The 121,083-nt window shown below is 36.1% G+C and overlaps 3 protein-coding genes and 1 pseudogene across 4 annotated transcripts; 2 read left to right on the top strand and 2 right to left on the bottom strand.

Annotated features, from left to right (window-relative positions):
- Window positions 1-12,699: 12,699 nt before the first annotated feature.
- On the bottom strand, window positions 12,700-12,855 carry LOC116628018 (60S ribosomal protein L39-like). The gene has a single exon (XM_032398058.1). The coding sequence runs from the start codon at window positions 12,853-12,855 to the stop codon at window positions 12,700-12,702; it is 156 nt and encodes a 51-aa protein (XP_032253949.1).
- Window positions 12,856-16,707: 3,852 nt separating this feature from the next.
- LOC116629135 (transmembrane protease serine 11C-like) lies at window positions 16,708-77,872 on the top strand. The gene is made up of 10 exons (XM_032399435.1): window positions 16,708-16,781; window positions 24,608-24,726; window positions 30,203-30,321; window positions 42,236-42,303; window positions 45,946-46,109; window positions 67,569-67,607; window positions 70,882-71,053; window positions 72,257-72,516; window positions 73,386-73,528; window positions 77,711-77,872. The coding sequence occupies exons 1-10, from the start codon at window positions 16,708-16,710 to the stop codon at window positions 77,870-77,872; spliced, it is 1,320 nt and encodes a 439-aa protein (XP_032255326.1).
- Window positions 77,873-93,152: 15,280 nt separating this feature from the next.
- On the top strand, window positions 93,153-107,113 carry GNRHR (gonadotropin releasing hormone receptor). 2 transcript variants are annotated; one of them, XM_032398037.1, is made up of 3 exons: window positions 93,153-93,777; window positions 104,163-104,379; window positions 106,869-107,113. In XM_032398037.1, the coding sequence occupies exons 1-3, from the start codon at window positions 93,259-93,261 to the stop codon at window positions 107,111-107,113; spliced, it is 981 nt and encodes a 326-aa protein (XP_032253928.1). In that variant the 5' UTR covers window positions 93,153-93,258. The 2 variants fall into 2 exon arrangements, with proteins under 2 accessions (XP_032253928.1, XP_032253937.1); XM_032398046.1 differs by having other exon boundaries at window positions 104,288-104,379; window positions 106,869-106,896.
- Window positions 107,114-117,952: 10,839 nt separating this feature from the next.
- Window positions 117,953-118,040, bottom strand: LOC116630375 (annotated as a pseudogene).
- Between the last annotated feature and the right edge of the window lie 3,043 nt (window positions 118,041-121,083).

Below are 121,083 nucleotides of genomic sequence, written 5' to 3'. Positions count from 1 at the left end.
CGCATAGGAACTAATGAATTTCAGGCATTTAAGATCAAAGCTGTCACTCCTCAACTGAGACCCAATGAATTATAATTTTATGATGACTTTTATTAAAAATATCCTTCATCTATATGAGAGAATTTATTTCCTCTATAAACTGATGAAATACACCAACACAACCTTCTCAGCTATCTTACAACTGCACAGTGCTTTTGAACAACTATATAGGAGTAATCTTAAGAACTAAAGATCACCCAGTGGCAGTTATTTTTGAGAATTTAAGGATCCTCAATAGCTAAATCCAAGTAATGAATTTCATCATATGTGAAGAGTTGTTTTGCAAAGAGAAAGGTTAAATAGTTTAATTTTAATAGAATTACCTTAGAAAAGAAACTTTTCCCTCTCTTCCTCTTTCTTTCTCCCTTTCTCTTCCCTACATGCACATTACCAAAGAACATAAATAAAATCCATTAAAATTCAATGGCACAGCAATTTATGTCGTCTGAATCATGAATGTAACTGAATTTTTATGGGATCCTAGCATTAACTGAAGCTTGGTTATGCATGACCATCTGTGTGTCAGGGCTTCTCTCTTCTAAAAGCTAACACAACACCTGGGTATCAGAACAACAACATGCGTTGTGATGCAAACTTCTTGTATTTCCTCATGTAAATTGTGAAGAGACCTACAGTGAAGTCATTTACTTTTAAGGAAAAGAAGTTGAAAATTTAACCAACTTGATGAAATGTACAAATTGTTGGCACACTTTATTTCAAACAAACTTTATTAAAACTATTTCCCTACCTAAGTATTTAGGGAAGTTATGATTATGAAGGATGATCCAATTTATTTAATTGGTTCTCCAACAAGAGAATTGCTAAGTAGACGCTAAAGGCTTGGTACTTTCTGCTGCCTTATAATCAAGATCTGTAACTGAGGCAAGCATCCAGCTTGACACTCCCTGGCTTTACCTTGTGAGGACAACATTAAACTGGTAATTTAGAGTAAGCCTCAAGGGGGGTGTGTTTAGTGTATAGGGCTGTGTGTGTGTGTACATGCCCTCACATAATCATATTTTTGTTTATTCCTATATGTTGAAAGCTATATAAAGTATTTATTTAGCAGAAAATAGAACAAATTCAATTTATTGAAAATAAAATATTAGTTAACAAATATGTTTATTTTTATGAAGAGATATTTGAATACCAGAACACCTATTTAAGAGCTTCTTTTTTATTTTCTTATTTTTAATGTACTGATGGGTTCCATTTCCCGAGAGCTAAATAACTCAGTGAAAACAATTTTGTACATTTGTGGGAAGAACGGTGATTCATAAATTCTTTCAGTTCTTAAAAAAAAATCATTCTGGAAACTCTGACAAAAACTTTCTAGCACCCTAATTCAGTGCCAGAAAAAATTATTAATACCAGGGGAAACCTTGTTCAGCATATAAAAAACACAGACTAACCAGTAAAAAAAAAACAAGGCAAACAAAGTGAATATTTGATGTTCAAACTGAATCCTCCTGGGTTTAAAATAGTGAGCAGAACAACTGAAAAGAGAATTATCCAAGAAAGTTTAAAGCAAACAAGTGGCTGTTTATTGCACTACTTGGAAGCCTTAATTGCAGAGTGTAGATTATTCATTTAACAAATTTATTGAGCCTTGTTATTCTAGGCTCTCTACTAGACACTAATAAAATTAAGATATATAAGACATAGTACCTACACTTAAGACACCCAGAGAATGATGGTGTTGATAAGCATACAATATAACTTGATGGATGCAATGATAAAGAGTAGGATATTTATTACAGGATAACAAAAGAAGGGTGAAGGTCCTAGAATATTCAGGGGAAATATTTTTTAATATCAAAAGTGAGTCTTCCAGGGGCCCCTGGGTGGCTCAGTTGTTAAACGTCTGCCTTCGGCTCAGGTCCTGATCCGGAGCCCCGTGTCAGGCTCCCTGCTCAGCGGGAAGCCTGCTTCTCCCTCCCCCACTCCCCTGCTTGTGTTCCCTCTCTCGATGTGTCTCTCTCTCTGTCAAATAAATAAATAAAATCTTACCAAAAAAAGTGAGTCTAGGGGCACCTGGGTGGCTCAGTCGTTAGGCGTCTGCCTTAGGCTCGGGTCATGATCCCAGGGTCCTGGGATTGAGTCCCACTGGGATCAGGCTCCCTACTCAGCGGGAAGCCTGCTTCTCCCTCTCCCACTCCCCCTGCTTGTGTTCCCTCTCTCACTGTCTCTCTCTGTCAAATAAATAAAATCTTAAAAAAAAAAAAAAAAGTGAGTCTTCCAGAGCATTGATTTGCCATGAATAATAATTACTCTCCGGTTATATGAGAATGGAACAAAGAACTTCTATTTATCTAAATCTGTCACAGGCTCTAATTTACACAATTCAATTCCTATTTTCCAGTTTGCTAAACATTAAATAGGTCAAACAGATCCAAAATAGGTTTTTTTCTTTATATTTTTCATAAGTCTATATAATCCAAATCCCAAAACACAGTCCTTCTCATTTCTAATCAATCACTTTGATTAATATCCTATGGGGAAAACAGGTCATTTCCCCACTTATTTCTAGTGATTAATTTCTATAAGAGTCAGTTGTCCTTTGAAGGAACAGGTCCCTTATCAAGAGAAATACTTAAGCAGAAGCTGGATGATCACTTGCAGAAATGTTTTGGAGGATTTCTGCCACAGGTCAGGCTTAAAAACAACAGATCATTTCCATGGTCCCTTCCAGGCTAAGAGTCTACCCACAATAAGGAAATAATTTTGAGGGAGCATAAGATCTTTGAGAGAAAGAGGAATTGCCGAGCATTGGGACATTGTTTGTTTAATCAACATGAAACATGAAATAAATCCTCTAGAATAGGACAAAAGTAGAAGAAGGGAGACAAGTCAGAAGACTTTTGCAATAATCCAGGGAAATGATGGGATTTACTTGGATTGAGGAGCTAATAGTGAAGATGGTGAAAAATACTTGAAATTCAGGAAATATTTGTAGAAAGAAACAGAGAAATTACCTTTAGACTAGACTTAGGGGCTGAGGAAAAGGGAGTGATCAAGAATGACTCAAATTTTGAGCCTGAACAATTGAAAGGAAAATTTGGGAGGAGAACCCAGTTTGAGGATGGGGAATTAAAAGTTTCTTTCTGGGGCACCCTGGGTAGCTCAGTTGGTTAAGCATCTGACTCTTGATTTTGGCTTAAGTCATGATCTCAGGGTTGTAAAATGGATCCCCAGGTCAAGCCCCAGGTGGAGCCCCACTGTTGGGCTCTGCACTGCGTGTGGAATCTGTTTATCCCTCTCTGTTCCTCCCCCTCTGTCCCCCCCCCTTCGCCTACACACACATGCTCACACACACACTCTCTCTCTCAAATAAATAAATAAATAAAATCTTTTAAAAAATTAGTTTCTTTCTGAATCTGTTACATTTGAGTTGTACAAACATTCAGGTCAGACAAACAACTATAAATACATATCTGTAGCTCGGAGAAGGGATTGAAACTAGAAATATCAATTTGATGGCATTTACACTTTCAGGGAAGTAGGGGACAAAAGCCATTTTCGATGACTGGGAGAGAGAATGGGAAATGTAGTTTTTAGAAAATAAGGAAATATCTTGATGACCTCAAGAAATATCCTGATGTCTTAAGATGAAAAAAATTATTTTAGTATCATAACAAAAACAGACTTAAAGAAAATGTGTTAAGTTTGATTTTATTAAATTAAGAACATTTTGTTATTCAAAAGACACTACTAAAGAATAAAAAGAAAAAAATGACAGAGGGAAGATATTTGCAATACATATAATGAAAAAATAGCTCATATCTAAAATGCATAAGGAATGACTACAAATCAATAAGTAAAACAAAAAGCCTGATAAAAGAAAATGGACCGAAGATTGGAATTAATTACATCAGAAAAAATCGGAATGGCCAATAAATGCAATAAAAGAGGCTCAATCTTATTAGAAATAAGGAAAATAAAAAATAAAGCCATTATTATATACCACAACAAGACACCAGTGGATAAAAATTGAAAGCCTAGGGGTGCCTGGGTGGCTCAGTCGTTAAACGTCTGCCTTCGGCTCAGGTCACGACCCCAGGGTCCTGGGATCAAGCCCTGAATCGGACTCCGTGCTCCACGGGAAGCCTGCTTCTCCCTCTGCCTCTGCCTGCTTGTGTTCCCTCTCTCGCTGTGTCTCTCTCTGTCAAATAAATAAATAAAATCTTAAAAAAAAAAAAAAAATTGAAAGTCTAACAAATTGAAACCTGACAAGGATGGCATAATATAAACTGCTTTAAATAACAGGGAAATATTGGCATTACCCAATAAATATGCATATATGCATATCATATGCATATCTTATGATCTAGCAATTCTACTCCAAAGTGAATATGTTAGAAATGGGTGTACATAAGCAGGAATATTCAAAACAGTATTATTCATAATAGCCAAAATAGTGGCAACAACCAAATGGCCATCAGCAGTAGAATGAATAAGTAAATTCTGTTATATTCTTACAATGGATTTTCCTATAGCCATAAAAATGAATAAACTATTGCAACGATGTGGATGGAACTGGAGGGTATTATGCTGAGTGAAATAAGTCAATCAGAGAAAGACATGTATCATATGATCTCACTGATATGAGGAATTCCTAATCTCAGGAAACAAACTGAGCGTTGCTGGAGTGATGGGGAGTGGGAGGGATGGGGTGGCTGGATGATAGACATTGGGGATGGTATGTGCTATGGTGAGCGCTGTGAATTGTGTAAGGCTGTTGAATCACAGACCTGTATCCCCAAAACAAGTAATACATTATATGTTAAAAAAAAAAAAAAGAAGAAGATAGGAGGAAGGGAAAAATGAAGGGGGGGAAATGATGGGGGAGATGAACCATGAGAGACTATGGACTCTGAGAAACAAACAGGGTTCTAGAGGGGAGGGGGGTGGGGGAATGGGTTAGCCTGGTGATGGGTATTAAAGAGAGCACGTATTGAATGGAGCACTGGGTGTTGGGTGCAAACAATGAATCATGGAACACTACATCAAGGACTAATGATGTAATGTATGGTGATTAACATAACATAATAAAATAAAGTTTAAAAAAAAGAAGAAGAAATCAGAGTCACACTTAACAAGGATGAGCCTTAAAAACACAAAGTTAAACAAAAGAAGACAGTCATTAAAAAAATACATACTATTCTATTTTCAACTGTATTGTTTAAGAATTCATTTTTACTCATGAAAATCTATTTTCAAAAAAAGCAAGGAGTCTATTACCAAAAAATAAAAAAATATGTTCACCTTTAGGGGAGCATAGTAGAACTGTACCCAAGAAGGGAAAGGCAGAGAGCTACTGGTTTGTTAGCAAACTTCTATGGATATTTGCTTTATAGTAAGTCATTAAGTTGTACATTTATATGTACTTTTGTGTATGTGTATTATTTTTCACATCTCTGATACAGAACAATTGTCAGTATCCTCAAGCATGGTGAGGGAAAGCAATCAATAATTCTCAGGCCATTCAGAAAAGAGCCCTTGAAGAAAATATATGAAACTTTTTAAAAAGTATGTACCATTGTAGATAGCAGAAAAAGCAATTTTTTCCTGTTCATGATCCACATTAATATTTTCATTGAATTTTTATAGATTTAACAGGATGGTCTATCAATGTTAACAGTGTTAAGAAACAATTCTAGTGTGCATAGTACTATTAAATTATCTAGTACTATTTCTTCTCCAATTAGTTATTTTCCTAAATTATAAGTTTGAAGGTAAAATAAAAAGATATATATAATCCCATGTTGTAGCAAGAGACAAGCTCAAATGATTCAGAGATTGTAAATAATTATGCACATAATAATAAAAAAGTTAAAAAATTTTAAGTAAAAAAAGACAGTATGTTTTTTCTTTGTGTTTGTAAATAGAATACTTGTGATAGTCCTTGGAAAAGTACTTAGGGATTCAGTGACCCCAACTTTTCTTTGCTGGTAATTTTCTGCCTTACCATTTTCAGTCCCTCTTTAAAAGGGTTACAAAATCAGGACTAGCATTTTACAGCCTTTATCATTTGCAGTGCTTTCATACAAAAAGTCTTGAAATAAGCATCCTTTAATATACTAAACATTTCCATTTCTATGACTATAGTAATTTATTTTCCTGTTCTGGTTTTACTAGTCACGGGGAAAACAGGGTTTCCTATCAGCTGTTTCTTTACTTGATTCACAACGGAGAAAGGAAACTATCAAATATAGAAGCCAACTCTATGACTTTAAGACACTAACATATACTCAGAAGAGATAAATTCAGTAAATTCCTTGGATATTACTAGATATTTAGATGTTTGGACTCATAGCAGGGAAAATGTTAGAATGTAGCTTTCTAAACTATCATAAACTTAAAATTTATTTTTTAAGATTTATTTATTTGACAGAGAGAGACACAGCGAGAGAGGGAACACAAGCAGGGGGAGTGGGAGAGGGAGAAGCAGGCTTCCTGCGGAACAGGGAGCCTGATGCGGGGCTCGATCGCAGGACCCTGGGATCACGACCTGAGCCGAAGGCAGACGCTTAATGACTGAGCCACCCAGGCACCCCAGACTTACAATTTTTGAAAGTAGGTTTTATTGCAGGCATCCACACTGAGGAGAAGTTTTAACATAATGTCAGAGCCTTATAGATACATTTTTAGATGACAACAATATAAAGAAAAATTTGATAAACAACAATGATACTACTAGTCTAACTGCTATGGTCCAGCATTGGATAGGATTTTCACATTATCAGACATTTTTATATATTGTTATTTTTAGAAAAGGAAAGGATAAGGAAATAAATTTGACTCATAGTATGATCTAATGGTCATATTTAGCTGAAGAAGCAAGCATGTTCCTTAAAAGGCTTTTTGAACTCCAGGTAAAATGTCAGATGTTAATTGAAGTGACCAAGCCAACACAGTAGGAAATGACAGCAGACTCAATTGCTGGTTCTCTGACTCAGACCAAAGCTCTCCATCTTTGTGCACACCTCTCAGCAGCCATTTATATGTACTATTCCTGCACTCACCATGGTCTGTTGGAAGAACCATGGTGGGCCATAGGCACTGTTTCCATTTCCTTATCTGTGAGGCTTCAAAAATAATTTTCCCTACTTCACAGGGTTTTACTTCGAATAAACTAAACATTATAATAAATTACATGAAATAAACTGTATAAAACCTACTAAGAAAAGAATTTAAAAATAGAGTAACTCTGAGCCAAAAAAAAATTTTTAAGTGGGAATTTTTGCCTTGAAGTCATACAACCAAGTAATTTATTTCACAATCAGCTATACATTTTAAAAACCTATTTTATAAAAAAAAACCTATTTTATATTAATCCTTGATTTTAATTTTAAGTAGGATGTCTTTTTCTAAAGATCTAATCACACTCAAAAGGGATATGCCCCTCTTTAGCAGAAAGTGCAAAGTCTTCCTACCTTTGCAATTTCCAGTCCTATTAGGTGAAAGACTTCAGTTCCCACCAGTCTGGCTGGGTAATTAAATAAATGCCATCTCTTTTTAAAAAAACAGATTGTATTGAGCTCCTTTTCAGAATGCCAGACAAAACCTGATCAGGAAAAATTAAAGTGTGAAAGTTTCAAAGTTCACACGCTCTTGTTACCAATCATCGACATGTTCTCATTAAGTGAAATGAACATTAAACCTCTCTTTTTATACACACAGATCAGGCAAAGTGCTTTTCTTAAGTTAGTAGGGGAAAAAAAATAAGTTCTCATAAAAATACCTTCAGGATCACATTCTTTTATGAAAATAAAGCATACCTACAATATTATGAAGTTAGCTTTTGTTACATGATTATAAAATTCATTTGGGTAGAACCCATGAAGTAGAGACAATTTCTCCGAATTCTAACATAAATGTATTTAAACTGTGGTCGTTAACATTTTAGGCCTATCCTGCTACTAAAGTCTATGGATTATCCAAAAAGTCCTATATTCTTTAAAACTTGCTTCAGATAACAGTTTTTGCTGACAGTAGTTTTGTTAAGATACTCCCACATGAGCAGATTTGCTGGGTTACCCCAGTTAAACAAATGTATTTAGTCTCTTCACTTGACGAATTTTGAAGTTATGTTTCAGCTAAGAAAATTTATTTTAATCTAGAATTCACAAATATTTTCTCACTAACTATTCTACTTCATTGGGGGTATTTGTGTGTGATAAGTAGAAACCATAGAAGCAAAAATTCATTTTTCCCCCAGGAATGTTTTGGAAAATAATGTATGACAGTGGACCAAGCAAAGGTGACTGATACTCCACTCATTGAAAGTATGAGCTGAGATAATAAGAGTAACGGTAATGACGATAGTTATAATAGTTAATATTTATGAAGCATTTGCTAACCACCAGGCCTTCCAGGTAATAAACCCAGGAGAGATATTATTATTAAAACCATGTTTAAGAGGAAAAACTTAAGGTTCAGAGAAGTTCAGTAAAATGTCTGCATTCACAGAGCTGGTAAATTGCAGAGTTAGGATCTCAAGGCAGTTTTTTAGATTCTAAAGCCTGTATATTTATCCTTTAGAAACTCATCTTTAGCACGATTTAAATTTGGCATATTATTTTATTTTCCAAACTCTGAGTTTTCAAGCTAAGAAGCATACAATAATACAATAATACATATAATAATATATATATAATAAATATAATAATGCAATAATAATAAATACAATTTCCTCTACATTAAAATGAGAGTCAGATTCTCACTAGTGCCTTCTGCATTATGAGAGTCACCATGTTTTGATTCTAGATTTTCAAAAGTTATTATGTATTCACATCTCTTACTATCAACAAATACAACACTGGCTCAAATTCAAATCAGCACCTCCAAAATCATGACACTCAGATGGTTTGGCAAATTTCTTTATGTTCTTCCTCATGTCTCTCTAGACACAGTCATACTCTCAGTGTGACAATGTAACATATAATATATGCCTCCTTTCTGAACCAGGCTGCTTCCATCTGAAAGCACCACATAGAAGCCGGTCTGTTTTCCTTTCTTTCCCAGGCTCAAATATGCCCACAGGACCCACAAAGCTACTCATAAGCCTCACCACAATGACACCTATCTTCACATCCAGGCCACAAATGCTACCATCTCTGGAGATTTCCTCAACTTCCAACCCTCGGGAATGATGGAGAGGTCTGTGCAGGGGTAGAGAGAGTGGCTTTTCAGTCTTCCCTGAAACTTGTGTCACACTTTTTCCTAACAGACGATTCTGATGGGGTCCAGAGTCTCAAGAAATAGCTCTCCAACATTTTATTCAGTTTTTTTTAATCATCCCTTCTTCAACATTTCACCAAACTCCTCATTATAATAAAATGTTCTGTTTGGGGCCCTGACTCCTCTAACTCTGGTTGATGGCAGTTCCAGGGACCTGATGCTTCCCCCGAACTCCCTCTGGGCACTGCCTCCAATAAACTCCCCCCCTCTAAGAGAAAGAAAACTAAAGCGTGCACACATATCAGTGTGATGCAAACAGATGCTGAGAGGGAACACAGGATGAAGGTATGAGGGGTATTGGTAAAAGCTTCTGGGCTTCAGGTAAGTCAGCTAGAAATAGTGTTCTACTATAGTTTCAAATGACTGTATCTTTCTCTGCACATGTGGTTAACTGAATCACATACTATCTGTAATTCCTAAACTTCTTTTCTAGTTCTAATGCTGTCCTAACTCAATACCACTCATACTCGTATTTATTATGGGCCACCTGAAAAATCCTGCTTTTGCTCCTCTTATGATTTATGCCTTTTTCATGGGGTGATTTCACTGCCATTTTGTTTGTACTGAACAGGCTTAGGATGCAACCCTCTTTCTTTTCAACCTTAAATATATGACTTTCTACTTTTGAGAGTCAGAACAATTTAATAAAATATAAATTTTAATAAACTGTTAAATCATAGGCAATAAAGATTTTAAAAAAATTAACACTAGCTCCAAAAATATGCTTTTACCACCTACTTGAATCAATTGAAAAAAAAAAAAGCTTTAAAATTATTCTCCAGATGTTAAAGTCTATCTAATTATATTACTCTGGTAAAAAAAAGAAATCTTGTTTGCTTTGTAGCACTTATCAGAACAAGGAAACTTTCCTTTTCTAAAACTCTGAAGATTTTATAATCCCTTCTCTAAAACTTTTTTATATAGACTTGTCAAACTTGTTTTATATAAATTGCCTGTAACTTCATTTTTTTTTTCCCTAAACCTGGCTCAGGAAACATCGGTCACAGCATGAAATGCTCTTAATTTTATGGTAACACTTACCCATGGCAGAGATTGGGATGAAGACTTCCTTTACTTCTCCACCACTTCTAGAGAACCAGAGAGAAATGTGACTTTTTGTTTCTTCATAGTTTCATATAATCTGGGGGATAAATGCCAGCATAGAAACATAGTTGTAGGACCCTCCTCATTGGCAACATTGTTAGAAAATAAGAATAACTCTCTCATGAAAAAGAGCTCTCTAATTAGAGGGATTCTTTTATCCTGCCTCCAAAAAAAGAGAGATTTTTATTATGCTCCCTAAAATACGTTCTTAAATTTTAGAAGTAAAATTGAAAATTTCTAAATAATTTAAAAGTGGACCAAATAAAAAGACTGTGTAAGTGAGGCAAAGAAATGGAAGGAATAAGAACTAGAGGGCCTACAATCCTGAGAAAATTCGTCAGGATAATGTTTGTGTTAAGCAAACGTGAAATTATCCATCAACTAAAAGAAAATATTTACCAATATGTGAGTATATATTTTCAATTACTTACGTACATATGGAAAAGTTCAATAGGATCTTACATTTTGACATACTGGATTTTAATTGCTCAGGTAAGTTTTAAACATCTAAAAAAGCAAGATTTGTGTGTATGCATTTACACATTAGGTTTCTTATGGAATTCAATAATATTGAATGATATAATCATTGAGACTGAGAAGACAAAAATATATAGCAATTGACTTCATGACCAGTTTAGGTCACAGATTTCTCATGAAATTTACACAATCATGCAACACACATACACAAACTTTCCACAAAATCTTTGTGGGATTTAAATTTTCAATAAATTAAAATGCAGTTGATTTTTATCTCAGAATTCCCATCAGGATGCACAACAGATAAGAGACATTCAATGAATGCTTGCCAAAGGAATGAATGAATGAAAGTTAAAATTCAATGACATTAAAGAAAATTACATTTCTTCTCATAGTAGATGGAGATTGTAGTCACAGGAAATTTTTTCTTATATGCAGCTATTTTTATTATGGCTTCTAAAATCAGAATGCCTTTGGGAAAAAAAATCTAGAGTGCATTTGTTCTAAACTTTAGTAAAACTCTTTCAAAAAATTGTCCTAGTATACAGGCTGAGTTAGAAAAAGTTATAGTGCTAATGGATCAGCTAGGTATTTACAGAGACATGGACACAGACATAAACAATATTATGCAGCCATCAAAAGGAATGAGATCTTGCCATTTGCAACGACGTGGATGGAACTGGAGGGTATTATGCTGAGCGAAATAAGTCAAACAGAGAAAGACATGTATCATATGACCTCACTGATATGAGGAATTCTTAATCTCAGGAAACAAACTGAGAGTTGCTGGAGTGGGGGGTGGGGTGGGAGGGATGGGGTGACTTGGTGATGGACATTGGGGAGGGTATGTGCTCTGGTAAGCGCTGTGAATTGTGCAAGACTGTTGAATCTCAGATCTGTACCTCTGAAACAAATAATGCAATATATGTTAAGAAAGAAAAAAAGAAGAAGAAGAATGTAGCAGGAGGGGAAGAATGAAGGGGGGGAAATCGGAGGGGGAGAAGAACCATGAGAGACGATGGACTCTGAAAAACAAACTGAGGGTTCTAGAGGGGAGGGGGGTGGGAGGATGGGTTAGCCTGGTGATGGGTATTGAGGAGGGCACGTTCTGCATGGAGCACTGGGTGTTATGCACAAACAATGAATCATGGAACACTATATCTAAAACTAATGATGTAATGTATGGGGATTAACATAACAATAAAAAAATTAAAAAAAAAACACTTTCAAATATATACACTTAGGAACTTAAAAGAATTATATATATCCATGGAAACACAATCATATGCACATTAGCAAAAAAAAATTTTTTTAAGTATTCTCAGGTAAAAATAGAGAACTTGACTAATATTTGTTTTTACTAGACAATTTTTATAAAAATAGTTTAAAATATGAATTATCAACAATGAATATACACATATATATTAATAAAATCTATAAATACTACTTTTCAAACTATGAATTGCATGTATTCCAGGATTACCTCTTAAACTAGTTTTCTTGGTATTGTAAATAAAAATTTTTACACAGAAGAGTGTCTTCTAAAATGGCTTATTATGTTTAAAAACCAAAATATTTCCTCTTTCCTAAGTGCCATTTATTTATTTATTTATTTATTTATTTATTTATTTATTTAGAGCCAAAAGTTCTCACATTTATTACTGAACAAACCTACTGGTGCAGAGGCATAGTCACAGAGCAAAATCACTTCCATGATAAGACAAGTCTATGGCTGGGTAGGAAGGATGTTTACAGAATGATAGAACACATGATCTTCACGCAGAGTAATTAAATATGTGTGCCAATTAAGTGTGTCACCTCATGATGTGTGACGCCTTATAGACCCAGCTTGGTTCTTCTCCAGTGCTTCCTCTTGGAGTTGTACCTGATTTTATTACCAGTTTTCATCCAAGTCCACTGGGGAATGGGACGATTCTGCTTTTGTTTCTTGGCCCGGAATCGCTTGACTCTGAAAGTCTTGTGAGAAGACATGGCGAGCAGTCAGCCACGCAGAGCAGGATGGTGGCGAAAAAGAGAAAGCTTCCTAAGTGCCTTTTAAACATTGAGGTATTTTTCTATTTTATCCTTTGTGGCTTTCCCAACCTTCCTTTTGTTAAATGTTTTCTATTTGAAAACTGGATAGAAAAGTGCATAATATGTACTTTATACTTACTTTTAAAGGAGATTCACTTTAAAATTTTCACCTGAAGTGTTAAAAGTGGCTATAAATGAATAGGCCAAAAAAAATTTTAAACATTCCTTCATTTTCAAAGAATGTTACCTTGTAAGTAATGTTATAGTAATGGGAAAGAGGGGTACCTGGGTGGCTCTTTATTTTGGCTCAGGTCATAGTCTTGGGTGATGGGATTGCCCAAGCCAGGAGTCCACTTGAGGATTTCTCTCCCTCTCCCTCTGCCCCTCCACCCCCCACGCTCACTTGCGTGCATGCATGCATGTGCTCTCTCTCTCTCTCTGCTCTCTAAAATAAATAAATATTTGAAAAAATAAAATAATGGGAAGGAATTAAAAGCTTAAAAAAAGTGACACTGACAATTATATCAATTTTCACTTTTTCATATTCTCTTCCAGTTTTCTTCTAAACATATATATAATTTTACTTGGTTTGTAATCATAATTGTTGATTCGCAAACTGACCCCTATACACAGAGGACACAGTACGACAGAAGGAAGAGGCAAACCACTCCATATGGGTAGGTGACAGTTTTAAGAAGCTAGGGAACTTACACATGAGGCTTGTCTTAGGCACCTGGTCCAGAGTAGATCTCTACATCAGGGGCCAGAATCTTAACAGATTATGTAGAGGCATCAACTGGATTCAGCCACATATTCTGTCCAGAAGGTCTCAACACATTTTTCTCTCAAGTCTGCGACCTTGAATATGGCTCCCACTGTGGGAACCATGGGCAGAGGGTAGGGTCCAAGGATGGGGGGGGGGGTAAGGAGCCCCTGATTGCTCACTTTGCTCCAGGGTCAACCCGCAGTTACTTCCTCTCCATGACCTCCTTTAACAATAATACAAAACTACTTTGTATTCTGCCTTATTCACTTTATATTTTATCTTTAACATCATTTTATGCTGCTTCATGGTAATTACCAAAAGATTTTAAGTTTTCTTAGTTTATATGTCATTGTATCAGTTAATACTGTTTTTTTTTTAATTTTTTATTGTTATGTTAATCCCCATACACTACATCATTAGTTTTAGATATAGTGTTCCATGATTCATTGTTTGTGCATAAAACCCAGTGCTCCATGCAGAACGTGCCCTCCTCAATACCCATCACCAGGCCAACCCATCCTCCCACCCCCCTCCCAGTTAATACTGTTTTAAAACTAGTTTTTAAACCTTTCTCATTTCAATCCTATAGTTGGTTATTTTTAACAATAGCTTTTAAAGTGGACACTTAGAGTTGTAACAAGAAAAAAACTACTTTTAGATTTTCTGTGGCATCTTTGTTCTATATAATTTCTTAGAGCTACTGTCCTATGTCTTTCCTTAGTAGTTCTAAACATCTTATTGCTTAAAAACTAAAACTTTTCTGAAAATCTCTTTTCTGTATAACTTAAAAGCTGCCTCAGTTTTAAAGTTCACACTCAAACTTGCTACTCTAGCTGATATATTTCCTTGCAATAAACTGAAGTATGCCCCCCACCAAAAGTAGTTTTCTTAATTATGTCTCTTTCAAACCCCCATTCCGCCTAATAGTGTTAACTATACACTCTATTCTTGGTAGATTTAATCAATCCAGGGTTTTCCCAGATAGTTTGGGGTTTTCTCAGGCAAGTTACCATATTCTGTCCCATTACCTAAGTTCCAGGTATTCTAAGTTACATAGTGTCAAAGGACTGGGGCTATGGGGCTGATCTCCAGTCATCATTGTCCAGACTATCCTCTCTGGAGGGGCCCATTGCCCCAGCTGGTCTGCAGACATTATCAGCCCTCCACACCTGTCCTCTCAGATGTCCAGTTTCCCATTTTTATCTTGGATTCAGACTCCACAAATTATGCTACTAACTGCTGGCACAGTTTCCAACAGGTCAACCAGCTTTCTCACATTTTCTGCACACTTCTTAGAGGCATAGAATAAATGGACCCCACTACTCTCAGTCACCTCCAAACTAAGCAAAATTACTTCAGCGTCTCTCCACCTCAATACATTGTGAAGTCTCTCTACTTAAGGGCTTAAATACCATGATGGCACAAGTAACTCAGCAAGGTGCAAGATTCCAGGAGTTTGTGAGCATCAGATGATAAAGCAGTATATTTTGAGAAGTCCACATGGAAAAAGTAAGGATTGAGCTAACCATAAAGAATGATTAGGATTGGGGGGCCTGAGTGGCTTAGTTGGCTAAGTGTCCAACTCTTTGTTTTGGCTCCGTTTTGGCTCTGATCATGATCTCAGGATCCTGATCTCAGGGTCATGAGATCGAGCCCCATGTCGGTCTCCATACTCCATAGGGAGTCTGCTGGAGATTCTCTCCCTCTGCCCCTCCTCCCCAGTCTCTCTCTCTCTCTCTAAAATAATAAATAAATCTTAAAAAAATGAATAGGTTTACAAAGACAAATGAGAGTGAGAACATACTGGATATTTTGAGGACATGGGCAAAAGCATAGAGTCTTGGAATGCTCAAATATAATTAAAACGGAAATTTTTTAAGAATGCAAATATATCTATCTGATCAAGGTCCTATTAATAACTGATAGAAGAACTACTATGATGTTTCTTTTTCATTCTAATGCAAATATGACTTTTCTGATTATCTTTCCCTTTACATGTTTGAGAAAAAAGGAGGTAGCATAGGTAGAACAATGATTCTACTTGATCATATAATCAGGTTCCCCAAGGAAGCCTTCTCTCCCAGAATAACTAGATTCTTCCTTATTGCTGGTCCCTGGCCTCTGGCAAGTTCTTTCTCTTCCAGGTGGCTAAACATTAGGATGTGTCCTTTCTAGTCTCCACACCAATATCTAAATTGGCTGCTAAGAACAGGAATGCTATCCAAAACTTGAAAGATTATTGGTTAAACCCATATATATTTTTAATAAAAAGCAACACCCTTTGGATTTCAGGACACACAAAAAAATTAATGGGTGCTAGTATTAGGATAGCAGTAAAAATTTCTTTTTTTTTTTTTTTTAAGATTTTTTTATTTATTTGTGAGAGAGACAATGAGAGAGAGAGAGCATGAGAGGGAGGAGGGTCAGAGGGAGAAGCAGACTCCCTGCCGAGCAGGGAGCCCGATGCGGGACTCGATCCTGGGACTCCAGGATCATGACCTGAGCCGAAGGCAGTCGCTTAACCAACTGAGCCACCCAGGCGCCCAGCAGTAAAAATTTCATAGAGGAATTCATGAAAGGATGATCTATGGGTTGAAGGAGGTTGAAGACAATTATAAATTGGAGATCATTCAGATCCTAATGTAGGGTTAGAACTTGGAGAGCCATTGGTCTTCCACCAAAAAGCAATAAAGAAATTGCCACAATCTTTGGAAGTGGATTCTAAAGAGTGAGAAGAGCAGCCACTTGTCTCCAAATTCACAAAATGCAAAACTGAGAAAAGACTCACTATCCGTCTCAAACCAGGTGACTCAATTGCTTCCTCAGTCACAACAGATGAGAGTTTTAAATTTTGCCTCCATTTGGCTCATAGGATTATTTATTATTTATGGAGTGCGTTTTACTAATATAAAATTAATTAGTAAATGTTCAAAAAGCACTTTGAAGAGGAGGAGTTATATGAGTGCTAAGTATTATCATTATCATAAAACACATAAAAGTCACAGAATGATGTAAGCTACGTAGGTGGAGAAGGACTGTGCCACATGGCACTCAAGGAGAATACAGCAAAGGGAGAGGCTCCTCAGGGACAGCGTGCATGGGCACCCCTGAAGAACAGGTAGGCTGACGGCGGGTGGGGGGCAGGAGGGCTTACCCTTGCTCCTCAGGGAAAGTCTCTGAAGGGATCAAACTAGTTCATTTCATTTGTATTTTAAAATTCTTAAAGTAACGATTTTTATAAAAATAAGAGCAATATAGGGAGCCTGGGTGGTTCAGTTAGTTGAGCGACTGCCTTATGGCTCAGGTCATGATCCTGGAGTCCCGGGGATCGAGCCCTGCGTAGGGCTCCCTGCTCACTGGGGAGTCTGCTTCTCCCTCTGACCCACTTGTGCTCTCTCTCCCTCACACTCTCCCTCAAATAAATAAATAAAAATATTTTAAAAAAATAGGAGCAATATATATCCCAAATAAAAGAAAAATAAGAATGAATAAGATTGATAAATTTTAATCATTAGAATCTGTTTTGCTTGTTAATTTTTGTGAGAAATCTTTCCAGCAAAATTAAAGCATTCATGAAAAGTATGTTGAAACTGCTGAAGTAAAATTGGGGAATTTTACTTTTAAAAAGAATTTTTTTAATTAAAAGAATACAAGATAGTTTATATGTATCTATTTCTAATGATGTATGCTGACAATAGAGACATTAATATTTATGTTCACAATATGCTATTTTACCTTTAGGTTGTGGTAGATGAAAGTTTAAGTCTTAATTTTTAATAATTGAAACATCAAAATGCTTCACTGCTAGACATTTTTAGTGGTGTGATTTAAAATTTTAGTTGGAAAAAAATATTTGTGAAAAGGAAAAATAATTAAATAAAAAATAATAAAGTTTTAGTTGGAAACAAGAATAGGGGATTTCATTTCTTCCCATTAGCTGTGCCATATGCTCAGATAGCAGTTGGCCTGAAAGTCAAACAAACATGCTGACTTGTTCCATGGTACACACAGATGAACAAATACTTTTTATGTTTTGATTCGTAAGCTAATCAAATTAAGACAAAGATAAATGTTCACATACACATGACAGTGTTTCCTAGCACTCCAAAAAATCAATACCTTGATAAACCCACTGAGCCTGGCTCGTATTTTTAATAAAATCCTCAGATAACTTTTCTGGTTGCCGTATCTTGACAACATCTAGATTCTAGGGGAACAGTTTAATATATTGTGCAGAATGTAACTTCACAATAAACAGCTTTAATAATCAGTCACTTTACATATTCACATTAACATTTAGCTTAATTAGCTATAAGAGAATCCCAGAAATGTTTTCCAAATTGCTACTGTTAATCCTAATGAATTAACAAAAGTCTAGTAAAAATGTTTTATCTTGGCTCTAATGTGTTTTATGTCCATGTTAATTCAATCAACTCCTTGTGCTCCATAAACAGTATGTGAGAAATAATATGTAGATAGACTCTGGTTTCATCCATTCAAAGAATTAATAAAAAGTACAACTCACCAGAAAGCCACTTTTTCTGAAATTGCTAAATAATCCTCAATATCATTACCATTTCATTATTGCACCTGAATAGCTTCAGGATATACTTGGTGAATAAATAAAACAATTAGAAAAAATTAAGGCATGTTACTGAAATCAAAACAAGTTCTTCTATTGCTCGTTAACTACACCCAAGACCCAATTTCTGTCAAATAAGTAGTCTATTTTCAACCAATATTCTACATAATAATACTTTGGGAAAATGGAATTTGTATGTCTGGCATTGTTTTTAGAGGAGTACTTAAAAGAACTGGATATTGACAAAGTTTAATTTTCCTTTTGAATTCAGGAATACACACACATACACATACATGTGCACGCACACATGCACGCACATGCACACACACACAGGGGAAACTACCTTCCAAATCAATAAAACCCTTTGCAAATAGGAAGAACATCTGCATCTTAGAAAACTCAGGTAAGAATGACAGAAACACTTAGTTCATTTGCCTTTAAAATTAATTTTTATTCATTAACCAAAATTTTACATTTGTGAATCAAGATAGTAAAGTCACGGTAGTGATCTCAGATTTTGGCTGTAAGATAAGTGAGAGTTGCATGTTAGAGTGGCCTATACAATTTAATTTTCCTTCTAGAGATCAGAAAAGAATCCTAATCCTAACTCTAACCCTAACTATGCTGATAATAACCAAAGGACAAATCTCTACCTAGAATGCTTACCTTCCCTAGGTTTGAAAGTGCTAAAGAGAAAATATTGTCCTACATGTCCTCTTAAAATTAGGAAACCAGAATGGGTGATTTGCAAAGTCCCTTCCAGTTCCAAGAGGCTATGTGTCTCTCATTTTAGGAACTTTACACTGAAGGGAAGATTGAAGTCAATCTCCCTATTAAACAAATTCTTGTTTACAAGAATCACTTTTATATCAGCTTATGACAAGAGGAAACAATAAATAAAATGTACCTGTGTTCCTATAGGGTGATTTATTATAAAATTACCAATATTCAAGTTTTTAAACCTACAAAACCAGCATTTTTTAGATAGATCTATTAGAAGGACACAGTTGAGATGAATAAAAAATATACTCCAAGATTTTGCCACCAATTTCATACTACAATCATCACATTTTCATTGAGGCTTATTCCATGGCAAGCTGTATTGAGTAAAATATACAGGCATACATATGTGGGAGTGGAAGAAGCTGCTTTAGGATAACAGGATTGTAAGTTACCAGGGTTTTACTATATAAATTAGTCATTTATTTTTTCCCCAAAATTTTAAACACTCTTCTAGACTCATTGAGTTGGTCAGATTGTAGATATTTAGAGGAAAACACTTGTCATAGTGAAGTGCCTTTTAGGGATTTTTATTTTATTATGAACGAAAAATGTTCATTGGCATCATACTTTCATAGAAATATTAAGATATTAATTTTTATGTGCAAGGTTAAAACATAATTTGGAATATATTTAAATGGTCAAAGTGGTTTTTAAGTAAAATGAAATTTCTAAAAACATAAGACTTGAAAATTTCACCTGCATTGAATATCTAATTAATGTTAGCTCTTTAGGGAGTATCATCTCTTCAGGGAATGACTATTAAGTAATGAAAAGTAAATTTTTTATAGGTACTTGATTCTGTTTTCAAACAAAAATCAAATAAATGTAGGTATTTCAAACTAATCAATATTTAGTATGGTCATTTCAACATATATTGATATGGATATATCAAGCATACATACACACAAGCATACAAGCATATATGGAGTGTTGTACATATGGGTATATTATATATAAAATGTAAAATATATAATATCAAGTATATAATATAATCCAAAAATATGTTACTGACTGAATTGTGTCCCCTCAAAATTCATATGTCAAAATCCTAACCCCTAGTAACCTCAGAATCTGACTGTATTTGGAGATAGGGTCTCTAGAGAGGTAATTAAATTATGGGAAGTCATTAAAGTGGGCCCAAAGCAGTGTGGCTGATGTCCTTATAAAAAGAGGAAATTTGGACACAGACGTACACAAAGGGAAGACCATGTGAAAACTATGGCCATATACAAACCAAGGAGGGAAACCTCAGGAGAAACCAACCCTGCCAACACCTTGATCTCAGCCTTCTGGTCTCAAGAACTGTGAGAAAATAAATTTTTGTGTTGTCTAAGCCAGAAAAAAAGAAAGAAAGAAAATTAGGACACAGATATGTACAGAGGGAAGATGATGTGAAGACATAAGGAGGAAAAACAGTCATCTATAAGCCAAGGAGAGAGGCCTCAGAAGAAACCAAACCTGCCAACACCTTTATCTCAGACTTCTAGCCTCCAGAACTGTGAGAAAATAAATTTCTGTTGTTGAAGCCACCCAGTCTGTGGTACTTTGTTATGGCAGCCCAAACTAGTACTACCAGTATACTTGCAAATAAGTATAATAATATAGTATATAAGTATATAAAACAAAACTAATATTTTACAGTTCTTGTAGTTTACATTTATTAGTGATCTTGTTCATCATTGTATACCCCTTGCCTAGCACAATGTCTTACACATAGAAAATGCTTAATAAACATGAATACAATAAATTACTTAACTTGTAAAGAGGCATTTCTTCCACCCACATTTTGTGTGCTCCAAAGAAAAACATTAAACTATATTGAAACATAAATACATTGGATTAAAGTTGCTCCCAATTCATAAATAATATGATAGTTTATTCTAAAAGCTTTTATTATTGTTATTCTCTTACCCTATCCAACTACTGTTTCCAAACTGTGTATGTCATCCCATGCCTTTAACAATCCCATGAGTCTATGAATAATGATGAATCATCTCCCAGAGTTTCTTAAAGATGTTTTGATTAAGATATTTGAAAGGCAGAGTTGAGCCCTAAAATACTCATAATTACACTAAATGTAAATTGTCTAAATACACCTGTAAAAGACAGATATTAACAAAATGGATTTAAAAATATAACCCAACTATATGTTGTCTACAAGAAACTCACTTCAAATAACAATATAGTCCATTTACAACTGCACCAAGAATAATAAGATACCTAGGAATAAACTTCACCAAGGAGGTGAAAGACCCATACTCTGATAACTATAAAACATCCATCAATGAAAGAAATCAAAGATGACACAAAGAAATGGAAAGATACTAAGTGCTCATGGATCTGGAGAACAAATAATGTTAAAATGTCCATACCACTCAAAGCAATCTACAGATTTAATGCAATCCCTATCAAAACACCAACAGCATTTTTCACAAAACCAGAACAAATAATCCTAAAATTTGTAAGGAAACAAAAAGAACCTGAATAACCAAAGCAATCTTGAGAAAGAAGAACAAAACTGGAAGTATCATAATCCCAGATTTCAAAAGTATTACAAAGCTGTAGTAATCAAAATATTATGGGACTGGCACAAAAATAGACACATAGATCAATAGAACAGAATAGAGAGCCCAGAAATAAAGCCACAATTATATTGTCAATTAATCTTTGACAAAGGAAGCAAGAATATCCAATGGGAAAAAGAGAGTCTCTTCAGCAAATGGTGTTGGGAAAACTGGACAGCTACATCCAAGAGAATAAAACTGGACCACTTTCTTATACCATACACAAAATAAAATCAAAATGGATTAGGGACCTAAATGTGAGACCTGAAACCATAAAAATCCTTGAAGAGAGCATAAGCAGTAATGTCTCTGACATCGGCCATAGCAACTTTTTTCTAGATAAGTCCCCTGAGGCAAGGGAAACAAAAGCAAAAATAAACTATTGGGACTACATCGAAATAAAAAGCTTCTGTACAGCAAAGGAAACAATCAACAAAACTAAAAGACAGCCTATGGAATGAGAGAAGATATTTGCAAATGACATATCTAAGAAAGAGTTAGTACATTTAACAGCAATTTTTGAAAAAAAAATTTTTAAACAGCTATTGATATATGCAACAACCTGAATGAATCACCAGAGAATTTTGCTGAGTGATAAAAAGCAAAATCTAAAAAGTTGCATATTGTAGGATTCCAATTATATAACATTCTTGAAATGACAAAATTATAGAAAAGAAGAGACTAGTGGTTGCCAGGGAGTTAAGGAGGGTAAGGGGACTGAAGGCAAGTAGATGCGGCTATAAACAACAACAACAACAACATGAGGGACCCTTGTGATGGACATGTTAGGTATCTTGGCCATATCATTATAGATATCCCAATTATGATACTGTGTTATAGTTTTGCAATTTGTTACCATTGGCGGAAACTGAGTAAAATATACCAGAGATCCCTCTGTATTATTTCTTGCAACATATGAGTCTAATTGTCACAAAATAAAAAACATTTAATTAAAAAATTTTGAAACACAAATACACAAACTTCTTCTCTTCCTCTGAGGTGGAGTATCCTGTAAGATAACTGAACCAGAGCCTTTAATAAATCAATGTCATGAAAAATTTTAAAATGAGGGCAGAGTATTGAAGCTGTTCTAGATTTGAAAAGGTAAGAAGTATAGTAACCAAATGCAATGTGAAGATTTTGATTTGACTTTTGTTCAACAACAACAAAAAAATTGTAGAAGACAATTGAGGACAACTAGAGATATTTGAATATGAACTTGGTGATAGAGGCTGTTCAGGAATTATTGGTAATTTCGTTAGGTATTACAATGGTCATATTTTTTTAATATTCTTATTTTTTAGAGGGGAAATAAAATATTTAAGGGTGAATGTCATGATGCAATTATTTTTCTGCAACTACTTGAAAATGTTCCAGAAAAATAGATGAAATATTATAAGGTGTTCACAGTTCTTAAATTTGTGTGATGGATATATGGAGGTTTATTAAACTATTATCTTATAAAATTTCTCTTGATCCCATTCCTTCACCATGTATAGTTCCATTTCTTTATTACCTTTTTTCAGCAAAATCTTTGAAAGAATGGTCAGTGGTCACTGTCTCTGGTCCCTCTACATCCATTCTCTTTGAAACCATCTCTAACCATTCTCTTCCCCTGCCACTCCTAAAACTTCTTGCATCAAGATCATTAGTTACCTCTATAATGCTAATCCAATGGTCAATTTTCAATGCTCATTTGCTTATCTTGAGCTACCAGCAACATTTGACACAGTTGTTTCCCTTCCTTATCCCTGATACACTGCTATTGGTTTCCAGGACACTACTTTCTCTTGCTTTTCCTCCAACCTTTGCTAGTTGCTCCCTCTCAGTCTTCTTTGCTTGGTCTTCCTCTTCTTCCTCATCTCTTAATATGGAGTGCTCCAGTGACCATATCCTGGTCTTCTCTATCTATACTTACTCCCCTGAGAATCTCTTCTAGTCTCAGATCCTAATCTATATGTTGAAGAATGCCAAATTTATATTACTATCCCAGACTCTATCCTACCAATTCTATACTTAAAACATATCCAAATTCAAACACTTTTCATTTCCTCCACCTCTACCACTCTACAACATCATCTTGTGCTTGAATTGTTATAATCATTTCCTATCTTGTGGTTCTGCTTCCACCCTTGCCCTCTATAATTTACTTTCCACAAAGCAGTCAGGGAGATCCCATTAAGAAATGAGATCAGATCATCATAGTGTTCTGCCCAAAGCCCCCTAAAAATCACATTTCACTCAGAGAAAAAGCCAAAATTATTACAATGACCCACAGAGCCCTGTATGACCAAGGCCTTGGTACCTCTCATAATTACTCCCTCATTACTGTTTTCCTCATTCACTGCTTCAGTCACACTGCCTTCCTAACATGCCCTTCTAGGCATACCTCTCCCTCATGGCCTCTGTGGAGTTGTTCCATCTGCCTATAACATTCCAGATACCTGTATGGCCAACAACATCTTCTGTTTCAAGTCTCTCAGATTTTACCTTCCCAGGAGGCCTAACCTGACTGCTCTATTTAATATCATATCCTGCCACCATCATCTCACACACACTCCCACATTTCTGATCTTTACCTAGCTCTACTTTTCCTATAGCACCTAAGATCTTTTTACCAGTTATATATCTTATTTATTAATTATATATATCAATATATATTATTATTTATTCATTATACCTTGTTGGCTATTTCCCCTCAGTAAAATGTAATATCCATAAGGAAAGAGATCTTTGTTCCTACTACTGTACCTAGTCCATAGTAGAACATCTACAAGTATTTGCTAAATGAATGAATTTTGATTTTAGTATTACCATTATTATTCATATGTGCTGAAAAATAAGCAGACCAAATATTATATTTACTAGTTCTACATGTTTTCCAAGCTCATCAGTCCAATGAATCCATAATGTAAAATAATCCATTTTATACTTCACATCAAGTCTATATTTATTTCTGAGAGTGTCCTATATCCTGCTCATATTAACACTTGATTTCCTATTCTTTCTGCTCAGAGGGACAGAGTCAAACACAAAAATGAAACTCACAACATGTGGAAAGATTACCCTGGGTATCTTAATGCTGGTTATTGCTGCAGTAATCATTGGACTCATTGTTTATTTTGTCATTTATGGTAAGTACTCATTGTGTCTGACTTTCTAATCACATAGAATTATTGATTCTATTATTGGGAAAATTAAGAATTTTGAGAATGGGGGAAGGAAAGAAGTCAGACAACATTATTTAGCAGAGAGAATTTCTTAAGGTTAATAATATTGATTGCAAACTTCTTTAGTAACCTTTGGCTTAGGGTATTCTAAACCCAGGGATTTGGTGTACTCTTTTTTTAATTCCTGCTAAAGATTTGGGTTCTGGGAATATGTTGATGAATAAACCATAGTTCCTACCTTTGCTGAACTTGTAACTTTTTGAAGAGATAATCAATAAGTTAACAAACAAATATAAAAGCCCAGAATATGGGATTCTAAGCTAAGATTTTTTGTTTCAAAGCCTATAATTTTTTCTTCATGTAATGTTTTCTTCTAATAAAATTCTTCCTAAAAACTAGAATATTTCCTATTGAAGGATGAAATCTAAAAGGTCAGTACAAATACAAATTTTGTTTATATTTTACATAAAATACAAAAAAATTATGGGTTCCTCAAGATCAATCTTTCTTATAAACAGCACTTTGTGCCAAATTTGCTGTGTGCTGTTCTTGTCACTTTCTTTAACCCACTATTTTCTAACTTTTCAAGAACGAGGGCCTTTTTATAGGAAAAAAATATTTCTACATTCCCACAAGAGAATAATTATTTTGTTGAATAAGAAAATAAAATTCTAATGTATTTAAGAACTCACTCTTAGAATTACTCATAATAATACCTATTTCCCAGAAATTATAAACTTTAGCAACTTAAAAACTTCTTAAAAAGAAAAAATCCCAAATTAAATACTTGTGCATAAGAATAAGTAAGTTTTGTTAATAATGTAAGTTTTCTGAAGTCATAGTAAACCTGTGGGAACAAGACTAGACCCTCCTGAGACTGTGTAAAGTGTTTGATAGGGCTTATCTTTATAAAAGTCATTGGTTTTTCACCTTAAGGCTACATACCTGATGTCACAATATCTTGTATGAACTAAAACATTAAATCAGAAAGACACTTTTAAGAAGTCTACATATTTGTCACTAAATAAACCAAATCTCAATCTGATAAACCAAATATTATGCTTTTTATCCAGATGCTTTGGCATCATATAGAGGCAGCCTTATGATGCTCCTCCTTTGAATGAAGCTTTCACTACCATTTGAAGATATTCTAGTTCACTATGCCAGACTCCAAACCTGAGAGCAGTGAGCCATCTCCTCATGATAATTACCCTGTCACATATTTATTATTTAAATAAAGAGGCCAGAAAAACCGAAGCACTGTACAAATATTCATTCCCGGATACCTACCTTTTTCTGCTTCACATGACTCTATATAATGTTCTGTTTTCTATTTGGTTAACTTTTTAAGAGACAGATAAATAGGTAGAAAATAGATCAATAGGAAGGAAGGAAGGTAGAGGAGGGAGAGAGAGAGAGAAAGAAAAAGAAAAAGAAGAAAAAGAAAAAAGAAAGAAAGAAAGAAAGAAAGAAAGAAAGAAAGAAAGAAAGAAAGAAAGAAAAGAAAAGAAAAGAAAGAATAAAGAAAAGGGGTATCTGAAACTACCCAGATTCAATTCAACAAGCATTCACTGGGTTACTACTATGTATTTAATGGCAGGTAGTAGGCCAGGTGCCATAATGGAGGAATAGCAGTAATGGAGGAAAGTTTTTAGAGCATCACACTAGCCTTTTGCTAAAAGTGCTCAGAATCTACAGCACAGTCATCACACTTTTCCCGTAAATGGCCAAAAAGTATTTTCCACTTTGGTGGGCCATTATAGTCTCTATTACAACTACTTGAGTCTATTGTTATGAAAAAACTACCAAAAAATCCTTGAAACAAATTTGTTAGGCAGGAACCCCAGAGGTGTTCAGAAAGTCCAGAAGTAAATGTCTGCTCATTCTAAAACCATGGCTTTGCAAGAAGAATAGACACTCCCTGACCCAGGAAACATTTACCTGAGAACCTTCCATTTCTGCCCTTTCTGCTTCCTTCTCTGGGTTTCTTCCTTAGGTGAAATTATGTAGAGAAATCACATCTGCATCTTGAGAATGTTCCTCTAATGGCTTCAGTACAGACCCCCAACCTGCTACCACCACAGCCACAGACAGAAGGGCCTTGAAATGGTAGAAAGTCCACCTTTCTGGGTCTTTTGTCTCAGGAGAGATTCGGAAGCAATAAGCTCCTACATGGAGGCCAAACTTTGAGTCTCTCCTTCCTTGCCTTCAGGGACATTCCCTTCCCACAGATGCCCCAAAATTCTGCTGTAGCATGGATAACATAGGCTGCACTGACCCTCCCCCCACCAAACCCATGTAAAACAGACCCTGTTGCCTCCCCTTGAACTAAAGGCTGAACTCAACTCTCTGAAATATACTCCGGACACTTCATACTTAACCCTGGCCTCACGTTAGGATCACCAGGAGTACTTAAATAAAACATTGATGTTCCCACCCAGAACAGACAGACTCTGTGGGAAAGGGCACATGTGATGAGAAGTCTTAAAACTCCACATGTGATCCTAATTGGAAACCCATGCTGAGAGCCACTTATTGAAGCCTTGTTTCTCAAGCTTTTAATGTGCATAAAAATCATTTGGATGGATGTTAACTAGACTTACTGTGATGATCATTTCATAATACATACATACATCAAATCGTTGTGTTGTACATCTGAAATTAATATATGTCAATTATGTCTCAATTTTTTAAAAAAATCACTTGAAATTTTTTTTTAATTTAATAAAAAATATAAAGAGGAGAATCAGTCAGGACATAGTTCTCCTTGGAGCTCTTAATCTTAGCTGAGTGTATCCTGGATTATTTGAAAAGTATGACTCTTCTAGGAAGGAAAAAAACAATGAAAATAACACTTAGAAGAAATCCTAGATCATAAATGTCTTTTGTTGCTCAAGGTCTAGGTTACATTTGAAGTAAAGGAGCTAATTTTTTATTATGATAGTCTGTGAGTTCCACTGAATGCCAACAAAACTCAATTTACCACTATACCTTCTTTTTTTTTAAGTTTTTATTTAAATTCCAGTTAGTTAATATACAGTGTTGTTAACTTTTATGCTCATCACAAATGCATTCCTTAATCCCCATCATCTATTTAACCCATCCCCCCACCCACCTCCCCTCTGGTAACCATCAGTTCTCTATAGTTAAGAGTCTGTTTCTTGGTTTGCCTCTCTCTCTTTTTTCCTTTGTTCATTTATTTTCTTTCCTAAATTCCACATATGAGTGAAATCACGCAGCATTTGTTTATATCTGACTGCTTTATTTCACTCAGCAAAATACTCTCTAGCTCCATCCATGTCATTGCAAATGGCAAGATTTCACTCTTTTTTATGGCTGAGTAATATTCCATTGTATGTATATACCATATCTTCTTTACCCATTCATCAGTCAATTGACCATTATACATTCTAATTAAGGGTTGGTGCTCTTACAGAGTTACAGAGTTAGACAATGGCTTTCCTCTTTAGTGTTTGAAATTTATTTAGTATTCCAAGAAGTTAATATAACCTAACACTGCCTCGATGTCTGGATTCTCAACCCTAAATATTCTAATAGAAAAATAAGAAGCCATGGAGTATTTATGAATAAAAATATATAACAACAAAAATACTATGTTTCTTTGGAATTTTCTTTTTCCTGCTTTACTGAGACATAATTGACACATAACATTGTGTAAGCTGAAGATGTACAATGAATTGATTTGATACACTTATATTACAAAATTGTTACCACCATACACATATATTATTTCACATGTTTCATTGTTGGTGTATAGAACAACTGTTTTTTGTGTATTGATTTTGTATCCTCAATTTTACTGAACTTGGTTAGTTCTAACAATTTTTTGCTGGAATCTATAGGATTTTCTCTATATAAGATCACATCATCTGCAAATAATGACAATTTTATTTCTTCCTTTCCAATTTGGATGCCTTTTATTTCTTTCTCTTGACTTATTGCTCTGGCTGTGACTTCTAATACTATGTTGAATAGGAGTGATGAGAGTGGGCATCCTTGTCTTATTCCTGACCTTAGAAGAAAAGCTTTTAATCTTTCACCATTAGGTATGATGTTGGCTATGATTTGTCACATATGGCTTTTATTATATTGAGATATGTCTCTTCTAGAACCTATGTGTTGAATGCTTTTAAGACATGAAAGAATTTTGTATTTTGTCAAATGCTTTTTCTGCATATATCAGAGTATATGGTTTTTATTTTTTTTTCTATTTATGCCGTGTATTTATTTATTTGTGTATACTGAACTATCCTAGCATCCCAAGACAAATCCCACATGGTCTTGGTGTATGATCTTTTCAATGTGTTGTTAAATTCAGTTTGCTAGGGGGCGCCTGGGTGGCTCAGTCGTTAAGCGTCTGCCTTTGGCTCAGGTCATAACCCCAGGGTCCTGGGATGGAGCCCTGCATTGGGATCCCTGCTCCACGGGAAGCCTGCTTCTTCCTCTCCCACTGCCCCTGCTTGTGTTCCCTCTCTCACTGTGTCTCTCTCTGTCAAATAAATAAAATCTTTTAAAAAAAATTCAGTTTAGTAGTATTTTGTTGAGGATTTTTGCACTTATATTAATCAGGGATATTGGCCTGTAGTCTTCTTTTCATGTAGTGTCCTTACCTGGCTTTGGTATCAGAGTAACACTAGCTTCACAAAATGAATTTGAAAGTATTCCTCTTCTTCAAATTTTTGGAAGAGTTTGAGCTCTCGATCTCTTCCTCCCTCTTTCTCTTTCTCTCTCTCCCTCCCTCCCTCTAAACAAATTTGTTAGGCACTCCCTCTCATTGTGCCCTCCTAGTCTCTGGAATGGAGAGATACAACAGGATCTGAGAAAAGTTGCAAGAAAAAATTTAATTTCTGCTGTATTTGATGTATTAAAATAGTACAGTCCAGCTTAACACTCAACTTTTTCCTTTGCTTTACTTTTATACATTTTTTAGTTTAATTTTTTAATTTTACTTACTTAATTTGCAGTACTTACAAGTCATGACTCATTTTACTTTCTCTTTTATTCATTTTCACTTTCTAAGTGCTTTATAAATGATAAAACCTAGGACTCCACTGATTCTCCTAAATGTAATCTGTGATGATCACAAAAACTAAGATAATTACCTATGCTTTAATATAATTTCTCATAGTAACATATCTGTCTTCAGATGGCCAAAATTTGAAAGATGGCACATTAAAATTTTACATTAAAAATTCTGAATACACCTTTGGGTAGTGTTATAATTTAATAAACATTGCTCTGTTGAAGTTATTTTAACAATCACTAGGAATCAAGATGATTGAAATGTTGCATTTTTATCAGAATTTATATTTCACTGCAATTTTATCAGAATATTATATTTCACATGATCTTCTTAAGAATGAAAATAATTACAAAATGAAGGAAGTGAGAACTATTTTGTCTTTTCTCTCCTTTCCAGAGAAGACACCTTTCTACCATCACATCAGCTTTAAAGTCAATAACATTGACTATGACAGCAAGTTTGAAAAATCATATTCACAAGAATATATGGACCTAAATAAAAAAATAGTGTCTTTGGTAAGTTGAAATTTTTGTGCATTGTCCTTTTAAATGTTATGTTCCTAGATGTGCCAGAAATCTAACAATCACCTTTCAAGTTGGAAATGATTGATAATTGCACACTATTTTTTACACTATCTTAGTTCTAGATTAAGATAGCCCTTTCAGAAAGTCAGTTAGAAAACATGTATGGCGGGGGGAGGAAGGAAAGATGGCGGAGGAGTAGGGGACCCTATTTCAACTGGTCCCCGGAATTGAGCTGGATATCTACCAGACACTCTGATCACCCACGAAACCAGCCTGAGATGTAAGAAGATCTGGATCTCTACAAACAGAATATCACAGGCGGTTGGTTTTGAGGTATGAAGCGGGGAGCCATGATTCCACGGGCAGATATCGGAGGATAAACGGCAGCGGGAGGGTGCCTGGCCATGGGGATCCTACACGACTGGTGAGTGGCAGCCTCGCATGCTGGGGACGGGGCACAGACTCGCAGACCGGTAGCGGCGGGGAAAGGACTTTAGGGCAGCCCCCAGGGCAGAAACCCCGAGCGGAGGGGTCGCACCTGCGAACTGCAGGCCCCGGGGTGGAAACCCGGAGCAGCGGGGTCCGCGGGTGAACTCGGTGCAGCTGGAGGTTTTAGAAGCACAAAGGGCAGAGACATGCCCCGACCTGGAGGCAGGACTGGGAGCACTGCGGAGGGGTGCACAACCCAGGACGCTGCAGTTTATAGCAGCACGGACAGAAATGGAGACGGTGTGGCCTGGAGAGCTCACTGAAGAATAGACTGCAATCTCTCTGCTCTGAGGCAGAGGGTTGGAAACAGTCTCTTCTGCTCTGACTCATGGAAAGCCACCAGGGAAAGCCACCAGGGAAAGCCACCAGAGAACAAAAGTCCCCAAAACTGATTCCCCCTGAGCCCATCTCCCACCACAGAGGGGCAGGGCAACTCCGCCCAAACAGGGTTGCCTGAGTAACAGCATGGCAGGCCCCTCCCCCAGAAGACAGGCTGGGAAAACAAGAGGCCAGCAGCCCTAAGGTCCCAAGAAAACAGGTGCATCTTGCTTGGGTTCTGGTCAATAATTTGGACTCTATACATTCCCTCAAACACCCATCAACAGAATGACTAGGAGGAGGAACCCCCAAAATAGAAAAGACTCAGAGATTATGACTTATGCTGCAGATTTACAAATGGATGCAGATATAACCAAGATGTCGGAGATGGAATTCAGGTTAGCAATTGTGAAGACAATGGCTAGAATGGAGAAATCAATTAATGGCAACATAGAGTCTCTAAGGGCAGAAATGAAAGCTGAATTGGCAGAACTTAAAAATGCTATCAATGAGATCCAATCCAATCTAGATAATCTAACAGCTAGGGTAAGTGAGGCAGAAGAACAAATAAGCGACCTGGAAGACAATATAATAGATAAAAAGGGAAAAGAGGAGCCCAGGGAAAAACAACTCAGAATCCATGAAAATAGAATCAGAGAAATAAGTGACACCATGAAGCGTTCCAATGTCAGAATAATTGGAATCCTGGAGGGAGTGGAGAGAGAGAGAGGACTAGAAGATGTATTTGAGCAAATCGTAGCTGAGAACTTCCCTAATCTGGGGAATGAAACAAACATTCGCATCCTAGAGGCAGAGAGGACCCCTCCCAAGATCAAGGAAAACAGGCCAACACCCCGGCATGTAATAGTAAAACTTGCAAATCTTAGAACCAAGGAAACCATCTTAAGGGCAGTTAGGGGGAAGAGATTCCTTACGTACAGAGGGAGGAACATCAGAATAACGTCAGACCTATCCAAAGAGACCTGGCAAGCCAGAAAGGCCTGGCAAGACATATTCAGGGTACTAAACGAGAAGAACATGCAGCCAAGAATACTTTATCCAGCAAGGCTTTCATTTAGAATGGATGGAGAGATGCAGAGCTTCCACGACCGGCAGAAACTGAAAGAATATGTGACCACTAAGCCGGCCCTGCAAGAAATATTAAGGGGGGTTCTATAAAAGGAGAAAGACCCCAAGAGTGATATACAACAGAAATTTACAGGGACAATCTATAAAAACAACGTCTTCACAAGCAACATGATGACAATTAATTCATATCTTTCAATAATCACTCTCAACGTGAATGGCCTAAATGCTCCCATAAAACGGCACAGGGTTGCAGATTGGATAAAAAGACAGGACCCATCCATATGCTGCCTACAAGAGACTCATTTTGAACCTAAAGATACATCCAGACTGAAAGTGAAGGGATGGAGATTCATCTTCCGTGCCAGCGGACCTCAAAAGAAAGCTGGGGTAGCAACTCTTATATCAGACAAATTAGATTTTAAACTAAAGTCTGTAATAAGAGACACAGAAGGACACTATATCATTCTTAAAGGGTCTATCCAACAAGAAGATCTAACAATTGTAAATATCTAAGCCCCCAACATGGGAGCAGCCATCTACATAAGCCAACTGTTAACCAAAATAAAGAGTCATATTGATAACAATACGTTAATTGTAGGAGACCTCAATACTCCACTCTCAGCAATGGACAGATCATCTAAGCAGAAAATCAACAAGGAAACAAGAGCTTTGAATGATACACTGGACCAGATGGACCTCATAGATATTTACAGAACATTCCACCCTAAAACAACAGAATACTCATTCTTCTCAAGCGCACATGGAACTTTCTCCAGAATAGACCACATACTGGGTCACAAATCAGGTCTCAACCGATACCAAAAGACTGAGATTATTCCCTGCATATTCTCAAACCACAATGCTTTAAAACTGGAACTCAATCACAAGACAAAATTTGGCAGAAATTCAAACACTTGGAAGCTAAAGACCACTCTGCTCAAGAATGTTTGGGTCAACCAGGAAATCAAAGAAGAACTTAAACAATTCATGGAAATCAATGAGAACGAAAACACATCGGTCCAAAACCTATGGGATACTGCAAAGGCAGTCCTAAGGGGGAAATACATAGCCATCCAAGCCTCACTCAAAAAAATAGAAAAATCCTGAATTCACCAACTAACTCTACACCTTAAAGAACTAGAGAAAAAGCAACAAACGATGCCTAAGCCACGTATTAGAAGAGAAATAATTAAAATTAGATCAGAAATCAATGAATTAGGAACCAGAAACACAGTAGTTCAGATCAACGAAACTAGAAGTTGTTTCTTTGAAAGAATTAATAAGACCGATAAACGACTGGCCAGACTTAACCAAAAGAAAAGAGAAAGGACCCAAATTAATAAAATTATGAATGAAAGGGGAGAGATCACGACTAACACCAAGGAAATAGAAACAATTATTAGAAATTATTATCAACAATTATATGCCAATAAACTGAGCAATCTGGATGAAATGGAGGCCTTCCTGGAAACCTATAAGCTGCCAAGACTGAAACAGGAAGAAATTGACAACCTGAATAGGCCAATAACCAGTAACGAGATTGAAGCAGTGATCAAAAACCTCCCAAAAACCAAGAGTCCGGGGGCCTGATGGATTCCCTGGGGAATTCTACCAAACATTCAAAGAAGAAATAATACCTATTCTCCTGAAGCTGTTTCAAAAAATAGAAACAGAAGGAAAGCTTCCAGACTCATTCTATGAGGCCAGCATTACCTTAATCCCCAAACCAGGCAAAGACCCCATCAAAAAGGAGAATTTCAGACCGATATCCCTGATGAATATGGATTCCAAAATCCTCAACAAAATCCTAGCTAATAGGATCCAACAATACACTAAAAGGATCATCCCCCATGACCAAGTGGGATTTATCCCCGGGATGCAAGGGTGGTTCAACATTCGCAAATCAATCAATGTGATAGAATACATTAATAAGAGGAGGGAGAAGAACCATATGGTCCTCTCAATTGATGCAGAAAAAGCATTTGACAAAATACAACATCCTTTCCTGATTAAAACTCTTCAGAGTATAGGGATAGAGGGAACATTCCTCAAGTTCATAAAATCCATCTATGAAAAACCCAAAGCGAATATCATCCTCAATGGGGAAAAGCTGAGAGCCTTTCCCTTAAGATCAAGAACACGTCAAGGATGCCCACTCTCACCACTATTGTTCAACATAGTACTAGAAGTCCTAGCAACAGCAATCAGACAACAAAAAGAAATAAAACGTATTCAAATTGGCAAAGAAGAAGTCAAACTCTCTCTTTTCACAGACGACATGATACTTTATGTGGAAAACCCAAAAGACTCCACCCCCAAATTACTAGAACTCATACAGCAATTCAGTAATGTGGCAGGATATAAAATCAATGCACAGAAATCAGTTGCTTTCTTATACACTAACAACACAACTGTAGAAAGGGAAATTAGAGAAATGATTCCATTTACAATAGCGCCAAAAACCATAAGATACCTCGGAATAAACCTAACCAAAGAGGTAAAGGATCTATACTCTAGGAACTACAGAACACTCATGAAAGAAATTGAAGAAGACACAAAAAGATGGAAAAATATTCCATGCTCATGGATCGGAAGAATAAACATTGTTAAAATGTCTATGCTACCCAGAGCAATCTATACCTTCAATGCCATCCCGATCAAAATTCCAATGACATTTTTCAAAGTGCTGGAACAAACAATCCTAAAATTTGTATGGAATCAGAAAAGACCCCAAATCACCAAGGAAATGTTGAAAAAGAAAAACAAAGCTGGGGGCATCACGTTGCCCGATTTCAAGCTTGTAATATATTCAAGTAATATATTACAAAGCAGTGATTACCAAGACAACATGGTACTGGCACAAAAACAGACATAAAGATCAATGCAACAGAATAGAGATATGGACCCTCAACTCTATGGTCAAATAATCTTTGACAAAGCAGGAAAAAACATGCAATGGAAAAAAGACAGTTTCTTTAATAAACGGTGCTGGGAAAATTGGACAGCCACATGCAGAAGAATGAAACTCGACCATTCTCTAACACCATTCACAAAGATAAACTCAAAGTGGATGAAAGACCTCAATGTGAGACAGGAATCCATCAAAATCCTAGAGGAGAACATAGGCAGTAACCTCTTTCACATCGGCCACAGCAACTTCTTTCAAGATACATCTCCAAAAGCTAGTGAAACAAAAGCAAAAATGAACTTTTGGGACTTCATCAAGATAAAAAGCTTCTGCACAGCAAAGGAAACAGTCAACAAAACAAAGAGGCAACCCACAGAATGGGAGAAGATATTTGCAAATGACACTACAGATAAAGGGCTGGTATCCAACATCTATAAAGAACTTCTCAAACTCAACACCCAAAAAACAAATAATCAAGTCAAAAAGTGGGCAGAAGATATGAAAAGACACTTCTCTGAAGAAGACATACAAATGGGGTGGGTTAGCCCAGTGATGGGTATTAAGGAGGGCACATATTGCATGGAGCACTGGGTGTTATACGAAAACAGTGAATCGTGGATCACTACATCAAAAACTAATGATGTATTGTATGGTGACTAACATAACATAATAAAATAAAATTTAAAAAAAAAAAGAGTGTGCTTTAAGTTAACCTTTAGCAGACTAAAAACCTAATGAAAAGTCTTGACTAGCCCCTTGGACATAAGCTTCCTTTATCATAGATACACTCTAATTAACTCAAGTAATTCAGAGAAAGACAATTATCGTATGATCTCACTGAGATGTGGAATTTAAGAAACAAAACAGAGGATCATAGGGAAAGAGAGGAAAAAAATAAAACAAGATGAAACCAGAGGAGACAAACCATAAAAGACTCTTATTCATAGGAAACAAACAGGGTTTTTGGGGAGGAGAGGGGTGGGGAGATAAGGTAACTGGGTGATAGACATTAAGGAGGGCATGTGATGTAATGGGCCCTGGGTATTATAGAAGGCTGTTGAATCACAGGCCTGTACCTCTGAAACCAATAATACATTATAAGTTGATGATTGACTCTAAAAAGAAGAAAGAAACTGGATAAGGAGAGATGTGACTTTCCTATAAATGGCAGTTTTTTAACTACAGAGGCTAGGCCTTCGTAGGGAATATTTTTATGTTTTAGATATGTGGTTTTCTTGTGGGTAACTGAAAAAGAAATCTCTGTGTCATTTCTTATTTTTTGTAGCTCTACAGCAGATATGATGCTCAATTACAGTGAACAGAAATTCTAAAAATTCGAGTGAGGTGGTAGCTTAACAATAATAAATAGCTTTATTAATGGTCAGTACTGTCCTTATGTACTACTTTCTTTAATCTTCACAACATTCCCATTTTCCATAGGAGGAAACTGAGGCACTAAAAGGTTAACTTACTCAGGGTCACACTGAAAGTATGCTTCCACCTTCTTTATGATTTTTGTCCTATAATTAAAAAGCATGCAAATATAAAATCTTGAGCATGTTTCAGATTACATCAATTTCACATGGCCAGTCAAATATTCAAAAATGTTTAAACAAACTCTGTGGTTTTCACATATAATTCACTGATTCATAAATGACCAAAATGATGTCTAATATGTGTAGGGTACCAAAATTACCCATACAAAACAGGCCAGTCAAGCCCATACATCAAACTATTTACCACAGTGTCCAAGAGCAAGAGACATCTTTGGTCACTACATAAACAGGGCATCTGTCAAATAAATTTTCCACTGAGTTAATCTGAACCTGGTAGAGGCATATGCACCTTTATGCATATTCTCTATTTGGGTCAGTCTTTCAAATGACAGGTTATCTATAGAATTCATCAGGATTAGAAATATGTAATTTTTAAAAGGTAATAAAATGAAGGATAACATTCAGGACTCCTGTTCCATCTAATATAGGTTAACAATATTTTAGCTCGAGTAAAAACTGTGTTAGTGTTCATTCAATCTTAGGACCCTCAAAACATATTCAGAAAACTAAAGCACTAGCAGTGGTCCCAAATTCCATATTATTATACTCTCTAATCGAGGCTATTTTTTAAAATATTTTTTAACATCTTATTTATTTAAGAGAGAGAGAGAGCACAAGTAGGCAGAGTGGTAGGCAGAGGGAGAGGGAGAAGCAGGCTCCCCGCTGAGCAGAGAGCCCAATGTGGTGCTTGATCCAGAACTCCAGGATCATGACCTGAGCCAAAGGCAGACACTTAACCAACTGAGCCACCCAGGCATCCCTAATCTAGGTTATTTTTAAAACAAAACAATATCTGATGTATTAAATGGAAATCATTGTACATTAAATTTTCAGCCATGAAGAAATTAAGAAGATGCAAGGTTTATCAAAAAAATGTAATCAACATTACAGAGTTGTTATTCATATTTCAAATGATATAAAGATAACTAACAAAATTACTGATGTGCTAGTTTTCTTTTCTACAGTTGGAAAACAAGAATAGAAGAAATAAATACTAGATATTTTGGATTGTCTGTAGTCATGAGGGGAGGGTGGTTACTGTAAAACGAAAGAAAGAACCATAGACCCAGATGCTCCACATCTGAGAGCATCTAACTAGCAAATATGCTATCTCTTTTGCATCCACTTTTGAGGTATCTGTCATGTGAAGGTAGTATTTTCCTATCTCTATAACAACACATCATCTTACAATCCTTTGTCACACATTTAACAGTATAATTTAACAATATAACAACATCATCAATAAAATGTTTTCCTATATATTTGTGAACTGATTCGAAAGAGAGAATTTTAAATATGTGGATGGTTTGTATAATTAATTATAAATGAATATGTTAAACAATACTGAACTGTTACTATGCTAAAATTTGATAAATCAGAAACCAGAAATTCCTCAGAAAAGTGGCTCCAATTACTTTCTGGAAATTTTTCCTTCTCCTTGTGATATAGTTATTTTTGTTGATCTTCAGAAAATCTAATCTAGTCTGAAATTTTTCATAGACAATTCCTTGTATATAGCCATACACTTAGGCTTTGATCAAGTTCCTCTATTTATTAAAAATATGTATTGATTTATACTTTTGAGCCTCCTGTATTTGATAAGTATTGTGATGACCAATTTCTCACCCATAAAGGTGATTTAAACATCATAAATGATCATGATTTTGTGCTTAATAAGCTCATCCTTGGGTTCATCATTCTCAAGATCTTCCCATCAACACAGTCCAGAACCTCTTTCCACCTGCTTGTCTAACTGGTGACTTGGCAAGAATTTTGTACATTTTTGTTCAAAGAGAAAGAAGGGAGAGGGAGTGTCAAGTGAAGAATCTGAGAAAAGTAAAAAAAATTAAGCTTACTGGTATGAAAGAGAAAGATTTGAAGTTTGTAGTATGTGTGTCTTTTGATTTCCATTTGAATTTCCAATCTTGTCTTTCCTTATTTCTGGGAAAATAATTAGTTCTGAATCTTATGTGGGTTTCTGAAATTTCCCACTTGATTTTGGGTCAAATATCTGACAACTTTTTTCCTATAGAGGCTGAGCTTCTTGAAAATAGGAATTGGATAAGTGTTACTGGAACAATTTCCATAACTTCACCTTACAGCTCCTTGGAACACCCTCAGCCTAAAGTTACTATTCATTGTAAGGATGGCAGGTTTTGGGATTATTTAAGTTGTGTGTGATCTTTTGAGCTGTTGTGAGGTCTGGGAAGATGAAGATAATAAAAAGAGGGATGAAGAATTAAGAACGTTTGAACAAACTACAAATAGCTAGTCTTTGGAAAGAAGCACAAAAACTAAAAGCATTGCAAGTTGTTATATTTTGATTTGGAGACAGTGCCATATCTGGTGTCTGAGTTCACACTGAAGCCTATTTTAAAAAGAATTTAGCAGTCATTTGTGGTCCTCAGTCTAGTCTCCCCAGTTTCCATTCATTATATTACCATTCTCCCACTCACCTAGTCATTATGTCTTTTTTTTTTATTATGTTATGTTAATCACCATACATTACATCATTAGTTTTTGATGTAGTGTTCCATGATTCATTGTTTGCATATAACACCCAGTGCTCCATTTAGTATGTGCCCTCTTTAATACCCGTCACCAGGCTAACCCATCCCCCCACCCCCTCCCCTCTAGAACCCTCAGTTTGTTTCTCAGAGTCCATAGGCTCTCATGGTTTTTCTCCCCCTCCGATTTCCCCCCCTTCATTTTTCCCTTCCTGCTATCTTCTTCTTCTTTTTTTTTTTTTAACATATAATGTATTATTTGTTTCAGAGGTACAGGTCTGTGATTCAACAGTAATCATTGTATCTTAAAGTCAATTTCCACAATTTCCATTATCTAATCATTCAGTACATTTTAATAATTATCCTTTTAAAATGATCCAGCCTGACTTCCAAGGCAAGATTGCTGATCCCTCATTCTCTCCTCAAATCTCACTGAAATGATGGAAGGAAAATGAAAACAACCCAATGTGTCATACAATGACAGAAATGTTGCCATCAATACACTAAGAAGTATATTTGGTTTCCTAGGAATTTTTTGTCCCCCACGTTTAAGTCTTTATCCATATGGAAGTAAGTTTAGTTTAAGGTAGGAACCCAGACTCATTTTCTTTCTGGTATAGATAATCTGTCAGTTGAGCTGATACTACTTATTAAATAATCCAGCCTATTCCAATGATTAAAATGCCATCCTTGTTATATCCTAAAGGTCCATATATTCTAGGATATATTTTTGGATTCCATTATTGGGTTCCACATTAATCGGATAGTATTTCCTTCTCATGGCTTCATCTCCAACAGTCTTTCATCCCTTTATTTACAAGTATGGATGTTTTAAATAATAGATAATGAGGTTTTGATTTTGAAAGCAACCTGATAGATTAATGACAAAGTTTTCCCTATTCCCATCAATTGTAACAAGTAGTATACTTGAGTTTATTTCTCCAGTTTCCTTTAAGTAAATTATCTATTTTACTTTTTTGCTTTCTTTTCCTTGTGACTGGTTTTAAATTGTTTTTCATTGTATTTTTTTCTTCTTGGAAATTTCAATATACTTAGTTAATAGTTAAATTATTTTTCCTGGACTCAAATTTGGATGCATATATTTTTCCACTAGTATTACAGAAATTATTAGCCCCATCAAATGTTATTTCTCTTACCTAAGCCCAACCTTAGAAGAGGCTTTTAACTATTTTCACTTTTGTCCTCTCCTCACTTCCTATTCTTTACTCTTGAAAAAGTTTTTAACACTTCTATTTCCCCTCCCATTTCTGGTGATTAGGTTTTGCTGAGATAGTATCTGATGCTCTAAACTATTATTAGAATGTTTCTTAAAGTACATTGCTTCCACTGCAAGCATTGAAATTATACACTCATTGCACTGAACACACACCCTCCTCAGGTTTCATTGTTCACCACTATTCCCTCTCTTCATCTTTCCTTCTATTGAGATCTCATTTCTGATATTTTAAAATTTTTTATTATTATGCTAATCACCATACATTACATCATTAGTTTTTGTTTTTTTTTTAATTTTTATTGTTATGTTAATCCCCATACATTACATCATTAGTTTTAGATGTAGTGTTCCATGATTCATTGTTTGTGCATAACACCCAGTGCTCCATGCAGAACGTGCCCTCCTCAATACCCATCACCAGGCTAACCCATCCTCCCACCCCCCTCCCCTCTAGAACCCTCAGTTTGTTTTTCAGAGTCCATCGTCTCTCATGGTTCATCTACCCCTCTGATTTCCCCCCCTTCATTCTTCCCCTCCTGCTATCTTCTTCTTTTTTTTTTTTCCTTAACATATATTGCATTATTTGTTTCAGAGGTACAGATCTGAGATTCAACAGTCTTGCACAATTCACAGCACTTACCAGAGCACATACCCTCTCCAGTGTCTATCACCCAGTCACCCCATCCCTCCCACCCCACCCCCCACTCCAGCAACCCTCAGTTTGTTTCCTGAGATTAAGAATTCCTCATATCAGTGAGGTCATATGATACATGTCTTTCTCTGATTGACTTATTTCGCTCAGCATGACACCCTCCAGTTCCGTCCACATCATTGCAAATGGCAAGATCTCATTCCTTTTGATGGCTGCATAATATTCCATTGTACATATATACCATGTCTTCTTTATCCATTCATCTGTCGATGGACATCTTGGCTCTTTCCATAGTTTGGTTATTGTGGACATTGCTGCTATAAACATTGGGGTGCACGTACCCCTTTGGATCACTACATTTGTATCTTTGGGGTAAACACCCAGTAGTGCAATTGCTGGGTTGTATGGTAGCTCTACTTTCAACTTTTTGAGGAACGTCCATACTGTTTTCCAGAGTGGCTGCACCAGCTTGCATTCCACCAACAGTGTAGGAGGGTTCCCCTTTCTCCGCATTCCCGCCAACATCTGTCGTTTCCTGACTTGTTAATTTTAGCCATTCTGACTGGTGTGAGGTGGTATCTCATTGAGGTTTTGATTTGGATTTCCCTGATGCCAAGCGATGTTGAGCACTTTTTCATGTGTCTGTTGGCCATTTGGATGTCTTCTTTGGAAAAATGTCTGTTCATGTCTTCTGCCCATTTCTTGATTGGATCCTTTGTTCTTTGGGTGTTGAGTTTGATAAGTTCTTTATAGATTTGGATACTAGCCCTTTATCTGATATGTCATTTGCAAATATCTTCTCCCATTCTTTGTCATGTTTTTTCTTAGTTGGGATATGTGAATGATGATCTTTAATTCAGAACCATTTTCTCTCACTGTTTATTATTTTTTCCCTCTATCTCTTTCTTTTTCTCTTCTCAAACCTCTATGTACTCAATGATATTAAGGATTTATTTAATTCCTGGGATGCAGGTAGTAGTAAAATAAAACCAGTTTAGCTATTTAATGATAACTGGTGAAGCTGAATGATGGGTACATGGGGTTGATTATACACTTTCATTTGTTATTGTGTATGTTTGGAGTTCTCCATAATGAAAAATTAAGTTTTTTAAAAATAAAGCAGTCATTATTCATTTTACTTTTTAACAGATAAATGAAACATTTCATGGATCCAAACTGAGAAGACAGTATGTCAAATCACACGTTGTCCAAGTAAGGTATGTAAAATAGCCCAAGAGGCACAGAGCAGAAAATTCTGTCCTTCACCCTCATGCCTCATCTTCAGTTGGTATAAATTGAAAGATTGAAATAAATCTTAGCTTGAGGCTTCAAAAACACTAGCATTTTCAAATGTGAAAAAAGGTATTCAAGATCTTTTTGGGAAATTATTTAACTGGAACCAAGAATTCTGACTGATTATGAGTTTCAGGTAAAGGTTGCATGGGTTTGTTTTTTATTTGAAGGCACAAAGTCAAAAAACAAATCTAAAGCCAGGAGATGATTTCAGTATAAGAAAAGAATGGATAAGATAAGAGGACAGAATATCTGACCCAGTATGGGCAAACTAATTTGGCTATCTAGCCAAATCTAGCTTAGAGTTGTGAATTAAATGTAAAAGCTGGGGGGGCGCCTCGGTGGTTCAGTCGGCTAAGCGTCTGCCTTTGGCTCAGGTCATGATCTCAGGGTCCTGGGATTGAGCCCCACATGGGGGGGGGGTCCCTGCTCAGCGGGGAGCCTGCTTCTCCATCTCCCTCTGCCCGCGGTCCCCCTGCTCGTGCTCTCTCTCTTTCTCTGCTCTCTTTCTCAAATAAATAAAATCTAAAAAAAAATAAAAAATAAAAGTTGGGAAATGTCATATAAAACACATAATTCTCAGAATGTGTTGAAAAATAAAAAGATCTGACAATACAGGGCCCACATCCCCACGTGGCAACAGTGCACTGAAACCGAGGCCACACAGTGGCAGTTCCTAACGCTCACATGATGCGTGCATATATATTTGCACCCAACCAGTTGCACTCTTCTCCTTTGCCTTCCTGACTCCTCTAGGAATCCCATTCTACATCTATTGTCTAGCCGCAAAGATATTTATCCAAACACTGGTGAGGCACAGATAACCTGAAACAGATACGAAAAAAACAGTAACCACAAGCACAAATAGAGAAGTTAATATGTTTTGGAATCTATTTCTCCCTAAAACTAGAACTTTTGCTGTTTGATTTTCCTGGTTTAAATAATCCATGCTCTTAACCAGTAGCCCCCTAAAACTTTATTTATCTTAACTCATTTAACCTGATAACCACCCTGTATGGTATGTATATGTTAGTTTCTTATTTTACAGATGAGGATACTGAAGCAAAGTGACTTGCCAAGGTCACACATTTAATGAATTATAAAGCTGTAGTTTAAACCCAAGCAGTTATATCTAGATGACTGCATCAACTTCAGCCTTCACTCTTGCTCCACGACTATTCTGCACACAGCAATCGAAGTGAATTGGAAGAGCACAGCCTCCCCCTACTTAATATCCTCTGACAGTCTCTCACAAATACCAAACTCCTTAGAGAGTCCATATGACCCTACCTGATCTGGGTACCCTGCCTCTCTCTGACCATAGGGTTTTTTATTTTTTAAAGATTTTATTTATTTATTAGAGAGGGAGCATGAGCAGGGGCGAGCAGTAGAGGGAGGAGCAAAGGGAGAGGGACAAGCAGACCCTGTGCTGAGCGCAGAGCCCCATACGAGGCTTGATCCCAGGACCCTAAGATCATGACCTGAGCCAAAATCAAGACTCAGTCACTTAACCGACTGAGACATCCAGGCTCTATCTCCTTTGAGGGTTACATTTCAAAGAGATGGATTTCAGGTCCTCAACAAAGACATTTCTGCGGTTCTTAAACTGCAAGAGGCTTTTAAAAGATTTGCATACAGTTCAAAGAGGCAGAAAAAGAATTCACAACTTTTCTAAAGTAAATGCTCTATAAGGAAAGGGATATGGGATCTAGAGTCAGGAAAAAAACATTTAATAAAATTGAGGGGAGTATTAAGTCTGTCTTGGCCAGGGCCTTTGTACTTGATGTTCCTTCTTTCTGGGACATTGCTCCCCCCAGTTCTTATGACTCACTCCTTCTTGTCATTAGGACCTCACTTCAAAGAGGCTGTCCCTGCAGCTGTCTATAATGTTCCCACCTCTAACCTTCAAGTCATTTTTGTCTTCTTCATAGAACACACCTTGAAGATTATTTTATTTCTTCATTTTCTTGTTTCTCCTACTAGCATGAATGCAGGCACCTTGTGGTCTTATATGCTGATAGCTAATGAAGCTCTGACTGAGAACTCTGTCTGATATATTGCCTGGACTAATACACATCTGTTAAGTGAATGAATGAATGAATTAACGAACTGAAACTTCAGGAATGAAAGGAAAACTGCGTATGGCAAAGAATTACAGGCATTTGTCATATAAAACTAAAGATTATTTTATGAGTCAAGAGAAGGTAACATTAAAATAACCTGTAGTTCATGTTTCCAGTAGAAAAGAGGATCATGACTTTGATGATGTCACATTAAGAATCCATATGTCTGTATTTAGTTTAGTTTTAGATCGTTATTCAACACAGGAGAAAAGTTCAGAGTGACATGCATGGTTTGACAAAATCTTTAAAATAAACAGAGCAATATAACATGTCCTCGTCTATTCATTCCATGAGAAGTAAAGGGTTTGTCTCTACAAATCACACAAGAAAAAATTAGCATTGCACCTGCACAAAAGCAGAAGAGGTGAGAATACTTAATAAGTTGACATGTAACTACTAAATTCTTACTACTGTACAGAGGAAATAAAAAGAATACATGTATAGTGTTCAAAGGAAGAGCATCTGGTGTATGTATATCCTAAAACAAAGTAATAAGGGGTAATATGGAACTTAGCTAATCCATTATTTAGAATTATCCTGGAAAAATATTATTGAAATAATAAAGCTTTACAATTAGTCAGAAAATCTTGGATCTCAGCCATGGTTTCTGTGTTTGTTCATGGGTATTGCGAAGGTTTGCAAGTGGATGTTTTCAAGATCTCTCTTGAGTCACATACTCTGAGGTGTGGATTTTCAAATGCATAAATGCAGAGAAATGCCTGGGAAGAGGGGAGGAGGCACAGAAACCTAGTATAGAGACATCCCATCGAGTCAGTAGAAGTTACTCCCTTTAAAAATTTCTGGTTTATACACTTGCATCTTCAAGTGAGAATTACAAACAAAATAAATCCAGTCTAAGGTGTTTGCTCCGTCACGATTTCCAACAGATTAGAGAGAACTTGCCCACTCTTGCAAATGGTGCCTCCACCAAAACAAAAAACAAAAACCCAAGATAATAAATGATGCTCTCATCTCACCTGTTATGTTTCATTTTACTATTTGCTATTAGCCCTACATTCTGAAAGTCCATCGTGGGTTTATTATACATAGATATATTTATATTAATAAATATTTTTTGCACAGCACTGAGATTTACAAAATACCTCCACAGACGTTAATTTAGATGGTGTGTACAATAACCCGGTAAATAATATTATCCCCATTACAGAGATGCAGAAATTTGCTTAAGTACAGAGCATGCTAACGGCTTGCTGTGGTCAAGGGGTTGGCAGATGGTGAATCTAGAATACAAACACAGTTCCCCTGAGTCTAAATCACGCTCTCTTTGCTGTTCACCATGTCCATAAAGTACCATTTCCACTCTCTGGAGAGTGGGATAGCTGCAGGGAGCTGTGCTTAATAAAATTATACAATGACTCCACTAAGAATGATCAAGGTTCCAGTAATAAAAACATGATTTATTTGCCTGTTTCTGTTCTGCAGCCGAGCCCAAGGGAAAGTGATAATACATGCTGTGCTGAAGTTTAAATCCTGTTTCAAAAATACTGCAGCAAAATTTCGGGATAGGATTGAAACCACTTTATATCAGAAGCTAAAGGGCAAAACTGGGTCTTTATGTATAGATTCTTCTTCGTTTAAATTTTCAGGTAAGCCTTTTTATGTATGGTATAGAGTGATTTTCACCCTTTAATTTTAATGTCGTGTTTTTTATAAAAATGAAAACACTTCTCTCCTTAATTTCCTATACAATGGTTATTGCTTTTTAACCACTGTTAAAATAATCAGGGTCCATGTTAATCAATTTCTTGATATAATATCATTCTTGTATTCCTGGAATTAAACCTTACTTGATGATAGAGTTTTAAAAAAAGTAGTCAGAGCCCCAAATAATATTTCTTTGCAAAACAAGGCAGCCATAAACTCTTTTTTTTTTAAGATTTTATTTATTTATTTGAGAGACAGAATGAGCAAGAGAGAGAGTGTGTGCAAGCAGGGGGTGGGGTGGGTTGGAAAGGCAGAGGGAGAAGCAGACTCCCCACTGAGCAGGGAGCCCGACCCGAGGACCCCGGGATCATGACCCAAGCCAAAGGCAGACGCTTAACCAACTGAGCCACCCAGGTGCTCCGTAAGGCAGCCATAAACTCTTAATGGCTTGTTCTGTGGGTTGTGTTTTCTCCCTCAGTTCTTTTGGATATCTCAAGAATCTAGACTCCTACGTCCCAGAAATGAGTTTGAATCTCTTTAGCATCAAGTCAACTTCCTGATAGGCCTTTAATGGACTTCGTCTCTCTCACTCTTCTGTACAATATAATTCTTTTTAATTTTTTTTAATTCAGTGTAGTTAGCATACAGTGTTATATTAATTTCAGGTGTACAATTATACAATCTAATTCTTATTCTTGGTCACCTAACAATATTGTGAAAGACAGCTTCTAAAAGGTAGGGACAAATGTCCCTTCATTCCCAGGATAATGAGTGTCTCTCTGGTCTTGATAAAAGTACAGTGAATGCTTGGCACAGCTAAGCTCAGCTATCAATTCTCTGCTACCACAAATCTGATCAAGGGCAGAAAAGTATCCCTGCCCCTGCAGGAAGGACTAAAAGGATGAAATGTGTGTGGAAAAAAATAAATCAAGGCCAAGGGTTCATTTGCATAGAACATCAAAAAGATCAAAAAGCAAAACCTGAACATGCTTCTCCTGGGTAAGAAACCATCATATTGTTGAAATGTGACTCTCCCCAGGTTATTAGTGCTTTCTTTTTTTAAAAATATTTTATTTATTTATTTGACACAGAGAGACAGTGAGAGAGGGAACACAAGTAGGGGGAGTGGGGGAGGGAGAAGCAGGCTTCCCGCAGAGCAGGGAGCCCGATGTGGGGCTCGATCCCAGGACCCTGGGATCATGACCTGAGCTGAAGGCAGACGCTTAACAACTGAGCCACCCAGGGGCCCCTAGATGCTTTCTCTTAGAACCTTCCTTCTCATACAGCTTATCCTATGTGTGGTGACCTCAAAAGAACACAGAGAAATAAAGCAGATCTGCAATTTATAGAGAATTTGCCACCAAAGATATATTTTTGAAAATTCATCTGCTAAAAATGTGAACTTAAATGTAAAGAAACAGCATTACATTTCCAGCATTCCTCCAACCTTTAAGAACATTATGTAGGATCCCAGGAAAACTGACTTTCTGAGGGTCTTTTCCAGATATACTATTTTTTTTGTCAGTAATTCTATTTAATACAATGCCACCCTACAATTTTATGAAGAACAGTGACTGTTAAGCGTAGTATACTTAAGAACAGATGGTGCTTTGGTATTGTCTTAGCCTCTACTTGTTGCTTAGAAACCCCCTCTCCCTCCTACTTCATCCCTCTTCAGAAGTTAGATGCCTTGTGAAACTGGGGGTTTATAGGTGCAGAACCAAACCCAGCAACCAACTGGACCAGTTCTGCAAAACCACAATGAAATGAGTTAACACAAAACTCACATTCAAGACAGCTCTTACTTAAAGCGATTATGAATCTTCATTGGTCACCACATAAATGGGTCTCTGGTTTAGGGATTTATGAAAAGCTTATTTAGATAATCAAGGTTGCTGTCACAAGGTTGCTGCTATCTTATTGATAGCCTGGCCTTATGCTTTCTGGTTAGTTCAGTTGCTTAGAGCGTGCTCCTAAGTATGTCAGCATTGTTCAATTTCATTTTTATACAAGCTGCTTAACAAAGAGGAAAAAGTCACTACTTCTTACAGCTGCGGCTTAGACATCACTGGCCAGTGCAACTAGTTACAACAACCAGCTGAATACAGAACTAGTGTTTCTATATTATTATGCCTAGAAAGAGAAGATATAGAATCGTGGTTAAAATCATGGGACCTGCTGAGATTTGAATCCCAGGTCCTCTATACCTCTGCTGTGTGACCTTGGAAACATTGCCTAACATTTCTGCACCTCAGTCTAAACATCTCATTATGGGGATGATGATAATAAAAAATATTGCATATGGTTGTTGTATTTCAAAGACCTCATGCACTTTAAAAAACAGGACTGGTGTAAAGTAAGTATCATTAATTGGTTTTTATCATGAGAAAAAAAACACTCAAAAGGTATGTCCTATGGATTATATATTTGCAAGTCAACTTTATATATGTGTATATGCTATTCTTTTTATTAATAAGCCTGCCTATACCTTCCCCCCCCAAACTCAGGCTTCACTATGGATGAGGGGTCAGAAACTGGAGGTGTTCCTAAGGGAGAATGACCATCTCCCTCAAAGCACCAGTACAGTAGGGGCAACTCGATGTCCCCACCCCTAAACCCCCACCAAAGACAAATCACTTTATCTGACAGAGCCTTAGCTTCTTCATCTTTATAAAGATCATGGTTCATATACTTCATAGTCGTTTTTTTTTCTGAAAAAAAAAAATGAACACACACATCTAAAGCTCTTAGTGCAATGCTTGACATAGAGCGAGTACTCAAAAAATAGTAACCAAGATAGATTTTTTTCTATATATACACTTTGCAAGAATATTTTCCAGGAGATCATGGTTATTCTTCTGATAACTGTATTCTTGGATATTCACTGCACACCAATTGAATCTTAGGGAACATACCTATGTGCCTTTGATATATAGATTCATAGCAGGGCCGCCCCATGTAAAGAGATTTTACCAGCCCCAAGAATGAAGTAAATCAGTGCCCATTGAACCAAGGGATAAAATTATTGCTTTTGTAGAAATAAAAAGTTAACCAACTCAAGTGTCTATTAATATTTCAGCACTTAATAATTATACCTACCCCAGGAAAACAGCTTTATTTAATTCTTAGTTATAATACTAAATTACTATTGGCTTAATTTATTCACTTACCAAATAGATACTGACTAAATACTGACTATGGCAAGGAAATTTGAATAAAATTCGACCTTACCATTTTTTGTTTATGCTAATATTAAATTCATTTTCTTTTCCTATGCACATACCAAATGATATAGGAATGAGTATCTAAAAAGGGTATTGGCTGATGTTTTTTTAATAATTCGCCATGTATCATCATGACTAAAAGGCAAAATCTCACAGGATTTCCATTTAGAATTTGTATTCTCTATAACTGTCATGCATATTAAGTTATTTATTCCAGATCAGTGGCAAAATCAGGAATAGTGAAAATGGGTTACTGATTTCTGGTCCAAATTAAATTCATGAGAGTTCATTATTTATTGTACAGTAGACATTTGGAAGACCTTAAAGTTGAAAAAGACCTTAGAGATATTCAGTCTGGTTGCCTGATTTATAGGTAAAGAAGAGTCAATGAAATAAAATTCACTCTAAGTCATAAAATAAATAATGGGCAAACCTGAGACTTTAACACATATCTTCTGATTCTAAGTGCACTGTGCATTCTCTACGCTATTTCATGAATCAATTTAGGACTGAGAGCTGCACTAAAAATCTACTTAAGATGTAGGTTTAAAGATTCCATTGAGAAAAAAAAATCTGGCTTCTTTTTCTAAATCTGAAGTCTATCATTACAAATCAAAATCTTTTAAACTCTGTTCTCAGTTTTAACATCAATGAAGAAAGTATGTAAACCCATATCTAACTTAAAGAATTGCTGAGAGGAGTTGAAATCAAATATTATGAAATATTAACTTTAATAAACAATTTTGAAGTACTTGTACAAACACTTTGCCAGTCACTATGGGGAAGTCAAAGAGAAAAAGAATATTGTCCCTCTCGACAAAAAGCCTATAAAATAAATAAATACATATACAAGTGTATACATTTAAGCTTACACTGATTTAGTGCATATGAAAGGCACAATCAGTATCACTATTACACAATATTTTAAGCTTATCTAGTATAAACAGTGTGATGTGGATTGGACCTAAAATCCAGCTGGTAAAATCAAACAGTGATTGCAAGTTACTGAGAACAGCGGAAAACTGATTTTGTCAACAACGTGCCCCAAACCCCAGGCTTCTCAGTCCACTGGCCTCTAAACTCTTGTCATCACTTTTGGCCAACAATCCCAGGAGAGGTCAGATTCCTTTGACAAAGCTCTCAGAGAAGCCAGTTCCTTTCCTTCACATCACTTTCCAGGTTTTAATTATGTACTCACTACAGTAATTATTTGATTACTGACCATCTCTTCCATCAAATTAAATGTCAAAATCTCCATGAGAGCAGGGGCCATGTCCTTGTTTGTTCACCATTAAGTCTTCAAGCCTAGCACAGGGCCTGGCATATAGCAGTAAATGATTGTTGTTTGCATTAGTGAATTCCATAATACCAAAGCTGCAACTGAAAACCAAGTAAGAGAGAATATATACAGCCTTTCTCAACTGAGGTTCCCCAAAAGAATTAAGCCCTAACAAAAATAATGTGAGTGACTGTTTTCAGTTCTTTTAAGGATGATACATAATACAATTCCAGATTCATAAAAGAGAACTTCAGATAAATAAAGGGGATTAAGAGTACACTTCTCTTGATGGACACTGAGTAATGTATAGAATTGTTGAGTCATATTCTAAACTAAAGCTCATACAACAATGCATGTTAATTATATTTCAGTAATAAAAGGGGGGGAGTTCATTAATTTTGTAAAAATGAAAGCTCCCTTGGACATTAGAGCTTAATTCTCTTCTAGAATCCCAATAAGGAAGGCTGATAGCAAGTGTGGTGTAAATATGCTACTAGTAGATATTACCACTCCTAGATTTAGGATGGAAAGAATGCTTCAATTATTAAGGCCTATGAACACAATGTTTAATTTAATTTTCCAGTCACTCCTGAATTCCATGAAAAATGACATTCTACTACCTTCAAGGTACTAACAATCAGTATTTATGGAGTGCATTCTTTAGTTAGAGAGCCATGTTTTTTCCATCAATTCTAAACTCTCCCATGAGGCAAATTCCTTAACCTAATACCATTGACTTCAATGGGAAAAATTTTTATGCATTTCCAAATCCCTGAATTTATGTTCTCTATGCTAAACAATATCACATTCCTTTAAAATAGAGATGAGAGGGGCGCCTGAGTGGCTCAGTCATTAAGCATCTGCCTTCAGCTCAGGTCATCATTTCTGAGTCCTGGGATGGAGCCCCGCGTTGGGCTCCCCACTCAGCAGGAGTCTGCTTCTCCCTCTGCCTCTCCCCCACTGCCTCCCCACTCCCTGCTCATGCTCTCTTTCTCTCTCTCTCTCTCAAATAAATAAATAAAATCTAAAAAATAAATAGAAATGATAACCTCAATAGTTAAAATTGGTTAACACAATTTTCCTTTATTACTTATTTTATAATATGATTACTTACACGACCTGGTTATTTTATAGTTTAACAACCAAAACAGAACATATATATAATATTTAATGTTTATGTAATTTAAATTTTAATGCACAAAAAAAGAACAAGTAAAACAATACAAATGATATCTCACCAGACATGTTGACCTCACAGAGTGATGCCCTTGACACTCACTGCCATAAACTATCACACCAAGAGCTAAGAAAAAAATGTCACACTACACTAGATGTACCAACTACATGACTACAAGGATGACCACATGGTGGCTCTCCTAAAAGTTCTGAAAGGAAAAATTCAAGTCATTCCTTGTAAAAGTGAAGAAATGCCTCATAAGCTAAGTAAGGGTTTTAAATGAAACGCCTTATAAAGTTGAATGCTCATAACTTTAATGAGCATATTTAAAAATAATAATCATTTCCTACACAAAGATGCCTTGTACATACTGGTACACTTAACTATCTATTGAATAGGTGTGAGAAATATTTTAAATACTTATGCTAAATTATATGTGGTTAAAGTAAAAACTCAAATTATGTGGAAGTAGCAGAAAGAATAATAACATAGAACTTTATATACAAGGACGACAGTCCTGACCCATTATTAAGGGTTTTACAAGAGGAAGAATAAAGCTCTGGCCTACCACTCATTTGGGAGCAACTGGCCAAGGCAGACACGGATGATGATGTTAGTAGAACACATTTCTTTCATGTGGCTTGATTCTGAGATAATGCATGGCTTCATTTCTACCATGCTTTAAGGAACTGAACTAACCAATCATTTGTTAATGATTCTTTAATCCTAGAGGACATTTTTTTAAAAGCATTGTATTGCCCAGAGAGTCCTTTCTTAACTAAGAACCAATCTTAAGCTCTCTAAACCTGTTTTATCAGCAAAAGTTTTCGTAAAATATTCTTAGTGTAAGACCTTGACCATTCAAAATTCCTTGGAAGTAAGTCTTCTAAATAGGCAAATTTTTCAAAGAGTTTATATATTTTTTAAATAAAATATAGAAAGTATCTTTAAAATTATTTTTTTCAAAAATCTATCTCAAACTTAACACCTACTTTTCTGACATTATTATGGACACTCATTAATATATAGTGAGTATTGTGTTCCCTCGGGGCATTTAGGGAAATGTAAGGTTATTGATGCCTTCAATAAATGATCCCAATATTTAAGGTTTTCAGCTCTCATATTTGTTCTTTATATTTTATTTCTTTCTCGTACTTTGATGTCAAGCAGAGTTCTTGCTGTCACTTCTGTTTTCTCTGTGTTCTTTCTTCTAACTTCTCCAAATTTATTTCAAATATTTCATAGTAATTTATACATAAAAATTAGAAAAGTAAATAGCCTTTGAATGAGGGTATTTGGGGCCTTCTTATTTAAGTGAGGCTTGGATGGCTATGTATTTCCCCCTTAGGACCGCCTTTGCAGTATCCCATAGGTTTTGGACCGATGTGTTTTCGTTCTCATTGATTTCCATGAATTGTTTAAGTTCTTCTTTGATTTCTTGGTTGACCCAAACATTCTTGAGCAGAGTGGTCTTTAGCTTCCAAGTGTTTGAATTTCTGCCAAATTTTGTCTTGTGATTGAGTTCTAATTTTAGAGCATTGTGGTCTGAGAATATGCAGGGAATAATCTCAATCTTTTGGTATCGGTTGAGACCTGATTTGTGACCCAGTATATGGTGTATTCTGGAGAAAGTTCCATGTGCGCTTGAGAAGAATGAGTATTCTGTTGTTTTAGGGTGGAATGTTCTGTAAATATCTATGAGATCCATCTGGTCCAATGTATCATTCAAAGCTCTTGTTTCCTTGTTGATTTTCTGCTTAGATGATCTGTCCATTGCTGAGAGTGGAGTATTGAGGTCTCCTACAATTAACGTATTATTATCAATATGACTCTTTATTTTGGTTAACAGTTGTGGGACCTTCTTATTTAAATAATCTCTAGTGAGTAAATTTTTTTATATAACTTTTGGCTCCTCAGACACCTTCATTTCCTGATTCTTGACTTAATTCCAGAGAAAGTGTTGCTAAGTCTCCTGAAAGATGTGGAGCATTATTCCTGTTGGCATTTCAAAATGTCTTCCAATAAAGCTAGATATTTACTTAAAATAATATTTAAGGATTTTTAAAATGCAACCTTGAGCTTAGAGTTTGAAATACACATTATTGAATAATACAACAATGTATTAGACACATCTGCCACACAGTAGGACAGTCTGTGTCCTGACTGATAGCCAACGTCACACATCTGAGGTTGGGATAGATCTGTGTGATGATTAATTTTATGTGGCAATTTGACTGAGCCACAGGATGCAAAGATATCTGGTTAAACATTATTTGTGGGTATATCTGTGAGGATGTTTCCAGAAGATATTAGCATTTGAAGCTGACTGCCTTCCCCAGTGTGGGTGGCATAATCCAACCCATTAATGGCCTGAATAGGATAAAAAGATACAGAAAGGGTAAATTCTCTCTCTCTGCCTGATTTTGAGCTAGAACTTTGGTTTTCTCCTGCCCTTGTACTGGAATTTTTACCACTGGCAGTCTATTTCTCAGGCCTTTGGATTTGAACTGGAATTACACCACTGGCTTTTCTAGGTCTCCAGCTTGCAGATGACAGATCGTGGGACTTCTCAGCCTCCATGATTGCCTGTGAGCCAATTCCTCATAATACATAAATGAATGAATGACTGAATGAATGAACAAATACTTCTGTTTCTCTGGAAAACTCTGACTAATATAACCTGCCAGAGCACACTGCCAATCACCATCAAACCCAAATAATCTTAAATTTTCTATGGGCTTTCAGACAGCCTACTTGCCCCACATACTCCTAAGAGGAGTGTACATATAGCTAGACTAATGCCCTTGTCTCCCTTCAAGTTTGTCCTAGCCTTCTATCATTTCCCAAGAACCTAAGATTTTGAGGCCATTGCACTTCTTATGCCCAGGTTGAGTGAGTTATAACATAATCAAAATTAAGAGTGATGAGTTTTAAGTTAAAGAGTTTGCACTTTGGTAAGGTCCATTAAGATCCATTAAATTATGAAAACACAAGGTCAAAGCTTTTCTTTCTAAAATTTTATTTGATAATATTGTATAAAATGAGCTAGAGGGGAGAGTCTTAAGCAGACAGATTGGTTAGAAAAGAATTAAAATGGTACAAGTGTGAAGAATTGAAAACCTGAACTATTACAGTGAAAATAATATTAGAAATAGTGGACATATATCAGAGAGGTTATATTTACAGAATTGATAGAATGGGGCGCCTGGGTGGCTCAGTAGGTTAAACATCTGCCCTCAGCTCAGGTCATGATCCCAGGGTCCTGGGATCGAGTCAAGCCCTGCATCGGGCTCCCTGCTAAGCGGGGAGCCTGCTTCTCCTTCTCCCTCTGCCCTTCCTCCCTGCTCATACACTCTCTCTTGTTCTGCTCTCTCTCTCAAATAAATAAATAAAATCTTAAAAAAAATTGATAGACTTTAACTGATGTGAGGCACAACAGTGAGAGGAATTGAATACAACATCCAAGTTTTAAGTCTGAGTAATTAGTGGGAGGATAACTTCATATAGAAATAGACAATAGAGAGTAGTAGAATATAGATGATTAGCTTACATTTTGAGTATTAGGTAGAATATACATCTCCAGATAAAGTTATTTATCAAACATTTGGAAATAAAAGATTGGTCCTCTGGAGAAAGTTTGGGTCTAAAGCCATAAATATGATGGTCATTCCCATAACATGATAACGAAGTCCTAAAAAAAGAATAAGATTGCAAATATAGGAAGGTGAGAAGAGGGAGAGTCAAAGATAGAGTTTTGGGGAATATTTTCATTTATTAAGAAGAAAAAAAGAGGAGTCAAGATTTGAGATGATAAAACAAAAAAAAAATACATGAAAAGATATGAGAAAAAAGTTTTATAATTATGCAGTAAAGAATTCATGACTTTACCTTCCAGGAAGATGGAGTAGATGTACTTTTCCCTATCCCTCCCAATAAATACAGCTAAAATTCCTATATATTATATAGAAAACAAACATAACAAGAGCCCAGACTGGGTAGTGACTTTCAGGGCCCAACAACATGGTGGTGAGTTCCCACCAGTTTGCTTCATATATTCTCAAATGGGACCTGAAGAAGCCATCGACCCAAAAACTCCCAAGAATACAGGGAAAAAAGGGGGACAAAAAGCTTGCTTTCTTCAGTCAGAAGACTAGGAAAGCATCAGTATAACCAGATAGAATGCTTTCAGACAATAACTGCCCTACTACAGCCAAAACGCCAAAGAAAGAACAATGGCCTTACCCCAAATCATGCCAGCAAAGCCTGAGTAGGGATCCTCTACTTCCACCCTTCCTGAGCCCTAGTTAAATACGTACAGGACTTATATGCTGAAAACTATACAGCACTGATGAAAGAAATCAAAGAAGATGTAAATAAATGAATAGAAAAGTCATCTTTATGGATTAAAAGACTCTCAATTGTCCCCAAACTGATATACAGGATTATCTTTTTTTTTTAAGATTTTATTTATTTATTTGACAAAGAGAGAAAGTGCACAAGCAGGGGGAGCCGCAGGCAGAGGGAGAGGGAGAAGCAGGCTCCCCACTGAGCAGAGAGCCCCATGTGGGGCTTGATCCCAGGACTCTGGGATCATGACCTGAGCCGAAGGCAGATTTTTAATGGACCCAGGATTATCTTTTTTAATCCCAGGCACCCAGGATTATCTTTTTTAGGAAAAAAAAATGTAGGAGAAAATCTTTTGCGAGGGCTAGGTAGAACTCTTTGATTTGACAACAAAACCATGACTCGTAAGAGGAAAATTGACAATTTAAAATTCATCAAAATTAAAATTTTTGCTCTGCAAAATACCTGGTAAAGAGGATGGAAAGACTACAGACTGGAAAAAAATACCACTTATCAAAGGGCTGGTATCTAGAATATATGGAGAATTCTCAAAACTCAGTGAAAAAACAATCAGTTTAGAAAACAGGCAAAACACGGGAAGAGACATTTAACCAAAAAGAATATACAGACGGCAAATAAGCATATATATAGACTTCAATATCATTAGCAATTAGATAAATGCAACTTAAAACTACAATGAGATATTGCTACACATTTATGAGAATGGCAGAAAATTTTTTAAATAATGACAGAACCAAATGCTGGCAAAGACATGGAGAAACTGCATCATCCATACTATGCTTATGGGAATGTAAAATGGTACATCCATTCTGGAAAACAGTTTGGTGTTTTTTTAATTAAACATGCAACAGCCACACAACCCATTAATTACATTCCTAGGTATTATCCCAGACAAATGATGATTGTGTTCACGCAAAAATTTATACATGATGTTTATAGCAGCTTATTCCTAATAGCCAAAAACTTAAAACAATCCAGATATCCTTCAAGAAGCTAAGGGTTAAACATATTTGGGTACATCATACCATGGAATACTACTCAGTGATAAACAACTTGGATGAATCTCTAGAAAATTACACTGAGTGAAAGAAGCCAATCCAGAAAATTATATATTGTATTATTCTACTTATATGAATATATAACATTCTTGAAATGACAAAATTATAGAAAGGGAGAACAGATTAATGGTTACCAGGGATTAAGGACAGAGTAGGATGGAAGTAAGTAGATGTGACTATAAAAGAGCAACACAACAAATTCTTGTGGCGATGGAAATGTTTTGTATTTTGACAGCATCAATGTCAATAACCTGGTTATGATATGGTACTGTAGTTTTGAAGATGTTGTCTTTACAACATCTTTGCAAGATATTACCTTTGGGGGAAATTGAGAAAAGGGTACATAAATGTTATTTATTACAACTGCATCTGAATCTGCTATTATATCATAATAAACCTTTGGATTTCTTAAAATTACATTTAAAAAGCATACACATTTCGTGGGATTAGATCTTAGACATCTGATGACTTTGGCTCTTTATCTCTTATGTTCCTAGATCTCTGAGTTACTGTTGTAACAAATATTATTTAAATGAGTCATAGCATGAGTTTTCTTAAATGTCTTTGAAAAGTTTGGCAATCTTTTTAAGACTGAAAAACTAGCATTATGGAGGTACTCTGACTAAAATATATTAATGATATTTTATCCTCCATTCCAGCAGCCTAAAAACTTTTTTTATTGAGGTATAATTGACATGTAACATTACATTTATTTCAGTTGTACAACATAACAATTCAATATTTGTATGTATTGCCAAATGAACACCACAATAAGTCTAGTTAACATCTGTCACCATACATATTTATAAAAAAATTTTTCTTGTGATGAGAACTTTTAAGTTCTATTCTCTTAGCAAGTTTCAAAAATGTAATATGGTATTATTAACTATAGTCACCATGCTGTACATTACATTCCATGCCTTATTTATTTTATAAGTGGAAAATAACCCCCTTTTGACTCCCTTCACCCATTTTGCCCACCTCTCCCGACCCCACATTGATTGATTTGCAGATGTTGAACCATCCTTGCATCCCTGGAATAAATTCCACTTGATCATGGTGTATGATTCTTTTAATGTATTGTTGAATTCAGTTTGCTAATACTTTATTAAGGATTTTTGCATCTTTGTTCATCAGGCATATTGACGTATAATTGTTTTTTCTTATGACCTCCTTATATGGTTTTGGTATCAGGGTAACACTGGCTTCGTGAGTTTAGAAGTGTTCCCTCCACTTCTATTTTTTGGAAAAGTCTGAAAAGAATTGGTGTTAATTCTTCTGTGAATGTTTGATAGAATTCACCACTGAAGCCATCTGGTCCTGGACTTTTGTTTGTTGGGAGCTTTTTGATTACTGATTGAATCTCCTTAGCAGTAATAAGTCTGTTCACATTTTGTATTTCTTCATGATTCAGTCTTGGTAGGTTGTATGTTTCTAGGAATTTACCTTTTTTTCTAAGTTGTCAAATTTGTTGGGATTATAATTGTTCACAGTAGCTTCTCATGATTCCCTGTATTTCTGTGACATAGTTATAACATCTCCTCTTTCATTTCTGATTTTATTTATTTGAATTCTCTCTCTTTTTTTCTTGGTGAGTCTAACTAAAGGTTTGTCAATTTTGTTTATCTTTCAAAGAACCAGCTCTTAGTTTCATTTATCTTTTCTATCATTTTAGTCTCTATTTCACTTATATCTTCTCTGATATTTGTTATTTCTTTCCTCATGGTAACTTTATACTTCTTCTAGTGCCTTGAGATGCAAAGTTAGGTTATTTGAGATTTTTTCTTGATATTGAAATCTTTTGACATTCATAAACAAGGTAAGATTGTACTATCTTAGAAAGGTACTAAAAAGGTACTTAGAAAGGTACTTAGAAAGAAAGGTACTAAAACCATCAGCAAAACCACTTTGATTCTTCTTTTACGTAACTGATGAATTATGTATGACTCGCCTGCTTCTCTTAATGCAGTACACATTAAATAGCTAAAAGTACCATATACTAGATGCCAGCTTTATTTATTTTTATTTTTTTATTATTAACATCTAATATATTATTTGTTTCAGGACTACCAGTCTATGATTCATCAGTCTTACACATTTCATAGCACTCACCATAGCACATACCCTCCCCAGTGTCCATCACCCAGCCACCCTAGCCCTCCCACCCCCCTCCACTCCAGCAACCCTCAGTTTGTTTCTTGAGATTAAGAGTTTCTTATGGTTTGTCTCCCTCTGGTTTCATCTTGTTTCATTTTTCCCTCCCTTCCCCTATGATCCTGTCTTGTTTCTCAAATTCCCCATATCAATGAGATCATATGATACATGTCTTTCTCTGATTGACTTATTTTGCTTAACATAATACCCTATAGTTCCATCCATGTCATTGCAAATGGCAAGATTTCATTTTTTTGATGGCTGCATAATATTCCATTGTATATATATACCATGTCTTCTTTATCCATTCATCTGTCAATGGACATCTTGGCTCTTTCCATGGTTTGGCTATTGTGGACATTGCTGCTATAAACATTGGGGTGCACATACCCCTTCGGATCACTACATTTGTATCTTTGGGGTAAATACCCAGTAGTGCAATTGCTGGGTCATACGGTAGCTCTATTTTCAACTTTTTGAGGAACCTCCATACTGTTTTCCAGAGTGGCTATATCAGCTTGCATTCCCACCAACAGTGTAGGAGGGTTCCCCTTTCTCCGCATTCCCGCCAACATCTGTCGTTTCCTGACTTGTTAATTTTAGCCATTCTGACTGGTGTGAGGTGGTATCTCATTGAGGTTTTGATTTGGATTTCCCTGATGCCGAGCAATGTTGAGCACTTTTTCAGGTGTCTGTTGGCCATTTGGATGTCTTCTTTGGAAAAATGTCTGTTCATGTCTTCTGCCCATTTCTTGATTGGATCATTTGTTCTTTGGGTGCTGAGTTTAATAAGTTCTTTATAGATTTTGGATACTAGCCCTCTATCTGATATGTCATTTGCAAATATTTTCTCACATTCTGTCAGTTGTCTTTTGGTTTTGTTGACTGTTTCTTTTGCTGTGCAAAAGCTTTTTATCTTGATGAAGTCCCAGTAGTTCATTTTTGCCCTTGCTTCCCTTGCCTTTGGTGATGTTTCTAGGAAGAAGTTGCTACGGCTGAGGTCGAAGAAGTTGCTGCCTGTGTTCTCCTCAAGGATTTTGATGGACTCCTGTCTCACATTTAGGTCTTTCAACCATTTATTTTTTTTTTAAAGATTTTATTTATTTATTTGAGAGAGAGAGAATGAGACAGAGAGCATGAGAGGGAGGAGGGTCAGAGGGAGAAGCAGACTCCCTGCCGAGCAGGGAGCCCGATGTGGGACTCGATCCCGGGACTCCAGGATCATGACCTGAGCCAAAGGCAGTCGCTTAACCAACTGAGCCACCCAGGCGCCCCAGGTCTTTCAACCATTTAGAGTCTATTTTTGTGTGTGGTGTAAGGAAATGGTCCAGTTTCATTCTTCTGCATGTGGCTGTCCAATTTTCCCAACACCATTTGTTGAAGAGACTGTCTTTTTTCCATTGGACATTCTTTCCTGCTTTGTCGAAGATTAGTTGACCATAGAGTTGAGGGTCCATTTCTGGGCTCTCTATTCTGTTCCATTGATCTATGTGTCTGTTTTTGTACCAGTACTATACTGTCTTGATGATTACAGCTTTGTAATAGAGCTTGAAGTCCAGAATTGTGATGCCACAAGCTTTGCTTTGTTTGTTCAACATTTCTCTGGCTATTCAGGGTCTTTTCTGGTTCCATACAAATTTTAGGATTATTTGTTCCATTTCTTTAAAAAAAAAGTGGGTGGTATTTTGATAGGGATTGCTTTAAATGTGTAGATTGCTCTAGGTAGCATAGACATTTTCACAATATTTGTTCTTCTAATCCATGAGCATGGAACATTTTTCCATTTCTTTGTGTCTTCCTCAACTTCTTTCATGAGTATTCTATAGTCTTCTGAGTACAGATTCTTGCCTCTTTGGTTAGGTTTATTCCTAGGTATCTTGTGGTTTTGGGTGCAATTGTAAATGGGATCGACTCCTTAATTTCTCTTTCTTCTGTCTTGTTGTTGGCGTAAGACCTGTACCTCTGAAACAAATAATACATTATATGCTAAAAGAAGAAGAAGAAGAAGAAGAAGAAGAAGAAGAAGAAGAAGAAGAAGATAGCAGGAAGGGAAAAATGAAGGGGGGGAAATTGGAGGGGGAGATGAACCATGAGAGACTATGGACTCTGAGAAACAAACTGAGGGTTCTAGAGGGGAGGGGAGTGGGGGGATGAGTTAGCCTGATGATGGGTATTAAAGAGGGCGTGTTCTGCATGGAGCACTGGGTGTTATACGCAAACAATGAATCATGGAACACTACACCAAAAACTAATGATGTAATGTATGGTGATTAACATAACATAATAAAAAAAAAAAGCTTCCAGGACAAACAAAAACTACAAGAATTTGCGACACCAAACCAGCCCTACAAGAAATATTGAAAGGGGTCCTCTAAGCAAAGAGAGAGCCTAAAAGTAACATAGACCAGAAAGGAACACAGACAATATACAGTAACAGTCACCTTATAGGCAATACAATGGCACTAAATTCGTATCTTTCAATAGTTACCCTGAATGTAAATGGGCTAAATGCCCCAATCAAAAGACACAGGCTATCAGATTGGATAAAAAAACAAGACCCATCAATATGCTGCCTGCAAGAGACTCATTTAGACCCAAAGGCACCTCCAGATTTAAAATGAGGGGGTGGAAAACAATTTACCATGCTAATGGACATCAAAAGAAAGCTGGGGTGGCAATCCTTATATCAGACAAATTAGATTTTAAACCGAAGACTATAATAAGAGATGAGGAAGGACACTATATCATACTTAAAGGGTCTATCCAACAAGATCTAACAATTGTAAATATCTATGCCCCTAACATGGAAGCAGCCAATTATATAAGCCAATTAATAACAAAATCAAAGAAACACATTGACAATAATACAATAATAGTAGGGGACTTTATCACCCCTCTCACTGAAATGGACAGATCATCTAAGCACGAGATCAACTAGATGCCAGTTTTAATGTTTTTTTTCCTTTAAAGTGATTTCTGTTACTGATGAGTTGTGTGTCTAAGAGCTTTTATTAAAGCTCATAATGTGGAAAAAATCAATAAGGGACAAGAAAAGGCATTCAAAATATGAATAGACCTTTTTTTAAAAAAAGAAAGAAATGTCTTTACTCTGTCAGGAAGAAATTTATAGATTTTGGAAATTTTTTCCTAACCAGTTTTTCCATTCTTTGTACCTTCTACATTCTTTGTCTCTTGTGTAGGATGTCTGAAGAAACACACAAGAGTCCTACATGTTCGGAGTAAGAATAGTTGTGGTTTGTGTTCAATGACAGGTTACTTGTGCAACTTCCAAAACCATGTAATTTTCATGGATTTACTCATAAGTATTGCATAAAATAAGTTATAATTATAATTATTTATTTATTATCTATAAATTATTTTATGGTTGTCACTGGGTCTATTAACCTATGCCTGAATATTTTTATTTTTGTTTTTGTTTTCAAATATGTATAGTTCCCAGAAGAATTTTTTTTAGTGTAGAAAAATACATTTAAAACAAACAACTTAAATAAATTCCAGAGAAAAAATTTTAATTCGTTCAGAATAAACAAAATATTACAAGGTGATGGTTATTTTGCATCAAAAACTACTATGTGCAAACCAGCAAGAGAACATGAAGCTAAGAAATTATCTGAGAAGATAGAGTTAAGAAGGAAAGCTTCTTGGAGAAGCTACCTCTTAAGATAGTTCTTAAAGAAAGCAATGGACATGAACTGAAAGAAATTCATCCATAAAGTATTCTCAGCTGGGTGTTATAACAGAGCTATGCCATCAAAATGCAGACCTTCACAAGGTGAAGGTCTCCTTCCCTGGTCTAGGTACCAGGGAGAACCAAGCTAGAAACTTTTCAGATGAAAGTGCTAATCCTAAATATTAACTTTCTGTCCAATATGTGTCCTCAAAAGGGCCCCTTAGAAACACAAGTATGTCATTTCAAAAGCTTAAGACAGATGTTATCACTTACATTGTCCACCGCTTACTGTTTTAATATAACTGTCTAAATATACCCCTTGGGGTATATGGGGCACCTGGGTGGCTCAGTCGGTTAACTGTCTGCCTTCAGCTCAGGTCATGATCCCAGGGTCCTGGGATCGCATCGGGTTCCCTGCTCAGCAGGGAGCCTGCTTCTCCCTCTCCCTCTGCCTGCCACTCCCCCTGCTTCTGCTCTCTCTCTCTCTCTGTCAAATAAGTAAATAAAAATCTTAAAAATAAATAAATAAACTAACTTCTCAGGACATGTTTTGTCCTCTCTTCATTATAATAGTCTTCTGTACAGCTTCTAAGGCTTAAAATCAATGATGGCTAAGTAGAGAATAATATCCAAATAAATTTGGATTTTTCATATTTCTTGAAATCTGCATAAAGATAAAAAAATTGGAGCACTGTTCTACCTTAAAAACTACTACCTGCATACACAATTGGTTATTAGGTTTAATTAATTTTAAAGATTTAATCAATTTTAAAATTTATTAATTTTATTAAAACATTTCATTAAAAGATGTATTTATTATAATTAATTAACTTCTAATAAATTTTTTTAATTTCATCTTCAGAGTCAAAATAGCAAACATATTGAAGATATGTGCTGTAAAGAACTAATCTACATCACTCTGAGGAAGGACAAATATGTAATGTCTAAACACAGAAATAATTTTCAGTCTAATTAGAAGCATAAAGAAAAGCATTTACTGAGGGTAAATACGCATCCAGGTGATTAATCAAAACTTGCAGTGTGTGAAGAATCAGCTTTTGTTCAACCACAATCCAAGTGCATACTCCATTCCTTTGCCTTTTAATTCAGACCATTCATATTAACGCTCCTTTTTGGGAAGAAGGTGGGCGGTGAAAATATTATGAATGAATTTCCAAGGTGGAAGATGATAATTCCTGTGTTATAAAACAATTTTATAGTAGTTACCTTACTCAGTAAGTCCATGTACATTTATTTATAGTTTTAAAATTTTCACAAACCTAACATGAAAAATTTTAAACATCACATAAAATACTCCAAAACAAAATCAGTAATTTCCTCTATCTGTTTAATGCTAGAAGACTAGGGAAACTATTTGAAAAGTAGGATTAATCAATTTATTTACTATTTGGACTCATGTAAAGTAATAAATTCACCTAAGTAAAGTTAAAGCCCATGATCTATGTAAAATTTATATTATAAATGTATCTACTGCTACTGTAAAAGTCTTCCTTATGCTTCAGAATCCTACAGCTTAGTTTTCATGATTATTATGTTTCAGATATTTTTTCCATTTCTCTCATTTATTTTTTTAATTTTAATTGTATATTTCATTTTATTTTTTGTTTAAATCCAATTAGCCAACATACAGTACATCATTAGTTTTTGATATAATGTTCAGTGATTCATTAGTTGCGTATAACACCCAGTGCTCATCACATCATGGGGAAAGGGAGGGAAAACTGAATGGGAAGAAATCAGAGAGGGAGAAAAACCATGAGAGACTCTTGACCCTGAGAAACAAACTAAGGGTTGGGGAAAGGGAGGTGGGGGGGGGGATGGGGTAACTAGGTGATGGGCATTAAGGAGGGCATGTGATGTGTTTCAGATATTTTTTAAGGAAGAAAATAGTCACTGGATATCAAACTTTTACCAGTACATCCAAATTTGCATTTCTTACTTTCTAACCCCAGAAAGACACCAAATATTAAATCCATTTAGACACCAAAAGTCCATTTAGAAAGCATCTAAGCATCTTTTCTAATCTAATGTTCAACAATGAGTGAATCATGCCTATTTTGCCCCAAGTAAATTTCATTGGCTTCTTTCCAAAAGAATGTTTGTCATCAGCTATTCCTATTTCCCCTGCTGCCCCTCTATGCTCAGTGACTTTTCTTGGTGCAACCAATTTTCTAAGCACAAATCTACCATAGCACTAATCATATAAGATTACATTATCTACTAAGTTGTACATCTCTTCCACTACAAGTTCACTGAAGACAGGGTCTACGTCAATTGTCTTTGAGTCCTGGCCCATAGGAGAAGATCAATGCACAGTTCCTGAGCTGTTTTTAAAACTGCTCTGTCTAATCATCCTTTGATGGAATCTCATTCTTGGCAGGGACAGTGCCATTGCTACATTGTAGACAGACTATCTTAGGTTACAGAGTTGACTCCTGACTCAAACATAAATTCATAGGAGTTCTAGGCTTTGAGTGTGAGCCAAGGAACTTGAAGGAAACACAAATAGCCACACAGCAGTGACTCAATCAAAGGAGTGACAGCTTAAATCACTTCCCCATGTATTGTACCTGTCCTTCTTCCTACCCAAGTGATAGTTACTCTATTAAGCTCCGGGATGATACAACTATTAAAAGCAAATTATAAGTCAAAAGCCTTTCTTCCCTTTAGCGAGTCATACATCAATAAAGAAACCTCAAAGAAAGAAGAAAGTTCTGTGAACATAGTAGGGTTTTCTAAATAATTAGTTCTTGTAAGGTGTAGGATTTGACATTTTTTCAGTTGATTTACAGGAGTTAAATTATATCCCAAACTCTTAATATAGTTTGATACATTTTACTAACCACACAAAGCTCAAAATCAAACTCTAAAGATATCCTGTCCAATAAAAATTAGCTTCTGGAAGGCAGCTATAAAGGATTAGGTGGAAATGGGCCACCTTTCTGTTAAAGTGGGTGTGGCTCATATCTACTCAGTCTCTCTGACGGTTGAATTGCTCCTGCCTTTTTGTTCAAACAAGCTGACTTTCTGGTAAAGGATACTTTTGTCTTCCTGATTTGTTGTGCAACCTAATGTAAGAGTGTGTAACTATAATTGTCATATATAAATGGATACTCCCTGGATTTACAGAAATGCAAGAGGATAATAAAAATGAACTCACATTGGCATTTATAGTATTTAACCTATCAAGCAAATGGTGACTCATTTTTTAAGAGAAACTCTTAAGTAGAAATGGTTAGTATATTTACATTTCTCTACATCTGAAATTTGGGACATAATTGTGATTCACTTGTTCACCCTCTCCTCATACACTTTCATCATGGGTTGCAGGTTCTGCAGGGATTTGGGGGCGACAGCAAAATTGTCTATTGTAAATCTCATCCCAAAATACTCCCTAGATGTCTAGGAATGAGCAGACAATATTAAAGTCTGCCTTATTACTAAAGTAAATTTTTTTTTTATCCAAAGCAAATGGGAAATGAAATGGCATGCTTAATTGAGTATTCTGAATAATTGAAACTACACAAAGGATATTAATTTTAAAAGGATCAAAATATAGCAAAATGCACTCAACACCAAAAAATGCACTAAATATAATAATTTACATAGTCTCTCCTACTTATTAGCGTTATTTGTTATGGTATATGGTTATTTCAATATCTTAGCCTGGTTTCTCAAAAAGTGGAGCCTGAGACAGGGACTTGCATATGGTAGTTGATCTGAGAAAGAGTAAAGAGTAAAAAGAATGAAATGAGGAGGGAGAGTGTTCACCATCAGAAGCAACTCTAGCTCTATCCCAGGGGATCTTCTGAGTTATATATCAGAACTGTGCTCCCCTATGACTCAAGGGGGAAGCATTTGTCCATTGACTCCCATCTTACACCAGCTCCAACAGAGTTAACTCCCACATTTCCTATTGCCCATCTGGGAATGTCCAGTGGGTTCCTTCTGGCAGAAAGTGAGAAACCTAAAGTGCTAACTTGAGAAGGGCATGTGTCAAATTACTCCTGAGTAAAGGGGATCCAAATCTGTGTGGAATTCGTCACCACATTGTGGCTGGAATAAGATATGGGCTAAAAGTATTTAAAGTGGTGCATAAATGAGGTCAAATACATCCAGTCATCTGGTGATTTGGATTGAAGATACAGTGAAAGATGACTATTTTTCATACATTTTAGTACTTTCCAGGACCCGGACCTCTTTTTCAACTTATAATGGGGAACCTGAGTCTTTTTAGAAACAGAAGAATGAATACTAAGATTTTATTTCTCTCTATGCTAATCCATGATCATAGAAGTTATAGAGTCAAGATTGAATAATTGGATTATATTTACAGAATAATGTGTTCCTCAAAACAAAATTATTAGTATTAATGTTAAAGAATATGTCCATAAATGTAAATATTTCCTTTTCCTTTTTCTTTGACTTTTAGATATTGCAATGCCGACAGCAGAAAATCTTCTCCATGTTTGTAAGTTCATTAACAAAGAGTTATTTTCTAGTGAAATTTAATTCCCTGAATGGCAAAAAAAAGACCTCCACTTGACAATCAATACGGTGTCCATAAAGATGTAATGGGAAGCCTGCTTTTAGAAACTTGGGAAAAGATGACTGTGGTTGGTCTTAAATTGACTGATATCATTGATTGACTGCTATAAATTGATTTTAAATGAGAAACACATTATTACATGCCATAATGGCAGAGGGGATCTAGGGACAAGCAGTGGTAATTATGAACTTAGGATCTAAAACCAGCTACACATCAGTTTTGAGACCCAGGTCCAACATGTACTAACTGGATGGTTAGTTAGTTTCTCAAACCTTCAGTTCCAAGCTGTTGCAATGACAAAAAAAGCACAACTAAGGTACTTACAAAAGTACACAGCTCATAATAAGCACTCAGTAGATGTCAGTTGTATATTTTATTCTACCTATAAAAACTGTAGGCCTGGGAACTCACTGTGGAATTCTGATCATGCAAGCCAAGTTTCATGTGCTGAGACTTGCATGCAAGCAGCTTGCTTGCTGGCGAAGGCATTCTGCTTCCACTCTCCCACCAGCCGCCCTGAGAAATATGATCCCCAGGGTTGCTGGAACCTGTCGCAGGCTATCAGAGGACCACTGCTCCTACCTGGGCACTGAGACTAATTAGGGCAGCTGGAAATTGCCCTCCAGGGCCCGGTGACACCAACCCTGATGACTCTTACTACCTTTCAGTCATAGCAGAGTTGAGCAACCTGGGCAAAACTTAACCACAAAGCTGTATTAGATTATTTTTCTCTCTGATATATTTTGACTGAACAGTCCTCAAGCTACTTAATAGGACACCTTAAAGTCAGTCATTCCAATTAAAAATTTTAGTACTGATACAATCAAAATCCACAATTAAAAATGTGTCAGGTTGGCAGAAGAGATGTAATCAAAACAGGAATAAAAAGAGCAGTAAGAAAGAGATCAGCCAATTTGTACATCCCCTAGCTAGAACACTAAGGAACCATCCAGACCAGTATTCTGAACTTGACTTGGCCTATCTGAGGTTTTAATTTTACTTTAAATAAATAGCAAGAGGGGAAAGGTAGGCAAGAAAAATCAAACAGGATTAAAGAAAGAATAGAGTTTGGTACATGACAAAGTATATTATAGTAATAAATGATGGAATGGAAGTTAGAAGAGTATGGAGGCTGTAAGAGCTTGGTAGATTCTTTGATGTTTCTGGAAGTATTAGCCATCAAGTCTTCATTATATTCCTTAAGTTCTTGAAATTTGCCATATGACCTCTTCTGATATAACAAAAGCTACAAGGTGCCATGTAAGATTTCAGCAGAGGTAAATAACAAGGTAATATTGCAGAGGTGGCAGCTAGAAGCTTAACAGACACAGCAACGATGAGCAAATGAGAACTCAGAATGGAAATTGATGCATGAATATAAATTAGATTACAATTCTGAACAAAAGCACAAACAGGAAAGTAGAGTCACCCCAGGGAGGCTCTCCTAGCCCACAGAGAAGCATCTTTGTTTTTCTATTTCCCTGAAGGAAGTTGAGTAAAAGCCAACTTCCTTTAGGAGTTGTCCAAACAGAAGGGAGGATAGGGAGGAACCATTATACCTTTGGGTTCTGAGTTATTTGTTTTATCCCCTGCAGATTCCATAATAAGGGAGTGGAAAGAAAGAGAAAAAGAAAAGGGAGTTACATTCAGTGAGTCAAAAGTGAGACTTTCTCATTCAAAAATAACAACCACCTAGGCTCTGCTTCAGTAAGTGGTTTTTATGAAAAGGATGCCTTAACAATCCGAAGTTTAGATTGCATCAGAGAGAACAATCTAGAATCAGAAGCAACATACAAATTTAAGGACTTCAGAGGGCTAGTAAAGACCATTTTAAAAGTCCACATGTCCCTCCCTGTGCTTCTGATGCCTTTCCACCTTCAGGAACGACTATCTCCAGATGTTACCTTGTCACATCCCTGTGAAGCAATTGACCATCTACCTTTCCAATTAATTTAAAGTTCTCATTCTTGATACAAATACCTTTCTCTAACTCAGAGTTTCCTAACCTTAACACTATTAACATTTTAGGCCAGACAATTCTTTGTTTCAGGAACAGTCCTATGCATTATAGCATTTTTAGCAGCATCCCTGGCCTCTACCTACCAGTAGTGCACACCCCTCCCACAAATTATGGCAACCAAAAATATTTCCAGATATTGCCAAATTTCTTCTGGGGTTAGGGGTGGAATGTAAAATTGTCCCTGATTGAGAACCACTGCTTTCATCGATGTCCACTGCATTGATTATGGCAAGTTTTTCTCATTCTCTAAATGTTAGGAACATACCCATTCCAGAAGTCAAATATTTTTATTTCAAGATGTCTTGTGGGTCATATGACATAGACTTCATTTCTATAAACATTTATCGAGCTCCTTATAAGTGATAGGTTCTCCATGATAGTTTCTAAAAATATATTTTTTAAAAAGATATAGTTCCTGCCCTCTAAAAAATTTAATTAATGAGGCTGACAATCTCTAGTAAAAGATACCATAAATTGTCAAGGAACAAGCTCAGTGCTTTAGTTAGAGTAAGATGACATAGTCAAGAGAATCAGAGAGAGACAGAATTATAGTGAAGCTGTACTATTACTGCAGATTTGCTTTAAAGACTTAAAAGAGTCTAGCAGGTTCTTTGGATCTAAGTTGACATGAGAGCACAGTCCTGATGCAGAGAAGCATATCACTTTGGGAAAGGGCTGGCTCTCTTCATGTGTCATTCTTTTTAGCCAGATATTGTGGATTGTAACTTGAATGTGAACACATTTCTGTCTACTCTGTCTCTTGTCAATATCCCATTGACATTCACAGCCATTCACTCTTTCTTATGAATGTTTCAGAGCAATCACAACTGCTCACAAAATTAAAAGGCACACATTTCCATAATAACTTAGTAACTCGTTACTGATTATTATCTTCCAAATTCAAACATTTCATTTCACTTGCTTCTTATAACAGATCAGAGCAATGCCATGCAGGTACACGGAGAGTAGATGTGACTGATGAGGATGGGGGAGGAAGATGTCAATCTCTATTTTGAATGAATTCTCAGGAAATCTCATGTCCACAGTTTGTCCTAACTTCTCCAAGACTATGGGCTTTTCCTCAGTTAATCTTATTATGAGAGTTTGTTTACTATAGCAATGCGTGCATAAGCAATATCAATATCATTGTATGCTAATGAACTCTATTTTGAGCAGGTTGTGGACAACGAACAATAACTCCTTCTGGCAACAAGATAGTAGGGGGCATGGATGCCCAGGAAGGGGAATGGCCTTGGCAAGCTAGCCTGCAACAGAACAGTGTCCACCGATGTGGAGCCACTCTGATTAGTAACAGCTGGCTTGTCACTGCTGCTCACTGCTTCATAAAGTAAGCTCTGGACCACAAAAAGCCTCGAAGCCACTCATGCACCAAAAGTCTGATACATACCTTTCAAGAATATGGCCATACAACTATGCCTCCAAATGTTTGATATTGTGAAGTATACTCTCAAAATTACTCAATGAATCAGTTTTTTTAAAAAAAGATATATTCAGGCTAGAACAGGATCTGTCAACAGTGGTACTATTATATTTGGTCCAAATAATTCTTAATTATGGGAGTGGCTGTCCCGTGCATTATAGGATATTTAGCAGCATCCCTGGCCCCTACCCACCAAATGCCAGTAGCATGCCCCCCAGGACTGACAACCAAAAATGTCTCCAGTTAACACCAAATGTCTCCTGGAGGACAAAATAGCCCTCAGTTGAGACTCGCTAAGCTAGACTGAATTCAATTTTATAAAGAAACTATAAATCCCAAACTGAGCACTGGTCTTCTATTTCTTTCTCATCATTATTTCATCTGATTTTATTTATTTAGTCATAAATATTTGAATTCATCCTGTATCCTCCCATATATATTATAGTCCGATGTGAAATTATTATTTCTTTAAAGGATATATTATTGCACCAAGTGTTTGCTTTGTTTTTACCCTTTTGTTTGAGGTTTCATTTTACTAATTTCTATTGGCTTTATGTAGCACTTACTGGTTTTATTTTTAAATAAAAATCCCTCTTAAACTTGAGACTTTGAAATGTTCTAACAGCACTATTTTTCACTGCTTAGTATACAAACCCTTGATTAACAAATAAGAGCAAAAGTCAGAAATATCTTCCTATTTATAGTTTTTAATGATTATAAAAGAAGATTTAGGCTATTTCCTTAATTTCCATAAGTTTACTCTGTCCCATAATCTTGCCCACTTTTTATTTAATCTTACTATCTTGTCTTATCATATTTATCTTTCTAAATACTCTTGAGACTTTCTGGACAGATAAAATGAGTTCCCATGGCTTATCTTTTAAAATATATCTTATGAAGAAAAGATAAAAAATAAAATATAGCTTATTGAATATTCAAAGTTTATTCATGTTATTGTTTTTATTTTTTCTCTTACATATATCTTTACTTTTGTATGTTAAATGCACTACAGGTATTCAATACTTATCTAATTGTTTTAAAATATATAAGATATTAATTCCTACAACTCTGAAATACAGGATTTTTAATAAATAAATCTATTTTCTTTAGGGCCAGGGATCCCAAAGAATGGAATGTTAGTTTTGGGATTCTTTTAAGTGACCCACAAGTACAGCGAAGTATCAAGGATATTATAATTCATGAAAACTACCATTACCCCGCACATGATAATGACATTGCTGTTGTGCATCTGTCCTCACCAGTATTATATACAAGCAGCATCCGAAGAGCATGTCTTCCAGAAGCTACTTACACATTCCCACCCAATTCAGATGTGGTGGTCACTGGATGGGGAACATTAAAGTCTGATGGTGAGTTCCTAACCTTCCTCCACTACATGGTTTGAATTTGAGTTTTAGGAGTTAAAAAAAAACACTCCAAATCATAACTAAACCTGAGAAATACTTTCTCTAGATCATTTTAAAGAGGATAATGTGCAATGGATTGAAAATTATCCTCAACCACATTCATACAGAAACTACAATTTCATAGAGCTTTTACCATAATTTCCCTTAAATTTTTTGTAGTTTTTGTAGAAATGCATTATTTGAAGAAGTAATTCATTTTCCTCCATTTTATTCATTCATTCATTCTATAAATATTTACCTTGATTACCACCTTTATTCCAAATACAGGTCTGAGTGGTTTGGATATATTAATGAATAAAATAGGTAAATATTCCTGCCCTCATAAAGCTTACATTTTTAGCAAGAAAAGACAATAACCACGAAATATAATAAATATTTGTTTTATGCAGGTAAGTACTAGACTAAACAAACAAGACTGCAGAGTATTGGACATTTTTGATGAGGAGAAATGAGTAACTCTAAGTGACAAGGCAATGCATCCCCATGACCTTAATAATGTAAAGATTTAGTAGCTATTTCTGTTCATAAATGCATCTGAAAGTACAAAAAAATAAATCTAAAATTAATTCTAAGATTCAGAATTACTGTAACAGCAGAAAATCTTAAAATGATTATAAAATGTATGTTTCTGGAATATGAATTTTTCATTTTGTTTTCTAAGGTTACTAAGAAACTAAGAAAGGAGACAAAAGTCTAATTAAAATGTATGTTTTACATTGACTTGGAAATTATGCATAGTATTAGGTACTAATAAACCTAGTCAGAGATATTAATATTAACTTAGCAAAAGTTGTATAATTTTCTTCCTTTAGGAACAAGTCCTAATATACTCCAAAAAGGACTAGTGAAGATTATAGATAATAAAACCTGCAACAGTGAAGAGGTATATGGTGGTGTGATCACACCTGGAATGCTGTGTGCCGGGTTCCTGAAGGGAAGTGTGGATGCCTGCCAGGTAAATCTGCCTATTCCATTTTCTTCCTTTTTTTTTTTTTTTTTAAGACTTTATTTATTTATTTGACAGAGAGAGACAGCGAGTGAGGGAACACAAGTGGGGGCAGGAGTGGGAGAGGGAGAGACAGGCTTCCCACTTAGCAGCGAGCCCGACGAGCCCCTCAGATCCCAGGACCCTGGGATCATGACATGAGCCGAAGGCAGACGCTTAACAATTGAGCCACCCAGGCACTCCATTTTCAAGATTTTTTTTCTTGTGGTTTTTAATTCCAATTTACTTGTTCAATTTTCTCAAAAGAAAACATTTTTAGTATTTAATAAGATATTTATTAAGTGGGGCGCCTGGGTGGCTCAGATGGTTAAGCGTCTGCCTTCGGCTCAGGTCATGATCCCAGAGTCCTGGGATCGAGCCCCGCATCGGGCTCCTGGCTCAGCGGGGAGCCTGCTTCTCCCTCTCCCTCTGCCTCTCTCCCTGCTCATGCTCTCTCTCTGTGTATCTCTGTGTCTCAAATGAATAAATAAAATCTTTAAAAAAAAAAAAAAAGATACTTATTAAGTTAAAATACTAAAGTGCTAAACCACTCCTACTTATATAAGAAGCTGTCAGTAGGAGTGGGGAAGAGACTAAATTTGGAATAAGCAATAAAGAGATGAATGGAATATTGGCAACTTTAGTTAGATTGGCCCTCTTTCAGTGAGAAGCACCCAACTGAATCCAACACCCAACCTAATGATCATGGAGCTTTCTTAATTGAGGGTGGTTCCAATACCCTAAATATTTAGTTTATTTAACAATGCTCCATGTAGCAGGCACTGTTTTAAGCTCTTTACAAATATTAATTTATTCTAGTTATGATAATTCTGTAGTGTACATTTGTACTATTATAAGCCCTATTTCTCAGCTGAAGAGACTGAGATAAGGAGACCAAGTAAATTGTTTAAACTCACACAGGTATTAAGTGGTAGAACTCGGACTTAAACAGAGGACATTGGGCTACACAGCCTATACTCTGAATGCTACACTAAGCTGCCTTTCCTTATGCTTAATATGCTTCAAACACCTCTGATGCTATTTATAAGCAATAGTCTCAGAGTTAACAAAAGTACTACTGCAGTTATCTAGGCAGGCAGAATCAGTGGTAAATCCAGAAAGACCCTATATTTTATTCATTAGTTTTTATGGATTATGAGGGGCCAGACCCTGTGCTAGGTGCAGAGGAGTTAAAAGTGAATAAAGCATTATTCCTGCACTCTAGGAACGAGAAAACATACAAATAAGTACTTGAAATACATAATTATCATCAATAATTACAGATTCCCATCTTTCCAACTGTCCCACTAACCCTATTCTTCAAAGTTATGACAACTTTAAATCCCAGTTTCTCTCGATTTTCTCTCAGTCCATCACCCCTCAGCACCATGACTCTCTTCTAACCTTATGCAGCCTAGAGGTTTTATTATTTCAACCACTCCATTGACAGCACCCTCAGTGACTTCACCATCTTCTACTTCCCCACACCCATGCTAATATTCTCCAACCACAGAGCAACACGACTATTTTATTGGCTCCTATACATAAGCTCCTGAGCACAACTAGAAGAAATCTTGCAGCCTTGTAAACTGGTGTCATATAATCACAGCTGGGTCCTTAACACACTACAGAATTCTTTAATGCATCCTTTATAGTCTATGTCAGCCTTTCATTGCATTATTGAAATGTGTCCCTATATGCCTTTATATTCCTTAACATATGACATTTCCTCATACTAACTAGAAAAAAGAATGAACGAAATCATGAGATCAACTTTAATTTCTTTTCTACATGACAAATTTATATTTGTACTTATCCTCACCTTCCAGGCTCAGGACAAATTTCTTCTACTTTTCAAATCTAACCTTTTGTCTGTATTCTTCATCCCCTCTCTCTCCACACAAATTAGTTACATTAATTTGAACTTTCTTCCATATTTTCCAAACTGCCCCACCCCAATGGGCTCTTCCACATATTCTGCAAATATTATTAGGTCTCTCCCTTAATATATCCTACATCACAGGGTTTTAGGTGAGGCAGCCACAGAAGATTTATGGGGCACTAATTAGGGTAAAGAGAGAAAACAAAGAAAGAAAGATTTTGTTGTTGCTTTGTATAAATATGTAGATATATACATACAAACTCCAATATTTGAGTGTCTTAGGCACCACCAATATGGTATTCTTTTTGTTGACTCCAGTCATGTAAATACAAGTAATGAATCATGTAGTTGAATCATGCTCTTCTAGTCCATCTGCATGGCTATGTTAGGAGAAAGATGCAAACTTGGTTTTCCTTTGCTGCCACTAGCATGTCCCCTGAGGATAACTTTTCAGTATATAAAATGCAGATAGATATATGTGTACTGCAACATCAGACAGTATCGAAAGGGACAGGGTTCCCATCAGCTTATATATTTATGTCTTTTTTTCAACTCCAAATAAAATTTAGTGAGGTGTATATTGGAGTAACAATTTTACAAATGATAGGGTAAAAATTGCACCATATTTCAAATATGGTACCTAACCCAGTGATTTATCTGAGTTGAGACATGATTGCAACCATATAAAATTTCATATAGAATATAAAATATATATATATATATATATATATATATATATATATATATATCCTACTCTTTCTTTTTCCCTTTTTGGTCAAATCTCTACAGAATAGTTTACTATCATTGTTCCATATTCTCAACTTAATCACTCTCTAACCCAGTGCTTGCAGACTTTCGCCCCACCAGACCAGTGAAAGTATTCAAGCCAAGATTACTAATGATGATCTAATTGCCAGGCATTTATGTCCAGTGTGCCATTAGAAATAAAAACCTTGGGCTCAGGAAAGAGTTCTGGCTGTACATACATATCTGAAAGTTATTGTCATCTGGGTGGTAAATGCATGAGTTATCAATACAATTGCTCAGATAAACTATATAAAATAAGAAGCACCTAAGTAATAGAACTCTGGTATAGTTTTTTAAGGGGCTAACAGTAAGAGATAATAAAGATCAGAAAAACAAAAAACAATAAGAAATTGGTGTCATGGGATTCCAGGGATCAGAGAAAAAGGGAATAGTCAATAGTGACACATGCCAAAGAGTGAGATAGATGCTGGAAAGAGTGTCAACTTCAATTGTTTATTGGTAAAGTTTAGAAGGTTCATTGGTGGAAAGAAAAACCATTTAGGAGAAAGTTGAAAATAAGATAAGAAAACAGAAATTTCAATATAAACTACTACTTCAACCCATTTAGCTATGAAAGGAAGATAATTAGGGCAATAGAGGAGGTCTTAAGATCCAGAAAGGCTGTCATTTTTTCAGATGGGCAAAACTGAAAAAAAAAAATGTATATGCCTGGCAGGGAAAGACAGTGCAGGAAATGAAGACATATTAGGAAAAGCAAACAAGAGAAGATTATTGATAGAACAGTGCCCTTGATCCAGAGAACAGGTGGAGGGATTAGCCTTGGAAAGAACTAAATATCCCCATTTATCTGACAATGAGTGTAAATACAGATGTGGGCTGATACAGGTAAGCTAGGAAGTCAAAAGAGACAAGGACAAGAAATGGAGAGATGCTATCTATTGTTCTCCACTTTATGAATTTGAAACTAAGAGATTAAATTTTTAAAAATTATAAAATAAGCTTTGTGTACTGTTAGTACAGCCTCTATGGAAAACAGCATGGAGGTTCTTCAAAAAATTAAAAATAGATTACGATATGATCCAGCAATTCCATTTCTGGGCATATACACAAAAGAATTGAAAGCAGGGACACAAATAGATATTTGTACATTTAATCCATAGGAGCATTATTCACAATAGCCAAAAGATGAAGCAACCCAAGAGTACATTGATGGATAAGTGGATAAATAAAATGTTGTACATACATAAAATTGACTATCATTCATCCTTAAGAAGAAGGAAATGCTGACACATGCTTCAACATGGACGAAACTTAAAGGACACTGTGTTAAGTGAAATAAGCCAGCCACAAAAGAACAAATACTTGTATCACTCCATTCAATATTGAAATATCTAGGGTTTTTTCCCCTTTCTCTGCATCTCCCTGTCTTTATTACAGAAGAGAAAAATAAGCAGTATTCATCTTTAAAGTATAGTAATTGTATGTTTCCTTTTTCTATTTAGGGTGACTCCGGCGGACCTCTGGTTGGTGCAGATTATAAAGGCACTTGGTTCCTTGCTGGCATTGTAAGCTGGGGAGATGAATGTGCTCTCCCAAACAAGCCTGGTGTCTACACTCGAGTAACATACTATCGAGACTGGATCTTGTCCAAAACTGGTCTTTAGTGCAGAAGTTCTTTATAGATTAAAGGTTGAAAATTATACCCTTTTAAAATGTGTAATTCCCAAACCACATTTAATTTAGAATACCTTTCTTTATGCACATTTAATGTTGCAAATATAAAGATATACAATTTTAGAACTATGAAATTTTTGTATATTAGATTTTGAAAAAGGAATAGTGACAGCAATGAACCAGGATATATAATTTCCCCTATACTCCTCTCTAGACTGAAGGTAATTATATGAACAAATATGGATTACAGTTCACTAAGGTCTCTACTGATTTGTAGATCCAGGTCCCTTAGGAAATCATAGAATAGGTGTTAGCAATAAACTCCCTTCTGAGTGTATAAATAATCCCCTGGTGAATCACATGGCTGCCACAAGCTCCATATGTTGGTAGGTTGTAGCCTAGTGAATTGCTGTATAGTGCCTATAAAAATTTCCAAAGAAACGCTGTCTACCTGTCTTCTTTCCATGCCATGCCAATGCTAAGCTCTTCTCTATTTATGGCTTCCTCACTTTGATGACCCAAAACAGCATGTTAATCCCATGGGGTACATTGAATAGATCCCAATGCTTGTTGATCTGTTCCTAGTTCTCTTTCATATATAAGTGAGGCCAGAAGATGTTTCTCACATACACACATACAGTAGTAAAATTGTCCTCAGACACATGGGCTACATTTCACTACATAGGCTTGAACATGCTATGCAGATAACACTGTATTACGTATCTCCAATCTCTTAAAATTCCTCAACAATATCAATTATCAGCCAGAAATAAATAATATGGAAATTTTGCTTTCCCTTCACTTTCCTTTCGCCCATACAGAAACATTCTAGCTGAGGGCACAGAGGTCTATAAATGCACTGTTTAGGGCTCATGCCAACTCACCACCTAAACAGATCAGTTGGCTTTTATCATGAATATTACCACATGGTCGTACTTTCCCAGACTGCAGTCCAGTCCTTCTCTTTTTCATCACTGACATTCCTACAGCTACCACTAATAGCTTTCATTATGATATAAATTTTGTCCATGGACCCCAAAAAATAATGACGTTAATAAGAGTAGCTAACATTTATAGACCACTTACTATGTTCCAGGCACACTTGACATGCATTATTACACTGAGCCTTCACAATGACCTTGTGAGGATGGTTCCCTTGCAGACTTAATTTTTTTTTTTTGTTGGTCAGTCTATTTATTTATTTATTTATTTATTTTATTATGCTATGTTAATCACCATATATTACATCATTAGTTTTTGATGTAGTGTTCCATGATTCATTGTTTGCATATAACACCCAGTGCTCCATTCAATACGTGCCCTCTTTAATACCCATCACCAGGCTAACCCATCCCCCCACTCCCCTCCCCTCCAGAACCGTCAGTTTGTTTCTCAGAGTCCATAGTCTCTATGGTTCGTCCCCCCCTCTGATATCCCCCCCCTTCATTTTTCCCTTCCTGCTATCTTCTTCTTTTTTTTAACATATAATGTATTATTTGTTTCAGAGGTACAGGTCTGTGATTCAACAGTCTTACACAATTCACAGCACTCACCATAGCACATACCCTCCCCAATGTCTATGACCCAAACCACCCAGCAAACCCTCAGTTTGTTTCCTGAGATTAAGAATTCCTCATATCAGTGAGATCATATGGTACATGTCCTTCTCTGATTGACTTATTTCGCTCAGCATAATACCCTCCAGTTCCATCCACATCATTGCAAATGGCAAGATTTCATTCCTTTTGATGGCTGCATAATATTCTGTTGTGTATATATACCATGTCTTCTTTATCCATTCATCTGTCGATGGACATCTTGGCTCTTTCCATAGTTTGGCTATTGTGGACATTGCTGCTATAAACATTGGGGTGCATGTACCCCTTCGGATCACTACATTTGTATCTTTGGGGTAAATACCCAGTAGTGCAATTGCTGGGTCGTATGGTAGCTCTATTTTCAACTTTTTGAGGAACCTCCATACTGTTTTCCAGAGTGGCTATATCAGCTTGCATTCCCACCAACAGTGTAGGAGGGTTCCCCTTTCTCCACATCCCTGCCAACATCTGTCATTTCCTGACTTGTTAATTTTAGCCATTCTGACTGAGGCAAACTTAATTTTATAGATAAGGAAACTGAGATAGAGAGAAGTGAAGCCCAGAGTTTATAATTGGCTGAGCTGCAACTCAAAATCAAAGGACTGGATTCCAGAACCCACACTTTAAACAACTATGCTCTGTTATGTGATATGGTTATAACTAAGGATCTACCTAGCATAGTATTCTAAAATGTAATATTTGTCAAGACTGTATAGATGAATTAATACAATAACTTTATTATCTGATGGATTTTTAAAATATTTTGACATATATCAAGCTATACATTTATAAGAATTAGTATTCCTACTTTTTAATTTTTTAGAAATTAAATATTTACAAAAAACTACATGGATATTGGTCAGGATTCGTTGTTGGTCACAAGTGAGAGAAACCCAATTAACACTAGCTTAAGTGAAAAGAAAACATTTTCAATTCATTTACTAAAAATCTAGGGATCTACAGTGGCAGAGCTGAAGCTAGTTCTAGGGGCTCAAATAGTGTCTTGACCTCTAGCCCCATCTTAACTTTTCCCTCCTCTGTCTTCATTCATGGCCAGTGCTACCTACTGAGGTGGTAAAGATCTGCTCCCTGGCTCTACCATTAGGTTTTCTTTAGTGCAAAACTAACAGTTCCACAGATATACAGCCCTCCTGCCCTCTGGTTCCAGCAAAATAAATAAATAAATAAATAAATAAATAAATAAATAAATAAAAATTCTGAGGATGCCTATGATGGACCCAGCTTGGATCAGTGTATCCCTCTTGGTGGAGGAGGGTGGGGGGTGGGAAGATTTGATCAATAGCCCTCAGAGCAGGGAGGGGCATTTCAAGAAAAAAAAAATGCTAGCAGACAAAAAATAATGGTCATCTATTACCCAGTGCAAAATGTGCTATCCTTTAAATCAATACAGTATTATTCTAAATTACATTACCTCACAACAGATTCTATATTTTCATGTGTTTATTATCTTAACTACAGATTTTGCATAAAGCACTATCATGCTATGCATATTCTGGTATCTTAGAAAAAAAGCAAGATGATTTAAGTCACCAGTACTCTTTTTTACCTACCTTCTTTGTGTATAGAAAGTGCATAATATTCCTGTGGGGGGGAAAAGTACAAATACTTTTTATTTTGGAAAATAATTTGACATGAAAACAGGTATGTTAAGTAAACACATTTAAGAAATCCGCCACTTCCAAATAGGGTCGGTTTAAGTGAATTGACCTGCATAATGGTACACTCTATGATGACAGACTTCCTTTCCCTCCTCTCTACAAGAGAGACTGAACAATAGGGAAACCAGTTAGAATGGTGCCTGCCCACTGGGGCAACAATGTTGTTAACGCCTGGGTCTCTCCAGAGTCAGGCATTCCTGCTCTAAAACAGTATCTGGCAAGAGTTAATGATGAGACGTTGAGATAATAGTGAAAACTCATTACACTGAATATAAATAAATAAGTTATTACCGTTTATTAAATAGGTAAGTTAAGTATTATACAATAACACTACAAGTAAGTACTGTATGTTGAAGGCCACTTTTTCTGTCAATTCCTCCTTGCTGCTAAGTAGTAATATTTTAATTAATTTATAAGGTTCACTTCCCAGTTGGTTTCTTCTTTTGCCTGTTTAAACGCCATGCCTTTGTGCCTGCTACTATCTGTTTATGCCACTGGAAGATGCATGTAGCATTGTTCACACTCTTCCTGACATAATTTAACTTCCTTCAGAAAATCTTATAGGTTAAGTGCAAAAAAGCTGGCTTCCTCAATGATTTTCATCAAGGCTTTTCACCAAGTAAACAGTACAAAACAAAAGCAAAAACCTTTATAGATAGTTTATTCTTTATTCATTTTCAAGGATCCTCTTGTTAAAAAAGAGAGAGAGGGGGCGCCTGGGTGGCTCAGTTGGTTAAGCGACTGCCTTCGGCTCAGGTCATGATCCTGGAGTCCCTGGATCGAGTCCCGCATCGGGCTCCCTGCTCGGCGAGGAGCCTGCTTCTCCCTCTAACCCTCCCCCCTCTCATGTACTCTCTCTCTCTCTCATTCTCGCTATCTCAAATAAATAAATAAATCTTTAAAAAAAAAAAAGAGAGAGAGAACCATATGACATACATATTCAAGTACTAGAAAAAATAGTCTTGTCACATTTTCTTTTAACCCCTCACTATGTGGGGGTTTTAATATAAATTCACATTAATTCTTTTTCTAAGAGGAAATTCTTTTTTTTTTTAAGATTTTATTTATTTATTCATGAGAGAGAGAGAGAGAGAGAGGCAGACTCCCGGTGGAGCAGGGAGCCTGATGCAGGACTCGATCCCAGGGCCCTGGGATCATGACCTGAGCCGAAGGCAGATGCTTAACTGACTGAGCGACCCAGGCATCCCATAAGAGGAAAATTCTTATTCATATAGTTCACTATAATTCATACAGTTCAAATGACATTTCTTAAAATTTTTTCATATTAAAAAAATGTAAAATCTGTATTATAGACTCTCAGTCTATAATTTCAACACCTAGAACTCTGATACACAGAAATATTTGTTAAATAAATCAATGAAAGAATGAATGAATGAGTATATCTTGGAAACTAGCTCCTATGACTGGATTAAATAAGGCATATCCAACAAATGAAAATACAACATTTTAATGAATAGAAATCTGTGCATAATAAAAGAAAATAACAGAAAATGATTTTGAAGTTGACAGAGAACTTAAAAACCATGTCAGGAATTTTACAGGTAAGAGCTGAGACCCCAGAGGCCTAAGAGTCACACAAGAAAATGGGGATCACTTGATTCCCAATGTTGTGCTCTTTCTTCTCTATTATATTCATTATGAAAATGTAGATTAAATTCCATTACAAAGAATGCTATTGCCCTCAAATGCTGATTTCCTAGAATGTTTTTTGAATAGATTTTCTAGTGTAAGGGACATTATTGTTGCTCCACTCAGATCCCTCTAATAGACACAGACATTCCTCCATCCATTGTTGAGCTACTCTCTTCTGAGAAATGCCCTGTTTATGGGAGCTACCACCCAAATGGGCCTGAGAAGTGATACCTCTCCCCACCTAACAGGTGGGCCTCAGCCAATGGGTAACTGAGGCAGGAGTACAAAAACTCAGACCCCTACCCAAATGGTGGGCAAACCGTGGTGCCATTTACACTGCAGTGCTCCATGTGGGATTGGGCTAAGGCTGGAGTCCAGCCAAAGCCACATTTGCCTGGCTTCTTCCTCTGCCCTATCTTGCTTTCCTCACTCTCTTACAGGCTTCCCCTTGGAGCACTTCCTCAAACCATCTCCAGCTCTGATTCTAGGGAACTCAGCCTAATACATTGGTTGGTTTCATTTTCAGATTAATTAGTTAGGGAAAGCTGTATTTTTCCTAAAATACATGAATGTGTTTTTCTAATACAATAAATCCACTATAGTAAACCCAACTGTATCTTTATTGTTTCAGAATATCTTGCCTAAATCTCATCATTACAAGCATGATGTTTCCTTGTATTGTACTTATAAGGTTAGATGCAGGTGGTTTAAGCATCTAAATGTAACTATACTGATTTTTGGACATGGTCTGCGTTTAACTGAACCCCTGTTATCACTTTGCTTTCTTTTTTATTCATCTTATTTTCATGGAAGTATAATGCAAAAACATTTCCATAGTAACTAACCATATCCTGGTTTGTAGAATTCCAGTTAATCAAGTTTTGCTACTCAAAGACTTTTAAGAGATTTTTATTTGTTCCTATGGGTGCTTTGATGATCTACTTAAAAAATTCTATATAACAAATAATACTATATCACAGATATAGACCCCTATCTATGAAATTACTCTTTATAATAAAAGCCTTGAATATATATATCTGCATTATAGACCAGGGAAAATAAATTGGAGAAGGGTTATTTACAAGCTTCCTATTATTACTCTTACCTTCAAAAAATAATACTAGTAAGTTTCAAAATTATACATTCTAGCAAAATAATCACAAAAACATTCCAGATAAAAGACAGTAAAATCATCTATTGGAGTAAAAATCCTTTTCAAAGACCTTGTTAAGTAAGTACAGCATCTCTGGGTATCAATTCTCTTTCAACCTTAAGTCCTAATGATTAAAAACATAATATTGATTTTTATAAAAATCAATTTTTAAAAACTCTGTTTTATTAAAAATTATCATAAAAGAATTAATGTCATTGTCATTAACTCCAAAAGGAATAGGTTATGTCTTATGGAGCAGGAAAGATTGCTGAGTGGTTTTTGTGAAGTGGCAAAGCATAGGGTTAAGAGCCAACTTACCTGGATTCACACCCTGGTTCTACCACCTAATTTGCTGTGTGAAGTTAGGTAGCTTCCCTGACATTTCTATGCTTCAGTTTCCCCATTTATAGACTCAGAATAATAATAGTATTTACCTCAAAAGGTAGTTATAAGGATTAAATGACTAACTAGCTACAAAGCACTTAGAATAGTTCTTGGCACATAATAACTTCTATATTGGTATTTGTTAAGTAAAATCTTAATTTACAAGAGGCTAACATACTTGAAGAATGGGGATAACCATTTATTTCATATTACCTCCTCCTGTTAAAGAAATATAAGTTAGAAAAACAGGGGAAAATACTAAAATGAGAATTGTTTAAGTCAGTGTATTCTTATTCTGGTGGAATATTCTGTGTAGATTTGTGATACATTATTCCCATTATTTTATTAAGTAGGAATTAGGAAATAGTTCAATTTTATAAACAAAGAGAAATTTCCTATGCTCTCTCTAGAAGTAGCATAGGTAGTAAAATAAATTTTAAAAGCATTTCTTCACTATTTTCCCAGAAAAAAATACTACATATTTAAATATTTGTGACATTAGATACTAATTATTTCTAAGCTAACTTCAGTGGCACTCAAAACTGCCATGGGGTTCCTGGGTGGCTCAGTTGTTAAGCATCTGCCTTCGGCTGAGGTCATGATCCCAGAGTACTGGGATCGAGCCCCACATTGGGTTTCTTGCTCTGCGGGGAGCCTGCTTCTCCCTCTCCCACTCCCCCTGCTTGTGTTCCCTCTCTCGCTGTCTCTCTCTCTGTCAAATAAATAAATAAAATCTTTAAAAAAAAAATGTACTTCTGCCATGTTGTTATACCTCACTCTGATATAGAATGGAATTAAGTGTTGGAAATCTATTTAATTCTGCTACCAAAAATATTAAACCTTAACATACTAGATGGTATGGGGCACATAACAGAATTTAAAGCAAGCAATAGTGATGATTTTTTATAAATGCCTACTGAAAGGAGAATCAGGAAATTATAAAAGGAAATAAACCACTCTTAGAAACATCAGAGCCTTTATAGAAACACTTTTAAAAGAAGAAAAAGAAGGACTTTGAATGAATAGTGAGTATGTTATATAGGAATTAATATGAGAGCCCAGTCTTTTAATTAATTTTATGGAAGCCCAGTCTTACTGAAACTTAATTTGAATAAAAATGGATAATGCCAATAACCACATATACTTTCTAAATTATATTTTGAAATTTAATTTATGTTATTATACATTTGCATCACAAATTCTTAAAATTATTGGAGATGTAGCTTTCAAATGTCCAAAGCTCAAAAAGATGAGATTAAGATGTGTTGTATTTTAGGGCGCCTGGGTGGCTCAGTCGTTAAGCATCTGCCTTCGGCTCAGGTCATGACCCCAGGGTCCTGGGATCAAGCCCTGCATAGGGATCCCTGCTCAGCGGGAAGCCTGCTTCTCCCTCTCCCACTCCCCCTGCTTGTGTTCCCTCTCTCGCTGTGTCTCTCTCTGTCAAATAAATAAATAAAATCTTTAAAAAAAAAGATGTGTTGTATTTTAGAATTGAATTACTTTATGAAATAGAAATGCTAAGTGTGTCAACAGAAAACTATCAACAAAAGAATAAAATTAAAATTATACTATTTTCAGTATACAGCAGCCCACATGAAGTTTATATGCACAAAAATATCTCAACATAATATGATTATTAAATGTCTGGAAATATCAGGTATAATGAACTTTGTCTAGCCTTTCTTCAGTAACTACAAGTATAGTGCCTAAGACATAATGTTCAATAGATGTTGAATTAACTGAATTATTGAAATAAAAATGATCACCCTTGCTTTATTAGCTCATATTTAGTTACATATTATTAATTATAATTAAAACAAAAAAGATTAATATTTTCAGTATTTAGTGAATATATTAATTTTGACAAATAAACGTGATCATTATACTTCTGCTTTTTCATTCACTTCATAATATTGATATTTTTTTAATCTGATCTCTAATATCTTATGTAAATTTTCAGCTATAATATCCTATCATTTACCTCTGACACAGCTATACTGAAATGAAAACTATAATAATGTCTCATGGCATGATTCTCCAAGTAAGATACACTCTCAGAAAATGAAAGTGAATCTTCCCTTTTCAATGCTATGTATAACCACTCTACAGTATGGAGGTTCCTCAAAAAGTTGAAAATAGGGGCGCCTGGGTGGCTCAGTCGTTAAGCGTCTGCCTTCGGCTCAGGTCATGATCCCAGGGTCCTGGGATCGAGCCCCGCATCGGGCTCCCTGCTCGGCGGGGAGCCTGCTTCTCCTTCTCCCACTCCCCCTGCTTGTGTTCCCTCTCTCGCTGTGCCTCTCTCTGTCAAATAAATAAATAAAATCTTTAAAAAAATAAAAAATAATAAAAAAAAAAAAGTTGGAAATAGAGCTACCATATGATCCAGCAATTGCACTACTCAGTATTTACCCCAAAGATACAAATGTAGGGATCTGAAGGGGTACGTGCACCCCTATGTTTATAGGAGCAATGCCCACAATAGCCAAACTATGGAAAGAGCCAAGATGTCCATCGACAGATGAATGGATAAAGAAGATGTGGTATATATATACAACGAAATATTATGCAGCCATCAAAAGGAATAAGATCTTGCCATTTGCAACGATGTGGATGGAACTGGAGGGTGTTATGCTGAGCGAAATAAGTCAAACAGAGAAATACATGTATCATATGACCTCACTGATATGAGGAATTCTTAATCTCAGGAAACAAACTGAGGGTTCCTGGATGGGGGGGTGGGGTGGGAGGGATGGGGTGTCTGGGTGATAGACACTGGGGAGGGTATGTGCTATGGTGAGCGTTGTGAATTGTGCAAGACTGTTGAATCACAGATCTGTACCTCTGAAACAAATAATGCAATATATGTTAAGAAAAAAAAAAAAGAAGAAGATAGCAGGAAGGGAAGAATGAAGGGAGGGAAATCAGAGAGGGAGACGAACCATGAGAGACTATGGACTCTGAAAAACAAACTGAGGGTTCTAGAGGGGAGGGGGGTGGGAAGAGGGGTTAGCCTGGTGATGGGTATTAAAGAGGGCACGTTCTGCATGGAGCACTGGGTGTTATGCACAAACAATGAATCATGGAACACTATATCAAAAACTAATGATGTAATGTATGGTGATTAACATAACAATAAAAAATAAATAAATGCTATGTATAATTTAACATGGCTTAGAAAAAATTGAATAGCTTTTAGAATTTGTTCCTCATTTTCATGGCAATTTCATGGAAACACTTCTCATAATTAATAGTCCACTTTCCTTCCTCAAATCCTTCCAATTAAACTGGAATGAAAATTCTCCCCCTTTTACTCACCTCATAGTCATCACAGACACTATCATTCTTGGTTAAATGAAGTTAAGTCATGTTTTGAAAAACGGGAAAAAATATATATTCCTCTTCTCTGATAGTGTGCTGCCTCTATCTTTTCTTCCTGCTAGAAGCAAAATGTTCTACCAAATATTTTTTATTAATATACTTCTCTTTTATTTTTTTTATTATTATGTTATGTTAATCACCATACATTAGTTTTTGATGTAGCGTTCCATGATTCATTGTTTGCGTATAACACCCAGTGCTCCATGCAGAACATGCACTCTTCAATACCCATCACCAGTCTAACCCATTCCCCTCTAGAACCCTCAGTTTGTTTCTCAGAGTCCATAGTCTCTCATGGTTCATCTCCCCCTCTGATTCCCCCCCTTCATTCTTCCCCTCCTGCTATCTTCTTCTTTTTTTTTTTTTAAACATATAACATGCAGAAGAATATACTTCTCTTTTAAAAGATACCCAAAGGATACAAACGCTGTGATCCGAAGGGGCACCTGCACCCCAATGTTTATAGCAGCAATATCTACAATAGCCAAACTATGGAAAGAGCTCAGATGTCCATCAACAGATGAATGGAAAAGAAGATGTGGTATATATATACAACGGAATATAAGGCAGCCATCAAAAATGATGAAATCTCACCATTTACAACAACATGGATGGAACTAGAGGGTATCATGCTAAGTGAAATAAGTCTATCAGAAAAAGACAATTATCATATGGTTTCACTCATATGTGGAATATAAGAAACAAAACAGAGGATCATAGGGGAAGGGCAGGAAAAATAAGATGAAATCAGAAAGGAAGACAAACCATAAGAGACTCTTAACTATAGGAAACAAACTGAGGGTTGTTGGAGGGGAGGTTGGTGGGGGGATGGGGTAACTGGGTGATGGGCATTAAGGAGGGCACGTGATGTGATGAGCACTGGGTGTTATACACAAACAATGAATCATGGAACACTACATCAAAAACTAATGATGTAATGTATGGTGATTAACATAACATAATAAAATAATAAATAAATAAATAAATAGAAGACCTGCCTTCTTCTATTTTTTTAGTCTTACTGGTAAAGAGATGTTAAAAATCTATTTTTGGCTCCTCTGGGTCACTTCCAAACTGCCATCTCTGTTTCTCACCTCAGAATTTAGACTTGCAATCCAGAAAAGGCTGAGCAATTGGGTACAAGAAGAGGATGGAGAAGATAATATAAAGAAAAGCAAAGATACCATGCTTGAGGACCAACTCAGGTCATGAAACAGAGATTCGCTCTTCCCTGGAACTGCCTGGGTTCCTGTTGGCTTTCTAGGAATTATATATTATGAAAGAGGCCTCTATTATTTAAGAGAGTCTCTTTTTCTTGCAACAAAAAGGACATAATTAACATGGCATCAAACTTCATTCACCCTCTACTTCACCTATCCACTTTCATGGCCACACCCTGTACTTTCTTGTTAATCAGAACAAGTTCACATCTGGAATCTTAAATTCAAATTTCTATCTACATCCTCCTAGGTTTAAGACTCCCTTACTCCATTATAACTTGTTTTCATTCCATCAAGATTCTCTTTTCTTGACCCTCCCTCTTATTTCAGTCTACCCTACCTCCACCCCTTTCATAGATCCACTCCCTGCCCTGACTCCTAACTTCCCTAACTTCCTTCAACCCTAACTCCTTAGTGCCTTATTGCATAATCAGCTTCAAGGGATCTGTCCTCTTGTCTTTCTGCAACATCTGCCCTAGTCTCTTGACTGTTCTCCCTCTCTACTGGTTCCATCTCTAAATCTCTAAACATCCTCAAGACTTACGTATCTGTTCTTAAAATTCTTTTTTCTTTTGTCCACTTCCTCAAATTTCATGTGTTCTTCAATAGCCATTCTCACCACAATCACCAAAGCTACTCAAGGCAAATCATCAGTGACCTCCCAACTGTCTCATCCTACTAAGTCTCTTTGGGCTTTTTCCTGTCACTAAGATATTTGATGTATGGATCGCTCCCTCTCTCCTGAAATTCTCTCCTCCCATTACTTCTCTGACATTACCGTCTTCTGGTTTCCTCATTACTTTACAATGTGGGAAATGAATGTGAGGAAGGGTTTCTGTCCCTAAATGAGAGGCAAAAGGCAAAATATACTTCAGTATAATCAGATTTTATCATGAACAATTTTTCCTTTCTTCTTTTGGTTTCTGGGCCACATATAAAAGCTTTTCCAATTTGTAAAATCTACCCAAGAGTTACCTTGTTTTATTTGGTTTCAGGCATATGGCCCTGCTAAGATTAACTGACATGATGTGTATGCAAAGCCTTTTGAGTTCTTCAGGATAATGAACTGTTACAAGGAACCTCGTATAGCTAATATAGAAGGTACAAATTTTATGGTCACAAATCTCAGATGTAAAAAAATGTCTTTTTAAATATTCTATATAAACATAATTTCACTATCTCCCCTAAACCCTCAACAGCTGAGAACTCAACAAATAGTATTTCTTTCAATCTGTTGTGAAGTTCTGGGTGAAAACACTATGTTTTTTAATATTATAAACATTTTGTTTGTAATACAGTTTAACTTACTTGGAAGCTCTAGTGGGAATTTGTTTTTCTTTAACTTTCTGGTTTTACTTACTGATTTTTATGTACAGGCAATCCTTACTACTTGCAAATTCATCTATTTGTTAAAATCCATTTGTAACCCCAAATCAATATCCACAGTGCTTTTGTGATTATTCCCAGACACATGTTTACACAGAGTGGGGAGAAATTTGAGTGGCCCGATGTGCAATTCTCATTATAGCTTTCATACTATAAGTAAGCTTCCTTTCTATAGTATATTTAGTGCCATGTTTTTTCATAGTTTTGTGCATTTTGTTAGTGATTTCACTGTATAAAATGGCCCCAAACAGAGTGCTGAAATGCTGTCCAGTGTTCCTAAGTGCAAGAAGACTACGATGTACCTTACAGAGAAAATACATGTATTATTGTTAAAGATGTATTTATTTATTTATTTATTTGACAGAGAGAGAGAGAGAGACAGAGCTAGAGAGCACAAGTAGGGGGAGCGGCAGGCAGAAGAGAAGCAGGCTTCCCCCACCACCACCCCTCCCCGGGGCAAGGAACCTGATGTGGGGCTCGATCCCAGGACCCTGGAAATCAATAATCCAGTACATCCAGAAAAAGGAAGAGAACATTTGCTGATATGAACATGTGGCTGCTCTCGAGAGTCCTAAAGCGTAATCAGTGTGTGATGAAGCCATGGAAAAAGTGGAAAAGTGGAAAAATGTGTGGATTCATGAGATGAGGATTAATTTTTTAAAAATATGGTGGACAGCCTTGTTCTGACAGTGAAAGCCAAAAAAATAAAAAATAAAAATAAAAATAAAAAATATGGTAACTGACCTGCACAATTCAAAAGGCCATATGGTGTGAAAAATGTCCAACTTGCAGGTGTGGCAATTTCTGCATATCAGGAATCTTGGGAACAATATTTTAAATATCTGCTAAGTGTTACACAGGAAAAGGGTTATGTGAAAAAGCAGATTTTCAATAATGAGACTCCTTGTTTTACAAGGGTGTTGGCAAATGAACATATATATAATGCAAATGGTTGTGGCTCACAAAAACCTAACCCCATATTTTTGTTTGGAGGAAGTATTCGGTATTCACCAATTCAGTGTTCATGGCAACTTGATAGAAGTACCACAAATAATGAGTCAAGTCTGTATTTATGCTAGATTTGTGCTTAGAAACACATGTGATGTATTTCCAAAAGGTGTACGTCACATAATTTCTGACTCATCTATTCCTCTCACTAATTATTCTGAAGTAGTCCATTTCAGAACCAAAATACTACATTAGAAAATATTTCCAGACCCTTCAGAAAACCACTTAGGAGGCCAGAGTCCACGTCCTGCAGTATAATATTTCCTTCAAGTCTAGAAGTGGTGAGAGAAAGCCAGGAATTCTGGGCATGAAGTGACAGCCAAGAGGGAGCCCAGGTAAGCAAGTGCTCTACGTTCCACCAGATGCAGGAGGCAGCCGGCGCAGAGGGAGTCCGAGATGCACACGGACATATCCAATACCCTTATCTAATCTTCTGTAGTACCAAATAAGCTCCTTCAGGGCCCGGATGATGCCATGTGCACAATTTGTCACCTGCAAAGTCTAAGAGTATATGTAGCAGGTATTTAGTAACTATTTATTAAATAAATGAATGTAAGACAGAAAAAACAAATAAATGAATCAACAAGAATGGACCATCTAAGTCAAAAGAGTCACCTATACTCTTTAAAAAAAAAAAAAGATTTTATTTATTTGGGAGAGAGAGAGAGAGAAAAAGAGAGAGCATGAGCAGGGGGAGGGGCAGAGGGAGAGGGAGAAGCTTGCTCCTCGCTGAGCAGGGAGCCTGATGTGGGGCTCAATCCCGGGACGCTGAATTCATGACCTGAGCCGAAGGCAGATGCTTAACTGCCTGAGCCACCCAGATGCCCCAAGTCACCTATACTCCTAACATTATTCCTGCTTTAGCTACCACAAAAGCAAACTAGTTCACAAAAGACAAATCAAGCTAGTGATTTAATAAATTCCAGTGTAAGTCATATCAGTGTTAGTAAATAATATCATCAAACACCCACCATGAATGCTAAAGCAGTAACACAGAGAGTTTCTAAGTGGCCCCAATTTGAAATGATCAGATAACATATAAAGGAATTTAAGCAAATATTCATATTATATATAAACATATATAAATGTGGGTACAGCATTTATACAGTATTGTCTCCAATATCTAGCTACCTTATGCAATAATGTGCAATAATGGCAAGTATAATGTTTAAACAATTATAAATGCAAGGCAATAAAAAAAAGAGTTAATCATTTTTACTGCAGCCTAAGCATGGATAATCGGGCCATTTAGATCAATAGATAAATTTGAATGCAGACCAATTTGTATTAGATCAAATTAATTCTGTAAAGGTATTAATTAGATGTTTTGTGGAAGATGGTTTTAAATGAATATATTTGTCTAGTGCTTGAATGTACAGCAGTGTGTGATCGAAAGAGAAAAACAAATGTTTTTGAGAAATGAATTAATTTCTTAAAACAACAGATTTGAACTGGATTAAGTTCTTTTTTAGTATTTTTCTCCAACTTCATTTTGTATCTGTTGGACAGAATAAGAGCATTTAATAGTCTTTAGAAAATCTGTTTATTAAAGTTATGTAAATAGTAGCATGAGCGGATTTTAAGTTCAGAATTAAGCTTCAGATGTCCTTCTCTACTTAGGAAAAATGTTGTGAAAACCAGGCCATCTGCTGAGGTACTACGGTTACATTTGGCCCTCAGAATGTGTTCGACATGCTCTGTTTTAGCACTCTGTTGGATTACTAGCCCGCAAAACAAGTTCACCTTGATCTTTTACGTTAAACATAAAGTAGCTCAGGGACAAAATTTGACGTAAATCTAAACCTGTGATGTTTCCATCTAAAGAAGGCAGAAATAAAACGGAGTTTTGGGCTAGATGACGACAAAACATCACAAGTGCCAGAAACACAAGTCTTGAAGCTCCGTCGGTCAGGAAACATGGCAAGCGCCTCGCCTGAACAGAATCAAAATCACTGCTCAGCCGTAAACCACAGCAACCCACTGATGCAAGGCAACCTCCCCACCCTGACCTTATCTGGAAAGATCCGAGTGACAGTTACTTTCTTCCTTTTTCTACTCTCTACAACTTTTAATGCTTCTTTCTTGTTGAAACTTCAGAAATGGACTCAAAAGAAAGAGAAAGGGAGAAAGCTTTCGAGAATGAAGGTGCTTTTAAAACATCTGACCTTAGCCAACCTGGTGGAGACTCTGATTGTCATGCCACTGGATGGAATGTGGAACATTACAGTCCAATGGCGTGCTGGGGAGTTCCTCTGCAAAGTCCTCAGCTACCTGAAACTTTTCTCCATGTATGCCCCTGCCTTCATGATGGTAGTGATCAGCCTGGACCGCTCCCTGGCCATCACGAGGCCTCTAGCTATGAAAAGCAATGGCAAGCTTGGGCAGTCCATGATTGGCTTGGCCTGGCTCCTCAGTGGTATCTTTGCTGGACCACAGGTAAACCATTATCATGAACTTGTTAGGATATGGCAATCACAGATTTCCTATCTCAACTTGACTACTGTACTGTATTATCGCATGTCAAAGGCAATATTGTATTATCTTTGAGAGCTTGGACTCAGGGAATTAGAGCGTAGAGTTTAATCCCGGCTCTGTTACCTTGGGCACATCTTTTAACTTCTCTGAGTTTCAGTTTCTTCATTTATAAAATGGAGGTAATGCCTACTTTATGCAACTTTCATGAAGATTAGATGAACAATGTATTAAAGTGTCTAGCATAATCTCTGGTACATAGTAAATGCTCCTCAAAAAATGTAGCTATTGTCAAATTTGACCTCATCCCCATTTTATCCTTTCATCTAGTTTCCCATTCACTCTGATTGAGATGGTAAATGGAGAGAATCTTGAGGAACTGTGAAATTTGCATAGGTAGAAAGTGCTTATAACTTGTCTCACTTGGGACTTCTTGAGCGGAAACTATTCTGTCACTGTTGCAACTTAGAATTATTCTCAACTAGTATGTTGTAGTGGGAAATCCTGGACTTTTGAAATTTGAATATTTCTCTGAGATTGACTTGAGCTTATCTGGAGGTAGCCTAGACTGCAACAGGCTATTAGCAAGATTAGGATTGTTGGTGTAGGCACAAGGCTTCTGGTTCAGGCAGATATCACTCCAGATTGTCCTCATCAGAGGCAACCTGATTGACTGAATCTGTCTTCTTCAGCAGTCATATCTCTGAAGAAAAGGACACATTCTTACAGATAACAAAGATCCTTCAATAACAGATAAAGAAGTTGTCCGTATGCTTGTAAATGTACTGTATGATGATGAACCTAGGGTTCAAGGATGTGTCAAGAGGTAGACGACCAAGTTAACCAGAATGTTTCAAAAACCAGCCTCTACAAATGGAAGTTATCTACACATTCTACATGAGCCAGGTGGTTAAAAAACAAACAAACAAACAAACAAAAACAAACAAACAAAAATCCTGCCATGCAGAACTCGCTAAATATAGCAAAAAACTAGGAAGTTGGATAACCAAATTTTCCCAACAATTCCTCACTTAAATGGAAAAAGCTAAAGTATTTTGATTTCCCTGGAGAAAAGCATAGTATGATTCTCACAGTGAATACACAAGAAGAGGTTTAGTAAATGTGTCTCTCAAAATGAGGTTATTTAGCTAAGGTTTATGCCTGAAGTTTTCCATTTTGTTTCTTTAAAGTAAGAGTGCTGCTTATTTATTGATTTTCTTAGGGAAGACAGTTAGGCTCTTCAGACTGAGTCAGATACTGACGAAACAAAGAAACAGCCCTCGGGGCGCCTGGGTGGCTCAGTCGTTAAGCGTCTGCCTTCGGCGCAGGTCATGATCCCAGGGTCCTGGGATCGAGCCCCGCATCGGGCTCCCTGCTCCGCGGGAGGCCTGCTTCTCCCTCTCCCACTCCCCCTGCTTGTGTTCCCTCTCTCGCTATCTCTGTCAAATAAATAAATAAAATCTTAAAAAAAAAAAAAAAAAAGAAACAGCCCTCAAAGAAAATGTAATTCAGTTGTGGGAGACAAAACTTATATAAAACTAATACAACTATATACTGAGCACTTTTTTAAAGATTTTATTTATTTATTTGATGGAGAGAGAGAGCACAAGCAGGGGGAGAGGCAGAGGCAGTGGGAGAAGCAGACTCCCCACTGAGCAGGGAGCCTGATGTGGGACTTGATCCCAGGACCCTGAGATCATGACCTGAGCTGAAGGCAGACACTTAACCGCCTGAGCCACCCAGGTGCCCCTATACTAAACACTTTTAAAACCTATTACAAGTGTAAGAAGAAGAAGAGATGAGTAAGAGTTGAAATGGGGAAGGAATGCTTTAAGGTTAAAGGTAGGATAATTTGAGTCTTTTAAGATGGATGGTATTTGGATGGAAAAAATAAGTCAAAGATCACATATGTTTTTCAGCAAGAGTTGAAAAGTATGATTAATTTTCACAGGAGACTTGTCTGGCTGAAGCAAAAGATTGAGAGGTAGGACTAGCAGGAAATCAGATTTGGTGGTTGCTCCCTTTTCTTCCACCTCGTAGTGCACGATTTATCATAAAACATCATGATTATGCATTTACTTGTCTTTGCCATTAAGGCATACACTCTTAAGTGATGGAGACTGTTATGCTCAACTTAATTAATATTCACAGTACCTAATAAGAAAACTAGCAAAAATAGAAATGTAAAAGGTTTGGATAATGTGATTTCTCTTCAGATCAAATAAATCCTTCACCTTCTGCTGAAACAATAAGTTTGGATGAGTGAATCAGTGAATGAGGGGTATGATGGACCTGTGTTATAGAAGACAGTGATAACCAGGGGAAATTCTGAAATTAACATGGGAGCCATAAATCCTCCATAAATCCTTTGTGAGTCCTGGGCAAGAAATAAAGTGATTTTTTAAGAAAAATACTATAAGAAAATTTACATAGACCCAAACAGATCCAAGAGACAGAGAAAGCTTTTCCAGCTTTTCTGGCAATGAGGTGATTAGGTTGGTGGCTAGAGTAGTCTCAAAGAAAACTGATTGTAAGAGGGACATTTCAAACAAACAAACAAACAAACAAACAAAAAAAAACAAAGCTTGGCAACAAGTTGGATTTAGGGAGTTAATAACCAGAGGGTGTAAACTACAGCTCCACTATTTTTAGCCAAGGAGTTTTAACAGTAAAACCATTGAAATAGGCAGGTAGGTTGAGAAAAGCAGTGTTTGTCTACCTGTTTGTTTCTCTGTTTGTTTGAAGGGGGAGGGAAGCCAGGCTCTGAAAAGAGCTGAAAACATTTGCTTTAAGACATAATTCTACCGATATAAATTCACTGTATAAGTACAGGTATTTGGAAAGTAGTTGTTCAGTTGGGATACTGACGAAGTCTAAACAGAAGTAGAAATAGGTTAATTTGAGGGGCTAAGTTGGTTGAGTGTTCGACTCTTGATTTCAGCTCTGGTGGTGATCTCAGGGTCATGGGATCAAGCCCCGCTTTGGGGCTCCATGCTCAGCAGGGAGTCTGCTTGAGGGTTCTCTCCCTTTCCCTCTGCTCCTCCCCGCCCCCCTCCCCTGCCGCAATGCACACTCTCGTGCGCGCGCACTCTCTCTCTAAAATAAGTAAATATTTTTTTAAAAAGAAAAGAAATAGGTCAATTTGTGATCGGCCTTTTGGCTAAGATCAAGTGTGATATTAACTGAAATGCAAACCAATAATGTCAGTCTCCTTTAAAGGGCTGTCCCAGAGGCTATAAAAAATATATTGCTTTATTAATTAAATTATTTTCATCCAAATATATCACAGCAATAATAGAAAGATAGTGTCAAATACTTATTTATCTTGATGTAGTAAAAAGAAAATATAAAATTAAATTTGAATTGTTTAGGATGTTCATCTAATAGCCTGACCTCAAATACATTACTCTTCCTGAGAGATTTATGTGAATATGGGCCACAGAAAATGATGGTATTATTTTATGGTGAAACACATGACTCATCCTTACTTTCAGCAGCAGATTAAATTTATAAAGCACTTTACTAAAGTTTCCTGAAAAACCTCATTCTATGCAGTATGTAACAGCCATGTTACTATCCCCATCCCGCGTATCAGAAAGTATAAAGAGTACCTTTGAGAGCAATGGCGTGCGAACCTTTCTGGCAGTAACCCAAAGTAAGAAATACATACCACATAGAGACTTTGCCTGTCTGTCTCTCACATACCAATAACTGAGAAAATTTTTCATAAAATATTCAACTGTGTTTCTTTTCATTTTTTAATGTTGATTGCAACTACCGATGGGTATAATCTGCAGTTCAGGGACGCCTGGGTGGCTCAGTCGGTTAAGTGTCTGCCCTCGGCTCAGGTCATGCTCCCAGGGTCCTGGTATCGAGTCCTGCATCGGGCTCCCTGCTCAGTGGGGAGTCTGCTTCTCCTTCTCCCTCTGCCTGCCACTCCCCTTGCTTGTGCTCTCTCTCTCTGACAAATAAAAAATAAATAAAATCTTAAAAAAAAAAAATCTGCCATCTGAAGGGGTTCATTAACTTTCCCAATGTCACTTGGACTGTTGGACTCATGTCTTTTTATTAAGTCCAGGTTTTCTTTTTATTAGAGCTCTCTGCTATCTCTCTGAATAAAAGAGGTTTTAATCCCATGACTAATGTTACGCATACTTAATGGGAAAGATGAGAGATTGAAAGGGCTTCTTATTTCTAGCCTGTGGCACACCACAAGTCCACCTCGTGCTTCATCATGCTCTCTGGATAAGCCCACTGACAAAGGTGCATCCTGTAGTGGACAATTCACATTGTAAGGATGACTTTAATCATCATCCTCTGGTGCATATATTGATCATCTGTTACTTGAGTAATTCTATGATGGTTTGAGGATATATTTTCAGAAGTTTCAGCATAGCCTAGCTGCACTGTCAAACTTTTTCCTAGTAATGGAAGTTTTTAAAAAGCAAAAATTCTACCTGGAGCCCCAATAAATACATGAAACATATAAGTGGAGCTGTTTTTGCTGAAGAGGGATAAGCGAGGCCAGTCTTCTGCTTGGGCATTCACTAGCCCTGCTCACGGTCTCTGAAGACCTTAGATCTCCCTGCAGCAAAGTTTGGAAGGCAACAGAATAGTAGAAATGGCATGAGTATTGGATTTAAACAAAGTTGGTTTTAAATCCCAATGCTGTCTCTTACTATCTCTGTGGCTCTGAGTAAATTACTTAACTAAACTTAAAAGAATAGTGGTGAAGAAATTGTAAAGAATAAGATACATAAAATCACCTAGTACAAGGCTTTATACTTAGATACTCCATTAATGTTCATTCCTTCCTCTCCTCCTGTTTTCATTCCTTTGTTCATAATAGAGTTGTTGAAGTCAGGAGGGACAATAATAGGGAAATATGAGTATGAATATTAAATGATTCTTCAAGAGACAGCAAAGAGAATTGCTTACATGAAGATTGATTATTTCCAATTTCTCAAAATTATAGCATTCTGACTGATAAGTCAGTTTTGCCAAACTACCTCCTAGTTACCAGCCTATCCTACTCTTTCTGAAAGCTATATACACCAAAGCATAATAATTCAAGTCCTGAAGGTCTTATCTATAACAGTAAAATAAGGTTGGAAGGAAGGAAAGAAGGAAGGGTGAGAGAGAAAGAGGGAAAGAAAGAGGGAGAAAAGAAAAAGGAAGGGGAGGGAAGGAAAAAACATGACCCAAAAGAAAATCTGCCTTAAGACTATGTGTAGTTGGGCTGGTAAGTACATGCTGAGGAGAAAACATTTGCTGAATTAGGGGTGTTCATATCTCATCAAAAATCACATGGTTTCCAACGGCACTCATCTCCCACGACAAGAATCATTTGCGGAAGTTCACACCATTAGTTTATCTGTGATGATATGGAGCATTACATGCTCACAGCATTTAAATTCTGTCGCTAACCCGGGTTGGAAGGCAAGATATATGAGACATCCTTTAGTCTTTGGTGTAAAGACATGTGATCTGAAGATGTATAGAGGCTTGCCTTGACACACAGAATGCACTTGACTGGACTAGAATGTACTTCTGAACTTGACAAGCAGCTTAAATCCAATCAATTCCCATCACACGTGTACAATATGCCAAGAACTATACTGGAACATAGGAGTAGCATACTAATAACATAAATAACAACAATAAACATAAATAAATAAATAACAACTATGATGATGATAAATATTCGTTTATGGAAGACATAAATATGTGTCAGGAATTGTGCTAAATCCTTCTGCATGCATTATTTCATGTAAGGCTCCCAAAAACCCTATATATTGTATACAGTTATTATCTTTATTTTATTCATACAGAAACTAAGGTTAAGAATGTTCTATAAAATGCCCAAGATTATAGTCTAGTAAGTGCAGATGTTAGTACATCCAGTTAATTCCATCCCCAGAGCTTTTAGCTACTACACTATATCACATTATGCAATATTGTCTATTTCTTTTTGTCCTGTAGAAGACTAGAGAAGGAAAAGGCAGGAAAGTCTTAAGTTGAGAAGAGATGTTTAAGAACTATCAGGAAAAAATATATGGTAAATATTTATAAATATATAAATAAATACATAGGAATACACATTTATAAGTTGTGTGCCTTGAAATTTTTATAATAATGGTTACAACTTTTACAGCGCTGTGTGCCAGGCATTATTCTAAGTGCTTTGCAAGCATTAATTCATGTAATTGTCTTGACAACTCCTAGCGGTAAATACTATTAATATCTCCATTTTATAGAGGAAGAAACTGAAGCACATCATCTAAAGATAATTACCACTGGAAAAGATTAGGTGATAATGTAATTAGTCTGGGGTAAGGTGAGGGTTAAAAACAATACTCTAAGAAGCACCTGCAAATGACTCTAAAGAAGGAAAATAGATTGCTCTTGTTTATGGCAAAATAAAGCAAACACTGATGAGAACTGGGGCCAAAGATGAGAAAGGAGAAACTAAGAAATTAAAGAATTATAATCCAAGGACAAAAAAACAAAACATTGGAAGTAAAGTGTGTCCCTATATTAATCACTCCAATGAACATGGTCTTGGAGCACAAAATAAGCTAGGTTCAGCTTATTCATGGGCAAGTAAGATTCTGAGTTACCATGACACTCTACTGTGTCACTCTTTAGAACTCACAACAGTCTTCCTTATGTGACAGGTGTCATATACACGCTATAGGTCCCCTACCAAATTTTAAGTTCTCTGAGAGTAGGATATATCTGGTTCATCTTTTATGACAGAGAGCACCTAGTATAGTTTTTGACCAAGTAGTTGCTTTAACAATAAGCATTTGGAGTGCCTGGATGGCTCAGCTGGGTATGAATCAGACTCTTGATTTCAGCTCAGGTCATGATCTCAGGGTCAAGAGATAGAGCCTGTGAAGGGCTCTGTGCTCAGTGGGGAGTCTGCTTGAGATTCTCTCTCCCTCTCCCTCTGCCCCTCCCCCACCCCCGTGCACATTCTCTCTCTCTCAAAACAAAAAAAAAAATAAGCATTTATTAAACAAAGATAACCATTAGCTCAAATCATGGCCCTATTTCAAAGTTATTTTATTGAAAGTTTCATCATTATGATTTAAAAACATGAAACATTAAAGTGAAAATGTGGCAGAGCAGTGCAAAACAGGAAGTCAAACTTGGGTCATCTGGGTCCAAGTATGATTGGGAAGATGGGGAGAGAAGTAGCTAAGGTTTTAAAGAAATACTAGATTCTCAGGTTCTTTGTGAAGTAACCCTTCCAAAGACTTCAACTCACAACATCTGTGGGGCCAAATTCAAAACTAAATTTTAAATAAGATCAGGTTGCCAAAAAGTATGGAAAATTTAAAGGGTTACTTTGTGATGTGGAAAAAATTGGTCTGGATTGTAAAGTAGAATTAGCTGAATAGATGTTTTGAGTTTCTGAACTTTAAATTTGATTATATGATCTTTGGGCGCCCTCTAGTGGATTAATTTAAAAATACTATTTCGCCCTTGAAAAAAGATCTGAAACTGAAAATCAACATTTTGATTACAAATAAAAGATACAGCATTATATTTTATATTATGTTTACTATATTTTATTTATTGTTTATCATATTTATATTTTATTAAATTTTTCTACTTCACAAGCAAAGAAAGTAAATATAGGGTTTTTTTTTTAAAAGCACACTCTACTCCCATTCCAATACCTCAAAAAGGAAAGAAATCCTGGGTCTGTGGAATTAATTAAATTAAATTAAAATTTATTTATTCAATCAAAAACTTTAAAAAATAAATACTGTCCCTCATTTGCTTAAAATTTTTTAAATCCTGTAACATTTTGTTTGAATTTACTATTAGTTTTACAGTGCTTGGGCACTCTTATCTTTTGATTTTAATAATGCATCATAGTAAAATGAAGTTTCTCAGTGGAAAAGCTTAGAAATGACTGGATAAGAAGTGTGCTTGATAAATGGGGAAAGAATGAGTAAATGTCTACTAGAACTTCTTTTTGAAAACTACTTGCAACATTTGTTTAATAGTTGATACAATTTATGATTTAAAGAAAAACATAATTTCACACTTAAAGAAAGTTTGCAAGAATCATACAAAGATTTCTGGAATACCTTTCCCTGGGCTTCCCCAAATATTAACATTTTACTGCATCTGTTTATTTGCTTCGTCTCCTATATACATTTTTTTTTCTGAATTGTTTAAAAGTAAATTCAGATATGATGTCCCTTTTAATACTTCAATGTGTTTTTTCCGGCACATACTCACAGTACAAGTATCAAAATCAGGAAATTAGTACTGAAAAAATACTATTATTTAATCTATATAACTTATTCATATCTCACCAATTGTCCCAGTGATGTCCCTTTTAACAAGAGAAAATCCAAGATTATGCATTGGATTTAGCTGCCACATCTCGTTAGCCTCCTTTAAATTGGAACCATTCTTCAGCCTCTCTTTGTGTTTCATGACATTGACATTTTTGAAGAGTGCAGGCCACTTATTTTGTAGAATGCCCCTCTAGTTGAGTTTGTCTAATGTTTTCTCATGGTTAGATGTAGGTTATGTACTTTAAACAGAAATACCAAAGAAGGAATGGTGAGTACTTCTCAGTGCATTATAGGGAAGCAGCTGCTGTCCATTGGTCCCATTATTGGCAATGCTAATTTAATTATTCGGTTATTTCTCTACAGTCAAGTTACTAATTTTACTCTTCATAATGACTAAGTATCTTGAAGGTAGGTACTTAAAAATTATGTAAATATCCTGCTTTCCTCAAACTTCACCCATGTTTTTACTATCCATTGATGATTCTTGCCTGAATCATTTATTATTACCATTTGGTAATCACTACTTTCATTATTCCTTATACATTTATTAGTTGGCTTTCTACAATAATAAAGAGTTTTTTTCCCCTCCCCATTTCTTTGTTGTTATTATTTTGTAATGTATATCAGCGTGGACTTGTGGATTCTTCCTTTATTCAACAGTTAATCATTCCTTTTTATCAGGGCTTTGTTTTTTGGTTTTGGGGTTTTGTTGTCAATGCTGACACTGTCCCAGATTTTCTTTCAAGCTGGCTCCAGAGCTCTTCTGACATGCTCCACTATTCTTTTAGTACTTCCTGGCTTTTTGGCACCAGCTGTTCCAAGCACATATTGTAGTTTGCCTCTGTCACCGTTGGGACTCACCCACTTCTCCAGTGAGCTCTGGTTCCTTTTGGTAGAGAATGGTCTTTAGAAAACAAGACCTGGGTACGAGAGTGCTGGATGTGCTTACTGCCAGTAGGATGTCATTGTTCCTACACTCCCAGCAGACAGAGCTAGAAAATAAGTACATACCCACAGACACACACACAGACACGCACACGCGCACACACGCACACATGCGTGGAAATCCACATGGAGATTTTCCTTACTCTTTTTCTGCAGGTGTATAGCACTCCATTGTGTGGTCCACCGGATTTTATTCAGCTACTGTTCTATGAATTGGTATTTACATTATTTTCAATGTTTTTCAATTACAAACAATGCACCAATGAATAACTTTGTGCCTATGTATTTTCATATAATGGAAGTAGGAGTGTATCTTCAGAGTAAATTCCTAGAGATCAGATTGCTGGGTCAAAAGTAAATGCAGATGTAGTTATGCTACTTATTGCCAAATTCTTCTCCATAGGGGTTGTGCCAATTTGCATTCCTACTAGCAATGTGGGAGAGTATTTTTTCCCCACAACCTGGCCATGAGAGTTTGTTGCTATTTTTCATTTTTGCCAATCTTGAGAGTAAAAAATGCCATTTCAGTGTAGCCTTAATTGGCATTTTATCACGAATGAGGTTGAACATCTCTTCATATGCTGAAGGGCACTGCTGTATCTTTTTTTGTGAATGGTCTATTCATGTCTTTTGACCATTTTAATGGGGTTTTCTGTCTCAAAAATAGAATTTAAATATGTATCTTGGGGGCACATTCTAACTGTTAGACACAGTTTTGGGTGCTGCAGATATAATGATAGACAAAATCACTTGCAAAAACCTAACTCAGCATAATTGCATCTGAAATTGAAATACGAACAGTGTTTAAATCCTTGGTTGATTTTCTGCTAGGTTGAAATAATTTCCAAAAAAATCCAAAATCCTATAGATCCATTCACATTACCCAAACATATTTTGAGTAAAGATCCACTTACAACTTTTCACTGAGGGATAATATCAAGGCGCTGAGCTGTTGCTTTGGGCAACGTGTTCAAAGGCCTGCAGAATACAGAAGGAAAAAGCTTTCAAGAAAACATGCAAATACTGTTTGAAAGAAAGTAACGCCATTTTTCAGTTTTGTTTTTTTTTTCTTTTCTCATACAGTTATATATCTTCAGGATGATCCACTTAGCAGATAGCTCTGGACAGACAGGTTTCTCTCAATGTGTAACACACTGCAGTTTTCCACGATGGTGGCATCAAGCCTTTTATAACTTCTTCACCTTCAGCTGCCTCTTCATCATCCCTCTTCTCATCATGTTGATCTGCAATGCAAAAATCATCTTCACCCTGACACGGGTCCTTCATCAGGATCCCCACAGTACGTATTCCTTAGATTCGGTGTTAATTATGGGTAAACAGGTTTTACAACAGCAATATTCAACGCAGAGTGTCATGTACTAGGTGCCAGATACTATTCTAAGCAGTTTGCATATTTAATATTCACAGTAACTCCATGAGGTAATACTTTTATTATACCTCTACTATCCCCAGTTTACAGATGAGGTAATTTGGTATCTCCCAATGTTCCAAATTTGTACCATGAAATTAAAAACGAAAGAACAGTTACCTCATGTTACCCAGTAGAAGCATTAGCAAATTGCTCCTGCTGGGCCCACCACAACACTATACGAAACACCTGATTTCTAGAATATCACAAAGCACACCTCGTTAAATGGTAGTCAAGAGACTCATTAAAGTTAAGCTGTTCCATTTCACACTCAAACCCCCTATTCCACACAACATAACTGTGCACGTGTGTGTGTGCGCGTGTGTTGGTGTGAGAAATACTGTTGAATACGTCATTGACTCTTTCATCTGAATCTTCACAGCTGTGGTTGTGCCTTTTTTTGCTTCCGTAATCTGGTGCAATCTCGAAAGCTAAAATTTATGAATTTGCAAAGTAAATATGTCTATGTTGGCATGACATCCAAAAGACATGTTACCAGTGGCATGGCACAGAAGTTATACAGGGCACAACTTAACAGGAAAATCATCTTATTTACTGTAATGTGATTACTCTCAGCAGATACTTTCTCAAGGAGATAATTATGGCACCGTCCTATAATTGATACTTGGGCAGTTCCCAGAACAAAATGGTATTTAATACTTAATTTAATTTATTTAACTTATTTAATACAAAAGTATACTGCAAAAACATTTGCCTTCAAAATCTTACCCCAGAGAAAGTCAGTTCTATAAGGGATATCTAAGAAGGGCACATGGAGAATAAGAAGATAGACCCCAAATAGGGATTAATCTGAAAAAATGTGAGCTAGGCAGAAGCAGAGAATCAAAACAGAAGAGGCAAGGAGCAATAGTTAAATATTACTAAGACAGATTTAGTTAATTAATCTTTTCTTTATTCAACCAATATGTATTAACTACTCAATATTGCTGGAAATGGTGATAGATGAGGATACTGTGGTGAATAAAACAGCCCAGTAACTATCCCACTTTCATGGAGTCTACAGTCTAGAAGAAGATGGTAAAACAGTAAACCAGTAATGAAATGTGATGATATCTCAAAATAGGCGGAATGACAGTTATGTTACAGGAGGTTCAACATTTTTTCAGATTCAGCCCCTGTGCTAAGCCAAAATGCTTTTTTAAATGTGTTCATTCCTATTGATTGCTTTATTACTTATGTCATTAAAGTTTACAGATATTGAGGATTAAATGAAATAATGTGTGAAAAGAACAAGACCCATAGCAAGGTACACAGTAAATGATAATTAGGTTTGTATGACAGAAATCTACAACTAATCTGTACTCAATAAATTACTGATTTTAACATTTCTAGTCAAAAATTAATTTTATAATTAAAATACCATGCATGTAAATCTTTTCCTCCATGTTTCCACTCTTTTGTGATCAATGAGTAAGAAGTTGCAAAATGGCTACTTCTGAAAAGCATGATCTATTTCCCTCAGAAAAAAATATAGCATGTGAAGGGTATTTTTTATTTTAAAATAGCAGTTCTGGATTATGAAATACAAGAACAGATTTTAGGTACTTTAAAACTGCAGTTAAGAACTACGTGCTAAATGTAATGCAAGCTGCCTGTTAGAGTCCACATTTCCATTAAACTCCAGTGAATTTACACACACACACACACACACACACACAGAGAGCCCACATATACCACATACACCATATATTTAACAAACACATGCACACACCTCACATACACCATACACATACCACACATACACCACGCACACACATACATGTGAACTTTAAATGATTTACTGATATGAAAAGGGAAATTGTTTTGAATACCATAGAGAGAAGCACATGGTTGAGAAAGATAAATTTGGACAACACTCTTTCATCCATGTGTGATTCTCATCACCCTTACTGTCAGAGATACTCAGATAGTAAGTATAGTTCTGTGTAAACACGTAATCGAATTCAGCTCAACTTTAGTCTACTCTCTTAAATTAATGTTTTAAAAGTTTGAGTACCCACACATTTCAAATCCAAATTAATTTGGTGAAAATTTATTTTTAAGAGCACTGTCATCTTTAATCTTCTCTATTCATTATATGACATAGTGGAAAACTTGGAACATTAATATCCTTTACAAACAAATTTTCATTATTAAAAATTATTAAAAATAATGGAAATTTGTTCCTGTTCCACTAATTAGTTTTAATTAGTGACCCTTCCTTTTTGTCCATTTTGGTTTTGTAATAAAACTGGTCTTTATTTTTTTAAATTTTATTTTATTATGTTATGTTAGTCATCATACATTACATCATTAGTAAAACTGGTCTTTAAACACCTACTTTTTTCTCTATCTAACAGAGTTACAACTGAATCAATCCAAGAATAATATACCAAGAGCTCGGCTGAGGACCCTAAAGATGACAGTTGCATTTGCCACCTCATTTACTATCTGCTGGACCCCCTACTATGTCCTAGGAATTTGGTACTGGTTTGATCCTGAAATGTTAAACAGGGTGTCAGATCCAGTAAATCACTTCTTCTTTCTTTTTGCTCTTTTAAATCCATGCTTTGATCCCCTTATATATGGATATTTCTCTCTGTAATTGATAGACTATGTAGAAAGTCATACAAAGAAGAGCAAGGTAGTGAATTTCATCAAATGGGAATAAGAAACACAAAGGTTGCAGCACATTTACATACAAACAAAACAGAGTTTAAGTTTATATTAACGTCCTTCTTCTTTTTAAAATCACATTGTCAGAAACTCAATTGCAAATTAAAAAAATACAAACACAAAGAAAAAGAAAATTCAAGAAAAATAATAAAATATTCCCTCATAATCATAAACTTCTGAATTAATGTCTGCCCTTTCTGGGCTCCTATAACACATTACATAGGTTTCTTATCACTTTCTCCTTGTCTATTAATGTATAAATATTTAAAACAGCCATGGCCTAAAACAAAGAGATTCCAAAAAGTAAGGCTGAGAAACCATAACACAGTCTTAACCCAGGCATGCCTTTGAGAGTTTTTTCCCAAGGGGCTTAGCAGCAATTATATCTTATGCTACAATAATATCTAAAGCACAGAGTGAGTATTTCCCCTACCCATAAGATCAATCTTCCCTCCTCTGGTTAAAAAATAATGCAATGAATCTAATTTTTTTTTAATTTCAAAAGCATTCTGAAGTTTGAAGTATTCAGCAACCAACTCACCATCCATTCCATCGTAGTTCTCCTTCATCCCAGTCTTTATATGGAACAGCGTGAAGTGCCTTCATAAAAAGGGGAGGTGTAGAGGGATTAGTATTTGGACAGGGATTAGAACATTCCTCTATGCTGCATAGTCAATGGAGTCTGTGGTAATTAACTGTAGTAATAACATTGTTTTTAAATATAATCAAGAAAAACTGATTATGTTTTATACATAATATGCCCTCTGTTTTAATATGAAAGATTTTTTCTATCTTCTGATTTTACTAAATCTATAACCCAAAAGTCCCTGAGAAAAACAAGTAAGAAATCAAACAAAAGCACAAGTGAAAAGATATTTGATACATAAGAGGAACACTGAAAACTACAGTTTTAATATATACAGGTCAAAGAAACCAATGAAGTATTGAAAAAAGGTAAAGAAAAACTGTAAATGTTTAACTAACTGATATTCACATTCAGGGGTAAGGTTTTCAAAATACGTGGGCACAACACCTCTTTTAATTCAGGACTGTTTCTACCTGTTCCATGAGAAAGGGGGAGGATGAAAATTATGAGAATATAATATACACGACAAGAAAAGTTTGTAAAGGACTTTAAAGAAATTCATCCATCATTTAATTTTTTCTTAAAAAAATAGGTAAAATACTATTATATTCATATGAGATATGTAGTGCCACTCAAAGATGAAATGTAATTTCAAATTTTCCAGAGCATGTGGATCTGTGGAAAGTAAATTACTAATTAGACTAATGGTAGACTTTCCTTATTTTTCTCTTCTCACACATACTCTTCAGTGTATATGTGTGTGTGTGTGTGTTTCCACATCCTACATTATTTTCCAATTCTATTTCCACTGATCCTGTTTGTCACCATTCAGCTCCTTCCTTTTACTCTTTCATTCATATTTTCTTTTTTACTAAGCCCATACCTTTAATTAATCAATCCATGTGCCTACTCTACAGCTGAATTGGGCAAGGCTCAAAATTTGTAATGTGCTAAAATGCTCAAAGTTAACTTTTAAGGCATGTATGTTGATACCAAGATTTAATAGTTCTACCAGATGACACAATACTATCGATAAGTCACAACAAAACCAATCTTCTTTAATCTTTATCATACACTTATTCCTAAGATGGTAACAATTCTTACTTCCAGATTTAAAGGCAAAACAACACACATATATAAGATATAATTTAAGGGCTTTATTGGATACGTGTTTAATGAACACATGTCAGCATGGCTCTTAGATGTTCAAGAAACTTTTATTTAGATATGTTCTCAGGCATTTTTTGATACATTAACTAAAGGGCTATTCAAAATTTGGTGCAGGGGTTTATAACCTATGGTCCATGCACAAAACTGTATTTCAATGCAACTTTTCTTTTATTTCTATTTGTGTTATTTTATACATTTAAAAACATTATCCTGAAAGGGGTTTATAGGCCAAACCAGACTGCCAAAGGAGTTCATGTCACAAAAAAGGTTGAGCCCCCTCATTGATTTTGTATAAGAAAGTTTATTACAATAAAATTGTATCAGGGCGTATTCATTTTAAACAAATAAAAATCTTTGGGGGGGGGCACCTGGGTGGTTCAGTCAGCCTCAGTTAAGCATCTGCTTTTGGCTCAGGTCATGATCTCAGAGTCCTGGGATAGCCCCGCATCCCTGCATCAGGCTCCCTGCTCAGTGGGGAGTCTGCTTCTCCCTCTTCCTCTGTGCTCTCTCTCACTCTCGCTCTCTCTCAAGTAAATAAATAAAAATCTTTTAAAAAAATGAATGTATTCATTTGTTTATATGCATGCATAATAATGTTAATATTGAACTGGATTGTTTCAATTTGGTTACTCACCATTTCAGACTTGGAAATTTTCTTAAGGCTCAATATGTTCTGAAAAACTTCTCAGAAATAAGTATATTATATAAATATTGTGGTCCATAAATTATAATATGGATATATAAATTAAAATTTATAGCTCAAGGGGCGCCTGGGTGGCTCAGTCGTTAAGAGTCTGCCTTCAGCTCAGGTCATGATCTCAGGGTCCTAGGATCAAGCCCTGCATCTGGCTCCCTGCTCCGTGGGGGGCCTGCTTCTCCCTTTCCCACTCCCCCTGCTTGTGTTCCCTCTCTCACTGTGTCTCTCTCTGTCAAATAAATAAATAAAATCTTTAAAAAATAAATAAATAAAAATTAAAACAATAAAATTTATAGCTCAAAAGGTAAATGTGGCTTTAAATTAAAAATATGCCATTTAACAGAGAATATTCAATATTTGATATTACAGTCATTTACTCTATTTCCAGTCATAATAAAAGATGAAGATTCCTTGTAAAAAAAAATGGATATACTCTGTAGAGTGAATCCAATATATAGATAATTAAGATTCTATCTGGCTGTCTCCTTTATTTAGCATATAAAACTGGCTATAATTTGGGTTTCCTCTTGCAATTCAATTTAGCAAACAAATGACATAAACGAATGACAATGAATTGAACAAAGATTGCACTAATTCAATTTCAGCCTAAGAAACAGAGCTATAACAGCTAAGAAGGAAAAAAAAATACTGGAAGAGGAATCGGTATCACAAACATTACTTTCCAAGGAGCATATATCAGTATAAATGAGTTAGGAATTTCCTTAAAGTGACCTGGTCTCAGAATTTACTTTGTAGTCATAAAGATAATATTTATGGGCCGTTAAAATATGTTTAGAATTTCACCTATTTTACCTTTAGCCTAGTTTCAAAAGTTGAGTCAATTCTTTTGAGCTTTTCTAATTACTATAAATTGTGTCCATAGGAAACTAAATAAAAGAATAAGGTCGAGTTTAATCTCTAATTAAAATTAATTTATTTAAATCTTCAATTTAATTGTTAGGATTATTAAGTTTTAAAAATCAAGTTTAAAACTATAAGCCTAATTTTTAAAGTTATATAATATATAAAATGCGTGTATAGGAACAATAGAAGAATATACGTAAAAAGTATTGATATCGTTATCTCTAAGTGGTTTTTTCAATCTTCTTTCTTGTGAATTCCTATAATTCCAAGTTTCCAGAATGAACATTGCTTTCATAATGAGAAAAAAATAATAAATGTTATATGTGTGTGTTTGCATGATTTTACATGTCACTATTTCTGTTAGAATGCTTTCTGCTGTAGTAAGAAACATCAGACTAGAAGTGACATGTTTCATCTCATGTTACAGGATGTCCATAGGTGAGCTTGCAGAATTGGTTAATTCAGAGCTTTGAATCATTTTCTCTGCTTCCGCTAGGCTTTCCTTTCACGATTAGAAGTTAGTTGCCATTCTAAGTCTCAAAAGTAAAGCATGGCTCCCTCTTCCCCAGAACTTTCAGCACTTCCTTTTAAATTGGCTAGAATTGGAACACATAGCCAATTCTAAACCAATCACTAGCAAAGGAGAGGGGAATTACCTTAAACAACTTAAGGGTATGTTTCATTTTAGGAAGGCAGGGCTCATTTCCCTGAATATTTAGCTACCAGATAACAAAAATAAAGAACGTACTTCATTCTCTCCCTCTCTCTCTGTCTCTCTCCCTCCTCTCCCTATCTCTCTGTTTTTCTCTCTCTTCCCTTCTCCCTCCCCTCCCTCTCTTTTTCTCTCAGTCCTGTCTCTTTCTTTCTCCTAAGAGCAGAAGGAGAATGTTTTGGAGGTCTGAAAGCAGCAGTAACTTCCACTACCAAAATAAAATTGAAACTATGTATACCACAAAGTTAAAATAGCACACAATTTAATACAAAGCATACAGACTAACTACCCTTATCAGAGCATAGTAATTGCATAGTAATTGTAGTCCTAAGGGGAAAGAACAGATTTTATTATTTTCCACAATCTAAATCCAAACATTTTAAACTCCCGTGGTTGCAATCTTCAGTAGATGCAGAGCGCGGTTTCTGCCCAATTATTTACTTTCTTGGGAACTCTTGGTCCCTGTTTTTTGTTTGTCTGTTTTTATCATTCATTCCATTAGGTAAGAAATTTTCATATGTTTTTAAAATTCTGGCCATCACTTCAGATCCAGAGAATAACTGTCAAATAACTTAGTAATTAAATATGTGGCAATCTGAAGCATATTTTCCATGAAGCTAATAAAACTTAACTTCAAGTTCCTTACTTATTCAGTTTCTGCCTGAGGCCCTGGGAAAGATGTCTTCACAATGTCATATATTTTTATAAAATTCACAAAAATAAGATACTATAATTGCAATGGGTCAAGACTATCTTTTCCCCTCTTTATTCCCCTCTGTTGCACTCCTCCCCTTGGATGAGGCAGTATTGGGATGGCCATGGATATCTTTAGGATCCAGCCAAAGGTGAGTTAAAATAGGAATATATTAACATTGAATCTAGAGGGATATGATGTGGTTCTTGGTCACTTTCAAGTACAGTTAAGTCACTGCTAACTATCACAGTAAGCTCTAGGCATAGTACTAGATGAAATATCGGTAACCATCATACTGATTTATCTGTCACAGTGACAGGAAAGTGTAAGGTCAGAAGTCATATCATGATGTAAATGTGTCTGGACATATGGCACCAGAACTATGTGGGTCATGGAGGGAAAACAGGGTATAAAATGTACAGAAGCTGGTCTATGGAAAATTTTTCCAGTCCTCAGGAAATACTTTACACCCTAAAGTATTTCCCAATAAATCACAACTTTGTAGAATCCACTCTGAGGGCAGATGGAACCTGTGATTTGCTTCCAACCATGCTTTACTTACGGCGATGCTCATGGGGTGTGACTCCCTCGGTTAGGTTACAATAAGGCAAAGGTGATGGGATGTCATTCCCATGATTATGTTATGTTATGTAAGACTCCATCTTAGCTGACTGGAACCAAATATTCCTGCTGCTCTTGAAAAAGCAAACAGCCATGCTGTGAACTATCTTTGTAGAGAGGATTTCATGGCAGAGAATTGTGGGCAGCCTCCAGGACTTATGGGTAGCCTCCCACGAAGGCTGGGCCCTCAGTCATACAAATGCAGGAATTCTGCCAAAAAAACTGAATAAACTTGGAAGTGGATTCCTCCTCAGTCAATCCTCCAGAGAAGAGCACAGCCTGGCCAACATCTTGATTACAGCCTGATGAGACCCTGAGCAGAGGACCCAGTGTCACTCCAGGACTGTGTAGCCACAGAAGCTGTGAGATAAGAAATATGTGTTGCTTTAAGTTGCTATGTTTGTGGTAATTAATTATGCAACAATAAAAAACCAATTACTTCACATGTAAAATTATAAGGAAAAGATTTGGTCCTTACCAAGTCCTAGTTAAAATGGAAATTCTCTGCTCAGAAATATACTCAACAATGCAGCATATACAAATATAAATTCCCCTACATTTTTTCCTTTTTGACTTCAAATGTACAATGTATCTGAATTTCTGTGTTTGTAGGACACAAAACTATATGCAGTACTAAATACATCAAGTATGTCTGTTTTATGCATCTCAGTGTATCAGAGGTCATTACTAACGAAGAACTGTGAAATTGAAAGAAAACTTTTTAAACTATCAATATATAAAAATCTGTATTATAAAACATTATTATATAAAAACATAATCAGGGAGTATGCATCCAAAATAGCTTAGGGAAAAAAGTATTTTAGATTATGGCAAGGAATTAATGATTAAAATTATTTCATTATTTTTGTAGATTGATGTTTATGATATTTGTCAGCTTTTTGTAATTTGTGATTTCCTTTCTCATTCTAACAATTTTTTTTCTTTTATACCCAATTATGTATTACAGAGAACTCTCAAAATTGTAAAAACTTCAGGCCCCAGAAAACATGAATCCTCTGATAGGAAGGAACTAAACCCCTGCATTCTTTCTTTCTTTCTTTTTTTTTTTTTAAGTAGGCTCCATGCCCAGTGTGGAACCCAACACAGGGCTTGAACTTGTGACCCCGAGATCAAGACCTGAGCTGAGATCAAGAGTGAGATGCTTAACCGACTAAGCCATCCAGGCCCCCCACCCCTATGTTATTTCTAAGATCATTTCCACTTCCCAAATTTATACACTAGTCCTAGTAAAAGGATAAAATCTTACTTTCTTGCCAAGTTTGCCATCTTGATGATCTCTCCAGAAAGTTATACTTGCTAGAATGAGGTCCTGCCTCATACTTGCCATTCTAATGCCTCTTCTGATCATGCTTGGGACTGAAGTCTGTTCTTAAATCAGCTTTAACTAGGGAAGGACATGCTATCTGATTTCAGACATCCCAGCTGCAAATTATATGCCAGGCTGTGTACCAAAATTTTTAATGCTGCCTGCGTTTATATATTTCTAATTATTATGCTCCACCCACCTGATAGGATGTATCTTGCTATACTCTCAACTACCTCTTTCCCCATTATTAGTCGCTCCCCTGAACTTCTCATTATTTATCACTAAATATGTTAGATGTGTTCTACTTTCTAGGCTGTGCTTTCTATCTTTACTAACAGCTGGTTCCTCTACAAACAACTGCTTACCCCAATAGATGTAGTTCCCAGAGCTAGCTCCACAAAGTCTTCCCAAGTCTACTGCAGATAACAATCCCATAACTGGCTATTTGACAAAATACAACCACTACCAGAATAGCACTTTCACATTCAATAGAAATAGATCTCAGAGAAATACAGATGCAGAAACTGACAAAGATCCATCAGAGGAGAGCTCTCTCAACTTCTCACTACTAAATCTATAAACCTTCCTCAAGGACATCTTGTTCTCTGTATTCTCCTATTACAATGGAAGACTTCTCCCTGCTCCACTTAAAAGCCAATCCATCCCCCTCTGTTCTAGATACCGTTCCCTCTCTACTTTCAAGCACATAACTTCTTCAGATCTCTTTCCTACACCATCAATCTCTCCCTCTCTACTAAATCATTCCTATTGGCATATAAAAATACTTTATCAAGGTGCCTGGGTGGCTCAGTTGTTAAGCGTCTGCCTTCGGCTCAGGTCATGATCCCAGAGTCCTGGGATCAAGTCCCATATCGGGCTCCCTGCTCAGCGGGAAGCCTGCTTCTCCCTCTCCCACTCCCCCTGCTTGTGTTCCCGCTCTCACTGTCTCTGTCAAATAAATAAATAAAATCTTTAAAAAAAAAATACTTTATCATCTCACATCATTAAAAAAATCCTCAACTATATATTTGATTTCAGCTTCACCATCCACAATCCATTTTTCTAGTCTTCACAGAAAACTTCTCAAGAGTTGTCCACATCTGATCACTCCTCTTCCTTACTTCCCTTTTAATCTTCAACACATGTTAACCTGGATTCTGTTCCTTCTACTCCATTGAAACTCTTGTCCAAGGTCACCAAAGATCACCCTACTATCAAAACTAATGATGATTTCTCAATTCTTGACTTACTGTAATGCTCATCAATATTCAAACAATTGTCCATTCTCTCCGTAAGGAGCTCAGATGGAGGAGGACTTCATCATATCTGGGAAAATACTGGAGTAGAGAGAGATGGAGAGAAGATTTGACTTGGGAGAAACCACATGACAAGGAAGTGGGTCAGGTGATTGCCAAGCACAAGGGAGCTTCATGGAAGCTAAATTGATGTCTGAAAGCCATCCTTCCTCCTTCAACTGAGTAAAGCACATTGCCCTCATGGAGGTGACCTATTGATGGTTTCCTTATCATATCCAGTGATATCCTTCATTTTCAGATATTTGCACATCATCCCTTGATCATTCATGAAAATAGTCATTGTCCTAAAACAGTGCTGAGCCCCCATCTGAATAACCACTGTGTGTGGAAATCCCACTTTTCATTAGTCTAGTACATTTGTAATTCTCCTGAAAAGGAAGAAGCGTAATTTTTTAAGAATTTGAGGAGAAAACCCAGCATCAATACTTGAGTGGAACTGGACAGTGATGAAATCCTACACCTATTCACTTCCCAGTTGAGACACGCTTCTTAGTTCTGTGAAACCATCCCCTCCTGGTTTTCTTCCTATGTTACTCACAGTTCTTTCTCAGTTTCATTTTGTGTTCCTTCTCTTCTACTTAATATTTATATGGGCTCAGGGCTAGGGATTCTTGTTTGTCTGTCTGTCCTCTCTCCCTTGGGAGTGAAAGACAGAAAGAGAGAGAGAGAGAGAACCTATGCACCTATGTGCAAAGCATACATTAGAGCAAGCGGGTTAGAGCAGTGCAAAGTGTGGTCATAGGTCTGGCAACACCACAGCATACACATCATCAGGGAATTTGTTAGAAATGCAAATTCTCAGGCCCTACCCAGGCATACTGAACCAGAAACCCTAGGTGAGGTCCACAATCTGTGCTTTAACAGGCAAGCCAGGTGATTCTGGTATGTGCTGAAGTTTTATGGCCCCTGGGCTAGAGTTTCTGGCTATCAAATCGAAGATGAGAAAATAAGCCAAAGATGAGAAGGAGGATCATCTGAACATTGTTTCAGTCAGGAAAAAAAAGGTGTAACTTTGGGAGGCAACTGAGTGTGATGGTGAACAGTGACTATGGCTGAATTTGGATCTCTTGGAACAGGGCTCTGAATGTCCTCTTTTATAAAAGGGCTTTTTTATGAAGGTGACTTTATCCTCCAATTAGGGCAGAACCTGATGCACTTACAGGACATTGCCTAGAAAGCCACAAGGATCTGAAGCCCCACTTGGGGATTTTTAGGTTTGTTACCAGTTTTCTACCTGATTTTTAGGTTTGTTACCTGTTTTCTAATATTAGCAGAAGGTTAAAATTAGGAGCATCATTTATTATACTTTATCTCCAGTCACTGTTGCATAAGTAATTAAGTCAAATAAGAAAAGGGTCTTGGAAAATTATATTTCATTTTTAATCTATGATTTGTCTATTTATTGCTCTGTAGGCAATATTTTAAAAATATTTCAGGAAAATGTAATCTGCACATATCCTAATTCTTAGGCCACTTAAGAGAATATTCACATTTTGAAAAGGTTTATTTCCTGCACAAAGGAATTTCTCTGGGTTCTTCTAAATAGTTAGCTTCAAGCCAGTTCAAATGCTACAGCAACACCTTTGGGCAAAGAAGCCTGCGTCAGAACTCGGGAGATTGGCTGTTTTCCAATTATGTTCATGAAGGTCTGACCTCAGGACTCAGTACTTTCTATTCTTTTTGATAATCATGAAACAGGTGTTCCCATTGTTGGGATCTGGGCATAATACACTAGGAAAATACTCAATGAGGAATAAAATATCCGGCTCTGCACCTCAATGATGTGAACCTATTCAAGACATTTAGCCATTTTAAGTCATCCTTGGTAAAACAATGGGGTTGTATATGTAGATGACTGTTAAATATCCTCCCTGTGCTAATATTCAATAACTTAGGAGTATAAAGTAAAAAAAAATACATGTTAAAAAACTCTGTAATTATAAAACACAACATAGATGTTATCTTTATAATTTATGATGTGAACTATTTGAATTACAGAAATCCAATTGGCACTTAAGTTTTCAGGAAGATATTCATAACCATGTACACCTATATAATGATCAAGATGGGGAGATTTTAAATGCATTGTTGTATCTTGGATTGGATCCAGAACAGAAAAAAATGACAGTGAAAAACTGGTGAAATCCAAATAAAGTGTGTAGTTATTTAAGAGTATTGTACCAATATCAATTTCTTTTGTTTTGAAAAATGTACCACAGTTATGTAAGATGTTATCATTAGGGGAAGCTGAATAAAGTGTATACAAAAATTCTGTCTTACCTTTGCAACTTTTCTAATTTTGAAATTTCTAAAATTATGCCAAAATAAAGATTTTAAAATAAATTATTGTGCTATGGCTTTGAAATATAACTATGCATATATACACATATATGCAGCACAGGGACACAGAAATAAAGGAAAGAGACAGTGGGTCTTTGACAGATCAAAGTTGAGAAGAGAAGAGTGTCAGGAAATCACAAAATCAAACCACCATATTTTTTTAATATTTCACAAAAGCAACAGAAAAGAGAGCTCTTTGATGTTAGAAAAGTTTTACTGAAAGCTGTGAGAAAGGAAAGATAAACTTGGACTAAGAAAGTAAAAATCTGCCTTGCCATTCTTCAGGTATGGATAATAGACACAGATAAAGCCAGCTGTAAAGTTAACAGAAGATAATATTTTTCCCAAAAACAGGCTGTAAAGTGTCACAAAAACCCGACTCTGGGTAACTGCTACTTTTTTTTACTCACAAAGAATCCTTTTCTCTAAAGTCACAGATTGTCAAATAGCTTGCTCTTTGAAATCAATTCATTAAGATTAAGATATCCTATAAACAAACTATAGAAATGATTCCTGAAAGTATAGTCTTTAGCAGCAATGTCCACAATAGCCAAACTATGGAAAGAGCCAAGATGTCCATCAACAGATGAATGGATAAAGATGTGGTATATATATACAATGGAATATTATGCAGCCATCAAAAGGAATGAAATTTTGCCATTTGCAACGACGTGGATGGAACTGGAGGGTATTACACTGAGCGAAATAAGTCAATCAGAGAAAGACATGTATCATATGATCTCACTGATATGAGGAATTCTTAATCTCAGGAAACAAACTGAGGGTTGCTGGAGTGGTGGGGGGTGGGAGGCATGGGGTGGCTGGGTGATAGACATTGGGGAGGGTATGTGCTATGGTGAGTGCTGTGAATTGTGTAAGACTGTTGAATCACAGACCTGTACCTCTGAAACAAATAATACATTATATGTTAAAAAAAAAAAAAGAAGAAGACGATAGTAGGAAGGGAAAAATGAAGGGGGGGAAATTGGAGGGGGAGACGAACCATGAGAGACTATGGACTCTGAGAAACAAACTGAGGGTTCTAGAGGGTAGGGGGGGAGGGGGATGGGTTAGCCTGGTGATGGGTACTAAAGAGGGCACATATTGAATGGAACACTGGGTGTTATACACAAACAGTGAATCATGGAACACTACATCAAGAACTAATGATGTAATGTATGGTGATTGACATAACATAATAAAATTAAAAAAAAAAAAAGATTAAGATATCCTACTCTTGGCTAGATGACCTAAGTCACTTAACACAGAGAAGCAGTCTCTACTTCCAACCCAGGGGCAGAACTTCAGAAAAGGGGTTTGTGGACACGACACATCTATTTTAACTGCGGTTTCCAAGAAAACAACAGCTGGGGCCCATGTTGGAGTCCAGAACGAATGGAGACCCCTTTACAAACAGCCTCACTTTCTTTTGAGCCTAGAAACCACTACTTCATTTTAATTTCTCCTAAATTCCACACTTCCCCAAATTCCTATAATAAAGCCATCATTTCCTTTGTTTAGTGAGGCACCCCATAGATCTTCTGGAATGTGGACTCCTTCCTTGCAATAAACCAGAAACTTGACTTTCTTGAAATACGTTTTTTTACTGATGGACTTAAGCTTCTTGGATGAGGAAACCTGCCCCTTACTAAAAATTTGGGAGTAATAATTTGACATAAAAATGAACAACAAAAAAAGTTTCAAGTTCAAATACTATACAAAATTATTATTAAAAAGAGAGAATAAGGAGTATAACATCATCATTATAGATGATGAAAACATACCTGAAAGATGTGCCACAAAAATAGATCAAAACTTGTTACTATTTTTAAAGTAGCTAAATAAAAAAGATACAAAGTAGGAAAGAACAACATGATCCAGAATTAGAAAAACTCAACTGAATGGCAGGAATCCTTTTACAATGTGTATTTTTCTCAAATCATCACATTGCACACTTAAAATATCTTAAAAGTTTGTCAATTACCTCAGTAAGGTTGGGGAAAAACTCACAAATGAGGTGATAGATCGCAGAAGAATTAGTAATAACAAATAAATTAGGGAGCGCCTGAGTGGCTCAGTCAGTTGAGTGGCGGACTCCTGATTTTGGCTCAGGTCACGATCTCAGGTTCCTGGGATTGAGCCCCACAATGGGTTCTGTGCTCAGCATGGGGTCTGCTTGAGGATTCTCTCATTCCCTCTCCTTCTGCCCCTGCCCCCGCTTGCGTGCTCTGTCTCTCTAAAATAAATAATCTTTAAAAAAAAAAAAAAAAGAATAAACCAGAAAGGTGGATGGGATGGGTAAAATAGGTGAAGGGAATTAAGAGGTACAAATGTCCAGTTATAAAATAAAAAACTCACAAAGATGAAAAGTACAGCATAACAAATATAGTCAGTAATATTGTTTTAACATTATAAAAGAAAAGAAAGAATAAACTAGAAGGAACACAAAAGCTAATGCACGTAACAGATTATGATTTCCTATAAAGAACCTGAGCCAATCCTTAGATCCTCTAGTCAGTTTGGTTGTCTGATGCTCATTCTCTAGTAATTTTTCAGGAAGTTTTTATGACAACAATAGTCTTGTCAATTGTCAAATATTGATACTATATCAGGTGTTGGTAATGATTTATATGCTTTGTACATGAGAGTTGCTTTTGCTGGATATAAAATCTTTAGCCCACATTTTCCCCTTAAGTATCCTAAATATGTTGTTCCACTTTCTTTTGGCAAAAAGTTTCACTGTCAAAAGTCTAGTGATATTCCAATTTTCTTCTATTTTGCAAATGTAATAATACATTAAAATATTAAATTGGGGTATCTGTTATACTTTTAAAATAATTCACACTATATTCACACTAAGATGACCTCAAATTTGAGAGTACCACTATCTTCTGTATTGATGAAAAAGGAAAAAATACATTTCAATTTCAGGGATATTAAAATGTAAAGAAATGTGGGTTGTGGATGAAATTCAAGCTATCCATTTTCTATTGTTGTATATCAATTTGCCACAAACATAGTACTAGCTTAGTACTACAGTAGAATCCTGAAAGAATGGGACATAGACCAAGTTCCTTTCAACAATTATGTAGAAAATGTACAGAACTAGATTAAGAAGCCTGAATAATGCCAAAGGCGAGCAACATGAAGTTTCCAGGTATTTGGAAATGTTCAATTTTGAAATGAGAATGAAGAGGCACAGAGGATAATGCAGTTTTGCCTGGACCTTCTCTGCACACTAGAGAGGAAGAAATCCCAATTTAAAAATATCGTACATTACAGAAGGTGATATAAAGCCAAAGTATATGCTAATTTTTAAAATCCTTTAGACGTTTCTTCAAAGGTACAGTTTAGAATGAAAGACAAATCCTAATGTTGACTACTACTAATTCTTTTCTAGGAAAGGGGAAAGGGGAACCAATAGAAAAAATTAGGTGAGAAGTCCTTAGACAGGTGTTCTAGTACTGAATCTGACAGTGACTTGGTCTGTCTTATTTCATTATTTTTTTCAAATATGTTTGCCCTTATAAACATAAAGTAATCCTTTTTCTCTATTATATGCTTTCTTTTTT

Source organism: Phoca vitulina, unplaced genomic scaffold (assembly GCF_004348235.1).
Source record: "Phoca vitulina isolate PV1807 unplaced genomic scaffold, GSC_HSeal_1.0 scaffold3, whole genome shotgun sequence".
NCBI lineage: Eukaryota > Metazoa > Chordata > Mammalia > Carnivora > Phocidae > Phoca > Phoca vitulina.
Note: the sequence above shows the minus strand (reverse complement) of the source record. Positions and strands in the feature narration are given on the sequence as shown.

Bases quoted from the DNA above. Each gene is read 5' to 3' on its own strand.
- LOC116629135 (XM_032399435.1), top strand. From the start codon at position 16,708: ATGGCACTCAAGGAGAATACAGCAAAGGGAGAGGCTCCTCAGGGACAG. The intron at 16,782-24,607 runs GTAGGCTGACGG...CTTTCTGCTCAG, and splicing joins TGGGCACCCCTGAAGAACAG to AGGGACAGAGTCAAACACAA. The intron at 73,529-77,710 runs GTAAATCTGCCT...TTTTCTATTTAG, and splicing joins GAAGTGTGGATGCCTGCCAG to GGTGACTCCGGCGGACCTCT.
- LOC116628018 (XM_032398058.1), bottom strand. From the start codon at position 12,855: ATGTCTTCTCACAAGACTTTCAGAGTCAAGCGATTCCGGGCCAAGAAA.
- GNRHR (XM_032398037.1), top strand. From the start codon at position 93,259: ATGGCAAGCGCCTCGCCTGAACAGAATCAAAATCACTGCTCAGCCGTA. The intron at 93,778-104,162 runs GTAAACCATTAT...TTTCTCATACAG, and splicing joins GTATCTTTGCTGGACCACAG to TTATATATCTTCAGGATGAT. The intron at 104,380-106,868 runs GTACGTATTCCT...TCTATCTAACAG, and splicing joins CCTTCATCAGGATCCCCACA to AGTTACAACTGAATCAATCC.